Source organism: Dendrobates tinctorius, unplaced genomic scaffold, assembly GCF_039654945.1.
Source record: "Dendrobates tinctorius isolate UK_male_01 unplaced genomic scaffold, ASM3965494v1 ptg000007l, whole genome shotgun sequence".
In the NCBI taxonomy this organism is placed as follows: domain Eukaryota; kingdom Metazoa; phylum Chordata; class Amphibia; order Anura; family Dendrobatidae; genus Dendrobates; species Dendrobates tinctorius.
Genome location: NW_027361675.1, coordinates 1,802,633 through 1,946,811, shown reverse-complemented (window position 1 = coordinate 1,946,811; position 144,179 = coordinate 1,802,633). Strand labels below are relative to the sequence as shown.

The 144,179-nt window shown below is 44.4% G+C and overlaps 1 protein-coding gene across 2 annotated transcripts; it reads left to right on the top strand.

Moving 5' to 3' along the window:
• The first annotated feature begins 40,220 nt into the window (after positions 1 to 40,220).
• Positions 40,221 to 114,672, top strand: NFYC (nuclear transcription factor Y subunit gamma). Of its 2 annotated transcripts, none has more exons than XM_073571830.1 (10): positions 40,221 to 40,441; positions 74,037 to 74,146; positions 79,785 to 79,856; positions 88,361 to 88,474; positions 90,389 to 90,484; positions 93,905 to 94,078; positions 94,294 to 94,452; positions 95,620 to 95,727; positions 113,735 to 113,794; positions 113,880 to 114,672. In XM_073571830.1, the coding sequence occupies exons 2-10, from the start codon at positions 74,045 to 74,047 to the stop codon at positions 113,997 to 113,999; spliced, it is 1,005 nt and encodes a 334-aa protein (XP_073427931.1). In that variant the 5' UTR covers positions 40,221 to 40,441; positions 74,037 to 74,044; the 3' UTR covers positions 114,000 to 114,672. The 2 variants fall into 2 exon arrangements, with proteins under 2 accessions (XP_073427931.1, XP_073427940.1); XM_073571839.1 differs by lacking the exon at positions 40,221 to 40,441 and adding an exon at positions 65,740 to 65,872.
• The last annotated feature ends 29,507 nt before the right edge of the window (positions 114,673 to 144,179 follow it).

Genomic DNA, 144,179 nt, shown 5'->3' with positions numbered 1-144,179 from the left:
ACTCCAATGAAGGAGTAGAACCATCTCGAGGATCACAAGGAAATGGACAGCATGTGACTTAAATTTGAGTGTCGGAGCAAAGGGTCTGAATACTTACGACAATGTGATATTTCAGTTTTTCTTTTTTAATAAATTTGCAAAAATGTCTATATTTCTGTTTTTTCAGACAAGACGGGGTGCAAAGTGTACATTAATTAGAAAAAAAGAACTTTTTTGAATTTACCAAATGGCTGCAATAAAACAAAGAGTGAAACATTTAAAGGGTCTGAATAATTTCTGTACCCACTGAACATAGTATACATTAGACATGGTCATAGTGCACCACAGAGTACACATCTGGCCCTCTAACTGTTCGTGTCTGGCTCAAGGACTGAGGGAGCCAAAGGGTGTGAAAACAGTGGCCCACGGGCTGCACCATGCAATCGCCCTCTTGGTGACCAAAGTTGCCAACCTTCCAGAAATTCAAGTAGTCTATTAAAATATGCCAATTTTTTGCTCGCTCTGTAAAAACAAATTTAAGGTGTCTGTGATTTTTTTTGTCCCTTTGCTGTTTTTGATTATTTAAAAAAAATTTAAAAAATGAGGTGGGGTCCCCCTATTCTTGTGAACAAGCCAAGCAGACAGCTGGGGGCTGGTATTATCAGGCTGGTTCAGGGCCATGGATATTGACCCCCCCCCGACTAAAAATAGCAGCCTGCAGCCACACAAAAAAGACACATCTATAAGATGCGCCAATTCTCGCACTTTGCCCGGCTCTTCCCACTTGCCCAGTAGCAGTGGCAAGTGGGGTAATACTTATGGGGTTGATGTCACCTTTAGACACTTATCCTTTACTAATCATATATTTATATTGTAAATAAAGACACAGCAAGTATAAAGTCTTTTGCTTGAAATAAAAACAAACACACTTTTCCACTTTTATTTAAAAATAAACACTGTTATACTAACCTAATGCTCATTCCATTGAACCCAACCTTTCCTCTAATTAAAGAAAAAAAAAATATCCCTCACCTTTCTGTCCCACTCCATAATCCATGTCTGGGGGTAAATAGTTTTCAACCTGGATGGTGCCAAAGTGAGACCATCCAGGGTGAGAACCACTGAGGAATGATGTGTTGTGAGCGCATCATCAGTGACTAGCGTAGACATCATCGAGGTTACCGCAGGTCATTGAGGATTCATCCCCAGCTGGGCTAAACTGTGGTGACCTCAGCACTGTGAGAAAAAGTCACTGAGTTTAAGGCGGTGAACTCACCGAGCTGAACTGCGGTGAAATCAGTGACTTTTTCTCATGGTGCTGAGGTCACCACAGTTCAGCCCGGCTGGGAACCCAGCTTCAGTGACTGGCAGTAACCTCAATGATGTCACCGCTTGCCCAGACAAGGTTGAAAACTATTTTTCCCCAGACATGGATTACGGCATGTGACAGATCGTCGGACAGGTGAGGGATATTGTGGCTTTTTATTTTTGTTTTATTACAGGAGACATTGGCTTCAATGGAATGGACACCTCTCCATTACTAACCCGTGGGCTTGATGTCACCAGACAATACAAAGGTGATATCAAACCCACAAATATTACCCCACTTGCCACTGCTACAGGGCAAGTGGGAAGATAAGAGCAAAGCGCCAGAATTGGCACATGTAATAGATATGCCTTTTCTGAGTGGCTGCAGGCTGCTATTTTTAGACTGGGGGGGGCAATATCCATAGTCCCTTACCAGCCTGAGAATACCAGCCCCCAGTTGTCTGCTTTAGCTTGGCAGATTGTCAAAAATGGGGAGGACCTCACGCCGTTTTTTAAATTATTTATGGTAATTAAAAAATACAGCGTGGGAACCCCTCTCTTATTGAGAACATAGTAACATAGTAAATAAGGTTGAAGGAAGACATTAAGTCCATCTAGTTCAACCCATATCCTATCCTTACCTGCCCTAACATGTTGATCCAGAGAAAGGCAAAAAAAAAACCCATGTGGCAATCAGTAAGCTTCACATTGGGGAATAAAATTCCTTCCCGACTCCACAAACGGCAATCACACTAGCTCCCTGGATCAACGCAATATGAAGGAAACTAGTGTATATAACTTGTAATATTATACTTTTCAAGAAAAGCATCCAGTCCCTTCTTAAATTTTAGTAGGGAATCACTCATTACAACATCATATGGCAGAGAGTTCCATAGTCTCACTGCTCTTACAGTAAAGAATCTGCATCTGTGATTATGCTTAAACCTTCTTTCCTCCAGACGTAGAGGATGCCCCATTGTCCCCATCACAGGTCTAAGAGTAAAAAGATCATTAGAAAGGTCTTTGTATTGTCCCCGCATATATTTATACATTGTAATAAGATCACCCCTAAGCCTTCGTTTTTCCAAACTAAATAACCCCAAGTGTAATAACCTGTCTTGATATTGCAGACCCCCCAGTTCTCTAATAACCTTGGTCGCTCTTCTCTGCACCCGCTACAGTTCAGCAATGTCTTTCTTATACACTGGAGATGAGAACAGTACACAGTATTCTAAATGTGGTCACACTAGTGACTTGTATAGAGGTAAAATTATGTTCTCCTCATGAGCATCTATGCCTCTTTTAATGCATCCCATTATTTTATTTGCCTTTGCAGCAGCTGCCTGACACTGGCCACTAACTCTTAACCCACTTACACATATTTTCCCCTATCCACATTTTTCTCATTTTATGTATCAACCTTTTGTGTGGCACCGTATCAAAAGCTTTTGAAAAGTCCATGTACACCACGTCCACTGCATTTCCTTGGTCAAGTCCGGAACATACCTCTTCCTAAAAGCTTATCAGATTAGTCTGACAGGAATGGTCTTTCATAAACCCATGTTGATATTGGGTCATGAGGTTATTCTTCTTCAGATACTTCAGTATGGTATCTCTTAGAAACCCTTCAGGATTTTACCCACAATTGAGGTTAAGCTTGCTGGCCTATCATTTCCAAGTTCAGTTTTTGTCCCCTTTTTGAATATTGGCACCACATTTGCTTTACGCCAGTCCTGTGGTACATGCAAAACACAAGCCACGGAGACAACATCACATGTTTCTCAATGCAAGCAATGACTAGCCAGGTCTTTCCCCGGGAAGGAACAACCATGGGAAGGGCAGTCTCCAATGAAGGAAACCACCTATGCCAAAACATGGTATCCATCCACAGATAGCTGTTTCTGGGTATTGCCCCTCATCAGTGTGGAGTAGGTGGAGTAGAATCACTGCGTTGAGAAACATGTGATGGTGTCTCCGCAGTGTTGGATGTTGATCTCCATGAGTTCATTCATCCTCATTTTTCACAGTCTTTTACTAGGCATTGCTCCTACTAGCCAGTTTCCTACTCCACACTGATGAGGGGCAATTCCCCGAAACAGCTGTCTGTGGATGGATACCATGTTTTGGCATAGGTGGTTTCCTTCATTGGAGACTGCCCTTCCCGTGGTTGTTCCTTCCCGGGGAAAGACCTGGCTAGTCATTGCTTGCGTTGAGAAACATGTGATGGTGTTTCCGCGGCTTGTGTTTTGCATGTTTTTGCATATTTCCCATAAGGGATGGGGGCATTGCTCTAGAACCACTGCGTTGAGAAACATGTGATGGTGTCTCCGCAGTGTTGGATGTTGATCTCCATGAGTTCATTCATCCTCATTTTTCACAGTCCTGTGGTACAGACCCTGTTATTATGGAATTTTTAACGATTAAAAATAATGGTCTATCTATGACTATACTTAATTCCTGCAGTACCCGGCGGTGTATCCCATCCGGGCCCGGGATTTGTCAATTTTAGTGATTTTTAGACGCTGCCATACTTCCTGCTGGGTTAAGCAGCTGACATTTAATGGAGAATTTTTATCACTGATCATGTTATCCGTCATGGGATTTTCTTGAAGCTGACAGCTAAGGAATGCAGCCCGCAGCTGTCTGTTTTACCTGGCTGGTTATCAAAAGTACAGGAGAAACCATGCCTTTTTTAAAATTTATTTATAGCGCAGGAGGTGGCTGATGAATACTCCCATCAGCCGTCGCCTGCTCTATTATTAGTGGCAGCAGGTGTACAGTTGCCGCCTACTCTTGCTCTTATCAGTGGAATATAACTTTCAATAATCTTCCCTGCTTACGCTGATCGCTGGCAGAGCAGGGGAAAATGATGTGAGCTGTTTTCAGCACCCGGCATCGGGGAACATCGCTAACTAGCGCTGCTTACCAGGTGCCGGTACATGTCACACTGATGACACATGTACAGTTGTGGCCAAAAGTATTGACACCCCTGCAATTCTGTCAGATAATACTCAGTTTCTTCCTGAAAATGATTGCAAACACAAATTCTTTGGTATTATCTTCATTTAATTTGTCTTAAATGAAAAAACACAAAAGAGAATGAAGCAAAAAGCAAAACATTGATCATTTCACACAAAACTCCAAAAATGGGCCAGACAAAAGTATTGGCACCCTCAGCTTAATACTTGGTAGCACAACCTTTAGCCAAAATAACTGCGACCAACCGCTTCCGGTAACCATCAATGAGTTTCTTACAATGCTCTGCTGGAATTTTAGACCATTCTTCTTTGGCAAACTGCTCCATGTCCCTCATATTTGAAGGGTGCCTTCTCCAAACTGCCATTTTTTAGATCTCTCCACAGGTATTCTATGGGATTCAGGTCTGGACTCATTGCTGGCCACCTTTAGAAGTCTCCAGTGCTTTCTCTCAAACCATTTTCTAGTGCTTTTTGAAGTGTGTTTTGGGTCATTGTCCTGCTGGAAGACCCATGACCTCTGAGGGAGACCCAGCTTTCTCACACTGAGCCCTACATTATGCTGCAAAATTTGTTGGTAGTCTTCAGACTTCATAATGCCATGCACACGGTCAAGCAGTCCAGTGCCAGAGGCAGCAAAGCAACCCCAAAACATCAGGGAACCTCCGCCACGTTTGACTGTAGGGACCGTGTTCTTTTCTTTGAATGCCTCTTTTTTTCTCCTGTAAACTCTATGTTGATGCCTTTGCCCAAAAGGCTCTACTTTTGTCTCATCTGACCAGAGAACATTGTTCCAAAATGTTTTAGGCTTTTTCAGGTAAGTTTTGGCAAACTCCAGCCTGGCTATTTTATGTCTCGGGGTAAGAAGTGGTGTCTTCCTGGGTCTCCTACCATACAGTCCCTTTTCATTCAGACGCCGACGGATAGTACGGGTTGACACTGTTGTACCCTCGGACTGCAGGGCAGCTTGAACTTGTTTGGATGTTAGTCGAGGTTCTTTATCCAACATTCGCACAATCTTGTGTTGAAATCTCTTGTCAATTTTTCTTTTCCGTCCACATCTAGGGAGGTTAGCCACAGTGCCATGGACTTTAAACTTCTTGATGACACTGCGAACGGTAGACACAGGAACATTCAGGTCTTTGGAGATGGACTTGTAGCCTTGAGATTGCTCATGCTTCCTCACAATTTGGTTTCTCAAGTCCTCAGACAGTTCTTTGGTCTTATTTATTTTCTCCATGCTCAATGTGGTACACACAAGGACACAGGACAGAGGTTGAGTCAACTTTAATCCATGTCAACTGGCTGCAAGTGTAATTTAGTTATTGCGAACACCTGTTAGGTGCCACAGGTAAGTTACAGGTGCTGTTATTTACACAAATTAGAGAAGCATCACATGATTTTTCGAACAGTGCCAATACTTTTGTCCACCCTCTTTTTTAGGTTTGGTGTGGAATTATATACAATTTGGCTTTAGGACAGTTCTTTTTGTGTTTTTTCATTTAACCCCTTAATGACCAGGGGTATTTTTGGTTTTGCATTTTCATTTTTCCCTCCCCTTCTTTCCAGAGCCATAACTTTTTTATTTTTCCGTCTATATGGCAATGTGAGGGCTTATTGTTTGCGGGACGAGTTGTACTTTTAAATGACACCATTGGTTTTACCATGTCGTGTACTCGAAAACGGAAAAAAATTCCAAGTGCTGTGAAATTACCAAAAAAGTGCAATGCCACACTTGTTTTTTTCTTGGCTTTTTTGCTAGGTTCACTAGATGCTAAATCTGACCTGCCATTATGATTCTCCAGGTCATTACGAGTTCAAAGACACCAAACATGTCTATATCCTCTTTTATCTAAGTGGTGAAAAAAAATTCCAAAGTTTGCTAAAAACAAAAAAAAAAGAGACCCGTAGCGTCTCCATTTTTCATGATCTGGGGTCGGGTGAGGGCTTATTTTTTCCGTGCCGGGCTGACGTTTTTAATGATACCGTTTGTGCAGATACGTTCTTTTGATCGCCCGTTATTGCATTTTAATGCAATGTCTTGGCGACCAAAAAAACGTAATTCTGGCGTTTTGAATTTTTTTCTCGCTACGCCGTTTAGCGATCGGGTTAATGCTTTTTTTTATTGAACGCGGCGATACCTAATATGTGTATGTGGGATTTTTTTTTTACTGTTTTATTTTGATTGGGGAAAAAGGGGGGTGATTTGAACTTTTAGTTTTTTTTAAATTTTTTTTATTTTTAAACATTTTTTTTTTTTTTTTTTTACTTTTGGCATGCTTCAATAGCCTAGAAGCATGCGCAACCCGATCGGCTCTGCTACATATGGGCGATGAGCAGATCGCCCATATGTGGCAGATTTACTGCTGTGCTTTCAGCGCCGACCACCGGGTGGCGTTGAAAGCCATATGCCTGGAACAACCATAGAGAGGTCTCATAAAGACCTCTGGTTGTCCAGGCAACATGACGCCGACCCCAGATCACGTGACGTGGGTCGGCGATGACATCATTTCCAACCCGGCGGTCGGAAATGCTATTTAAATGCCCGCTGTCAGCTTTGACAGCGGGATTTAACTAGTTAATAGGTGCGGTCGGACGGCGATTCCGCTCGCGCCTATTGTGGGCACATGTCAGCTGTTCATAACAGCTGACATATCCCGGCTTTGATGCGGGCTGAGCGCTGGAGCCCTCATCAAAGCAGGGGAGATGTCTGATGACGGACTGTGTCCATCATTGGACATTAAGGGGTTAAGACAAATTAAATGAAGATAATAATTACAAAGAATTTGTGTTTGCAATCATTTTCAGGAAGAAACTGAGTATTATCTGACAGAATTGCAGGGGTGTCAATACTTTTGGCCACAACTGTACGTCATCCATTTGTCATCAATGTGCACAACGTTTTGCGGCCTGTACAGCTGGTAAAAAACAGACATAGAATCATAGAATCGTAGAGTTGGAAGGGACCTCCTGGGTCATCTGGTCCAACCCCCTGCTCAAAGCAGGATTCGCTAAATCATCCCAGTCAGATGTCTGTCCAGCCTCTGTTTGAAGACTTCAGCGTATTTTGCCGTCGGACACAGACACACGGTCCGTGGAAACACACTGACGTGCACAGATCCATTCGCTTGAGTGGGCCTACGTATATGTGTCTCCTGTACGTGTGAAAACTGTCCCACACGTACCTGACACACTTATGTCTGAAAGAGACCTAACAAAGCAGTCACTTTAAGCATTTTTTTAAATTAATAAAGTTAGTTTTTTGATTATCGTTATTCGTAATACAAAACATTACACATTACTTGTTGTCCGGATGTCCTTCGGTCAAAGAGGGCAATCGCCCTTGCAGCATCCTTTTTGTCCCCCAAAAACCCCCAACCTCTGCCTATGTCACTTCCTCCCAACCCCCCCACTCTGTTATCCCACTTTTTCCCTTTAGTCACTCGCTCCCTGCCAGTGTCATGCCCGCCTCCCTCCAACCCTTTGTGTTTCGTCCGGCGGATCCTTGACTCTGGAAAGGTCGACTTCCTGTGACTTCACCACCCCGCACCCCTCGCCTCTACCCAGCGCTCCCTCCACTTTCCCCCGAATAAAGGAAAAATTACAACCATTATTCTTTGGATAAGAATGGCCACAGCAGCCAATTTTATTAATAATTATAGACACTTGGTGGGACACTCTAAGCTATCCCCGGTAGTGTTCTGATGATTTCGCTGGCATTGCCTCTTCTCTCCCTGCCTTACTTCCCGCCGCATTTTTCCAGGTTCAGAAGCACCGTGAATTGAGGGAAGAGGTTGCCTCCACACTGTTAACCTGTACCCGACTTCCATCGTCGAGTACCAAATATCATTACCGTACGCCCGACTTCCATTGTCGGGCTTTCCCGCATCTCATACTAGTCTGACCCCGACTATCTTCGCCGGGGATCACCCAGGTTTCACCAGACCACCGCCAAAGAAGGGGATCCCTGCAGTGCAAGAATCCCCAATTCCCAAAATTTCTTTCCCAGCTTTGAGGACCCCCCAACGCCACACCGAGAGCATCTTGACCCTCTCAAGAGCTCGAGACCGCACCAGCCATCAATGCTGTGGTCTTCCTTATCCCCTCACTCAACCCCCATATCCCCAAATCCGTCCCCTCTGCGTTCAGGTGCACTCTGTCTGCCAACCAGTAATCTTTCTCCATGGAATCTAGCCCCGCATGGCGTATGGCCACTCCCCCATTCCGCACAACAAATTTGGATATGTCTTTTTTTACCTTAATGCGGGCCATGTTAAACCCCTTAATTGATCATGCTCCCCGCCAATTCTTTCTAGTCACCATGTCGGACCACACTATTTTCATTTTTGGGTAAGTCCTGTAAAGGTGCCTTAGATCCTTTTTAATGTTGTTAATCAATCCCTTTGCCTAGATAGATCCCAGATCATTACCCCCAACATGTAAGACTACTATATCTGGCACTCCATAGAGGTACACCACCTGATAAAATTTGTGAAGCACCCGTCCCCATGTCAAACACATAAGAATGTCCTAGAATCCATATTATGATTGGAACCTGACCTGTAAAAAAAACAGAGAATAATTAGTGAGATACTCTATTTGCTAGAGGAATTGGCGCCCTCGTATCCATGAGGTCGTACGTAGGACCTACCGTATATCTTTGCGACTCCCACCGGCCAATTCTCCTTATAATTTCTGAGCTCAGCCCTCCCACTGCTGCCTCCGTTGCCGCTCCGATGCGGAAAGAATGGCTTGCATAATTACCCGGTTCCGCGCCCGCCCTCGCCAAGCACTTCCGAAACACCTTAATGAACTGATACTTAGACAAGAAGGACCCGTCTTCATGACACAACAACGGTCCGATCTGCAGAGGCCTGGAGGCCATGAATGCCTCAAAACATCTCAAAGGGCACATCACGGAACCTTTTACCTTCCCTACCAGTACCATTTTTTCTTTTCCCACCTGATCTGTCTTGGATCTTCTGATCCAAAATTCCAACCCCTTAAGCGTAGCCCTGATGTCTTCGGCTAAAATGCCCCCAGCCTTAGTTCTTCCTGGTGCAACCAATTCTCCTTTCCTCATTGCCCCGAAAAAAGCCAATGAGAATGCCAACTTAAACAAGCCTATCTCAAAACGTGACCTGCAAATTGCTTCTAACTGTAATGCTAAGCTCTCTACTAAACTGAATGACACCGGCCACCTGCTATCTCTCCGGCCTTTTCCTTTCCTAAAGCCTTTAATAGCTTGTCTTACTAGAAAATTCTTTGTTAAATCTGCTTTGTTTCTCAGCTTAAACTCAAACGCTAGTCCTGAAATTAGTTGATTCATCTTTGCTGCTGACCACTTATTATCCGCGGCTTCCCTAATTCCCATCAATAACACCCTTATTTGTTCTTCCTCTGTTATGCTCTCCCTCTTTTCTCCCAACCTTGTTCCCACCGATCCCATGCTCGTAGATAAGCTGCCCACGTGCTACTTGTTTTCCAGCCGTCCCTTCCACAATGTCACTGCTACTAAGATAGGGAAAATTTCTAGCAACGCAATGTTCTTGACCAACCCCGAAAGCACCCACTGATCCGGCCATTTGGCCGCACACCATTGTCCCTGAAAGTAAGCTCCAATACCAGAGCTCCCAGCTGCATCCGTGTATAAGTCAATGTCCGAATTACGACATACTCCTTCCATCATCAAGGATCGCCCATTATACTTTTCCAAGAATGTTTCCCAAACTGCCAGGTCCACTTTATTATCTGCCGATAATCTTACATAATGTTGGGGTGACTTTATACGTGCAGTTGCACTCACTAGTCTCCTTGAGAAAACCCTGCTCATGGGCCTTACCCAGCATGCAAAATTTAAACTGCCTAGCAAAGACTGCACCTCTCGCAGCGTCAGTTTTTTAAGCCTCAATGCCCTGCGTATTTCTGCTTTCCAGGTTGACAACTTATCTTCTGGAAGACGACATTCCCATCGAATTGTATCGATGACAATACCCAGAAAGGAAATACACGTCTTTGGCCCGACCGTTTTTTTGGGAGCTAACGGGACCCCGAGCTCCTTCGCGACCCACTCCAGGCTCCTTAGAATGGTATCACACACCTCCGATTGTGGTTGACCTACACACCAAAAATCATCTAAATAGTGGATCAACTAGCCCAGTCCCATGATGTCTTTTACTACACACTCCATGAAGGTATGAAGGTGCTCAAACAATGAACACGACAAAGAGCATCCCATCGGTAAACACCTATCAACAAAGTACTCCCCTTCCCAGTAGCAGCCAAGCAATCATTGACTATTAGGGTGTACGGGCAGTAACCGAAATGCGGACTCCATATCGGTTTTTGCCATCAGTGTACCCTTCCCACTCAACTGCCTCATCAAACGATGCGTGCAGGACCAAACATAAGTCAGGATCAATGCCGTCATTGACAGAATTACCCCGTGGGTAAGACAGGTGATGGATCATTCGGTACTTGTTTGGTTCTTTCTTAGGAACGATGCCCAAAGGAGAAACTACCAAGTCTGGAATGGGTGGGAACTTAAATGGACCTGCCATTCGGCCCATCAGCACTTCCTTTCTTAGTCTCTCTTTTACCACTTGGCGGTGCTGATAGGCCGAACTTAAATTTTTTATTTTCCCTGCTGTTTGAAATGTCGAAGAGGGGATAATGAAACCGTCTTTGAAGCCTCTGGATAACAAGGCTGCCTTTTTCCTATCTGGGTACCTATTTAGGTAGGGGAGCATCGCATGTAGCCTGACTGGTGTTTGGCCCTTGATCATAACCGGCTCCGCCCACTCTACCACCGTACTTTCTGGGACATCTATTGGCCCCATGTGACATTCCATTGCAGGTGGAACACATGTGTCTGAATTTACAACCTGTGCCAAATTTGCATTGGCCCTCATTAAATTGCCAACACAGGCCATGTTTCTGCGTGATGCCCCAGCTTTGAAGGCTTCCGGACGCCTGACCTCCTGTGCTATACCCTGTTTGGCCGGAATAACCGTCCCATCCATGAAATGGATTCCCATATCTGTTGTTGGAGGCCATACTCTTAACCTCTTCGTGACCGCCCATGGTAGATATACGTCAGCGCTAGCTGGGCTTTGTGCAGCACCAACGCTTGTCTACGGTGGGTGGTCTCGCAGCGCTCAGGACCCCCAAGGTCCTTCTCGCGCTGCGATTCATGTGCAGAGCCGTTGCTCTGACAGGTGACATCATCGGGACCTGATTAGATCAGGTCCCAATGTTAACCCTTTGCTATCTTCTAGATGCTGCGGCATTTAGAAGATAGCAGGAGGAGACCCCTGCTATACTCACCTCTCCGACGCTCCCCCATGATGAGATCAGTGTTGTCCTGGCAGCCAGAGGTCACGTGATGTCCTCCGGGTCTGTCAGCTATGGTGGCTTGTTAGGCTCAGTCTGCAGCTGAGTCTAACAAGCGATCTGCCTGTGCAACCCCGAGAGGTCTCTTCCAATGCAATACATATGTATTGCATTGTAAGAGACCAGTGATCAGACAAATAAAAATTGAAGTCCTATACAGGGACTAAGTAAAAAAGTAAGAAAAAGTTAAAAAATGATTTAAACCTATTAAAAAAATCACAAAATAAATAAAAAGAAAAAATATTAAACCAATAAATACATACCGTATAAACTCGCGTAGAAGCCGAGATTTTCAGCCCATTTTTTTGGGCTGAAAGTCCCCCTCTCGGCCTATATGCGAATCATATACGCCAGTAGTTCGGCGAAGGAAGGGGGGTGGGGTGTCAGATCATACTTACACCCACGGCACGTCTCTGCAGCCCTGCTTTTCCCACGGTCTCCTTTCCTTCCTTCAGCAGTTACGTGGTACTGCTCATTAAAGTCAGGAATATGTGCATATTCATGACTTTAATGAGCGGTACCACATGACCGCTGAAGAAAGGGAGACCGTGGGAGAAGCGGGGCTGCAGAGACCGCACCAGGAGGGGGTAAGTATATGCAGTATTCACCTGTCCCCGGTCCAAAGCTGCTTGGCGCTGTCTGCCGGATACTCTGTCAGCGACGTTCAGGCAGCAGAGGGTGCGATGACGTGGTTAGTGCGAGCCATGCCATCTGCCTGAACAGTCACTGACAGAGGACCTGGCAGACAGCGGCGAGCAGCGTTGGACCGGGGACAGGTGAGTATCTCAGGTGCTGGGGCCCTGAGCCAGTGTTGACACCGGCACCTGTCCCCCATAGTGCGCTGGTGTCCCTGCTTGCTCAGCACACCGGCACCTTCCCCCCCTCAGTGACGAGAGGTGAGTATGTCATTTTTTTATTTGCAGCAGCAGTGGCAGCAGCATATGGGGGCATAATGTATGGAGCATCTTATGGAGCAGCATATGGGGCATATTCAATGGAGCATCATATGGGGCATATTCTATGGAGCATCTTATTGGGCGTATTCTATGGAGCATCTTATGGGGCATATTCTATTGAGCATTTTATGGGGCATATTCTATGGAGTATCTTATGGTGCATGTTCTATGGAGCATCTTATGGGGCATATTCTATGGAGCATCTTATGGGGCAGCATATGGGGCACATTCTATGGAGCATCATATGGGGCATAATCTATGGAGCATCTTATGGGGCATATTCTATGGAACATCTTATGGGGCAGCATATGGGGCATATTCTATGGAGCATCATATGGGGCATACTCTATGGAGCATCTTATGGGACATATTCTATGAGCATCTTATGGGACATATTCTATTGAGAGTCTTATGGGACATATTCTATGGAGCATCTTATGGGGGCATATCCTATAGAGCATTTTATGGGACATAATCTATGGAGCATCTTATGGGGCATAATCTATGGAGCATTTTATGGGGCAGCATATGGGGCCATAACCTTTATGGAGCAGCATATGGGGTATATTATTCTATGGAGCATCTTATGGGGCCATTATTAACCTTTGTGCAGCATTATATGGGGTGCATTTTGTATGGAGCATCTTATGGGGCCAATCATGAACTGTATGGAGCATTATATGGGGCTCCTGATTCAATATGGATATTCAAAAACATTTAACCTACTGATGTCTCAATTAATTTTACTTTTATTGGTATCTATTTTACTTTTGAAATTTACCAGTAGCTGCTGCATTTTTCACCCTAGGCTTATACACAAGTCAATAAGTTTTCCCAGTTTTTTGTGGCAAAATTAAGGGGGTCGGCTTATACTCGAGTCGGCTTATACACAAGTATATACGGTAAATATATATTTTTAAAAACAAAAAAGTACACATATTTGGTGTCGCCGTGTCCGGAACGAGCCATCCTATAAAACGGTCACACTTGTTCATGCCTTTGATGTACATCATAAAAAGAAAAAAAAAAAAGGAGGAAAAACCTTTGCTTTTTTCATAATGTCATCACACAAAAAGTAGAATACAACGTGATCAAAAACTCATATCAAGGGGGGCGTGGCCTGCTTGCTAATGGCACCGGTCACTTAGCTGCTGAGCTCCAGCCACTTCGACTCCTAATCGGCTCATTGCGGCACCAATCTCTCTGCACACGTGGGGGGAGTGCTGCGGAGGTATCCAGGATCGTAGCATGCCAAGGGGAAAATCCCAGAAGAAGCCGTCCCCGGCGAAAGTTACAGACTTCTTCTCCAGCACGGGGCGAGGGAAAATGGCGGCAGCATCCTCCTCCGCAGCTTCCTCACGCTCATCCAGGAGGGGATCCACAGCAGGCCCAGACTTGGACACAGACGCTGCAGATATACCGCTTACCAAAGGTACAATGCAGAAACTGCTCAGTGCCCTCCGCTCATCACTGCAGCAGGATTGGAAAGATATGGTGGCTGAGCTGAGGGGAGATATCACTGCCATAGGCAGCCGTACAGCACATATTGAATCTAAAATGGGGGAGCTGACAAAGTCACACAATAGCCTCATTGATGCCAATGCAGCACTGGAGGAACAAGTGCAAAAGCTCCATACCAAGGTCTTGGATTTAGAGGACAGGTCCCGCCGAAATAATATAAGAATCAGAGGAATTCCAGAGGCCATACCAGACAAGGGGCTGCAGAGTTTTCTGGGCTCCTTGCTGCAGGAGCTGCTCCCAGACCTGACTGCAACTGATTTCCTGGTGGACAGAATACACAGAGTCCCTAAGCCTAAATCCCTCAGTGCTGATGTCCCTCGGGACACTTTAGCTCGCCTGCACTTTTACAAGACCAAAGAAGCCCTGCTGCAAGCCCTGAGAAAGAGACCCCCTCTGTCTGAGCAATTCCGGCACCTGTCCATTTTTCCAGATCTGTCTGCAGGAACCCTGGCAAAAAGGAGGGAATTTGCTCCTTATACCAAAGTTCTCAGGGATGAAGCTATATCCTATAGATGGGGTTTCCCTGTAAAGATCCTGCTTTTCCGAGCAGGAAATACCCACGCCTGCCATTCGCCACAGCAGTTGGCAAAGCTCCTATCCTCATGGAACTTGGCAAATCTCCCGGCCAGATCTCCAAGAGCTACAGGATCATCCCAACAGGATAAAGTGAATGAAGATTGGTCCGTCGTGTGAGTTATGTGATATGCTTGAGTCGCGGCTGAGACTTAGTTGCTACTTTTAAGGTCCGCTGGTTCTGTTCAACCAGGACCCTGAACCCCCATGGCGGTAAATTTCCACCATACCGCAGGCCCCTTTTTTGGGCTTTTTTCTTTGTGGACTGATGCTCCCTACATCAGTAATGTTAGTGATGTCAATATTGTTAGTGTTATCTCTTTCCTGCCTAACCTTCCTTTTCCCCCTGCAGCTCTAGGCAAGAGACTTTTTTTTCATGTACAATGGTACTGAACTGTATGTCTATAAATGTTAGGGGTCTGAACTCGCCAGCCAAGAGATCCATGTTTTGGCGGGAAGTGGTTAAATCCAAATGTGATGTAATATGTGGTCAGGAGTCTCATCTCCTCCAAGGGGACTCGCACAGGTTAAATAATGCTAAATTTCCTTTCATACTGCTGGCTTGTGGAAAAAAAAAAAAGGCTGGAGTATTCATTTGTGTAAAAAATACTGTTGCGTTCACACTACATTCACAACATTTAGACCCTGACGGTAGATACGCCATTATTAATTGCTCCATAAATGGATCTAAGTATACTATTGCAACCGTTTACGCCCCCAACTCTGGTCAGATCAGCTTTTTGCGGAGGTTTCTTTCCAAGCTTTCATCCGTTAAAGAGGGTAAGCAAATAATCTGCGGGGATTTTAACATGGTAATGTCCAGCACTCTGGATTGCTCCAATACTGCTGTAAAGAGGAAGGAGATGAGCACAATAATTTCAGAAAGGCATCTCCATGATATATGGAGATACCAACATGCAAATGAGAGGGACTACACATTCTTCTCGCCTCGGTTCACCTCTTACAGCAGATTGGACTACTTTCTGGTTGATAGTTCACTTATTATGGATTGCTCAGATTCAAAAATTGGACTTATAGCTTGGTCGGACCACGCCCCCATATACCTGACAGTTCAGGAGCAAAACCGCGCGCCTGTTTTTACCCGGTGGCGCATGAATGACTCCCTCCTAGCATGTAGACAAATCTCTGAGGAGTTGCAGGCCGACCTCGCAGAGTTTTTTAACTTTAATGATAACAAGGAGGTGACAGAGGAAACGCTTTGGTCTGCACACAAGGCCTATATTAGGGGGTCATTCATCAAAATTGCCACTAGGGAGAAAAGGAGGCGTCAGGCAACTTACAAAGCTCTACTGTCCCACATAGTACTTTTGGAAGCCCACAATAAATCTGCCCCAAACTTGTCGACATCTGACGAACTCAGGAAACTAAGAACACAGCTCCGCCAGGTGTTGATGGCAGACTATGAGAAAAACTTAAGATCCCTCAAACAGCGGTACTATGTGATGGGTGACAGGGCGGGTGCCTTACTAGCCAGGAGGGTTAAAAAACGAGAAATGCAAAATAAAACTGAATACCTCGTGACGGGTTCTAATGCCACAATACGCAACCCAACGGAAATAGCCAACGCATTCGCTGACTTTTACCAGTCTCTCTACAACCTTAAAAATGACCCCACTGCCCCAAAGCCTACCCAAACGGCAATTAATTCCTTCTTAAACAATATTAATCTTCCTCGGTTATCTGCAGTACAGCTGGAGCAACTAAATTCCCCTTTTTCTCTGGAAGAGGTTCGCCAGGCGGTGACCACAGCCAAAAGAAATTCAGCTCCAGGCCCAGACGGCCTCACTAACTCCTATTATAGGCAATTCACTGAAACCCTGTCTCCTTTCCTCCTGAGACTTTTCTCCTCTTGGCGAGCCACAGCAGATATTTCACCAAATAATCTAGAGGCCATTATAACTACCCTGCCAAAACCAGGAAAACCCCCTATTTCACCGGGAAACTTCAGGCCAATATCCCTCCTAAACTGCGACTTAAAATTGTACGCCAAAATAATCTCAGCTAGAATACATAAAGTTCTTCCATCACTGATTTCCCCGGATCAAGTGGGGTTTGTGGCGGGGAGGCAGGCGAAAGATGGGACGAGACGTATGCTGGATCTGATTGCGGTGGCTGAGGGGAGGAAAATCCCCAGTGTATTCCTGTCCCTGGACGCAGAGAAGGCGTTCGACAGGGTGCACTGGGGATATCTGAAATGTGTTCTGGCCAAGTTTGGTTTCAAAGGCCCCATACTTAATGCCATAATGGCGCTGTACTCTAACCCTAACGCCAAAGTTCTGGCATCCGGATTTATATCTCGGAGTTTTGAATTAACCAATGGGACACGCCAGGGGTGTCCGCTCTCCCCTATCATCTATGCCCTTGCTATAGAGCCTCTGGCGCAGACTATCCGTGAATGCCCTCGGATCTCGGGGATTCGAGTGGGGAGTATAAATCATGTGGTCAGTCTATATGCAGATGACGTGATTTTATCTTGCACTAATGTAGAGGTGTCCCTACAACACGTAATGGAGATCCTGTCCTCCTTCGCTCAAGTCTCGTATTACAAGCTTAATATTACCAAGTCCTTAATTTTTCCGCTCTTCTTGCCAGCCTCTACCAGAGCCACTCTTTCTCATCTTTACCCTTTCAAATGGGAAGACGAGGGAATCCCCTACCTGGGTATTATACTGGCCCCGCTACACTCCGTGATCCGGAAAAATCTGCTGACCCTGCACACCTCATTGGATAAAGAACTTACTCGCCTTTCTCTTCTCCCGCTCTCTTGGGTGGCGAGAATGCAGACTTTTAAAATGATCTGTCTCCCAAAAATTATCTACTTACTTCGGTGCCTGCCCCTAACAATTCCGCAACGGTATCTCACCAAAATTCATTCGCTAATGAGTAAATTTATATGGGCTGGGAAAAAACCTAGAATAGCCCTGAGATGTATGCATGCCCCGTTCAGTGGTGGAGGAATGGGTATTCCTAATATTCTAACATATCACAGAGCTGCTATCCTGGAACCGGCTCGAGATTGGTGGAAGAATGATTCAGACTTGAGATGGTTACAGATTGAGTACACCTGGGCACAGGCCCACTCCCCTAAACAATTCATAGACTCCCTGCTCCTAACCCCTTCGCCCCCCGGCGATCTTCTACCCACCACAGCAGCTCTAAAGAAAGCTTGGTCCTTATGGAGCAAGCCAGTGTCACAGGCTCTAGGTCCCAGCCTTCCCCTTAGATCGCTGGAAGCCTTCATTCCGAATTTGAATCTTGCCGCCTGGACACGTGGAGGTCCAATTACCCTAGCAGATCTCTATAGAGAAGGCGTCCTACTCCCGTACTCAGAAATGTGTGTTAAATTTAACCTCCCCCGACACAGTTTATTCCAGTTTTTTCAAATACGTCACTTCCTTCAGTCCGCTCCTCACCTACCGGTTCCCACAACAGCCGACCACGCTGCAATTAAAAAATTCTTTCAAAATAGCAAAATCAAAGGCCTTTCATACATCCATAACCTGCTAAACTCCCCGGAACCGGACAAACAATTGCCGTATATGCTCAAATGGGAAAAAGATCTAGCCTCTCAGCTTCCGTCACAAGAATGGTTCGCGGCCTCAAAATGGATCCACAAATTCTCTTCATGTCTCAATCACATAGAGCAATTAAAAAAGGCTCATCTGCGGTGGTACAACTCCCCTACTAAACTGGCTTCTTTTTCCCCACATATGTCACCTTTGTGCTGGAGGGGATGCAACCACAGGGGCACCTTGTGTCATATGTGGTGGTTTTGCCCTAAGTTATCTAACTTCTGGCAGGAGGTGTTCAATCTAATCCATGAGGTTACTAGTCTCCGTCTTTCCCCAAACCCAACCTTAGCGGTGCTACACATTGGCCTAGGTGGGATCCCGGATCTTTTAAAAAATATCATTTCTCACATTCTCATAGCCGGCAGGTACTGTGTGGCATACAAGTGGAGGTCGGTGAGCCCCCCTACAAAAACAGAACTAATTGAGAGGACCAACCTACACTGGCTATACGAAACCAACTTGATCCCCAATCTAGAGAAGAGAACGGTGAGACTTAAACAATGGCATCCGTGGGCCACTTCCCTTTATGCAACGGCCCTCCCCCAGATACAGACACCTACACCATAAATAAATTGATTGTGCCTAAGAATGCCATGCATGTAGAGCTGCTTCCCCTTCCCCCTCCCCCCTCTCCCTGCTTCTATGTTCAAGTTGTTGTTGGAAGGGGTATTTAATGTCCCAGATTGATATTCTAATAATGGCTCGAGGTTATTCCACCTCTTGCTACTCATTGCTCCTGTTCTTGATGTTTTTGTATGAGAAGTTTGTATTTTTTCTGAAAACTCAATAAAAACCTTTATGATAAAAAAAAAAAACTCATATCAAAATAAAAATGGTAGCGATGAAAACGTCATCTTGTCCCGCAAAAAACAAGCTGCCATACAGCTCTAACAGTGGAAAAATAAAAAAGTTATAGCTTTCAGAATAAAGTCATGCAAAAACAATTATTTTTTCTATAAAATAGTTTTTATTGTGAAAAAGCAGAAAAACTTTAAAAAAATCTATAAATGTGGTATCAATGTAATCGTACTGACCCGAAGAATAAAGCTGCATTATTAATTTTACTACACACAGAACATCATTAAAAAAAAAAAAATTCCTGGGGTTTGATCATTCTGTCTCCCATAAATCGGACTAGAAAGCGATCATAAATTTTCATGTGCCTAAAAATGGTACCAATAAAAACGTCAGCTCGTCCCACAAACAATAAGTCATCACATGACTCTGTCAGCCAAAATATGGAAAAATTATAGCTCTCAAAATATAGTGATGCGTTTTTGCAATAAAAAGCGTCATTTAATGTCTGACAGCAGCCAAACATAAAAACCTGGTATAAATCTGGTATCGCTGTAATCGCACCGACTCGAAGAATAAAGTCACCCAATCACTTATACCACACAAGGAATGGCGTAAAAAATAAATAAACCAATTCTACACATGCTGTTGGTTTTTTCATTCAGCCTTCCAAAGATCGCAGTAAGGATCAGCGCACATTTATCCTGTGCTCTGCGCTGAGTGCTTACACCAGGGTTTCTGTGTAAATCTCTGAAATAGGTGATTCAGGCGGAACCCCGGGCGGAAGATTCCCTATACTGTAATGAGGCAGATGGAGACACTGTGGACGCCATAATACCTGTGATCCGGAGGTGTCCATCTTTTTAGTCATACAAAAAAGCGCAGTGATACAGACAAGGCGTGCACTCTGTGGATATGAGGTAGGTGCGAGCTGAACCTGGAACTTAGTCCAGAAGGTCATCCAGTGAAGAAAAAACAGCTGCACTCTGGGAAATTTTAATTTTCCATGCAAAAAATTTTTTATTGAAGACACCACAGGGAAATAGTGCGTTGAGGTAACGTTTCGACCCTATGTCGGGTCTTTTTCAAACCTCACTAAAGTGCCATATGTAGAAGTCCAGTCTGGCAGGGACCAGGCAGAGGTCCTAAGATGAGCTGGAAGCATGGGGCACCAAGCACCCTCTGTGGTCAAAATGTTTCCAATAAAAGCTTCAACTCATTCCACAAAAAAAGCAAGTCCTCACTAAGGTCCATCATCTGTTAGCGGAAATATAGAGGGCTTCCACGTTACTGGTAGCACAAAGGCTCTGGAAAAGCGAAATGGCTTCTCACCTGCCAAAAGAAATTCTGCCCTCCCAAATTCAAATGCCCCCTCCCTTCTGAGCCCCACAGTGTACCTAAACCACATATATCATCCACGTTTGGCATTTCTGTAGTGATGAGAGCCTGCCTAATTTATGGCTGCATGTATCCAGAAGCACGGGCTGGGCATAACGTACTGGTGACTGCAATGTACTGGTCACTACAACAGCAGTTTCCGTTTTTCACTCCGCAACATCCACTGCTGCTTGTTTCTGCAAAACATTTATGGAGTCAAAATCATCACTACACTTGTAGATAAATTCCTAAAGGGGTGTAGTTTCCAAACTGGGGTCACTTGAGGGGGGATTTTGCTTTTCTGGCATTTAGGGGCTCTTTATATAGTCTGGAAACTAATTTGTTCTCCAAGAGTCAAATAGCTCTCTGTCCCTCCAGTGTCTTGCTGCATGGCTAAGCAGTAGTGTACAGCCACATATGGGGTATTGCCAAGTTCAGAAGAAATTGTGTAACACATTTTGGTACTATTTTTACCCATTTCCCAGTGTGAAAATGTAAAATCTGGGGCTAAAACAATTTTTTTGTGGTAAAAATGTAATTATTTTTTCTTCACTGACAAATGGTATCAAATTCTGTGACACACTTGTGGTGTCAATATGATCACTGCACCATTGGTTGAACTCACTGAGAGGTGTAGTTTGTAATATGGGATCACTTATGGGGGTTTCTGCTGTTCTTGCACCTCAGGGGCTCTGCCAATGTGACATGGCCCCCTCAAACCAATGCAGCAAAACCTGCACTGTAATATGGCGCTCCTTCCATTTCAAGCCCTGCCGTGCGCCCAAACAATAGTATTCTCCCACATATGGGGTATCAGCGTGCTCAGGAGAAATTGCTTAACAAATTGTTTGGAGCAATTTCTCCTGTTACCCTTATTTAAATGCAAAATATGGAGCTAAAATGATTTATTTGTGAAAAATGTTTTTTTTTTATATCTACATTATAAACCTCTGTGAAGCACCCGTGGGTTCAAGGTGGTCAATACACATCTAGATACATTCCCTAAGGGGTCTAGTTTCCAAAATGGGGTCACTTGTTGGGGGTTTCCACTGTTTAGGCACGTCAGGGGCTCTCCAAACTCAACATGGCATCCGCAATCGATTCCAGACATTATTGCATTCCAAAAGTCAAATGGCAGTCCTTCCCTTTCAAGCCCTGCCGTGCGCCCAAAAAGTAGTATTCTCCCACATATGGGGTATTGGCATGCTCAGGAGAAATTGCAAAACAAACATAAAATAAACTTGTGGTTTTGAGTACCTTGAGGAGTGGAGTTTTTAGGATGGTGTCACTTTTGGGTATTTTCTGTCATATTGACCCCCCAAACTCACTTCAAATGTGAGGTGGTCCCTAAAAAAATGGTTTTGTAAATTTTGTTGGAAAAATGAGAAATTGCTGGTCAACTTTTAACCCTTATAACTTCCTAACAAAAAAAAATGTTTCCAAAATTGTGCTGATGTAAAGTAGACATGTGGGAAATGTTATTTATTAACTATTTTGTGCGATATCACTCTCTGATTTAAGGGCATAAAAATTAAAAATTTGAAAATTGCAAAATTTTCAACATTTTTGCCAAATTTCCATTTTTTTAACAAATAAACGCACGTCTTATCAAATAAATTTTACCCCTATCATGAAGTACAATATGTCATGAGAAAACAATGTCAGAATCACCAGGATTCGTTGGAGCATTCTAGAGTTATGACCTCATAAAGTGACACTGGTCAGAATTGAAAAATTGGCCTGGTAAAGAAGGCAAAAATAGGCTCTGGCGCGAAAGGGTTAAGCCATAAGCCAATGTCTTTTTAGTTCCATCTAGCGGATGATCGAACAGCCTTCCGTTGACGAAATTGCTAGTCATATCGCAACCACGCTTGCCCCCCCTGGGTTCTGTAGGCCTCCCCATTTTGTGTCTATGTAACAAAACAGATGTGAGCAGTTCACTGGCGCCTTCTCCCCTATGACACTAGCTAAGATAGCAAAGGCTTGTAACCAATTTGAGGATTGTGGTATTATTGGACCCCTCCACCTTTCCTCTTCATCCTTTTTTTCCCCCCTCTTTTCCTGACTTCTCGGAACCCAACCTATCCATTGGCAGAAGTGAAAAAATATCCATGTACTCATCTTTCCAGTTTTTTTCCTTGACCTCTTTTATTTTTAAGATGGGCCCCTAGCGGGCCCGAGAAACAAACATTCACCTTCCCCCACGCCTTGTCATCTAACTGAAATTTCTCTCCTTCCCCCGTTGACATTGTTTCTGACCCGCCAATGGTCCCTTCCCTACTACTCGTGCCTCCTGAGTGAGTATATGGACTCTTCCAGGCGGATAATTGTGCTGGCCCATACCCCTCTAACCGGTCCACTCTTCTTTTCAAGCTGATTAACAATGCCTTAATTTCGCTGGTGTTTGGCTCAGACGACACTGTGTTGGAAACTAAGGTATCCACCGCTGCTCCCCGATTCCTCCCTCCCCCTTGCCCTGCGCTTGCATAAAAGGACGGACAACACATAGAATCATCATTACCAGGCCCCATGGGAGTCATCCTCCCCCTGGCCGCTGTAGTCCTGGAATCCTCCACGTCGTCGTAGCTGTCATCATCCTCAGCCAGGTTAGGGGTGCTGCTGGTTCCTGGCGTACGTCTTCTGTGCCACCGTCGATTTGTGATCCGTAATCCCTATGGAAGCCACCCGCTGTCGCCCCGGAGGAAATGATCGAAGCTGCGTCCCTTTATTGGTGGCCCTCGCACTGCCATGCTACGGGACCTGGTCGCTGTTAAGGGGTGCTATTTGCCCGAGGCCGGCGCCACCTGTTATTAACTGGCTCAGGGTCCCTTGAGGGACTTCTACCCTTGCGCTGCTGCACCCTCACAGGCAAGTTCAACGACAGCCTTTCCGGGGGCCTAGTCATGCGGGCTGGCCTCCTAGCCCTTTTTTCCCCCTGGCATTTCCTTGGATGCCTCTCTGTATTGCGGTTTTTTAACAGGCGACTCGCTTGGCCGCCTGCTTTTCAGGGTCCTTTGTGCAAGACTCCAGGAACAAGATGGCGCCGCCCATACCTTGTGACTCTTCAGCTCAGCGCTCCTCTCCCTGCTGCTCTCTCTGAGCGCCTGTGCCCCGGAGCCCACCGCGCCCACCGACCGTTGCCCACATGGAGACCCCGGACCCCGCTGCCTGTGGGAGATACTCCCGAGTGCTGCGCGGTGGAGCCTGCAGCATCCAACGGCTGAAGCCTGCCCGAAGCCCCCCGGGCCCACGAAGCACCGTTACTGGGGATGTCTCTGACCGCCTCCTGTGGGGACTCGCCACCTGTCTCCCCCGGGGGCCCTGCCCTGATCGCCCTGCCACTACCGGAAGGCCTGCACCGATAACACCACCACCACCACCCCCCAGGATACCTTCAACCATGTTCTCTAGCCATCCCGGAGGGTGAGCGCTGGCAGCTGCCCACAGCCTGGCGATGAGGACCTTCATGCTCGTAAGGCGGGAGTGTGAGGGGTGACCTGCTTGTTGTTGTCTGGACGTCCTTCGGTCAAAGAGGGCAATCGCTCGTGCTGCATCCTTTTTGTGCCCAAAACCCCCCACCCCTGCCTATGTCACTTCCTCCCAACCCCTCCTCACTCTGCTTCCCATTTTTTCCCTTTAGTCACTTGCTCCCTGCCAGTGTCATGCCCGCCTCCCTCCAACGCGTGTGTCTTGCCCGGCGGATCCTGTATGTACATAAGTCTCGGCCAGTGACGGAGCGCAGCCGACAAAATCACCAGAATCTACGTCACAAAAGTAGTGAAAATTGCACCAGAAATATCCAGATCAGGAATGTCCAGGGTCTCCGGTGACCCTAGACATTCCTGTAATAAATCATGTCACCACTGTGTTGTATATTATGATGATGCTCAGTTACGCTCTTTTATGACAACTATCGGTGGTGCTCTGTTTTGATGACTGTCGGTCGCGCTCTATTTTCTGATGACTGTCGGGTGCACTCTGTTATGAAGACTGTCAGTTGCGCTCTGTTATGATTTTTGGTTGCGATCTTTTCTGATGACTAACGGTTGTGTTCTGTTATGATGACTGTCAGTGGCTCTCTTTTCTGATGATTGTCGGGTGCACTCTGCTATGATGATTGTCAGTGGCGCTCTTTTATGGTGACTGTTGGTTGTGCTCTGTTATGTCTGTCGGTTGCAATCTCTTTTATGACTTGCACTCTTTTAGGCTATGTTCACATGATGCATTTTCGCATTTTTTACGCACATACATGCTCCAAAAACGCAATGGAATACTAAAGCAAGATAATTCAATGACAATCCTGAAGTGTTGTGCACATGATCAGTAAATTTCCGTCCGTATTTGCAGCATTTTATTTTCTGCAACATGACAATTCTTTTTACGTTTCTGCAGCGTTTTTGACTCATTGACTTCAATTGAGTCAGTCAGATCTGCAGCAAAAACGAGGTGTAAAGGTTTGCGTCTTTGCTGCGTACTTGCAGCAGATTTGCTGCCAAAAAGCTGTGAATTGTCAAAGGAAATGATGTCAGAAGGCGGAAGCGTGTGTGGGCAGAGAATATGTATGTGAGCGGAGAATATGTGCGCATCTGTCTGCGGGTGTCTGTGTGTGTACCCATGCAACGAACAGCCCATAGTGATTGTACTTAGGCGTCGTCTGATGGGACTACTACTCCCATTAAGCTATGTCTTCTGTCACATATAACAGAGACAGCATGAGCTGATGATGGGAGAATAGTCTTATCATCCGACACCTGTGTTCAATTGTAAAAATAATCAAAACATTTACATAATTACATACATAGTCACACTGCAGCACTGCATTAAGCTGCGGAGTAGTGCAAACTCCACTAGATGGCAGCAGAGTGGAGAATGAACAAAAGTCCTGCACAAAGCAGAACTACAGAACTGCAGCGAGGCTACCACCAGGTGGCAGCAGAATAGTCAGCAAGCCGGATTGATACCAGAGAGTAGCGAAGTACAAAGGGAAATTACAAACTCAGAGGAGCGCAAGTAGGTCAGTACCGGCCAGTAGAAGAGGTATCCGAAGGAAGACACAGAATCATGTCAGAGCCAAAGCAGAGAAGAGTACCGGGAATCCAAAAACACAAGGACACACAGAGACGGGACGGGCAGGGATGGAGTATACAGACACAAGCAAAATCAGCTAAATGCAGCAGGACAAACCAGGGATTCTCCAGAGCCAGCTAGACATGCCGTAGGCAGGAGATATAACTGACACCGCCTGCAGGATGCAGTGCAGATATATAGCTGACCTGACACAGGAACAAGGCAGAGAAAGTTAACCACTGACATGACCAGATCGGGAAAGGAGAGACTAGACCAAAGCCCAGTCTGGATCATGACACATACAAAATACTTACTCTCCAAACACCTAATCCCCGATGACCACGTCTCCTGCAAGCAATCAAAAATAATAAACCATCATATACTCCCTGTCTGCCATAATCCATTTAATACAGTGTCCCACAGCGATATCACGTGTAGAGCAGTCACATCGAGAGACAAGGCTGTGGAGTTGGAGTCGTTGAGTCGGAGCCCATTTTGGTGGAGTCGGGTCATGGAAAATGAGGAGTCGGAGTCAGAGGTTTGGCTTACCAACTTCACAGCCTTGTCGGGAGATGTGACTGTTCTACACAGCCTCCTGCGATACACTGACAGCAGGTAATCGCTCCCGCAGTGTATCACTGCACTGCCGTGAGAGTTTACCGGAGTTCATCAGCTGATCCATTCCGGCTCTCATGCAGCGGTGCCTTGAGAGCACTGGAGCAGATGAACTCTTGTGAACTCTCATGGCAGTGCAGTGCATACTTTGGGAGCAATTACCTCCTGTCAGTGTATCACCGGAGACCGGGTAGAACAGTCTCATCTCCTGATGTGACTGTTCTACACTTGAGATCGCCATGGGATACTCGGTATTAAATGGACTATGTCGGACAGAATAGTATTATATGTTGGTATATTATTTTTTCATTGTTTGCAGGAGACGAGGGCATCTGGGATTAGGTGTTCAGTAAGTATTGTAAATTAAGATTCAATAAAAGGAGTCTGTGTGATTTTTTTAAATAAAAGACTTTATTCTGGCTGTGTCTTTATTTACCATGTAACTATAGGATTAGTAATGGATAGGTGTCTTATTGACGCTTTTCCATTACTAATCCGTGGGCTTGATGTCACCGAACAATACAAAGGTGACATCAACCCCACAAATATTACCCCACTTGCCACAACTACAGGGCAAGTGGGAAGAGCGAGGCTAAGTGCTAGAACTGGCGCATCTGTAAGATGCACCATTTCTTGGACTGCTGAGAGCTGATGTTTTTAACCCGGGGGGCCAATATCCATGCCGCTTTCCAAGCTATTATCAGCACGCAGCTGTCTGCCTAGCCTTTGCTGGTTTGATTTTATAGGGGGACCCCATGTCAATTTTTTCTGGGGTTCCCCTGTAAACAAGCCAGTAAAGGCTAAGCAAACAGCTGTGAGCTGTGTAGGGATTTGCTCTAGTAAGCAGTGGCAGGGCCACAGTAATGAGGCAACACACAGGCTTAGAATCCAAACTTCAGTGGTTTAATGACAATTTAAACAGTAGGTAGCAGAAAGTAAGAGAAAAAAAAACACAAACGTACTCCAACTTGGAGAATCACTGGTCTCAGACTCACCCTTGCACAGGACGGGCTTAACTAAACGTCTGCCTGGTCAGCGGTGTCTGCCAGGTGCCATTCCCAGGGTTGCTATGAGTCTTGTCGCAAAACCTTTGTAGCACGTGTAGTCCAACAGAACAGGTTCAGGTTAACTCCAGCCTAGCTCCTCACACCTTGCACACAGACCATGTGCCAAACAACAATCTCTATTACATAGACCATAACCATACCCACAGGTGAGGTACACATCACATGGGCTGATCACGTGATTGTGACATCACTGCAGGTCCTCAACCTTAGGGAAAATCCTGGCCAAAATTTATCCTGCTGAGAGAAATATATCTTCCATCTAGCACTACACCCTTTGCTGCACCACAACTGATATTAATAGCCTGGAAACCTTTGGCTTCTTCCCAGAATATTAACATCAGCCCTCAGCTGTCGGCTTTCCCTCTGCTGGTTATGAAAATTATTCGGGAGCCCACACAATTTTTTTTTAACATTTTTTGAAAATTAAACAGATATTGCGTTGAATCAAGCAGATTTGTTTTTTTACAGCATATGTTGGTTAATTATGTTAATGCTCCTAGATAGGCTGGTGTGTGTGTATGTCTTTAACTTTAACTCTTTATGTACCGTTTTATTAATGAGGGTATCTGGCTGACACCTGTTCATTACTAAACCTTGGTATTGCATATCTATCTACCTATCTATATTCACTTAGATTTGTTTTGTGTGTGTAAACATTATAAATTTGAACATGGTATGTAATGATTAGAGATGAGCGACTTTGCCTTTTTTTAGGGTCGAGTCGGGTTTCATGAAACCTGACTTTCTCAAAAGTCGAGTCGAACGAAATCGGCCGACTATCAGGAAAAGTCGAAGGTCCGACTGAAACATGAAACCCAATGCAAGTCAATGGGGAAGCAAAGTCGGCAGGGAGAGGAGGACAGTAAACACACCTACATGCCGGACAGCTTTTAAAGTGCGCAAAATGTCTCTCTCTCCTCTGCACATGTCAAGTGTACGTCCGTGCTCAGTGGCTGAAAAAAGTCACGTGCAAGCATTCTGGGAAATCCGACTTTGGCGATCGTTTTGCCAACCGCATTGCCGACTTCACACTGTGGTCGGGTTTCGGTTGGCGAAACCCGACTTTGCCATAAGTCGGCGACTTATGAATCTGGCCGACCTGTTTCGCTCAACTCTAGTAATGATATTATGGTCTTCAATGGAGAATGAAAAAGAAGAGGTTGAACAAGGAAATAACATCGCAATTCCTTATTTTTTTAATAATACATCTTTATATAGCTCTATGAATTTACAAAAACTCAAGAAAAAAATGCATGCAAAGTGCATAAAAAACACATTAAAAATGCACAAAATATGATCATATTTCTGCCAAGAGATGCAGAAACCTTGCAGAAATTTCTGCAAGCAAATACGCAAAGTGAGCACATAGCCTTATGATGACTGTTGGTTGCACTCTGTTATGATAAATGTCAGTTGCGCTCGGTTACAATGACTGTCGGTCGCATTCTGTTATGACGACTGTTGGTTGCACTCTGTTATGATGATTGTTAGTTGCGCTCTCTTTTATGACTATCGGTTGCACCCTTTTATGATGACTGTTGGTTGCGCTCTGTTATTATGACTGTCGGTTGCGCTCTGTGATGATGACTGTCGGTTGCGCTTTGTTAAGATGACTGTCGATGGCGCTCTGTTATGACTGTCATTTGCGCTGTTATGATGACTCGGTTGCGTTCTTTTATGATGACTGTCGGTTGCGCTCTGTTATGATGACTGTCAGCGGCGCTCTGTTATGATGACTGTCGGTTGCGCTCTGTTATGATGACTGTCGGTGGCGCTCTTTTATGGTGACTGTCGGTTGCGCTCTGTTATGATGACTGTCGGTTGTGCTCTTTTATGATGACTGTCGGTTGCGCTCTGTTATGATGACTGTCGGTTGCGCTCTGTTATGATGACTGTCGGTTGCGCTCTGTTATGATGACTGTCGGTTGCACTCTTTGATGATGACTGTCGGTTGAGCTCTTTTATCATGACTGTCGGTTGTGCTCTGTTATGATGACTGTCGGTTGTGCTTGGTTATGGTGATTGTCGGTTGTGCTCTTTTATGATGACTGTCGGTTGCGCTCTTTTATGATGATGGTTGGTTGCGCTCTGTTATGATGACTGTCGGTTGCGCTCTTTTATGATGACTGTCGGTTGCGCTGTTATGATGACTGTCGGTTGCGCTGTTATGATGACTGTCGGTTGCGCTCTGTTATGATGACTGTCGGATGCGCTCTGTTATGATGACTGTCGGTTATGCTCTTTTATGATGACTGTTGGTTGCGCTCTTTTATAATGACGGTCGGTTGTGCTCTTTTATGACGGTCGGTTGCGCTCTTTTATTATGACTGTCGGTTGCGCTCTTTTATTATGACTGTCAGTTGCGCTTTTTATGATGACTGTTGGTTGCATTCTTTTATGATGACTGTCGGTCTCGCTCTGTTATGATGACTGTCGGTTGCGCTCTTTTATGATGACTGTCGGTTGCGCTCTTTTATGATGACTGTTGGTTGGGCTCTGTTATGATGACTGTCGGTTACGCTCTGTTATGATAACTGTCGGTTGCGCTCTGTTATGATGACTGTCGGCTGTGCTCTGTTATGATGACTGGGGGTTGCGCGCTGTTATGATGACTATCGATTGCGCTTTTATGATGACTGTCGGTTGCGCTCTTTTATGATGACTGTCAGTTGCGCTCTGTTATGATGACTGTCGGTTGCGCTCTGTTATGGTGACTGTCGGTTGCTCTCTTTTATGATGACTGTTGGTTATGCTCTGTTATGATGACTGTCGGTTGCGTTCTTTTATGATGACTGTCGGTTGCACTCTGCTATGATGACTGTCGGTTGCGCTCTGTTATGATGACGGTCGGTTGTGCTCTTTTATGATGACTGTTGGTTGCACTCTTATGATGACGGTCTGTTGCGCTCTTTTATTATGACTGTCGGTTGCGCTCTTTTATGATGACTGTCGGTTGCATTCTTTTATGATGACTGTCGGTTGCGCTCTGTTATGATGACTGTTGGTTGCGCTCTGTTATGAAGACGGTCGGTTGCGCTCTTTTATGATGACTGTTGGTTGCACTCTTTTATGATGACGGTTGGTTGCGCTCTTTTATTATGACTGTCGGTTGCGCTCTTTTATGATGACGGTCGGTTGCGCTCTGTTATGATGACTGTCGGTTGCGCTCTGTTATGATGACTGTCGGTTGCGCTCTGTTATGATGACGGTCGGTTGCGCTCTGTTATGATGACGGTCGGTTGTGCTCTTTTATGATGACTGTCAGTTGCACTCTTTTATGATGACGGTCGGTTGCGCTCTTTTATTATGACTGTCGGTTGCGCTCTTTTATGATGACTGTCGGTTGCATTCTTTTATGATGACTGTCGGTTGCGCTCTGTTATGATGACTGTCGGTTGCACTTTTTTAGCCTCTCCCCGTGAAGCTCCAGCCACTCCTCAGAATGCCGTGGCTGCGGACAGGACGGTGACAGATGGGAGATGTCACATTCTGGTGACACTGAACAATCAGTGCTGAGGGTAATCTATATACAGGGTGGTCCAAAAGTAGGTGGACAGTATGTATAATAGGGTTATGAAGGGGAAGATTTATCAAACATGGTGTAAAGTGAAACTGGCTCAGTTGCCCTTAGCAACCAATCAGATTCCACTTTTCATTCTTCACAGACTGTTTGGAAAATGAAAGGTGGAATCTGATTGGTTTCTAAGGGCAACTGAGTCAGTTTCACAGATCCAGTTTTCACAGATAAATCTCCCCCAAATCTGTTTTCTTTTCAGATAATTCAGATAACCCATCATGGCAAATAATTTAAATACAGATCAAAGAAAATGGATTTTAAAAGAGTATTGGAAATCTCAAAATGCTGAAACAGTTAGAGCAAATTGGGTTGAAACATTTGGAACTCAAGCCCCAAAGAGACAAACCATTTACCGCATTCGTGACAAATTCGATGCCACTGGCTCTGTCCTTAATGCTCCAAAATCTGGTCGACCCCAAACAGCCTGTACAGAAAATAATAAACAACGTGTTGCTGAAACATTTGTTCAGAGTCCAAAAAAGTCCACCAGAAGTGTCTCTTTAGAATTAGGAATTTCACGAGCTTCCATCATACGAATCCTGAAATCTATTGGGTGGAAAGCTTATCGGCCACGTCTAATTCATGGTTTATTGGAGGATGATCCTGACAGTCGGCTGCAATTTAATGAGATTATGCTTAACGAAATTGAAGAAAATCCAGTAACTTTAGATATTATGTGGAGTGATAAAGCTTCTTTCACATTATCTGGCCATATTAACAGACATAATTGTATTTACTGGTATAATGAGAACATGCATTTAACATTAGAGCAACAACTAAATGAGCCTGGTGTCAATGTTTGGGGTGGTGTCAGGAACCCCGCACTGCACTTGCTCACTGAGCCAGTGCGTGTGTCCTGAGAACAAAAACAGTGCTCAAAGATACCTGTGGAGCGGGGCAGCAGCGGTGACGATGCCTGCTTCAAAGTATCAGGACCTGAAGCATGTGACTGCTGGGGGCGTGGCCTAAGCTCCACAGAGCTAGGAGCTGCAGGGAAACTCCTAGAAAGGTAACTACAGGACAATGATACCAAGCGGCATAGACAGAGACAGAAACCAGATGAAGCCGGGGTCAAAGCACAAGATAGCAATACAGTAGCAAAGGGTTAGACAGAATGGATAGTCAGGACGTCGCAATAGATCAGAAAACCAGAACAGGCAATAGACGGTACAATAGGGACAAACTGTAACGGAGTAACGATAGCCAAGCCAGGAGGTCAGAACCAGAAAAGACAATAGTCCAATACGAGAGACGGAATACAGAGTGAGGGAACAGACCGGGTCATACATGGGAAGCAAACAAGCAACGCAGAATACACGCACACCAAGGGTCAGACACACCAGAACAACAGTATAGCTGACAGAGAACCCTGGTAAAGACTGAGTATAAATACCCCTCCCAGATCCAGAAAAAGGCCACAAACACTTAACCCTGTGAGTGCAGGGCAAGAACCCTGCTCAAACCATGACAGTACCCCCTCTTAATGGGGGGCCACTGGACCCCCAGGCTTGTCTGGGTATCTGGCGTGGAAAGCCCGCACCAGACGATCGGCATGCACCGAACTGGCCGGAACCCATGACCAATCCTCCAGAGAGTACCCCTTCCAGTGTATCAGATACTGGAGTCTCCGGCGCACCCACCGGGAGTCAACAATGCGCCCTACTTCATACTCCAGCTGCCCCTCTACCAGCACTGGCGGAGCATTTGCTGAGGGATCCTCTCTCACCGTCAGCAAACCGCCCCTCCTCCTGTCAGCAAACCGCTTATAGTTTTCCTGGGCCTTGGAAATATTCCTCGGAACCTCCGTCCAAAGAATTCTAAGACATTGTGTCGCACCCTCAGCTCCAGGACAACCTGTATCCATGCGGGAAAACTCTCCAAAATGTGGGATAAACCCATAGTTGATCTGAAAGGGAGACTTCCCAGTAGATTGACTCACACGACCGTTGAATGCAAACTCTGCCATGGGCAATACCTCACACCAGTCCTCCTGCCTGGAAGAGGCCAAGCATCTCAGAATCTGCTCCAACGATTGGTTTGTGCGCTCCGTCTGTCCATTAGACTCTGGGTGGTAGGCAGAGGAGAAGGACAATGAAATCCCAAGCTTTTTGCAAAAAGCCCTCCAGAATCTGGCTACAAACTGTACCCCTCTGTCTGACACCACATTCATAGGCACTCCATGCAACCGAATTATATGCTGCATAAATAAGCGGGCCAGGGTTTCAGCAGATGGTAACGCGGGGAGAGGTACAAAGTGGGCTTGTTTTGAAAACCTATCCACCACCACCCATATCACCGAGTTGCCCCTGGAAGGAGGAACATTTGTGATAAAATCCATGGCAAATGTGTCCATGGTCTATCCGGAATTGACAAAGGCACCAACTCCCCGGCCGGCCGGACCTGAGAACTTTTAGAATGAGCGCACACCCCACATGCAGTCACAAACTTTTTAATATCTGTTACCATAGAGGGCCGCTAGAAACCCCTTGCAATTGCCCCCCGGGTAGCTGCAATCCCAGGGTGAGCACTCAACATAGAATCATGAAATTCCTGCATAAGTCTGAGACGGAAACGTTCCGATGCAAACAATTTACCCGGGGGTTTACCACCCGGAGCCCGAGCCTCCAAAATCCCTTTCTGTAACTCAGATGACATTTCGGCCACCACTTCTCCTGGCTGAAGAATGGAGGAGGGAGTTTCTGGAAGGGACACCGAATCAAAGCTTCGGGATAAGGCATCAGCCTTGATGTTTTTAGATCCCGGGTGGAATGTGATGGTAAACTGAAATCGAGAAAAAAAAAGCGCCCACCGAGCCTGTCTGGGGGTCAATCTCTTGGCAGACTCGATATAGGCCAAATTTTTGTGATCAGTGATGACTGTAATGGGATGAACAGCCCCCTCCAGGAAATGCCTCCATTCTTCAAAAGCCAACTTTACCGCCAACAACTCTCTATTGCCGACATCGTAATTTCTCTTGGCAGAGGAAAATTTTTTAGAGAAGAAGGCGCAAGGCCTCAGATTAGTAAGGGTAGGAGGGCCCTGAGACAAAACTGCCCCCACCCCTACTTCCGAGGCGTCAACCTCCACGACAAAAGGTATTGACGGGTCGGGTTGTATCAATACAGGGGCTGAAGAAAAGCACTTTTTTAATGTCATGAAAGAATTTTTTGCAGCTACAGACCAATTTTTTACATCAGCTCCCTTGAGAGTGAGGTCCGTTAGAGGCTTTACCACCTGCGAGAAGCCCTTAATAAATTTCCTATAAAAGTTGGCAAAGCCCAAAAATCGCTGCAACCCTTTCAAGTCATGAGGCTGCACCCAATCCGTAACAGCCTGGACCTTCTTAGGATCCATGCAGAACCCCTCCCCTGACACAATCAACCCCAGAAAGGATACTTCTTGCATAAAAATAAGCATTTTTCCAACTTGGCATACAAATGATTCTCCCTCAGTCTCATGAGAACCATCCGCAAACGGTGCAAGTGAGATTGACTGTCCACCGAGTACACCAGAATGTCATCCAAATAGATAACCACAAAACGACCAATTATATCAGAGAAAATTGCATTAATAAAATTCTGAAAAACAGCAGGAGCATTGGTGAGACCAAAGGGCATAACCAAGTTTTCGAACAGCCCTTCAGTCGTCAGGAATGCTGTTTTCCATTCATCCCCTTCCCGGACTCTTATAAGGTTATATGCCCCACGTAAATCCAGTTTAGAGAACCACTTGGCCCTGGTGAGTTGGTTACATAGATCAGGAATTAGGGGGAGAGGGTATGTATTTTTCACAGTAATTTTGTTTAATTCCCGAAAGTCGAGGCACGGCCGCAAACCACCATTTTTTTTCTTAGCAGAAAAGAAGCCCGCCGCCACAGGTGAAACAGAAGGCCTAATATGCCCTTTGCGGAGACTCTCGGTAATATACTCCTTCATGGCTAGACGTTCGGGCCCGGACAAACTGAACAGGCGAGCCTTGTGTAACTTGGCTCTAGCGACTAGATTAATGGCACAATCAAAGGGTCTATGTGGTGGTAGCGACTCAGCGTCACTTTCAGAAAATACGTCTTCAAAATTTTTCAGGTACTCCGGAATACCTTCCAGATCGACAGATGACACTAACACAGATTTTACTGGGGTGACAAGAGTTATCAAGTTACAACATAGACCGTTAGCCATACAACCCCACTGAATGATCTCCCCCGTGACTAAGTCAATAGTAGGATTGTGACGTTGAAGCCAAGGCATACCCAGTACCAGTCCAGCCGGCAGATTATTTAGAACAAAACACCTTAATTTTTCCACGTGAGTGGAACCCACTTTCAGAGAAACGGTATCAGTCATGAAACAAATTCCATCCTGGGTGATAGGAGGAGAATCAATTGCCACAATTTTAACAGGATCTTTTAACCTGACTGTCCCTATCTTATGAAAAGTCACAACTTTGGCATCGATCAGATTAATAGAAGAACCACAGTCAACAAAGGCGGTAGTCACAACCGGACCGCCTGTAAGTTCTAGTTCCACCGGAAGCAGAATTTTAGTAAGTGAGGAAAAGGGTACCTGGGAGTCTGGGCAACCTCCTCGATTGTTACCCAGATTCAGTCGTTTTCCTGACGGCTTCACTGAAGAAGGGCAAGAAGGACAGTTCCTTCTCCAATGTCCAGCGGATCCACAGTAAAAGCACAATTGGTTGTTTCTACGGTGTCTCCTCTCTTTTCCTTTAATGACGTGGCACCAACCTCCATGGGCTCAGGACTAGATGCAGAGTCTCTCAGATTGGAGAATAAAGGGGTCTCCTGCAGCATGACCCCTCTTGCCCGCAGCCTACGGTCCATGCGGACAACCTGGATCATAGCGTCCTCCAAAGAATCCGGTGGAGGATGAAGGGCTAGGGCATCTTTCAAACGTTCGGACAGGCCTCTACAGAACAAACCCCGGAGGGCAGCATCATCCCAGGAGACCTCCGCTGCCCAGCGTCTGAACTCAGAGCAGAACCATTCAGCAGAGTGCCTCCCCTGTGTCACACTCCTCACCATATCCTCTGCCAGAGGCACTCTATCAGGCTCAAAGCCCAGAGCCTCAAAGAACAAATTCACAGACATACGTTCAGGAGCAGAGGAAGAGAGAGAGAAAGCCCATGCCTGTGGAGCCCCCCAAAGTAGGGAAATGACGAACTTCACCCTCTGGAACTCATCCCCGGAGGAGCGGGGCCTCAGAGAAGAAAAAAAGCTTGCATCCTTCTCTGAACTTCCTTTTATCCCCTGAGAAAGGGTCTGGCAATTTGATCGGAGATTTGGGGGATGCCAATGACACATCTCTATCCCCAGCACTAGGAGCCCCTGCAGCGACAGCCCCCTGCACAGTATCCACCAACTGTTGCTGGGTATGGGCCATCGTGTGCTGTTCCACATTAAGTTTGTGGAACATTTGGGTCAGGTGCTTGACCTGATCAGCCAAAGCTTGTATGGGATCCATGAGGATAACACACTTTTTTTTTTTTTCCTTCTGAGGGAAAAAAAACCCCCTGAAATTGTCAGCTATAATGTCAGGAACCCCGCACTGCACTTGCTCACTGAGTGAGTGCGTGTGTCCTGAGTACAAAAAACAGTGCTCAAAGATAAATGTGGAGCGGGGCAGCAGCGGTGATGATGCGTGCTTCAGAGTTTCAGGACCTGAAGCATGTGACTGCTGGGGGCGTGGCCTAAGCTCCACAGATCTAGGAGCTGCAGGGAAACTCCTAGAAAGGTAACTACAGGACAATGTTATCAAGGGGCATAGACAGAAACCAGATGAAGCCGGGGTCAAAGCACAAGATAGCAATACAGTACCAAAGGGTTAGACAGAATGGATAGTCAGGACGTAGCAATAGATCAGAAAACCAGAACGGGCAATAGACGGTACAATAGGGACAAACTGTAACAGAGTAACGATAGCCAAGCCAGGAGGTCAGAACCAGAAGAGACAATAGTACCAAAATGAGAGACAGAGTACAGAGAGAGGGAACAGACCAGGTCATACACAGGAAGCAAACAAGCAACGCAGAATACACGCACACCAGGGGTCAGACACACCAGAACAGCAGTATAGCTGACAGAGAACACTGGTAAAGAGTGAGCATAAATACCCCTCCCAGATCCAGAAAGAGGCCACGAACACTTAACCCTGTGAGTGCAGGGCAAGAACCCTGTTCAAATCATGACAGGTGGTATTTCAAGTTTTGGTGTTTTTGAACCATTTTTTTATGGAACAGTTACAGGAGATAAGTACCGTATATACTGGTGTATAAGCCGACCCCTCCCCCTAATTTTGCCACAAAAAACTGTGAAAACTTATTGACTCGTGTATAAGCCTAGGGTGGAAAATGCAGCAGCTACTGGTAAATTTTAAAAATAAAAACAGATACCAATAAAAGTAAGATTAATTGAGACATCAGTAGGTTAAATGTTTTTGAATATCCATAGTGAATCAGGACCCCCATATAATGCTCCATACAGTTCATGATGGCCCCATAAGATGTTTCATACAAAATACACCCCATATAATGCTCCATACAGTTCATGATGGGCCCCACAAGATGCTTCATACAAAATACAACCCTATAGTGCTACACAAAGGTTAATAATGGCCCCATAAGATGCTCCATAGATTATGCCCCATATGCTGCTCCATAACGGTTATGGCCCCATAAGAAGCTCCATAGATTTTGCCCCCATAAAATACTTCATAGATTATGCCCCCATAAAATGCTCCATAGATTATGCCCCCATAAGATGCTCCATAGATTTTGCCCCCATAAGATGCTCCATATAATATGCCCCATATGCTGCCCCAAAAAATGCTCCATAGACTATGCCTCCCCATATGCTGCTGCAAATAAGGCCATGGGACTATGGGATGAAGGATATGTCATATGTATATAGGCACTGGACTATGGGCTGGAGGATATGTGTCATGGGTGTATGGGCACTGGACTATGGGATGGAGGATATCTATGATGGGTATATGGGCTCTGGACTATGGGATGGACGCTATGTATGATGGGTATATGGGCACGGGACTATGGGATGGAGGTTATGTATGATGGGCACGGGACTATGGGATGGAGGTTATGTATGATGGGTATATGGGCACTGGACTACGGGATGGAGGATATGTATGATGGGTATATGGGCACTGGACTATGGGATGGAGGTTATGTATGATGGGCATATGGGCACGGGACTATGGGATGGAGGATATGCATGATGGGTATATGGGCACTGGACTATGGGATGAAGGATATGTATGATCGGTATATGGGCATGGGACTATGGGATGGAGGTTATGTATGATGGGCAATGGACTATGGGATGGAGGATATGTATGATGGGTATATGGGCACGGGACTATGGGATGGAGAATATGTATGATGGGTATATGGGCACGGGACTATGGGATGGAGAATATGTATGATGGGTATATGGGCACGGGACTATGGAATGGAGGATGTGTGATGGGTATATGGGCACGGGACTATGGGATGGAGGTTATGTATGATGGGCACAGGACTATGGGATTGGAGGTTATGTATGATGGGTATATGGGCACTGGACTATGGGATACAGGATATGTATGATGGGTATATGGGCACTGGACAGTGGAATGGAGGTTATGTATGATGGGCACAGGACTATGGGATTGGAGATTATGTATGATGGGTATATGGGGATGGGATTATGGGATGGAGGATATGTATCATGGGTATATGGGCATGGGACTATGGGATGGAGGTTATGTATGATGGGTATATGGGCACGGGACTATGGGATGGAGGTTATGATGGGTATATGGGCACGGGACTATGGGATGGAGGATATGTATGATGGGTATATGGGCATGGGACTATGGGATGGAGGATATGTATGATGGGTATATGGGCACGGGACTATGGGATGGAGGTTATGTATGATGGGTATATGGGCATGGGACTATGGGATGGAGGTTATGTATGATGGGTATATGGGCACGGGACTATGGGATGGAGGTTATGATGGGTATATGGGCACGGGACTATGGGATGGAGGATATGTATGATGGGTATATGGGCATTGGACTATGGGATGGAGGATATGTATGATGGGTATATGGGCACGGGACTATGGGATGGAGGTTATGATGGGTATATGGGCACGGGACTATGGGATGGAGGATATGTATGATGGGTATATGGGCATGGGACTATGGGATGGAGGATATGTATGATGGGTATATGGGCACGGGACTATGGGATGGAGGTTATGATGGGTATATGGGCACGGGACTATGGGATGGAGGATATGTATGATGGGTATATGGGCACGGGACTAAGGGATGGAGGTTATGTATGATGGGCACAGGACTATGGGATGGAGGTTATGTATGATGGGCACAGGACTATGGGATGGAGGTTATGTATGATGGGCACAGGACTATGGGACTGGAGGTTATGTATGATGGGCACAGGACTATGGGACTGGAGGTTATGTATGATGGGTATATGGGCACGGGACTAAGGGATGGAGGTTATGTATGATGGGCACAGGACTATGGGATGGAGGTTATGTATGATGGGCACAGGACTATGGGATGGAGGTTATGTATGATGGGCACAGGACTATGGGACTGGAGGTTATGTATGATGGGCACAGGACTATGGGACTGGAGGTTATGTATGATGGGTATATGGGCACGGGACTGTGGAATGGAGGTTAATCATTATAATTTTTTATAACTAAACACAGTTAGTTACTATGCAATGCCGGGCTCTTCAGCTAGTTATATATATGAAAAAAGCCACAATAAAAATGTTTTATAAATCAGGAAAACAAAAATTTGGCCCAAATACATGAAATATAGAGCAGTGCAAAGAACCTTCCTGTCTGACCAGTGATGTCTGCGCCAATTAACCCCTTCCTGTCTGACCGGTGATGTCTGCGCCATTAACCCCTTCCTGTCTGACCTGTGATGTCTGCGCCATTAACCCCTTCCTGTCTGACCTGTGATGTCTGCGCCATTAACACCTTCCTGTCTGACCTGTGATGTCTGCGCCATTAAAACCTTGAGAAACTTCATAAAAAAGCATTAAAAAGCCAGAAGACGAGGCTAGAATGGAGTCTGTATAAGGATCTCAAGAAGTCAGCTCCGATCTACACGCCTCAGTGCTGACCTGACTATATCGGAAGGATTATCTGAGGTCCTCACTACAGCAACTCCAGTGTAGTCACCTCCTCACTGAAATGTATACAGCGGAGTTATGAGGGTCACAGAAATCACCTACGATCTAGACGCCTGCGTCCCCCTATACCTCACGTTCTTATAGGTCAGCACAGTGAGCACACAATCAGATCGAGTCTACTCAGGGGGAGGTGCCTGTGTATCGTGCGCATGCGCAGGATTTCTGCGGCGGGAGGGGGGTAAAGGGGCGTGAATTCTCTCCACTTGTCGCCGCCATCTTGGTTCGGTTCCCGCCGACCCCTCCCCCTTGTCTCCCGGAGCGCGCAAGAAAAGGTTAACGAAAGTCCGTATTTGTCTTGTCACGAGCATTGCCTGTCAGCAGCTGGGAGAGAAACCCTGAGCCGCTGATCTCCGCGGTCCGGTGACGTGCAGAGCGGTGAGGCAGCTACACGGTGAGTGGGGCTTTTGTGTTTGGGGCCCCGGGGAGGATCTGCGCGGTGCTGCGAGAGCCACAAAGTCGGAGGCTGAACTTTACGGCACGGACCGGTGACAGGCCGCACTCCCCGCCTCGGGTCCCGCTCATTGGTGGAGGCCGCGGTCTGGTCGGTGTGATTGGTCGGTTAGTCCGGAAACCAGGAGGGGGAAGGATCGGTGTGATACATGGCGGCCCTTGTAGTATCCAGTACTGTGACTAGCGGGGAATGGCTGAGTGGGATGATGGGGGATTTCTGCGGGCCCACCTCATCCCCATAACATACCCAGTGGTGTGAGAGGGGTCATATGAGAGGAGTGGGCCCCTGAGGGCTGTACAGGGGATATGGGGTCATATGAGAGAGGAGTGGGCCCCTGAGGGCTGTACAGGGGATATGGGGTCATATGAGAGAGGAGTGGGCCCATGAGGGCTGTGCAGGCGGCTATGGGGTCATATGAGAGAGGAGTGGGCCCATGAGGGCTGTGCAGGCGGCTATGGGGTCATATGAGAGAGGAGTGGGCCCATGAGGGCTGTGCAGGCGGCTATGGGGTCATATGAGAGAGGAGTGGGCCCATGAGGGCTGTGCAGGCGGCTATGGGGTCATATGAGAGAGGAGTGGGGCCCTGAGGGCTGTGCAGGAGGATATGGGGTCATATGAGAGAGGAGTGAGGCCCTGAGGGCTGAGCAGGCGGATATGGGGTCATATGAGAGAGGAGTGGGGCCCTGAGGGCTGTGCAGGCGGCTATGGGGTCATATGAGAGAGGAGTGGGCCCATGAGGGCTGTGCAGGCGGCTATGGGGTCATATGAGAGAGGAGTGGGGCCCTGAGGGCTGTGCAGGAGGATATGGGGTCATATGAGAGAGGAGTGAGGCCCTGAGGGCTGAGCAGGCGGATATGGGGTCATATGAGAGAGGAGTGGGGCCCTGAGGGCTGTGCAGGCGGCTATGGGGTCATATGAGAGAGGAGTGGGCCCATGAGGGCTGTGCAGGCGGCTATGGGGTCATATGAGAGAGGAGTGGGCCCATGAGGGCTGTGCAGGCGGCTATGGGGTCATATGAGAGAGGAGTGGGCCCATGAGGGCTGTGCAGGCGGCTATGGGGTCATATGAGAGAGGAGTGGGGCCCTGAGGGCTGTGCAGGAGGATATGGGGTCATATGAGAGAGGAGTGAGGCCCTGAGGGCTGAGCAGGTGGATATGGGGTCATATGAGAGAGGAGTGGGGCCCTGAGGGCTGTGCAGGTGGCTATGGGGTCATATGAGAGAGGAGTGGGGCCCCTGAGGGCTGTGCAGGAGGTTATGGGGTCATATGAGAGAGGAGTGGGGCCCTGAGGGCTGTGCAGGTGGCTATGGGGTCATTTGAGAGAGGAGTGGGGCCCTGAGGGCTGTGCAGGAGGCTCTGGGGTCATATGAGAGAGTGGGGCCCTGAGGGCTGAGCAGGAGGATATGGGGTCATGAAAGAGGAGTGGGGCCCCTGAGGGCTGTGCAGGAGGATATGGGGTCATGAAAGAGGAGTGGGGCCCCTGAGGGCTGTGCAGGAGGATATGGGGTCATATGAGAGAGGAGTGGGGCCCTGAGGGCTGAGCAGGTGGATATGGGGTCATATGAGAGAGGAGTGGGGCCCTGAGGGCTGTGCAGGCGGATATGGGGTCATATGAGAGAGGAGTGGGGCCCTGAGGGCTGTGCAGGTGGATATGGGGTCATATGAGAGAGGAGTGGGGCCCTGAGGGCTGTGCAGGCGGATATGGGGTCATATGAGAGAGGAGTGGGGCCCTGAGGGCTGTGCAGGCAGATATGGGGTCATATGAGAGAGGAGTGGGGCCCTGAGGGCTGTGCAGGCGGATATGGGGTCATATGAGAGAGGAGTGGGGCCCTGAGGGCTGTGCAGGCGGATATGGGGTCATATGAGAGAGGAGTGGGGCCCTGAGGGCTGTGCAGGCGGATATGGGGTCATATGAGAGAGGAGTGGGGCCCTGAGGGCTGTGCAGGCGGATATGGGGTCATATGAGAGAGGAGTGGGGCCCTGAGGGCTGTGCAGGCGGATATGGGGTCATATGAGAGAGGAGTGGGGCCCTGAGGGCTGTGCAGGCAGATATGGGGTCATATGAGAGAGGAGTGGGGCCCTGAGGGCTGTGCAGGCGGATATGGGGTCATATGAGAGAGGAGTGGGGCCCTGAGGGCTGTGCAGGCGGATATGGGGTCATATGAGAGAGGAGTGGGGCCCTGAGGGCTGTGCAGGCGGATATGGGGTCATGAGAGAGGAGTGAGGTCATGAGAGAGGAGTGGGGCCCTGAGGGCTGTGCAGGCGGATATGGGGTCATGAGAGAGGAGTGGGGCCCTGAGGGCTGTGCAGGCGGATATGGGGTCATATGAGAGAGGAGTGGGGCCCTGAGGGCTGTGCAGGCGGATATGGGGTCATATGAGAGAGGAGTGGGGCCCTGAGGGCTGTGCAGGCGGATGTGGCGCCCTGAGGGCTGTGTAGGACAGTTGGATATGGGGTTGTGTGCGTGGGCCCCTGAGCCTCTGTACAGGGGAAAATGGGGTCATATGAGAGAGGGGGATATGGGGGTCATGTCTGAGAGTGGGCACCTGAGGTCTGTGCAGGGGGATAATGAGGTCATGTGTGAGGAATGGGCCCCTGAGCTCGATGCAGGACCTGGGGAGGGGGGGGTAATGGGGACATGTGTGATAAGAATGTGCCTCTGAGCTGTGTGCAGGACAGAATTGGGGAGAGATAATGGGTTATGGGTGAGAGGACTGAGCCCCTGAGGTCTGTACATGACAGGAGGCATAATGCTTAAAGGGGTATTACCATCTCCAAGATTCTATCCCAATATGTATTAGGCTGAGTTCACACGTGGCGTTTTTTTAGCGTTTCCGCGGCGGTTTTAACCGTGAAAAATGAGCATCCCATGAATTCCTATGGGATTCCGCAAAGCTGTGCTAATGCTGCGGTTTTTACCGCGGCGGAATCGCTTTGCGGTAAAAAATGCAGCATGCTCATCAATTTTGCGGAATCGCGGCGATCCCGCACCCAAAGGAATGCATTGTTCTGCTTACTTTCTGCATGTCATCCCCTGAGGAACAAGTTTTTAACTTTGAAACGCGTTGGAAAATAAATGTTTTAATGCACACAACTTGTGAGGAGTGATGGTCTGGCAGCGCACGGCTAATCCATAAAAATTCCTTCTTTGAATCTACTTTCTGCATGTGGCTGTGTCCACCATGCGAAAAGTAAGCAGAACAATTGCGGATGGTACCCACGGTCTGGAGGAGAGGAGACTGTCCTCCGGGCTTTGGGTACCATATTCCTGTAAAAAATAGAATTTAAAATAAAAAATATTGTTATTCTCACCTTCCGACGTCCTGTGCAGCCTTCACGCCACGCTCCCGTTCCCAGTAATCCTTTGCGAAAATGCCCGCGATGGCGTCCGTTCTCATGGGATCGCGAAGTCTCACGGTCATTCGCGCGACGTCATCGCGAATTACCGCGAGACCGTACATCATCACGGGCATTTTCGCAAAGGATTACTGGGATCGTGGAGGGAGGCGGGAAGGCTGTGCGGGACGTCGGAAGGTAAGAATAACACCATTTTTTATTTTTTTTTTTTAATTATTTTTTACATTTTATCTTTTACTACTGATGCTGCATAGGCGGCCTCAGTAGTAAAAAGTTGGTCACACTTGTCAAACACTATGTATGACGAGTGTGACCAACCTGTCAATCAGTTCTCCAAGCGATGCTACAGATCGCTTGGGAAAACGCTAGCATTTTGCAAGCTAATTACGCTTGCAAAATGCTAGTTTTTCCACGGGAAAATCGCGGGAATTTAAAATGCGATTTTCCCGCGGAATGGAATTTCGGAACTCTCGCGGTAATTTCCGCGAGAGTTCCGCTACATGTGAACCCAGCATTAAGGGTAATATTAGCAAATGCCTCCAATTAGAAATGTAGCATAGTTTTTCTGATTCACTGTCTCTTTTCTCGTGTTCAGGCATTGCAGGACCTTAGGTATCTATGGTTACAAGCACTGATATAGTGAGCTAGTTACTAGTGGTGGTAACCATGGATAGCTAAGGTCCTGCAATGCCTGCACATAAGGAAAGAGACATAGCAAATCAGAAGACCTATGCTACATATCTAATTTGGAGGTATTTGCTAATATTATTATTGCACCTACTACATTTTCGGATAGGATCTTGAATATGGGAATACAACTTTAAGTGTCCCCACAGGTGAGGAATATGCACATAGGGTTCAGTGTGCCTCTTCCTGCAATGTACATATGTAGGAGATTTCTGGACATACAGCCTAAGTAAAAGTATACTTTTAACCCTTTAGTGACAGCCAATTTAACTCCTTAACGACCGCCGATACTCCTTTTAACAGCGGCAGTTAGGGGTACTTAAACCACAGCGCCGAGGAATAAGGGTATAGCCCTCCCCCAGAGTCGGAATTTCTCTGAGAACATGATTCGGGTTGGTTTTTACTGACCCTGGTGTTGCGATCACCGTTATTAACGGTATAATGGCAACCGTAAAAAAAAGTCAGATTTTTCATTTAATTTCTCTCTCCTCTGATGTGATCACACATCAGAGGGGAGAGAAATAGGGTCCCCCAATCCCCCTTTGTACCTCCGTTGTCCCTGCAACCTCCCGTGCTGCCGGTATCGTCTTCTGGGAGAAAATGGCGGGCACATGCACAGTGCGCCCACCGAGGTCTGATAGCCTGCACCCGGCAACAATAGGAAATTTTTCCTATTCGTTTATTTTGATCTCTGTGATAGACCCTAAAAAATTGTAAATCAAACCCCCCCCTTTGTCACCCCCTTAGTTAGGTTAAAATAAAAAAAAAAGTATTTATTTCCATTTTCCCTGTAGGGTTAGGGGTGTGTTTGTGTTGGGGTTATGGTTAGGGGTTTGGGTTAGAGCTAGAATTGGGGGGGTTTTCCTCTGTTTTCCAGCTAATTTTGCATTCAAAAAGTCAAACGGTGCTACCTCTCTTCTGAGCCCAGCCATGCGCCCAAACAGTGGCTTGCGCCCAAACAGTGGCTTTCCCCCACATTTGGGGTATCAGCGCACTCATGAGAAAATTGCACAACAAATTTTGTGGTCCATTTTCTCCTGATACCCTTGAAAAAAAAAAAATAAATAAAAAAAAAAATTGGTTCCAAACTAAATTTTCTGTGAAAAAAGTAAAATGTTCATTTTTTTCCTTCCACATTGCTTTAGTTCTCGTGAACCATGTGAAGGGTTAATGAACTTCTTAAATGTGGTTTTGTGCACCTTGAGGGGTACAGTTTTTAGAATGGTGTCAGTTTTGGGTATTTGTTATATTGACCCACCCCAATCTAAGTTCAAATGTGAGGTGGTCTCTAAAAAAAATAGCTTTGTAAATTTTGTTGGAAAAATGAATCGCTGGTCAATTTTTAAGGCCGGAGTCACACTGGCGATAAAATCGGACAAATGCAATGCGATAAAAAATCGCATTGCATTCGTCCCAATGTTATTCTATGGGGCAGCTCCCATCATGCGTTTTTTTTTTTTATCCGATTCGTTCCTCGGACCGAGACAATCGCAACATGCTGCGATTGTCACCGATTTTCGGATCGGATTCGCCAATGCAAGTCTATGGGTGCGATTAAAAATCGCATTGAAAACGCACCACACGTGTGACTTGCGATTAAATCGCAAGACTTCTCCAGGTCAACAGGAAAGAGCATCAGGCATTGGATGTCAATTTGATGCTTAGATGCGAATAAAATTGGTTCATCGCCAGAAATTCTGATGACAGACGGATCCCTGGACAATAAATCTTTGTGCGATTTCGTACCGTTAAAATTGGTCCGAATGTTTAATGGTTGTGTGTGACTCCAGCCTAACCCTTATAACGTCCTAACAAAAAATTGTTTCTTAAATTGTGCTGATGTAAAGTAGACATGTGGGAAATGTTATTTATTAACTATTTTGTGTGACACCACTCTCTGAAGTGTATAAAAATGAAAAGTTTGAAAATTGCAAAAGTCTCAATTTTTTGCCAAATTTCTGTTTTTTTTTTTTCATAAATAAACGCAAGTTATATCAAAGAAGTTTTATCACAAACATGAAGTACAATGTGTCATGAAAAAACAGTCTCCTAATCAGTGGGATCCGTTGAAGCGTTCCAGAGTTACAACCTTATAAAATGACGGTGGTCAGAATTGTAAAAATTGGCCTGGTCATTAACCCCTTAGTGACAGCCAGTTGAGTACTTAGGGTATGTGCACACGCTGCGGATTCTGCTGCGTTTCCGCAGCGTTTTTGGCTCTGCAGAAACGCAGCAGATTTTGCTGCGTTGTACAGTACCTTTATTTCCTATGGAAATAAAAAAAAGCTGTGCATATGCTGCGTTTTTTTCCACGCGGTTTTGCTGCGGTTTACAATCCGCAGCATGTCAATTGTTTGGTGCAGAAACACTGCGGTTTTACACCTCATCCATTATGAGGTGTAAAACCGCAGGGCAAAACCGCAGAAAAACCGCAGCACTTTGTCCTGCGGATTTCCTCTACAAAATCCGCAGAGACTAAAAACTACGTGTGCACATACCCTTAGGCCATGTGCACACGATGCAGATTTGCAGCGTTTCCGCAGCGGATTTTACCGCGCAGAAACGTTGCATATCCGCATTGTGATGTACAGTACTTTTAAAATGAATGAAAAAAAAAAAACGCTGTGTAGACGCTGCGGATTTTTCCGCGCGGTTTTCCTGCGGTACAAAATCCGCAGCATGTTACTTCTTTTGTGCGGTTTTCTATCTCCCCTGTCACCAAATCCGCAGGGGGAAGACCGCAATGGAAAACCGCATGAAAACCGCGTGAAAAATGGAAGAAATCCGCAGGAAAAATGCAGGTCATTTGACCTGCGGTTTTCTTCCATTCTGCACGGAAAAATCCGCAGGGCTCAAAACTCCGTCTGCACTCAGCCTCAAAGGGAATCTGTCACCTTTTTTTTTTTTTTTTTTTTTGGCTTGCAGCTGCCGGCATAGACATCGGGGGCTTATCTACAGCATTCTGTAATGCTGTAGATAAGCCTCCGATGTAACCTGAAACAGAAGAAAAACACATTATATTATACTCACCGAGGTGGGCGGTCCGGTCGGCGTGGCAGTCCGGTCCAACGCCTCCCATCTTCATACGATGCCGTCCTCTTCTCCCGTCCTGTAATGGCTGCGGTGCAAGCGCACTGCTCTGTTCTGTTGAGGGCAGAGCAGAGTCCTGCAGTGCACAGGCGTCTGGAGAGGTTTTTAACTACTGCTATTTCATAAACTAGTTGCATACGGATGATGTAAGATTATTTTAAGTTTCATGGATGAAATTCAGTTTTGTTTTTTAGACTTGTGTGAAAATAGGTTCCCTTTAAGGCTGTCAGCAGGATTGTGCACAGTAACCTACAGACAGTGTCAGGTCGGCGCATTATACTGATTAAAGTACCTGGGGTGATGAAATCCGTCTTGTGGTTGTTGTTTAATCTGTATCATGTAGCATGATACAATGGCCAATGTGCATATTCATTTATGATTCAGTCTTATAGTATTGTGTGGAGAGAAAAAATATGATCTTAATTAAAATGGTGTTGGTTCCTGAGCGGTAGCAACTATTGCGATCCAATAAATGTTACTGCACAAGCGCTGGCGCCATTTTGCTGAAGAGAAAAAAAATTAAATTCATCTAAAGGGCCTGAGCCTAAGGCCTGTTTCACACTTCAGTTTTCTGGCGTCAGTCAAAATTCGTCAAAGTGTTTAAAAAACGCATCCGCTGTAGACTGCAAAAAACTGATGCACTGCATCCGGTTTTTTGACGGATTCGTTGTAGCAGCCAGTGTATGAAATTTAAGGGAACACAACTCTGGAAAGGAGAGAATTTTTTCAGTGACACAATGGCTTTTGGGGTTAAATTAAATGAAAAGAAATTGTTCTGGGCATGCTCAGTGTGAAAAAACGGAATCCAGCGACGAATTCCGTCATATGACGGATGGTGACGGATCCGTCGCCCATAGGCGTCCATTCAACCAGATAACGGACAGCGACGGATCCATCACTGTCCGTCTTTTTGACGCAGACAAACGTTCCTCAGGACGTTTTTTCTAGCCGACGGACAGCTATTTTATGACGTATCCGTAGCATGACGGATGAAAAGGAAGGCCATCCGTTACTAATACAAGTCTATGGGGAAAAAAGACGGATGCGCCAGGCACATCCGTCGGATCCGTTTTTTTCTGCTTATGATGGAATTTTGACTGACGCCAGAAAACTGAAGTGTGAAACAGGCCTAACAAGCGATCTGCCTATGCAACACTGACAGGTCTCTTACAATGCAATACATATGTATTGTATTGTAAGAAACCAGTGCTCAGACAAATAAAATTTGAAGTCCCATACAGGGATTAAGTAAAAAAAACTTTTTTCAAAAAAGTTTTAAAATCCACAAAATAACTAAGAAGAAAAAATATTAAATATATATATATATATATATATATATATATATATATATATACAAAAAAGTACACCTTTGGTATCGCCGCGTATGGAACGAGCCAACCTATAAAACTCTCACACTTGTTCACTCCTTTGGTGCACACCGTAAAAAAAAAAATAAAAAATAAATAGCGAAAACCTTTGTTTTTTTCATCATGACGCCACACAAAAAGAATAAAACGTGATCAAAAAGTCGTATCAGAATAAAAATGGTAGCGATGAAAACGTCATCTTGTCCCGTAAAAAACAAGCTGCAATACAGCTTCAACAATGGAAAAATAAAAATGTTATAGCTTTTAGAATAAAGTGATGCAAAAATAATTTTTTTTCTGTAAAATAGTTTTTATTGTGAAAAAGTGGCAAAACGTAAAAATAAAATTTAAATGTGGTATCATTGTAATTGTACTGACCGGAAGAATAAAGCTGCCTTTATTAATTTTACTACACATGGAACATCATTAAAAAAAAAAAAAACAACTTCCTGGATTCCTGGTGTTTGATCATTCTGTCTCCCAAAAATCGGAATAGAAAGCAATCAAAAATTTTCATGTGCCCGAAAATGGTACCAATAAAAATGTCAGCTCAACCCGCAAAAAACAAGCCGTCACATGACTGTCGGCCAAAATATGAAAAAATTTATAGCTCTCAAAATATAGTGATGCCACGTTTTTGCAGTAAAAAGCATCTTTTAGTGTGTGACAGAAGCCAAACATAAATACCCGATATAAATCTGGTATCACTGTAATCGCACCGACCCGAAGAATAGTCACCTAATCACTTATGCCGCACAAGGAGCAGCGTAAAAAATAAAAAAAATTCTACACATGCTGGTAATTTTTTTTTACTTTACCTCTCAAAGATCGCAGTAAGGCCCGGCGCACATTTATCCTGCGCTCTTCGATGAGCACTTACACCTGGGTTTCCGTATATAGTACAGAACAAAAGTTTGGACACACCTCATTCAGAGTTTTCATGACTGTGAAAATTGTAGATTCACTCTGAAGGCGTCAAAACTATGAATTAACACATGTGGAATTATATAATTAACAAAAAAGTGTGAAACAACTGAAAATATGTCTTATATTCTAAGTTCTTCAAAGTAGCCACCTTTTGCTTTGATTACTGCTTTGCACACTCTTGGCATTCTCTTGATGAGCTTCAAGAGGTAGTCACCGGAAATGGTTTTCACTTCACAGGTGTGCCCTGTCAGGTTTAATAAGTGGGATTTCTTGCCTTATAAATGGGGTTGGGACCATCAGTTGTGTTGTGCAGAAGTCTGGTGGATACACAGCTGATAGTCCTACTGAATAGGCTGTTAGCTTTTTTTTTTTTTTCTTGCCATAATACAAATTCTAAGTAAAGAAAAACGAGTGGCCATCATTACTTTAAGAAATGGAGGTCAGTCAGTCTGAAAAATTGGGAAAACTTTGAAAGTGTCCTCAAGTGCAGTGGCAACAACCATCAAGTGCTACAAAGAAACTGGCTCACACGAGGACCGGCCCAGGAAAGGAAGACCAAGAGTCACCTCTGCTGCGGAGGATATGTTCATCTGAGTCACCAGCCTCAGAAATCGCAGGTTAACAGCAGCTCAGAATAGAGACCAGGTCAATGCCAAACAGAGTTCTAGCAGCAGACACATCTCTACAACTGTTAAGAGGAGACTTTGTGCAGCAGGCCTTCATGGTAAAATAGCTGCTAGGAAACCACTGCTAAGGACAGGCAACAAGCAGAAGAGACTTGTTTGGGCTAAAGAACACAAGGAATGCACATTAGACCAGTGGAAATCTGTGCTTTGGTCTGATGAGTCCAAATTTGGCATCTTTGGTTCCAACCACTGTGTCTTTGTGCGACGCAGAAAAGGTGAACGGATGGACTCTACATGCATGGTTCCCACCGTGTAGCATGGAGGAGGTGGTGTGGTGGTGATTTATTCAAAATTGAAGGCATACTGAACCAGCATCTTGCAGCGGCATGCTATTCCATCCGGTTTGCGTTTAGTTGGACCATCATTTATTTTTCAACAGGACAATGACCCCAAACACCTCCAGGCTGTGTAAGGGCTGTTTGACCAAGAAGGAGAGTGATTGGGTGCTACGCCAGATGACCTGGCCTCCACAGTCACCAGACCTGAACCCAATCGAGATGGTTTGGGGTGAGCTGAACCGGAGAGTGAAGGCAAAAGGGCCAACAAGTGTTGGAAAACCATTTCCGGTGACTACCTCTTGAAGCTTATTAAGAGAATGCCAAGAGTGTGCAAAGCAGTAATCAAAGCAAAAGGTGGCTACTTTGAAGAACCTAGAATATAAGACATATTTTCAGTTGTTTCACACTTTTTTGTTAATTATATAATTCCACATGTGTCAATTCATAGTTTTGATGTCTTCAGAGTGAATCTACAATTTTCATAGTCATGAAAATAAAGAAAACTCTTTGAATGAGAAGGTGTGTCCAAACTTTTGGTCTGTACTGTAGATCTGACATACGTGATTCAGACAGAGTCTCTGGCTGAAGATTCCCTATAATGAGGCAGATGGAGACACTGTGGATGACGTAAGACCTGTGATCCGGTGGTGTCCGTCTTTTTAGTCATGCATAAAAGCGTAGTCAGCCAGTTTTGTTCACCTCTGAAAAGGACACCGCTGAACAGAGGCCACACGGAGTCCAGAGTAGCTCTGCTACCTCATTATAGTGAATGGATTGGGGGTTTCATCTGTCACGTCACTCAGAGATTTAGATAAAAACTCCAAAGTAAGTATTCAGCGTGAAGCATTGGAAAAATGTGATCCCAAACGTTATGTAAAATGTTCCCAATAAAAGCTTCAACTCATTCAAAAAAGAAAGTCCCACCCAGGCCTGTCATCTGTTAACGGAAATATAGGGGGCTTCCACGTTACTGGTAGCACAAAGGCTCTGGAAAAGCGAAATGGCTTCTCACCTGTCAAAAGAAATTCTGAGCCCCACAGTGTACTGAGCCATATATATCAAACACATGTTTGGCATTTCTGTAGTAATGAGAGCCCGCCTAATTTATGGGTGCATGTATCCAGAAGCATGAGCTGGGCATAATGTACTGGTCACTACAATGGCAGTTTGCATTTTTCACTCAGCAACGTCCACTGCTGCTTGTTTCTGGAAAACATTTAAGGAGTCAAAATCATCACCTACACGTGTAGATGAATTCCTAAAGGGGTGTAATTTCCAGATTTTGCTTTTCTGGCATTTAGAGGCTCTTTATATTGTCTGGAAACTAATTTGTTCTCCAAGAGTCAAATAGCGCTCCGTCCCTCCAGAGTCTTGCCGTGTGGCTAAGCAATACTGTACAGCCACATATGGGGTATTGCCAAGTTCAGAAGAAATTGTGTAACACATTTTGTCACCATTTTTACCCATTTCCCAGGGTGAAAATGTAAAATCTGGGGCTAAAACTTTTTTTTGTGGTAAAAATGTAATTATATTTTCTTCACTGCCCAATGGTATCAAATTCTGTGACATACTTGTGGTGTCACTATGATCACTGCACCCCTAGATGAACTCACTGAGAGGTGTAGTTTGTAAAATGGGGTCACTTACGGGGGTTTCTGCTGTTCTAGCACCTCAGGGGCTCTGCCAATGTGACATGGCCCCCTCAAACCAATGCAGCAAACCCTGCACTGTAATATGGCTCTCCTTGCCTTTCATGCCCTGCCGTGCTTGGCATACTCAGGAGAAATTGCACAACAAACTTTGGGGTCCATTTTTTTTCTTGCTACCCTTATGAAAATAAAGCGGGGACTACAATATCATTTTTGTGGTTAAAAAAAAAAAAAAATTTTTTTTATTTTGACGGCTCAGTATTATAAAATTCTGTAAAGCCCCTGGAAGTTCAAGGTGCTCACCAGACATCTAGATAAATTCCTTGAGGGGGTCTAGTTTCCAAAATGGTGTCACTTGTTGGGGGTTTACACTGTTTGGGTACATCAGGCGCTCTTCAAATGCAACATGGCAATCGCTAGTTATTCCAGCATATTTTCATTCAAAAAGTGAAATGGCGCCCCTTCCCTTCCGAGCCCTGCCGTGAGCCCAAACAGTAGATTTCCCCCACATATTCGGTATCGCCATGTTGAGGAGTAATTGCAAAACAAAATGTATAGTCCATTTTCTCCTGTTACCCTTGTAAAAAAAAAATTGGGCCTAAAGGAAAATCTTAGAGAAAGGTAAATATTTGTTTTTTTTTTCTTCCACATTCCCTTCATTCCTGTGAAGCATCTGAAGGGTTAACAAGCTTCCTGAAGTTGGTTTTGAGTACCTTAGGCTGTGTACCCACGTTACAGATTGTATGCGTTTTTGCCGTGTTTTTCGCCTCGAAAACATGTACAGAACGAACCCCATGCATTCCTATGGCATTCCGCACATGCTGTGCTAATGCTGCGTTTTTTTCCGCGGCGGAATCGCATAGCGGAAAAAACGCAGCATGCTCATTCTTTTTGCGGAATCGCGGCGATTCCGCACCCATAGGAATGCATTGATCCACTTTCCGCATGTGGCTATGCCCACCATGCGCAAAGTGAGCGGAACATGTGCAGATGGTACCCACGGTGTGGAGCAGAGGAGACTGTCCTGCAGGCCCTGGGTACCATATCCCTGTTAAAAAAAAAAAAAAATTAAAATAAAAAATCGGGTTATACTCGCCTTCCGGCGTCCCGCGCAGCCTTGCCGATGCTCCCGCCAACTCCCGTTCCCAGTAATGCCTTGCGGCAAGGACCTGTGATGACGTAGCGGTCTCGCAAGACCGCTACAGTATTGCAAGACCGCTACGTCATCAAAGGTCTTAGTCGCAAGGCATCGCTGGGAACGGGAGCATCGCTGAGGCCCTGGGGACGCTGCGCGGGATGCCGGAAGGTGAGAATATCACGATTTTTTTTTATTTTTAACATTCTATCTTTTACTATTGATGCTACATAGGCATAAGCAGCATCAATAGTAAAATGTTGGTCACACTTGTCAAGCACTATGATTGACGAGTGTGACCAATATGTCAATCACCTTTCCAAGCAATGCTTCAAATCACTTGGAAAGCACAAGCATTCTGCAAGCTAAATACGGTTGCAAAAATTCTTGTGTTTAGTGGGAAAATGCATGTGAATTCCGCATGCGGTTTACCCGCGGCGGGAGTTGCGGAAATTTCCGCATTTCCGAACGTGTGCACATAGCCTAAAGGTACTTTCATGCATATTAAATGCTTACCTTGATTGTAGAGATCCGTTATAGTTTTGGAGAAATCCGATTTGAACCAGGGTCCGACACCTGGCACCTCCTCCCATCAGCTGTTATCAGTGTTGGTGGCCGCCGGCCAGAAGAAATCACTTGCTGAGCTTCTCTGTCTACTTGTAGTGAGATGGGTTTGGAACTGCACATCCGCCTCCTATGTGTAGTACCCTGCAGCAGCTGCTATGAGTAGATTTAGCAGCTTGGAAAGTGAGTGCTTCCGGCTGCCGACACCGCTAACTGCTGATAGGGGGTGCCGATGGCGGTCCCTGGCCAGAGGATAGACTATGAATGTAAAAGTAGTGGAAGCCTCTTTAAGTTATGTGCCCATTAGAGCTGCCATTAAAAAGCCAAGGGGAGTAGTTATGGAGCCCTGTTGAAGGGGAATTCCTGCTCTACTCACGTCTGCAACAGGAGGGGAGTGAAAACTGTAAAGTATCCAGTGATAGTTTCAGGATCATGTGTAGGATCAATAGGTTTTGTGCATCGGTCCTTATGAAGAGGACAGGTGAACAATACCTGCCACTCACATTTATGACTTGGTAGGAATTGTTACGGTAATTGTGATGCCTGCTGCCCTCAGTTGCAGGAGTGGAGCTGGAATACTTCTTCGGACTGTATTGCTTCCGGCTCTCTGCATTAGTCCGCATAAATGGTACTTGGTAAAATTGTGTTGGAATAAAGCATAATTTTCTCATACAGATCTGTACACCTCTCTTACCCCCTGTCTACTGCTGCCAGGACTTTTGCAGCGTCAAAACTGTTGACACTCCCTTGAATTCACACCGCCAGCATTTTTTTGCAATATAATAGGTTACAACTCTGAAGCAAGGATCATGAACAGTACAGTAATGTTAGCTTTTAGTGTAACACAGAAACAAAGCGAATAAATCCTGTAATGTAGATCTCTCTGAGCCCTTTGATAGTTGCCCCGTCAGAACAACCCGATCTCTATAGGACATTCTATCAACCAGACAGGGTGGCGGAGTGTTACATTCTCATCCACTTAATTTATAGAGCTCCACACAACCGTAGTTTACTCCGGGGCGATTAATCCCCAAGTGGCTAAAGATCTGCACTACACAAGGCGCTGGCATTCCTGTTGTCTATGCTGATGTCACCTCTGAGGGACGCTGATGGCTACTCTGGCCAGGCCATCAGTGTGAACATGGCTCGTGCCATCAGTGCACATGACTCGTCAGGCCCAAAAAGGGGTCCAGACCTCAGAACCCAATATACAGGACCACTTATCTGAACACTTTGTCCAGGGGATTAATGGTTGTAATTCAAACTAAACAGCGGCATTTTTCTTGGAAATGACGACTACATTTACGAAACATTGTCTTGAAGCCTTCAATGCTTTACCCATCACTGCTCTGTTTCATCTTGTTCTGGGCTGCAGGGGAAATGGTTGCTTCTGATATGAGAGATACAGTAGTAGTACCTTCTGAGAGTGGGCAGAAGAGGGAATATGTTGTCTTCTGGCTATGTATCAGGCTGCAGGGCAGTCTTGCAGACTGTCAGCATAAATTAGCATCTTGTGAATAAAGAGAGCCTGCAGCTTCCATGCTTTTGTGATTTGCCATAGCCAGCCACAATCTGTAATGTCTTTTTGATGCCAGAAGCAGTGCATCCAACTCATGTACAAACTGATTGTACATTGTCTCTTTGAAAGTGGTTTTTCCACCAAAAACATTGGACACATCCACTTTCTGTTTGGAGGATTGAACATTGGCACCACATCCTATATGGGGATGGGGGGCAATGGAGACCTGGCAGGACATTCTCTCTATCACATTTGTCAACCTCTGGCCCCACAAGGTGAGTATATTTGGCCTGCGAAGTCAGGCGGGGCCGTTTTACGGTATGGGAGCCAGTGAAGGGCCCATTATACTTTATGGAGGACTTTGTGGGGTCCATTATACTGTGTAGCTGTGTGGGGATTACAGTTGAATATAACTGTGATGGGGTCATCATGCTTTGCCTGGTGGGTTGAAGCTGGGGTTGGGGAGTACACTTGGGTTATCGTACCTTGCATGAAGAGGGTACTCTGGGGGAACTCACCGTGTGGTCATTCCATGGTAACTTATGTTACATGCACAAGCCTAAAACTGAGTTAATAATAGCTACAGACTGTTCTTTGAAGGCAGGCACAAAAAATAGTGAATGTATATTGTACATTAAACTATTCTCAGTAGATTTCAACACAGTATGATTTTTCAAGAATACAAATTAAATACAAACTACAGTGTTATTACTTGGTAACTTGCGTTAAAACACAATGTAGTAACTTGCGTTACAAAGCTGATGGTAACTTACGTTACCTTATTGTAACGTAAGTTACCATGGAATGACCCCGTGGGGTGTCATGCGATTTTTGGAGGGCATTTTTGTTGGTATCATACTCCTTTCTGTATTGGACAATGTGCTCTTTACTGTTCTTGCATAACATTATAGTGTTCCAATATGCTAAGAACTATTATTTAAAATGTACGTTGTTCATGGGACAACCTCTTTAAATTTGTTTCCATATGAAATGGTTCATTATATTTGATAGGGGAAAAACTTCCTCAATTGTAGAAAAAAAATGCATGAAATGTGTGCTTTATTTCATGCAGCGTTTTCCTGCCAAGAGACATGTTTTTGATGCAGCAACTACTTAACATGTCTACGTACCGTTCCTGCAATGACAGCCTGTTTTATATATTATCGGAATAGTCCATATCTTTTGTGTCATGGCTGTAGACTACCTAATTGAACCCACCGGTTTCCAGTCCGTGGATATGAAGACGTGAGTCACTTGTACATAACACATTTTATCAGATTCCTATAGTCTTGTATCTATCTTGTCCACATTGTGCTGAGCTGCTCTGTACAGAGATGGCAGTGTACAGGTGCATCGCACAAAATTAGAATAGTCAGATGGCCGTACAAATCGGAGCGAGATTGGATCGCAATGCACGGACTGGCTCTCCCAAGTGTGACCGCTTCTATGCAGCTTTGATCCCTGCTGTAATGTATCTTTTGCTTCATCCATTGCCCAGGAGTTGTGGTACGGTCAGACGCATCCATTATCTGTACACAGCAGGGGCATATTTGTAAGATTATCTCAGCACAGGAACATTTAATGTAACCCCTTCAACATGTGCCGTTCTAGTACTGCTCTGCGAGAGGTGCGTTTGTGTCAGTCGCCGTACTAATACGGCGCTGTGGCGATCGCATGCGGGTATCAGCTGTATGTAACAGCTGATACTCCGCAGCAACGCCCATGATCCGTGCTCGCACCGATCGTGGGCATTTCACCCCTTAGATGCCGCTGTCAGTAGTGACAGCATCGCGCAGGGAGGGGGTCCCAGCACCCTTCCATCAGGACAGCTTGATGTCCTGATGGTCTCCATGGAAACCACCGGCTCCAAGATGGCCGTGGGGTCCTTCCGGGTCCTGCAGTGAAGGTGGCTTGTGAGCACCTGCTGAGAGCAGGCGCCGGCATGCCTCCTTCCCTGCCTGTCAGATCAAGAAATATAGATTGTGTAAAAGCGCTAAAACATATAAATGACGTATCGCTGTAATTGTACTGACCTGAAGAATAAAGCTGCTTATCAATTTTACCACTCGCAGAATCGTATAAAAAAGCAAAAAAAAAAAAAATTCCCGAATTGCTGGTGTTTGTCTCCCAAAAATCGGAATAGAAAATGATCAAAAAATGTCATGTGCCTGAAAATGATACCAATAGAAACGAAGGCTTGTCCCGCAAAAAACAAGCCCTCACATGACTCAGCCGAAATATGAAAAATTATAGCTCTCAAAATATGGTGACGCAAAAACTAGTTTTCGCAATGAAAAAAAGGCTACTTTCACACTTGCGCCTTTTTGCGCAGTGTATCGAGTGCACATGAAACGCATGTCAAAAGCGCATGTAAACGCTGCGCTTTTTTTGTAGCAGCATTGTGCGCATTACGACAAAAAATCGCAGCGTTTTTTCATGCATTTGCATTTTTTATGCGCAATGGTGTCACTTCACAGGAGAAAAAATCCTTGAAAAATTCTTGCAACACGCTCCACCAATGGGACATCAGTGGGCGTGTCTTATGGAAATTCTTTATATAGACCCTGTTTACAGCTGAATTCTTCACATTTGCTTACATTTGCCTTGTGAAGCATGGATCTATGCTGGAAGAGTTTTTACTTTGACTTGGATCTGGACATCAGGACGGCTCAGGCTTATGCAGTTGCTTGCCATGAACAGAGGGGGGGGAGAGAGAGAGAGGCAGCGGCGGCGTTTGTGGATACATCCCATTATTGAACTCCGGGAGAGCCGTGGAGCATACCACACCCTCTACAGTGAGCTACAGGCAAACCCAAAGAAATTTACAGATTATACCCGGATGTCCCAACAAAGCTTTAACGATTTGCTTGGTCGGGTCCAAGAAGCCATCCGGAGACAGGACTCGCAGCTCCGGCGTGCGATTACTCCTGAGGAACAGCTACTGGTTACGTTACGGTACGTAGTATTGCAAAACCAATGCCTGCAAAATTTTCTTTGTTGTGACATGTACTATTACAAATCTGGCAGAATTATTGTTCTGCCATGTATTTAACAAAAAGCTGTTTTTTTTTTTTTTTTTTTTTTTTTATGGCATGTAATGAACAAAAGGCTGCAGATGTATTTTTATAAACTTTTTATTGTTGGTGTTTTTAAAATCCATATACAGAAGTAATATTTGTTTTTTCTTTGTTTCCCAGATTCCTGGCAACTGGAGAAACACTCTCTTCACCCCACTTCCAGTACCGTATTGGAATCTCCACGTTGTCGGGAATAGATGCGGACACCTGCCAGGCTTTGTGAAATGTTCTCTGTCCAGAATTCATGCCCCTGCCCACAGCAGAAAAGTGGTTGGAAATCGCCAAAAAATTCTGGATAGTATGCAATTTCCCCAACTGTTTGGGAGCGGTTGATGGGAAACACATCCGGATTTTCAAGCCCAAATGAACTGGATCGCAGTACAACTATAAAAAGTACTTTTCTACAGTACTCATGACCATTTCAGATGCAGACTGTATGTTTGTAGCAGTAGACATTGGGGCATTTGGCCATGGAAATGACTCCCAGGCCTTTAAGAACTCGGACATGGGCCGGAGATTGTATGGCAACCAATTTAATTTTGGGAGGCCTCTTCCCAACACCGAAGCTCCGCCACAGCCCTTTGTATTTGTTGGGGATGAAGCATTCTAGATGTGCCAAACCTGCTCAAGCCCTACTCCAGCCGGGACTTGGACCACACAAAAAGAATTTTTAATTACAGGCTGACCAGGGCCAGAAGAACCGTTGAGTGTGCCTTCGGTATTCTTGTATCCAGATGGCGCATTCTCGCCACAGCCATTAATCTGAAACTGGAAACAGTGGATGAGCTGGTGAAGGCCTGTGTGGTTCTACATAATTTTGTCTTGGCTAGAGAGCATCCAAACTTAGATCTTGATGTTGCTCATCACCCATTGCCTGAATTTACTCAGCACCCTCTCAGGTCATCGGTTGAAGTTGGCCAAATGAGGGACCAATTTGCAGCCTACTTCATCTCGGATGTAGGCCGGGTGGAATGGCAAGATCAAATGGTGTAAAAAAGTTTTCTTGTTGTTGGGTTAATAAAACAATGTTTTGATACCTGTACTGAGTGCATTGTGTCTTTTTACACTCCCAATAGTATTATCAACTCGCCAGGTGTACCTGTATGACCGTTATCAACATCTTGTTGATGCACTGGCATCCTTTACTTTTTATTACACCAAACCATGTGACTATCCTCCCAAATAATGTTGCTTTTTTAGGGGGAGGTTAAAACCACTGTCTAGACATTGTTTACTCAAAGCGCGGACGTGCGCGCATCCAAGCGACCCCATAGACTGTAATGCTATTTTTGGGCGCACACGTGCGCGCGCGATTTTTACGATGTAGGCGGAACAAAAAATGCAACATGTAGCGTACGGCGCGTCTGGGCGCACACCTGGAAAATGCGCAGCGCACACTAAACGATGAGCGCGTGCAATCGCAAGACCCTGCGACCACCATGTTACATACAGATAGGGGATCATTGCGCGTGCGCCCGATAGTGCACGATGCGCTGTGTGATAAAACGCTAGTGTGAAACCACCCTTAGTGTGTGACAGCAGCCAAACACAAAAATCAGATATAAATCTGGTATCGCTGTAATCACACCGACCGGGAGAATAAAGTCACCTAATTACTTATACTGCACGAGGAACGGCATAAAAAATACAACTAATTATTCACATCCTGTTGAGTTTTTTTTATTTATTTATTTTTTTTTTATTCTGCCTTCCAAAGATCGCAGTAAAGCTCAGCGCACACTCCTCTTGCGCTGAGCGCTTACAGCGGGGTTTCCGTGTATATCTCTGAAATACGTGATTTAGACAGAACCTCTTGCTGACGATTCCCTATAATGAGGCAGATGGAGGCACTGTGGACGTTGTCTGACCTGTAATTTGGCTGTGTCCATCTTTTTAGGATTGCAGAAACGTGCTGTCAGCCACAGTTTTGTGGATTTCTGAAAAGGACACCATGGAACAGAGGCCAGACGGAGTCCAGAGTAAGGCTGGGTTCACACGTAGCGGAACTCTCGCGGAAATTACCACGAGAGTTCTGGAATTCCATTCCGCGGGAAAATCGCATTTTAAATTCCCACGATTTTCCCACGGATAAACTGGCATTTTGCAAGCGTAATTGACTTGCAAAATGCTAGTGTTTACCAAGCGATCTGTAGCATCGCTTGGAGAACTGATTGACAGGTTGGTCACACTCGTCATACATAGTGTTTGACAAGTGTGACCAACTTTTTACTACTGAGGCCGCCTATGCAGCATCAGTAGTAAAAGATAAAATGTAAAAAATAATAAAATAAAAATGGTATTATTCTTACCTTCCGACGTCCCGCGCAGCCTTCCCGCCTCTCTCCACGCTCCCGTTCCCAGTAAGCCTTTGCGAAAATGCCCGCGATGACGTCCGTTCTCGCGGGATCGCGACGTCTCGCGGTAGTTCGCGATGACCGTGAGACTTTGCGATCTCGCGAGAACGGACGCCATCGCGGGCATTTTCGCAAAGGCTTACTGCGAACGGGAGCGTGGAGAGAGGCGGGAAGGCTGCGCAGGACGTCGGAAGGTGAGAATAACAATATTTTTTATTTTAAATTCTATTTTTTACAGGGATATGGTACCCAAAGCCCAGAGGACAGTCTCCTCTCCTCTGGACCGTGGGTACCATCCGCAATTGTTCTGCTTGCTTTTCGCATGGTGTGCACAGACACATGTGGAAAGTAAGCAGAACAATGCATTCCTATGGGTGCGGGATCGCCGCTATTCCGCAAAATTAATGAGCATGCTGCGTTTTTTACCGCAAAGCAATTCCGCCGCGGTAAAAACCGCAGCATTAACACAGCATTGCGGCATCCCATAGGAATGCATGGGATGCTTATTTTTCGCTGCAAAATCGCGCGGTTAATACCGCCGCGGAAACGCGAAAAAAAAGCCACCTGTGAACTCAGCCTTTCTCTGCTGCCTCATTAGAGTGAATGGATCCATTGGGGGTTTCATCTGAATCGCATCACTCAGATTTATGTGGAAACCCCAAAGTAAGTGCTCAGCGTAGAGTGCCGGATAAATGTAATCCCAAACGTTATGTAAAATGTTCCCAATAAAGGCTTTCACTCAATCCACAAAAAAAAAACAAACAAGCCCCCACTCAGATCTGTCATCTGTTAACCGAAATATAGAGGGCTTTCACATTACCGGTAGCACAAAGGCTCTGGATAAGGGAAATGGTTCATCACCCACCAAAAGAAATTCTGTGCTACAAAATCCTAATGCCCCCCTCCCCTCTGAGCCCCAGTGGGCCTAAAAAATATAATGCGTCCACGTTTGGCATTTTCTGAAGCCATGAGAGTCTGCCTAACTTACAGGTGCGTGTTTCCAGAAGCATGAGCTGGGCATAACATAGTGGTGACTACAACGCACTGGTTACTACAATGGCAGTTTGCAACTTTTACTCAGCATCATCCATTGCTGCCTGTTTCTGGAAAACGCCCATAGAATCAAAATAGTCACTGCATCTGTAGATAAATTTCCAAAGGGGTATAATTTCCAAAATGGGGTTACTTGAAGGATGTTCAGCTCTTCTAGCACTTACGGGCTCTGTATATGGAGTCCTCAACTATTCTAGGAAAATCTGAGCTCCAGGAGGCAAATGGCGCTCCATTCCTCCCGAGTTTCTCCATATGGCAAAGTAGTACTCTACATCAACATATGGGGTATTTCTACATTCAGCAGAAATTTTGGGACAAATTTTGGTGCTATTTTTACCCATTTCCCAGTGTGAAAATGTAAAATGTGGGGCTAGCACACACTCTTGGTGGTAAAAATGTAAATTATTTTTTCTTCACTGCTCAATGGTACAAAAGTTTGACACATCTGCACCCCTAGATGAATTCATTGAGAGGTTTAATTGCTAATATGGGGTCACTTATGGGGGGTTATGCTGTTCTGGCACCTCAGGGGGCCCTGTCAATGTAACATGACACCCTCAGAGTATGTGCACACGTTGCTGATTTTGATGCGGATCCGCAGCGTTTTTGGACTCGCGGAATTGCACCAGATCTGCAGTGTAGTGCACAATGAATGTTAAATTAAGATTCGCTGTGCACATGGTGCGTTTTTTTTTTTCTGCAGCATGTCAATTGTTTTTGCGTATCTGCAGCAGTGTTTTCCAGTCTGGCACATACAAATTCTCTCTCGATAGAAAACCGCAAGCGTTTTTCCCCGAGTTTTCTGCCAAGAGATGGGGATTCTTGGCAGAAAATTCTGCAGCCTAATCTGCAACGTGTGCACATACCCTCAAACAAGTGCAGCAAAAGCTGCACTGTAATATGGCGCTATTTCCCCTCAGAGCTTTGCAATGTGCCTCAATAGAAGTTTTTCACCACATATGGGTATCGGTGAACTCAGGAGAAATTACACAACAAACTTTGGGCTCCATTTTCTTGTGAAAATACAAAATTTTTTTTTTTTTTAATTTTCACAGCTTAACGTTACAAACTTTTGTGAAGCACCTGGGGGTTCAAGGTGCTCAATACAAATCTAGATAAGTTACATAAGGGGTCTAGTTTCCAAAATGGTGTCACTTGTTGGGGCTTTCCACTGTTTAGGCACATCAGGGGCTCTCCAAACGCAACATGGCATCCGCTAATTATTCTAGCATTTTTCACATTCAAAACGTCAAATGGCGCTCCTTCTCTTCCGAGCCCTGCCGTGAGCCCAAACAGTAGATTTCTCCCACATATGGGGTATCGGAGTACTCAGGACAAATTGCACATCAAAATTATTGTAGGCAGTCTGGTTTGCGTAATAGTGATGTTTGGTCACTTTGTCATGAGTTTTTCTACTTTTTTTTTTTTTTTTTTTGATCATCTTCAGAGTAAGATTCCAAGAAAAAATGTGGCTGCTACACATGCACATTGGACTGAGTGTCTCTCTCCATCGAAGGCCTGCTTATTTGTCCTCTAACTTCTCCGATCATTGCTCGGTATTATTCTGTTTTACTCCTTGAGGTTTCTTAAGCATGAAATGTTCTTTGCAGGCATGTGTGAAAGTGCCAGCCTGTGTTAAGTCTTGCTGTAGCAGCATGAGCTCAACATCTTTACTATGGAAAGTGAGACCCCAGTTGGTTTATCAACAAGCTGTTTAATGTCTGTTCAATCTTGAACGCATAATGTGACTGACCTAAGGAATTCACATTTTAAATGTCCCTCATATGAGAAGGAGAGATGGTTCTCCCCTCCTATACAAACGATTGGGGAAGGTCCACATCTGCAGCTTTTCCTATTGCTCCGGAGCAGCGTTATCCCACGAGCTCTTGTTCATCCCGCTATTGCCATTCATTATGTCATGGCTCCATTCATGACTGGATCCAGTGAGAGCTATGCTTTTTCTCTCCAGCACCGTTGTGTAAGTGTAACCGAGGGGTAAAGCACCTTGTCGTCTTGGTATTTGAGCCGTCCTTTGCTACACTGACACCTGGGCAGGTATTGGAAGCATAGCTGGCTCTGCTGCAGGCCTCTGCCCTGGACTTAGGTGGCCTGTTGGTATGCTTTGGTCTGGGCTCTTTCCGGCTTGATACTGATTAGCACCTTCTGAATATCCTCACTTAACACTGATTGTTAATGCTTTCACCATTTTCCCCATTGAGATTAAAATGAGATGGGAACAAAAAAGCATCAAAAACATTCTGTTGTGTTTTTTCTGGCCACAGTCTTTGATATTCATCATGGTGTGGGATCAGATTTTCATCAGAGTTTGGTTATTCAATTCTCTTGCTGGCTGTCAGTGATTTTCACAGAAGTGATTTTTTTTTTTTTAAATGAGTAATTGTCGGAGTGTTTTTTTTTTTTTTTTTTTTTTTACAGCTACAGTATTTTTTTTTTTGGTTCTTTCTTTTGACTACGAGGATAGTAAATGGGATGTCTGGCAGACATCTCTCCATTACTAACCCCCGTGCTTGATGTCAGAAGACATTACACAGCTGACATCAACCCCAAAAGCATTACCCCGATTGCCACCACACAAGGACAATCGGGATGAGCTGAGGCTAAGGGCCAGAACTGGCACATCTTATGGATGTGCAGTCTCTGAGACAGCTGAGGGCTGATGTTATTAGTCTGGGAAGGGTCCAATATCCATGGTCCCTTCCCAGCCTATTTAAAGGGAACCTGTCACCTCGTTTTTCTGCTATAAGATGCGGCCACTGCCTTTCGGGGCTTATCTACAGCATTTTCTGTTCTGCACCACTATATAGAAAAGGAATGTGACGTCTGCACTTTCCATTTAAGCACTATTTCTTTGACGACTTCTTGCTCCTCTCATTTTACTTCATTCAGTTTGCCTTCTCGTTTTTGTCTTGTTGTGTTTGCAGAGTTTAGGCTTTTAGAATACAATATTCACACAAAGGCATGTTCCCTTGTGTGTTTTAGTTGTTAGGCTGTAGCGTGGAGGAAGCTGGCAGCAGCCGTGTCTGAGGGTGAGTGGCGGAGAACAATGCTGCATTGAATGTCACCCAGATTTTAGTGAATGTACTTCGTTCTTAAAGTCACTTGGTCTGACCCCTGCTTGTCTCAAGGTAACTTTAAACAGGAAGTGTTACAGTAGAGCAGATTGATGCCGGCGGCCACCAATGGCGGCCGAGCAGTGCCCTGCAATAACAAGCTGGAGCCAATGGGATCGGAGCAGAGGCGGGTGTTGGTGTCATGTAGCAAGTTAGATTGAATGCCTTTGACTGTTAAAGTGGAAGGAGGCTGCAGGATTTTTCATTGGAGACTTGGGAGTTTTTCCTTTAGACAGGGGTCAGCTGAAAGACAAAGAAAAATGGCGAGGAGTTTGCAAAGGGAGCAGACTGTGCTTGGCTTTGGGATGGAGAGTGCACTGTCTCTTCTCTGCATGTCCTCATGCCTTTGTCCTTTCTTCTGTGTCTTTTTTTTTTTTTTTTTTCCTCTTTCCCGAGAGGGGGGAGGGCTAGTGAGAGTGAAGCAGAAGGGGAAAAATGTAAGTGCTCTGCTGTGGCCTCCTGAGATGTGAATTTCCTGAACTGCTCCTGGTCGCTGTGGTAAGTGACCTTTTTCGATCTTAGTAAAGCTGAGTCTTTTATTTGTCTTTATGGGGGGGATTCAAGTTTGTACTGTCTAGGAAAATGGCCCCTTACATTCCAGGCATACCTTCTGCTGCACCTCTTGTACTGTGCCGCGGCGTGGATTCCTCCTCTTCTCATTGATATGTAGTTAGAAGAGGCAGTGCTCTTGGTGTAGAATGTATATATCCATATATACACACACACACCATAGAGGGAGAAAGGTTATACTATTTTGACACAGTCATGCCACCAGTATGTTAGCTCATTGTTTAGTCCCTACTAAGAACAGCTGTTACTATGAATTCCCCTGGCCCCATAACTTTATATTCTACCCTTCATTGTTTCTCAGCTAGAAGTGCTTGCAGTCCCTGCAATGAATCCATCACTTATTTTGCTGGTTGAAGGGTATTTGTTCTCCCCCCTCCGCTTGCCCTTGTCCCTTGCAGGTAGGCGCTCTGTTTGCATACCTTGTCTCCATAACAGTCACCAGACACTGCACATTCTTGCACATGGCGACCCAAGATTTGAGCTAGTCAGGCAAGCCTCGTAGTTGTTGCCGGAGGTTTGTGTACAGTAGAGAGGCGCTCGCCTAAGGTATGAAGGTCATTGGCATGTATGATGTGCAAGCACACATTCCTGCGCAGACAGCGGGAGAGTCCTCTACTCGCCAGGGTTGGGGGATTCATCCTGCCCTTTTATGTAGGGGATTGACACATGCGTGCAGACACTACCATGATGCTTGGAGTGTATAATTATGGCTCTTGTGTAATTCTCTTGCTCTTCTCCATGTTGGGCGTGTTTCACTTAGTATGACCTTGAAATGCTGCTGCTTTAGAGTTTGGAGAATCAAGGGCAAACTTTTGTGTTGCGCTTTTAAGTGCCCGAAAAGTAACAAACCTTTAATTAAAATGCATATTTGCGCAATTCTGTAGAAATCTGGTAAAAGCAAGGTCATACATTAAATATTATATATATAAAAATGCTCCACCTTTCTGTCCAGACCTTTCAGGTGCCGTTTAGAAATACTAATGTGTAGAAGTCCACTAATAGACATGTTGTGCTGTAGATGATGATGGCGTGGTTGTGACCTCTACCTCTAGGGGTAAAATGTGGAGCATTTTGGTTGATGAGAACATTAATGAGTTGGAAAGGCCGCATACGGAATGGTAAGACTTCATTAGCAAATATGTATGTTGTAACTACAAACTTTGAGATGGTTGGAGGCACCAATAAAGGCCTCCTGGAAAGATGGATAGAGCTCAAGTTTTTACAATGGTTCAAATAGCATTTAAATCCTACTGAATTGTCATGGGGGTGCAGAAACAGACAACTGTGTGGGATACACATGATGGATGATAGCCGAGGAACCGCAGCTGGAGGAAAGGATAAATCAAACATTAGGACTCCTTGTTTAATTTTTGCCTAAATCTACTGAACGTAGGCTTTTCAATGGCTGTTTGTCTAGCACAACAAGCATAATATTGCTGGGGGAGGAATCACAAACTAGCAAGTTTGTGGGGGATCAGACATCCAAGTGGTCAGATGGATGATCTTTCCGCTATTAGATTGTTGGCTTGCTACCTGCAGCATACAAGCATATGCAACAGCACTGAGGATTTGATTCTCATTTGCCAAAGCCAGATGTTTATTTGAAAAATTAAACGCTACACCATCATATGCATCCTCTCAAATGTTCTGCTGATATCGTCACTTGCCAGTCTCTTGGCTTAAGCTACGTGTCCACGATCCGAAAGCAGCAGCGCTTTGGCGCAGGGTATTTTCACTGTGTCCAAAACGCTGCGTTCTAATCACACGGTTAAAGGGAACCTGTCACCAGGTTTGGCCGATATAAGTTATGGCCATCACCTTTCAGGGCTGATATACAGCATTCTATAATGCTGTGTATAATCATCCACAAGATGCAAGCAGGAGGGCGGCGATCATAAGAAGATGGGAGGTTTTGGACCAAGACCTGCGACACCCCTTTGACCGGACCTCCCCCCAGGTGATTGTTATTTTTCAGTTCTTCCAGGTCAGGTTGGGGGCTTATATAGAGCATTATACTGTAGAATGCTGTAGATAAGCCCTAAAAGGTGATAGCCGTATCTTATATCGGCCAAAACTGCTGCTAAGTTCCCTTTAAATCTGCGTGTGTTCAGTAAACCATGCGGATTTATCGCGTGCAGTAAATTCTATTGATGTAACATCTGGCCACTGCGGTTTTGTCGCTGCATAAATACTCAGTGTCGAAACCGCAGCAATTCCTGATTGTGGGCACCTACCTATAGCTGAAGAGTCAAGTTGATTGCTGCAGCTTATCAATGTCTGTTGATTGGTAGCCATGGTCATTACCCCCACCGCCTAGACCAGAAGAAGCCGGGAGATGTCAACAGAGGAGCAGTGGAGGGTCTGGTAGAAGAGTATGGGTTTGTTTTCTTTTAGCACCACCATGGGCCCATAAATAACATATTTTGGAATTCCAAATCCCCTTCTTATTCTGCATGCTTACTTGTAGTCTTTCCATGTTAAGTGAGCGTTTTACCTATACCCATCCTCACTGAATTTTTTAAGGCCTTGTCCAGAAAGATATATTTTTTTTAACTGAACTTATTCCAAACTCCCAGCCCCCTCCATTAGTTGACTCTACCGCACCTTTCAAAGCCATACAGCAGACAAGTGATAGAAGTCCCATTCTTAAGCACGGACTATCCTTCCACTACAAAAAAATCATTATCCTTGTTAATATTGGGACTGGCAAGTGTGTTGAAGTCAGGCACTGTATATAGTGACTAAAGATCTATTTACAATGCAAGGTTATCATGAACGAGCGTGTAATGTGAACGGGTCATTAGATTTCAGGCCCAGTTATACAGGACTCACAATGAGAACAATGGCTGCCTGTGTGCACTGTGCGATCTATAAAAGATCGCTCCGCGAGCAGTACGTCTGAAGCCTGTGTAAATGGGTCGTTAAATGGCCAGCAAGCATGTAGCTGATTGGCGGTCATTGAGCGCCCGTTAGTCTGGAGTGCTTGTGTCAAGTATCGCTAATTAACAGTCACATCTTCAAGGTGTTTCCTGGGCTCAAGAAAAATGTCAGCAGTCACTCTTGGCCGGTTGCTGGACTGTGAATATCAAGGAAAATCTGGTGATTCTAGTTGGCACTTGACCACGTTTTTTGGCGGCATGGTGGCTCAGTGGTTAGCACTGCAGCCTTGCCGTGCTGGGTTCAAATCCCACCAAGGACAACATCTGCAAGGAGTTTGTATGTTCTCCCCATGTTTGTGTCGGTTTCCTCCCACACTCCAAAGACATACTGATAGGGAATTTAGATTGTGAGCCCCAATGGGGACAGTGCCAATAATGTCTGTAAAGCGCTGTGGAATTAATGGTGCTATGTAAGGGAGTAAAATAAATTAATGCATACTTGTGGTCATGTGCCCACTTGCTTGTGGTGGTAATAGAGGGGAGTCTTGACAGTGTGTGCATTGCACATTCACCAGTCATCAATCTGTAGTCACATATGACTGGCTGCCGAAATTTACAGGCAAGAGAGAGGAACAGCATCCAAATCCGGGTGAAAAAATCTTCAATCTTTATTCTGCCATCATTAGATACAACGTTTCGACCCCATCAAGGTCTTTATCAAGTACACATCTAAACACATCATGACAATAAGTGCGGCCATATATAGTGTGGACAAACCAATCACCATCATGGCAATGCCTCATAATATAGAATCACATAAAAAATGATCATATAAAACATCAAATGCATACAAAAGTACATACATCACACACATACTTACCCTCTGTCTGCCCCCAAAGTCCTCATTGGCGCTGGCGGCAACTTCTCTGTTCCCAGGGCTGCATTGCGCGAATGACCTCTGATGGCGTAGTTGTCTCGCGAGACTGCTACGTCATCAGAGGTCATTCGCGCAATACATCCCTGGGAACAGAAGTTGCCGCCAGCGCCAGTGAGGACCGGGAGGAACTCCAGCGGCCGACAGAGGGTAAGTATATCCAGATTTTTTTTTTTTTTTTTTTTTTTTTTTTCTATTTTTTACAGGAATATGGTACCCAGGACATGGAGGAGAGAAACCTCTCCTCCAGACCCTGGGTACCATCCGCACATGACGTGCTCACTTTACGCATGGTGGGCATAGCCACATGCGTAAAGTGAGCGTCTCAATGCAATCCTATGGCGGCGGAATCGCTGTGTTTCTGCAGAAATAATGGACATGCTGCGGATTTTACTGCTATGCGATTCCGCAGTGGTAAAATCCACAGCATGGGCACAGAAACTGCGGAATCCCATAGGATTGTATGGGAATGCGTTTTTTTTAAGCGTTTCCGCAGTGGCGGCCATGCATAAAAACTGCAACGTGGGCACACAGCCTAAAGAAGCTGCTTTTAAAAAAGGTTTTTCTGCATTTTTTATTATTTCAAAGTTCAGCTTTGCCTCCACCGCAGAAGCATGAACAATGCAAGGTGTATGTAAAACCATAAAACTATTTTTGAGAAAAAAAGTCAATTTGATCTATTTAGTGGAAAAATATTTTTGTTTGATTTTTTTTTTTATTTATTTTTTTTGGTCAGCTTGCGTTGGTCAGGTATTGTTCAGCTTCACACCTTGGTCAGCCAATGTTTCCTTTTACATACACATTTATTTAAACTGTACTAATCCTAACCGCCTTTCTCATGTAGGGAGACCAAGACATTATGGTTTCATCTTGGTAGAATCCTAAAAATAAACGCGTCTCACATCCTGCTCTACATGCTTTTTGTCACTAAAAACGCAGCAAAACCTGATACCGGTGTTTTTGCACTTTGCTTTCTATGGGTGAAAAATGCTGCAAGAAGTGACATGCTGCAGTTTTCCAATTCAGTCAGAGGGGAAAAAAACAATGTGTGCATGAGATTTGTGAAATCTCATAGCTTTTGCTGGTACTGTAAAACGCAGCATAAAATTTGCATAGGAAAAAAACGCAATGTGTGAACATAGCCTTAGGGTCATGAATTTCCAGTTCTTAAAATCTTACAGTATGATATAAAAAATAAAGTTTGTCTGTTGCTTCCATGACTGGTCAGTCAATGTAGGTAAATATTAGTGATGATCAAACGTGCTGGGATAAGGTGTTATGCGAGCATGCTCGTGTGCCAACAATGTCTTCGTCGTGCTTGAAAAATATGTCCGAGTCCCTGCGCATGCAGGTCTCACGGCTGTTTGACATCCACAACACATGCAGGGATTGTCTGTTTGTTAGGGGACTTCAGCGTGTATTCGAGCATGCTTGGATATCACCTTATCGGAGCATGTTCGCTCATCACTAGTAAATGTACATCAGTTCCGAAAATGAACCGGTGTTTCCGGTCTGTCAGGCTGAATGTGTCATATTCCCATCCATTTTGTGGAACAGACTTGACAATTAAAGTCTATGGGGATCAATGGCAATGTAGACTACCCGCTTCAGTAAAGGGGAAAAGTAATCGGAAGCAACTAAGATGGCCTCTAAAAGCAATAAATAAATAATATTCAGTTTCTCTCGGATAGTAGCACATGGATTTGTGAATCAATAGCCTTATCCCCACAGTTGGGGTGCTTTCACATTGCATTCTTGCTCACTTTTGGAGTACAGATGCTGGCAGTGAAAGGGTCAGCTCAGCACTTATGTCTCACTAAGGCCCCGCTCACATTGCATTGTTGCCCACGTTCCCGTCAGGGCCATCGTCCGAACACACACCCCTGAAATCGGGTGTAAGCATCGACAAGGCCGTTGATGATAATGGTGCCGACAGTACGTGTTTTGTTGAGCATAATTTTCGAGCGTATACTGGAGGCAGACTACTGTTCACTGCCATCATCTGTACTCTAAAAGTGTATGCTCTGGTATAAATGCACCTGAAGGCAGGTAAATAGACTAGGGGGAAAAGTAGGGGTTTGGACTCCATTTACATGGAATTTTTGTACAGGAATTAAAACAAATCCTTTAATAGTGATTTGCACATTTTGATGACTTCTCTCCAGAATGGAAAATTATTTTAAAAAGTTATTTTTAATTGTTTAATTCACTTTTTAGATAATGATGACCTCTGTAAGACATGTAAGAAAGCAATGAGCGAAAAAAGCGAACATTTTCCCACATGAAGGCTTTTTTAGCATTTATAAAAAAAAAAATATTTAGAATTGAGAGTCCTCAGTGGTTGATACCTTTTAATGGCTAAAAGATGGTAACAAATTGCAAGCTATCGAGACTACTCAGGTCTCTTCATCAGGCTTGACTAATACAGAATCCGAAGAATCGCATATTTATACACAAAACAGCACAGAAAAAACGTAATAGATAAGACAAGTGACGTGAAGCAGAGCTATCATTATGTTGTATTGGGTATAAATGTGATTCTTCAGATGTTGTATTAGTCAATGCCTGATGAAGAGACCTGAGTAGTCTGGAAAGCTTGCAATGTGTTACCATCTTTTCAGTAAGGCCTATTTCACACTTCAGTTTTTTGTGTCAGTTAAAATCCGCCAAAAAGGCAGAAAAGCGGATCCGTTCCTAACTGATGTGAACGGATGCAATAGAATCCGTTTTTTGATGGATCCTTAGAATGAAGAATTTTATGGATCTGTCAAAAAACGGATTTTCTCCCTGACTTCCTTTCTCCGGGCATGCGCAATGGAAAATGCGGATCCAACAACCAAAAAAAGTTGCAAGGTCCGTCCAGGTATGCCAGCGGACGAAAAAAAATTGTCGGATCCTCACAAAAACGGATCCAATGGATGGCCATCCGTCAAGATCCGCCAGTAATGCAACTCAATGGGGAAAAAAACGGATCCGCAAAAAAAAATGTCGAATCCGTTATTTTCAAAACCTGGCGGATTTTGACTGATGGTCAAAAACGGAAGTGTGAAAGAGGCCTTAGCCATTAAAAGGTATCAACCACTGAGGACTGTCAATTCTGAATATTCTTCTATCTACTGGCTAGCACGGTACAAAGATAAATAACTTTCCTTGAGCATTTATAGAGGTTTTCATTTCAATAAATGATTATTCCCTGGATGCTGTTATATAAACACCCCATGCTTTACTCACCCTTCCCAAATCCAGTGCAGAGTGTGCCATTCCTCCTGGTATCTGATACTGGCTGCAGCGCTGACATCACACCGACAGCGTGGAGGCCAATTACTGAGCCGAGCCGCTCTGCCCGTGTGAACGGAACAACTCTCAGAACTTCTGAGCTAAGTGGCTGCTGCCAATATCGGGTAACAGGAGCAGCAGCGGAGACTTGGCGCTGGACTCGGGGAGTGAGTAAAGCATTGTTTTTATAACTAGGGCTAGTATTTTCTGAAAGGGGAACAATCTCTTTAACCTTTTGCATTGCCATTTTCCAGTAGTGAGCGGGGTAACTTGTGTAATGGTTGTGGGCTCTGCTCACCGGTCGCTCCTTTTTATTTATTCCCTGCCATTCTACGACTGCAGAATCCAAAACTTACTAGTGTGAAGCCGAATTTAGCTCCATGCTGCCTATGATTGAGAACAGAAGTGCACTTGTGCATGTCATGAGCAGTTTAAAGGTATTGTTAATACTTGAAAGAGAACACGCCGGATATTTTTAGAATCTGGCCACTTTGTTGTATCTGCTCGCAGACAGCCGCCAGCAGTGTAACTCCTTTATTTTATCATTCTACCACTGTATTATCTTATACAGGATGCAGATCAGAGCCCCAAATGATTCAGACCTGTGTGCTGTGTATAATATAATCTTCCATGGGACTATTCCGTTGGCAGATTGCTGTAGTGTCCGCTATTGAGTGCAGTGATGTGGTGGCTAGTGATACTCTTTACATAGAGAGCTCTGGTTCTTGCCTTTACCTACATCCGGCTGTGACTCCTGATCCAGTATGGTAGAAGTGCACATGTCATCTGCAGCCATTCTTGTCCTCTAGTGTTTCCACACTTCTCGCTCATGCAGGTGGAGCTCCGGTCTCAATGAGCCCATTGTTTCAGCTTTCTGCAGGGCATTGTCGATCTTCATGATACTGCAGAATCTGAAATCTACTCATTGGCAATGCATTTCTCTGTATCATGTTACTGTGTGTATTAAGTTACCTGACCCAAATGCTTAATTTTGTCTTCATAGATCTGAAAATGTCCACTGATGGGGGTTTCGGTGCAGCAAACAGTGATGCACAACAGAGCTTGCAGTCGTTCTGGCCAAGGGTGATGGAGGATATCCGAAATCTAACAGTGGTAAGAGTTGGGGAGGAAAAATAAAAGTTTCCTGTTTACTATGTAGTGCTCATAGGAATGGTCATGGACTTTGAAAATGATGATTTTTATCTTTTATACATAAAATGGAAACTGTTAAAGGACAGGAGTTAAGCGTTAATGCAAATCTACATTGCACGTAGCTGCAGTACTGGCTTGTAGCAGTTTAAGGGAATGCTACACCTGTTAACCCTCCAAAATTGTATACATTCAAGTGTTGTACTGTCAATCAACTCAAGGGGAGGAGCAGAGTATTGTACTGAGCCCTTGGCCATGACAAAAGTGCACCTAGGGCCCCTCCTTTACAAATTCAGTTAGATTGTTTTACATTAAAAAAAAGTTTAAGTAAAAGTTACACGACAAATTTTTATAGGAGCTAAGATCCCTACATGACCCCCATCTAAAAGAAGCTGTCAGATTCCTTACTGTCTCCCAACTGTTATTTCAGTATGCATCTCTGTTCCTCTATTTTGATAAGGTACTTTTTATGCAGTGCTAAAATTGCACTTTTTTATTTAGCTTTTTACCATATGCTAAAGAGGTAGGACTAGTTTGATGGGGTCTCTTCCTTTCAACTAGTCATCCTTCCTATAATCTTTTAATTGTTCCTCCCTGTATTTGATTGGCAGCCTCCATACAATCCGCTTTACAGTAGGGACACGGGCTAGTCATATTCATGCAAAAGATTCCAGAAGTCCTACCATGGCAGGGATTGTATGGAGACTCTGTTGCGTATAGTGAGACGTGATTATAGGACCGAGGGCAGGACTAGTATTGTGATGCATGCCTTCTATTGCAGAAAACCTGACTGGATATAAATGTGGAGCACTCTATATATAGGCACACCTTACACACTGTAGCTGTACCACACAGAGTGTCGTTAAGGCTCTTGCCACTAAACGGAGTGCACTTAATAGCAGAAATCATGAGGTTAACAACTGTTCTAGGACTTGAATCATTCAATTTCTTTTTTTTTTTTTTCATGTTCAATGCATAAATTTTTTTCCCACCAATTTTTAACCAGTTCACGACATGCGCCGTACTAGTACTGTGCATGTCGTGTCTCCCACTTTGATGTGGGCTCCAGCGTTGAGCCCACGTCTTTTCCGGCACGTCATCTGTTTTGAACAGCTGACGTGTGCCCGTGATCCACCCGCGGCTATTAGCCTGTTAAATGCCGCTGTCAAACGCTGACAGTGGCATTTAACATGCGCTTCTGGCAATGGTGCCGGAAATCCGCCCATCGGTGATCCCCCGTCACATGATCGCGGTTCACCCATGGGTTGGCATGACAACCAGAGGACTCCTGGAGACCTCTATGGTTGTCAATGCCTGATTGCTATGAGCGCCACTTGGTGGTCGGTGCTCATAGCAAGTGAGTAATTCTACTACATATAGGCGATCTGATTATCATATGTACAGTACAGACCAAAAGTTTGAACACACCTTCTCATTCAAAGAACTTTCTTTATTTTCATGACTATGAAAATTGTAGATTCACTCTGAAGGCATCAAAACTATGAATTAACACATGTAGAATTATATAATTAGCAAAAAAGTGTGAAACAACTGAAAATGTCTTACAGTTGTGGCTAAAAGTATTGACACCCCTGCAATTCTGTCAGATAATACTCAGTTTCTTCCTGAAAATGATTGCAAACACAAATTCTTTGGTATTTATTATCTTCATTTAATTTGTCTTAAATGAAAAAACACAAAAAGAATTGTCCTAAAGCCAAATTGGATATAATTCCCCACCCAACATAAAAATAGGGTGGACAAAAGTATTGGCACTGTTTGAAAAATCATGTGATGCTTCTCTAATTTGTGTAATTAACAGCACCTGTAACTTACCTGTGGCACCTAACAGGTGTTGGCAATAACTAAATCACACTTGCAGCCAATTGACATGGATTAAATTTGACTCAACCTCTGTCTTGTGTCCTTGTGTGTACCACATTGAGCATGGAGAAAAGAAAGAAGACCAAAGAACTGTCTGAGGACTTGAGAAACCAAATTGTGAGGAAGCATGAGCAATCTCAAGGCTACAAGTCCATCTCCAAAGACCTGAATGTTCCTGTGTCTACCGTGCGCAGTGTCATCAAGAAGTTTAAAGCCCATGGCACTGTGGCTAACCTCCCTAGATGTGGACGGAAAAGAAAAATTGACAAGAGATTTCAACTCAAGATTGTGCGGATGTTGGATAAAGAACCTCGACTAACATCCAAACAAGTTCAAGCTGCCCTGCAGTCCGAGGGTACAACAGTGTCAACCCGTACTATCCCTCGGCGTCTGAATGAAAAGGGACTGTATGGTAGGAGACCTAGGAAGACCCCACTTCTTACCCCGAAACTAAAAAAGCCAGGCTGGAGTTTGCCAAAACTTACCTGAAAAAGCCTAAAATGTTTTGGAAGAATGTTCTCTGGTCAGATGAGACAAAAGTAGAGCTTTTTGGGCAAAGGCATCAACATAGAGTTTACAGGAGAAAAAAAGAGGCATTCAAAGAAAAGAACATGGTCCCTACAGTCAAACATGGCAGAGGTTCCCTGATGTTTTGGGGTGGCTTTGCTGCCTCTGGCACTGGACTGCTTGACTGTGTGCATGGCATTATGAAGTCTGAAGACTACCAACAAATTTTGCAGCATAATGTAGGGCCCAGTGTGAGAAAGCTGGGTCTCCCTCAGAGGTCATGGGTCTTCCAGCAGGACAATGACCCAAAACACACTTCAAAAAGCACTAGAAAATGGTTTGAGAAAGCACTGGAGACTTCTAAAGGTGGCCAGCAATGAGTCCAGACCTGAATCCCATAGAACACCTGTGGAGAGATCTAAAAATGGCAGTTTGGAGAAGGCACCCTTCAAATATCAGAGACCTGGAGCAGTTTGCCAAAGAAGAATGGTCTAAAATTCCAGCAGAGCATTGTAAGAAACTCATTGATGGTTACCGGAAGCGGTTGGTCGCAGTTATTTTGGCTAAAGGTTGTGCAACCCAAGTATTAGGCTGAGGGTGCCAATACTTTTTTCTGGCCCATTTTTGGAGTTTTGTGTGAAATGATCAATGTTTTGCTTTTTGCTTCACTTTCTTTTGTGTTTTTTTTCATTTAAGACAAATTAAATGAAGATAATAATACCAAAGAATTTGTGTTTGCAATCATTTTCAGGAAGAAACTGAGTATTATCTGACAGAATTGAAGGGGTGTCAATACTTTTGGCCACAACTGTATATTCTAGGTTCTTCAAAGTAGCCTCCTTTTGCTTTGATTACTGCTTTGCACACTCTTGGCATTCTCTTGATGAGCTTCAAGAGGTAGTCACCGGAAATGGTCTTCCAACAGTCTTGAAGGAGTTCCCAGAGATGCTTAGCATTTGTTGGACCCTTTGCCTTCACTCTGCGGTCCAGCTCACCCCAAACCATCTCGATTGGGTTCAGGTCTGGTGACTGTGGAGGCAAGGTCATCTGGCGTAGCACCCCATCACTCTCCTTCTTGGTCAAATAGCCCTTACGCAGCCTGAAGGTGTTTGGGGTCATTGTCCTGTTGAAAAATAAATGATGGTCCAACTAAACGCAAACCGGATGGAATAGCATACTGCTGCGAGATGCTGTGGTAGCATGCTGGTTCAGTATGCCTTCAATTTTTAATAAATCCCCAACAGTGTCACCAGCAAAGCACCCCCACACCATCACACCACCTCCTCCATGCTTCACGGTGGGAACCAGGCATGTAGATTCCATCTGTTCACCTTTTCTGCATTGCACAAAGACATGGTGGTTGGAACCAAAGATCTCAAATTTGGACTCCTCAGACCAAAGCACAGATTTCCACTGGTCTGATGTCCATTCCTTGTGTTCTTTAGCCCAAACAAGTCTCTTCTGCTTGTTGCCTGTCCTTAGCAGTGGTTTCCTAGCAGCTATTTTACCATGAAGGCCTGCTGCACAAAGTCTCCTCTTAACAGTTGTTGTAGAGATGTCTGCTGCTAGAATACTGACCTGGTCTCTAATCTGAGCAGCTGTTAACCTGTGATTTCTGAGGCTGGTGACTCGGATGAACTTATCCTCCGCAGCAGAGGTGACTCTTGGTCTTCCTTTCCTGGGGTGGTCCTCATGTGAGCCAGTTTCTTCACAGCGCTTGATGGTTTTTGCCACTGCACTTGGGGAGACTTTCAAAGTTTTCCCAATTTTTCGGACTGACTGACCTTCATTTCTTAAAGTAATGATGGCCACTTGTTTTTCTTTATTTAGCTGCTTTTTTCTTGCCATAATACAAATTCTAACAGTCTGTTCTGTAGGACTATCAGCTGTGTATCCACCAGTCTTCTGCACAACACAACTGATGGTCCCAACCCCATTTATAAGGCAAGAAATCCCACTTATTAGACCTGACAGGGCACACCTGTGAAGTGAAAACCATTTCTGATGACTACCTCTTGAAGCTCATCAAGAGAATGCCAAGAGTGTGCAAAGCAGTAATCAAAGCAAAAGGTGACTACTTTGAAGAACCTAGAATATAAGACATATTTTCAGTTGTTTCACACTTTTTTGTTAATTATATAATTCCACATGTGTTAATTCATAGTTTTGATGCCTTCAGAGTGAATCTACAATTTTCACAGTCATGAAAATAAAGAAAACTCTTTTGAATGAGAAGGTGTGTCCAAGTTTAAATCACCACTAAAAATAAAACTGTACATGTTTATCTGTGTTCCTGTACTGACCTGGAGAATCATATTTCCAGGTCAGTTTTACTTTATAGTGAACATGGTGAATTATAAACACCAAAAAACAATTGTGGAATTGCACCTTTTTTTTTTTTTTGCAATTGGAAACTTGTTTCCTTGTTTTTCCAGTGCATCATATGATAAAATGAATGCTGTCATTCAAAAGTACAACTTGTCACACAAAAAACACAAGCCTACACAGTGGATTAAGAAATAAAAAAAAAAAAAAAAAAGTTATGGCTCTTGGAAGAAGGGGAGAAAAAAACACAAACAAACCGAAAATCGCCATGAGATGAACGGTTTAAAGGGTTTGTGCCAGATTTGTTAACCCCTATTGATTGGATGGGAGTGAACTTATTGATCACTGGGAGCCCGATTTTTGGGGTTCTACCAATCTCAACAAATTACAAAGCGCAGTATTCTTGAGAGTGCCATGGACAATGAATGGAGCAAAACTGTCTGCTCCACATCTGTAGAGCCCTGTTCTTCGGCTAATTGGGCTCACAGCGGTTGGACCCTCAGTGAACAGTTAGTTACCCCTTCTCCTATCAATGGGAAATCACTAGTATTGCTACTTATGTGAATGATTAGTATCAAAAGTGAAGTTGTCTGACAATTTAAAAGGGGTCTTCTTATCTTCTAAAATTCTGACCCATTGTTAAGATTTACCATCACATTCTACATTCCTCTCCTATCCTAATGGGGTACTGTAGAGCTGTGCTGCTGCTTCCTTGTACAGCAGCATTGTCACCTCTTTATTCTCAATAAAGTATCAGTCCTAAAGGTCAGACCGCTACTAATCATGAAGTATTGAAATGTTCTAATGATTATATTGAGGAGGGGAATATCTTAACTATTGGTTTTACTGAATACAGGCATCTATTTCATATGTTTTCCCCCCACAGAAAGATTTCCGTGTTCAGGAGCTACCATTGGCTCGAATTAAAAAAATCATGAAGCTTGATGAAGATGTTAAGGTGAGCGTAACTGAGTGTATCACGTTGTAAAATGGCATTGCATATGAAGATGAGGGCATCTTAAAAACATCTAATATATAAAGCTCAAGTGTGTGTATATGTATGTATGTATGTGTGTGTATGTCCGGGATAGGCATCCGCCACGTCGCAGCTACAGGCACAAAATTTGGCACAGTCACACGTCTGGACCACGAGAGCGTTCTAGGCTATGTTGTGAGGCGAAATTTTAACCCCACGTGTTCCAATTCACCAAACAATTTTGCCCCTATCTACATAATGGGGGGAAAAAAGTGTATCAAGCCCCGCCCCTCATTATGATGTCATAATGGTTGCCATGGCGACGCTAATGTCATAATAGGTTGCAATGGCGAAGATGCTGTCACAATGGTTGCCATGGTGACGATGTCTTAATAGGTTGCAATGGTGACGGTTATGTCATAACGGTTGCCATGGTGATGATGTCATAATGGGTATATGGGCACGGGACTATGGGATGGAGGATGTGTGATGGGTATATGGGCACGGGACTATGGGATGGAGGATATGTGATGGGTATATGGGCACTAGACTATGGGATGGAGGATATGTATGACGGGACTATGGGATGGCGGATATGTATGACGGGTATATGGGCACGGGACTATGGGATGGAGGACATGTATGATGGGTATATGGGCACGGGACTATGGGATGGAGGATGTGTGGTGGGTATATGGGCACGGGACTATGGGATGGAGGATGTGTGATGGGTATATGGGCACTAGACTATGGGATGGAGGATATGTATGACGGGACTATGGGATGGCGGATATGTATGACGGGTATATGGGCACGGGCCTATGGGATGGAGGACATGTATGATGGGTATATGGGCATGGGACTATGGGATGGAGGATAATTATAATTTGTTATAACTAACCACAGTTAGTTACTATGCCCGGGCAGCGCCGGGCTCTTCAGCTAGTTATAAATATTGTGGGATAGTTATTTACAGCACCACTCAAGAGTTTTTTTTTTTTTTTTTTTTAACCACTGGAGTGATGCTTTAGAGTAAGTCCTCTGCCTTCGGTCATGTACTCTCCCTCTGGCGTCTTCAGTCCTGCTGTGCCATCTTTTGTGCACAGCTTCTGACTGGCCGGAATATCAGAAGCTGTGCTACACGCAGTCAATGTAAGTCTGACAGCCAGAAGGAGGCTCTCATAGGCTTGCACTGATTAATGATGTCCGGCTCATTTCATGAAACACTGAAGCAGCTGGCAGGTCACTTACCTCAGGAGTCATGGCCAAAAAAGATGAAAGCATCGGAAGAGACGTATCGGATAAGGAGCTGGGGACTTGGATATTCAGCACCTCTCCAGCGGTTTAATTAATAAAAAAAAAAAAAACGCTGGAGTGCTGCTTTTAAGGGTAATGGTCTCCTTTTCTTGGTTTGTCCCGCTTAAAACAAGGAACATATTTTGTCTATTTTCCGCACTTTTATATGGCGCTGTTAATTCCACAGCACATTGCAGATGTCATCGCTGTTCCCGATGGGGCTTACAATCTAAATTCCCTATCTGTATGTCTTTGGAGTGTGGGAGGAAACCGGAGTACCTGGAGGAAACCCACGCAAACACGGGGAGAACATATGAACTCCTTGCAGATGTTGTCCTTGGTGGGATTTAACCCCTGGACCCCCTGCTCATACCTTTGGTTCCTAATCCCAAATGCACCCACATTGTCTACTTGCTAAGCTACCTTTTTAGACAAACAGCATGTATATGAAGGATGGCATACATTACATAATACATTTCATCAGGGCTAAACTAGATCAGATAGGTTAAATTTACTTAATTTTTTTTTTCCACTGAGGTGTAAGAGCAGCTAACAAACACCAGTTACTGTGAGTATCTGAAGGTAAAGAATGAGTACTGAAAAAAAAAACAATCCTTAACGATCGTCGATACGCCTTTTAACGGCAGTAGTAAAGGGTACTTAAACCACTGCGCCATTAACGGCGCTGTGGAAAAAGTGTATAGCGCCCCCCAGATTCGGATTTTCTCCGGGATTTCGGCTGCTGGGGGTAGCCGAGACCCCAGAGAACATGATTCCAGTCTGTTTTACCAACCCCGGTTTTGCAATCGCCGCTATTAACCGCATAACGGCGACCGTAAAAAAGAAATCTCACCTCAGAGGAAAGAGAAATGGGGTCCCCAATTTCCCTCCCTCCCGGTGCTCCTCGGCCCTCCTGCTGCACCTGGCAACAATACGAAGATTTTTCCTGTTGGTTCATTTTGGTCACTGTGATAGGGTGATCAAAATGAAAAAAAAAAAAGTAAATAAAACCCCCTTTATCACCTCCTAGTTAGGGAAAAATAATGAAATAAAATTTATTTACTTTCATTTTCCCGTTAGGGTTAGAGTTAGGCTAAAGTGAGTGGGGTTAGGGTTGGGTTGGAATTGGGGGTAGGGTTGCAGTTAGAATTGAGGGGTTTCCACTGTTTAGGTACATCAGGAGGTCTCCAAACGCAACATGGGGCACCACCATTGATTCCAGCCAATTTTGCGTTCAAAATGTCCAACGGTGCTCCCTCCCTTCCAAGCCACGACGTGTGCCCAAGCAGTGGTTTACCCCAACATATGGGGCACCGGCGTACTCAAGACAAATTGCACAACAACTTTGGGGTCTATTTTCTCCTGTTACCCTTGTTGAAAGAAAAAATCTGAGGGTGAAAAGATTAATTTTTGTGGAAAAAATGATTTTTTTTTTTTTACTTTCACTGCTCTACATTAAACCTCTGTGAAGCACATGGTTTCCAAAACGGTGTCACTTGTGGGTGGTTTCTACTGTTTGGGCACATCAGGAGCTCTCCAAACGCAACATGGCGTCCAATCTCCATTCCAGCCAATTCTGCATTGAAAAAGTCAAATGGTGCTCCTTCCCTTCTGAGCACTGCTGTACGCCCAAAGAGTGGTTTACCCCCACATACGGGGTATCTGCGTATTCAAGAGGAATTGCACAAAAAAATTTGTAGTTCATTTTCTTTACACTTGTGAAAATAAAAAAAATTGGTTCTGAAGTAAAATGTTTGTATATAAAAAAAAAAAAAAAGTTAAAGCGAATCTGTCACCACTCTTTTCGCCTGTCAAGTAAAAATATGATAAGAATTAAGTGTCAACTATGCATTATACCAGTGCTTTTTACACCTCTTGACCTCCCCCCTTTTATCAATAAATACTTTTTATATTCCTCCCGCGGTGTATGTAAATCTCCTCTGTCTGGTCTGAAGGGCGGGGCTTATTGTTCCTGTCTCCCCCCTCCTGGTTTGCTCTGTGCATTTATTTGGTGTAATTCCTGAGTTCACGTAGATTCAGCGCGCGTGCGCATTCAAATGTCCTCTCGCGCTTGCGCAGTATGCAATGCAGTATCGCAATACTTCTGGGCCATAGAGCGTAATGGCGTATGCCGGCGCATGCGCAATAATAATTTTATGCTTTGCCCACAGTTTTGCAAAGCAATATTGTGCACTCACGGGAGGACATTTGAATGCGCACGCATGCTAAATGTATGTGAACGCAGGAATTGCACCAAATGAGCAAACCAGGAAGAGGGGAGAGAGGAACAATAAGCCCCGCCCATTGGAACGGACCGAGGAGATTTACATACACCGTGGGAGGAATATAAAAGGTATTTATTGATCAAAGGTGGGGAGTCGAGGGGTATGGAAAGCACTGGTATAATGCTTACATAGACACTGAATCCAATCATATTTTTACTTGATATGCGAAAAAAGTAGTGACAGATTCCCTTTAAATATTATTTTTTTTCCCTTCCACATTGCTTCAGTTCCTGTGAAGCATGTAAAGGGTTAATAAACTTCTTGAATGTGGTTTTGAGCACCTTGAGGGGTGCAGTTTTTAGAATGGTGTCACTTTTGGGTATTTTCTGCCATATAGACCCCTCAAAGTGACTTCAAATGTGATGTGGTCCCTAAAAAAAAAAAATGGTTTTGTAAATTTTGTTGTAAAAATGAGAAATCACTGGTCAGCTTTTAACCCTTAATACTTCCTAACAAAAAAAAATTGTTTCCAAAATTGTGCTGATGTAAAGTAGACATGTGTGAAGTGTTATTTATTAAGTATTTTGTGACATTCTTTGATTTAAGGGCATAAAAATTAAATTTTGAAAATTGCAAAATTTTAAAACTTTGCCATCTTTCCGTTTTTTTCATAAATAAACGCAAGTCATATCGAAGAAATATTACCACTATCATGAAGTACAATGTTACGAAAAAAAAATTCTCAATCACCTGGATCCGTTAAAGCGTTCCAGAGCTATAACCTCATAAAGGGAAAGTGGTCAGAAATGTAAAAATTGGCCTGGTCATTAAGCTGCAAAATGGCTCTGTCACTAAGGGGTTAAGTAAATTATTAAATGAGCCATTACTGTGTGTACAAACAAACTAATGGCTTTATTATTGTGTAGTGTGGGTGTATTTTTTTGCTTCAGTACTTGTTCTTCACCTTCAGATGCTCACTTGTAACTTGTGTGTGTTAGTTCTTGATGTATGTGTAATCACTAATAAAACATTGCTGTATAAAGACCCCAATATAAGGCATCTAGCTTAGTTTTCACCCACAGTAAATGGTCTTCTGCTGACAGAGAAACCCGTCAGCGCTGCATGCTTTATACAGGATTAAATTGAGGAAGACTTTGATAGGGAAAAAATGGATGAGACTGTAGAAGACTTGTCAGTCATTTTCTTAATAAACACCTTTAAATGAGTTGTCGCCCCCAAAATGCATATTACACGAGCCGTACAGTGGCTGAGCGGACTAAGGCCCTATATAATAGCATACCAGCATTGTACGTTTTAGTGATGGTGCTGGAGAAAATTACTTTCAATTCTTATGCTTTTCAGTGCACCTTATTGTGGCCAAGGAATCTATGCACAGTTATACCCCTCAGTTAGGATTTTGGGGACTCTCCATTTCCCTTCCACAGCCGCAACTGGTAACCATGTAAATTCTGTTATCGGTATTTGACAGCGGCATTTAAATGAAACGTGCATCAGTGCTCGCCTGTTTTGTCACTCCACCCCTCCTCCACACGAAAAAAAGCAGTCAAGGCATCAAATGTACATGAAATTGGTATCAGTAAAACTTCTGCTCAGAAACTTCTGCTTAGAAAAGCAACAATGAAATAAAATCTTGTAAAATAGTGATGCAAGGCAAAAAAAAATTTACTTTTTTTTTTTTTTTTTGTGTCCCACCACTTAAACAGATTCCAAAACCAGCATTGTTTTCTTTCTTTTTTTTTCTTCTTTTTTTTTTTTTTTTCCGGTCAGTGGACTTACCCTGACGTTCATTTTTACCACACACTTTTCTTTCCTTCACTTATGAGACAGTTGTTCCCTTTTTTTAAGAGCTCACAATTCACTGTGGGGGGAAAAATAACAAAAAAAGGCTCCAATCTCTTTTCCAATGCGAGACAGACTGCCAGCACAGTGAGATGTCCGGTTACACCACTTATTATACCCTATGAAGAGGAGAGCACTTGTTGCTTCTGTATAATGTATTGTATGCCGCATCAGCTATAAAGAAAAAACAGCAGAAATCCTTCTCAGTGTTTACTGTATAGGAGTCATTGTAGCAGCTAGTCTTCACCTGGTAGGCAACAAACAACTGACAAATGGAGAGCCTACAGAGGAGAAAACTGGTGAAAGACCACAAGATCCAAATCATGTAATTGCCAGATAGTGTTATACCTTGTGTATGAACATGGCACACACTTATACTGAAAAGGTACCTACAGTGACAGGTGTGCTTTCTGATAAATGAGGAGATAACCTTGACTTTTCTTACTACTGATCTTTATACATTTTGACTAGACCAGCAATGGGGGACAGAACATGCATCCTTTGGTGTGGTGCATTATAAATATATATAGTGTGTGTGTGTGTGTGTGTGTGTGTGTGTGTGTGTGTTCCAAAAAATATTTGGACACAAGTTTTGCATTGCTGTTTACCAAATGATATTAAAGATGGTTTTATATTATAATATGATTGTACTTAAAGGGAGTCTGTCGCCCTTTTTTTGGCCTTGCAGCTGCCGGCATAGACATCGAGGGCTTATCTACAGCATTCTGTAATGCTGTAGATAAGCCCCCGATGTAACCTGAAAGAGAAGAAAAACACGTTATATTATACTCACCGAGGTGGGCGGTCCGGTTCCGATTGGTGTTGCGGTCCGGCGCCTCCCTTCTTCATGCGATGACGTCCTCTTCTCCCGTCCTGCAATGGCTCCAACGCAGGCGCATTGCTCTGCCCTGTTGAGGGCAGAGCAGAATTCTGCAGTGCACAGGCGCCAGACCTCTCCCGACGCCTGCGTATTGCAGGACTCTGCTCTGCCCTCAACAGGGCAGAGCAATGCGCCGGAGCCATTACAGGACGGGAGAAGAGGATGTCATCGCATGAAGAAGGGAGGCGCTGGACGGGACGGCAACACCCATCGGACCGGACCGCCCACCTCGGTGAGTATAATATAACGTGTTTTTCTTCTCTTTTAGGTTACATCGGGGGCTTATCTACAGCATTACAGATTGCTGTAGATAAGCCCCCGATGTCTATGCCGTGCAGCTGCACGGCCAAAAAAAGGGTGAAAGATTCCCTTTAAGTGCCAACTTTAATTTGAGGTTTTTCACATCCTAATTGGAGTAAAGTTTTAGGAATTACAGCTCTCTAATAATATATAGCTGCCTCTTTTTAAAGGGACCAAAAGTCACTGGTCAGATATTTCCAAAATCTCTTTAATTGGCTCTTTCCCTCATTAATCCTTCATCAACTAAGCAGGTTTAAGGTCTAACTGATTCCAGGTGTGGCAGTTGCATTTGGAAGCTGTTGTTGTGAACCCACAAAATGCTGTCATATGAGCTTTCAATGGAAGAGAGAGACTGAAAAAAATCCATCAGAGAGCTAGCAGAAATGTTAGGAGTAGCCAAATAAACAGTTTTTGTATGTTTTGCAAAAAAAAATGAGCTTGAGAACTCGTAAGAGGCTGGATGTCCTTGGAAAGACTACAGTAATAGATGGCATATTCCTTTCCATGGTGAAGAAAAAGCCCTTCATAACATCCACCCAAGTGAAGAACACTCTCCAGGAAGTGTCCAAGTCTGCCATAAATAGAAGACTTCATGAGCGCAAATACAGAGGGTTCACCACATAGTGCATACCATTAATCAGCCTTAAAAATTACAAATTAAACTTTGCCTAAAACATCTAAAGAAGCCAGCCCAGTTCTGGAAAAGCATTCTTTAGACGAATGAAACTAAAATCAACCTGTACCAGAATGATGGGAAGAAGAAAGAATGGAGAAGGCTTGGAACTGCTCATGATTCAAATCACACCACATACTCTGTAAGACATGGTGGAGGCAGTGTGATGGCATGGGTATGCATGGCTTACAATGACACTGGATCACTAGTGTTTATTGCTGATGTGACTAAAGACTGAAGCAGCAGATGAATTCTGAAGTGTGCAGGGCTATACTTTCTGCTAAGGTTCATTGTAATGGATGGTGTGTGTATTTTACCATAGTGAATTAAAATATAGTGATCGTGACCCTCCAGTTTCCAGCCAGCTTGGATCTTTTAACAGCTGATCGTTGGGAACCTAAATTGATTTGCTATTGATAACTTATATTTAAGCTCAATATATTTTGACAGAACACCTTTAAGAATAGGATCAGAGCAGGGGTCCTCAACCTGTAGCACAGGAGGCTCATGTGGATCACAATCCCATGAATTGTGGCTCGCGGCTGTCTGCCAGCTTGGTGCATTAGCTCCAGGTCTAGCAAACAGATAAGGAGCACATCTCAAAATGGTGAATTGTGTGAGTAGCTCTGCACAGATCAGTAGCTCTGGAAGCACATACACCGTTCTTAGGGGTTTAGAGATAAACGAAGTATGGTTCGCTGGAGACAGGATGACACTACCTGTCAGAGGAGGTGCTTGAAGCTGAGTGCGACAGCTTGGTCGGAGAGCTTGATGGGACAATACTGAATGTTGTATTGTTGGAACCCCTGGATCTTGGTATACTGCTTTGGGGTGATTCCTGTTGAAAAGCTTTGACTATAATTATACCTGTAATGGGGGCTTTGGTTGCCACTACTGTGAGGGTGGGTGGGAGCTGGATGTGGCCCACAGCCCTCTCTCGGAGCTGAATGTGGCTCTCAAGGTCAGAAAGGTTGATTAGACAGTGCATTTGTTCAAAATTCTAATATCTGTATATCCGTTTTCACCAGACATATGGTGTAAAATAGTTTGAAACTACATAATTATTGTGCAACTCATAGTTAAGCAAAAACAAATAAAAATACAGCCTTTGGTGTTTTTATGTTCGTCCAACCCAACTCTGACAACTTTTTGTAAAACTGGTTGCCTTTTCTTAGGTGGGGAGTGGCTGAGTGTGGCTGGCAAGTTTATTTCTCTGTCTTTAACTTCTTTTTTATGTTCCTTTGTTATTTAGATGATCAGCGCTGAAGCCCCAGTACTATTTGCTAAAGCTGCCCAGATTTTTATAACTGAGCTGACCCTGCGTGCCTGGATTCACACAGAAGACAACAAAAGGAGGACATTGCAGGTAGTGATGCTGGAGTGCTTTAGGCCTTCATGGGAACTGTCAGCGTTTAGATATTGTCCAATTGAACTTATCAACCAAGGCGCAAATAATTGTAGGTGTCCCATCTTTTGTACTTTGTCAGCTATAGCTGACATTTATAGAAGGAGGCCATCCTATCTACTTTACTATTCATAAAGGTTTATCTCATGTTGGCTTCCAAATAAACCTCCATAATATGCGAGATGGACCAGACACCGATAAGCCATTCATTAAACCATTGTTGTGCAGTTAGTGATTTCCGACTTCTTCTATATTTTTCTATGCTCTGACTTCATTAATAGTGGGTATAACAAATGTTATTCAGATATTAACTAAGGCTGCACCTATGCTGCCCGACCATTGCTGTTTTAAACGACTGCCATGTAAGTCAATCTGCGGTCATTTAATGGCTTATTTAGTCAAGCCAGCTGCACTTCCAAGCGCACAGAACAATTGTGAGTACGGTCAGTACATACATACAGTATACATTTTATCACAGCAGCACATATCCTGGATGATGCGCAGCTGAGTGATCATTTTTAATAATAAAAAAAAAAAGCCATGAAGCCAGCGCTGCCTATGGTCAGCACGCAATATCTAAAGTGCATATACACATTGATTTCTAACTGTATTTTGAAATGAGACATTTTAGCAAACAATTGATCAATTCTTTGAGCCACCCCACCACGTCACGGCATTCTCATATTGGGCAGTTCTACTCTACATTTTTTATATACGCTGTGCCATTACGGCCTCCTAAATGTATTAAAAACAAGACCACATTAAATGCAAACGTACCTGAAGCACTTCTAAAACACTCCCATGACGCAGAAGGGCAAGCGCAGATAAAGGCCGACCAGGTCCGGACGTGACATCTGGACATTTCAGATCTGATCTCCACACTGCCAAACCAGCAACCATGGATGAATGAAACAGGCCCAGACACAGGTGCATAATCAAGTGGGGCCTATGGGGGATGGGAGGGTGATCATTTTTAAACTAGACTAAAAATAATTTAATTCGCCAAACAATCGATTTGCTCCATTGACAGCCTGTTTACACTGACCAATTATTAGGGAGTGCTCATTACCCCACTATCTGTCTGTGTAAATGCAACATGGGGAAGGTGATAAAATAAAAATGTTATCTTTTTAAAGCTGAGGTCCATACATTTCTAATAACCACCCAAAACTAGCTCCGACTCCGGTCTTGCTGCAAACTGCATGTTGAGTAAATGTATTTCTAGATGGTCTACATATCTTGCCATCCCATCCAATATGGTGTTCCCCCAATAAGACCCTGTTAGCATGCTTATCTCCTAGAGCTTAAAAGGAACCTGGTGTGTGTGTGTGTGTATATAAATATTATTAACCTGCAGCTGACGCATTCAAAGCCCGGTTGCCAGGAGGAAATTAGCTTTATTCCTCACAGCAGCCTCTGGCTTTCAGTCATCGAGGTGCGGCCAGTACGGTTTCAGTCACCTCCGAGTATACAGTGAGCAGCAGCTGTAACAAGGCCCCACCGCTGACTGACAGCCGGCTCAGCAGTGTATCAGTAGAGAGCCACCTGTCACTCAGAGCCTGGGCGTGGTTATAGCCACTGCTCACTGTGTACTGAGCGCTGACTGAAGCTGTGCTTGTCGCACTTCTATGACTGAAAGCCAGAGGCTGTAGATAAAAGGAAATTAACTTTATTTCTAGCAGCTGGGCTTTCAGTGCAGAAGCCCACACGACTTAAGCACATATAGGGTTAACCATGTTTTTATCTAACTTTTTTTGTTTACGTGTGTGTTCCTTTAAATAAAAGACTAATCTAAACAAAAAAAAGAAGTTTAAGTCCTTGAACGGTTTCTAAGAATAATATATTTACTCTTTACTTTTTTCTTTGTCTTCTTAGAGGAATGACATTGCCATGGCAATTACAAAGTTTGACCAGTTTGATTTCCTTATTGACATTGTACCCCGTGATGAGCTGAAACCTCCAAAACGTCAGGTAGGTCTCTTCCTGCAAATGCTGAACCTGTACAGGCTCCACTTTCTATACAGACAGCACCAAAGCTGTCCACTTGAGTGCTTCAGTGCTGGCGTGGGGAAATTAGTAATTGTGGAATGTTATATTACTGGCTGCCATCATGTTCACTTGCATGTTAAACAATAAGATGTGTGTTACATTGCCTGTTTCTGTGGATCCTCCGAGCAGCAAAATTCTGATTTGGGGGGGGAGAGCGCTAGAGGAAGTGTGAGCAGAGCTTTAGTGTCGCAGCCATGTGATTAAAGGAAGCCCCATTTCCTGTTCTCAGATGGAGGTTTTTGCTACCCCATCTGATAACAGCATAATGTAGGGGCAGAGACCCTGTTTCCAGCTGTGTCACTTCCTGGTCTGCGTGCTGTCATTTTGATCAAATCACTGTTTTATCTGCAGCAGATATCTGAATGCTGACCCCTGTTTAACCTTGCCCACACTACTGATCAGCAACTTTCTGCCTATGCACATTGTACACAGAACAACTACAATAAGCAGCTCAGCATGTGAGATACTTGGAATCGGGGTCTCTGCATCTACATTGAAAGAGAAAGTGGGCCTCTGGGGATTTTTAAATATATGCTAGATATAGTGGTAATGTGCTTGATGGTATTTTGGTATTTTTTTTATTTATTTTTTAAATTGGGTGCCGATATGTTCTCGAATAAGTGGTCATGTGGATTACCTAGTATCTGCACATCCTAGCTTGCCATGTCTTGTTTTGTTTTCAAAAAGTAGAATTAGATTCTAAATGATATTTGAGCACATCAAGACCCCCAAAAGCCTTACTGCCCCAATTGGATTACTACTGTTTTATGTTAGTTATGGCACATGTCGGGTTTCCGCTCCGTGTTATCTCCAGGCAGTCTCAGCTGCTGTAAACATCCTTGACTGGAAGCTATGAAACTATGGTAAAAAAGCTTTCAGTCGGATGTTTACAGCTGTTGGCTGCTGCACTCCTCTCTGCCAAGGGTAATGGGTGAAATTTAAGTGGGGATCCCTGGGCCCAACTATATTTCAATGGTCCCAGGATGTGAAAAAAAAAATTATACACACAGACCAGTGTTGCTTTTTTGTAATCAGCTTTGTGTTCCTCGACTGTCTCCTAGGATCAACATCAAGGGGGACTGCTGCCAATCAGAAGTCATGTTCATATCTTGTCACATCAGGAAAAATGCTGTGTAATTTTTCTTTAATGAATTTGGTGTGGGAACGAGATTGTGGAAGTTAGGTGGTTTGGATAGCAAATGCAGAGCTGCACCCCTTTTTACAGTTATTAGGACCTAAGTCATCAAGACAGATGATGTTCGTGCTGGTCTTAACGAGGGTACGTGTTGGAGTCAGAGGCACATGATTGGAGTAACACTTGACGCAAGCTCGTCATTAGGGGTGAGCGATTTGCTTCAGATAACAGCTTAACCAAATAGCTACAGCGCTTCCCGAACAGCTACCTTGGTATCGTGGATACCTGGAGCGCTCCCAATCATCAGCTGTTTGGCGCCGTAGCTGCATGTGTTGCGGCTGTGTGACAGTTGCATCACACACGCTTTCCGTGTATGTGTTGTGACTGTCTCACAGCCGTGACACATGCAGCTACGGCGCCAAACAGCTGATGATTGGGAGCGCTCCAGGTATCCACGATACCGTGGTAGCTATTCAGATAAGCTGTTACCTGAAGCTATTCACTCATTCCTAAGCATCATGAATTGGACAAGATGTGGTTTACCGCCCCCAACTTCTCCAATTTTGGCGGCGTTGGGTGTAAAAATCTTGCAACTTGTCAAAGTGTTGTCTTTGTTCTATAGTCTTCAAAAAATTGAGATTTTTTTGGTTCGTTTTTCTTAAGCCTAAATGGTTATTATCGGACAGTTTTCACTCGGGCATATACTTCTTCCCTTTTTAGTGTTGCTGCCTGCCTATGATTGTCACCATCCTACAGGGTGAAGGAAAAAAAAGCCACACCTCCCACTAATAGCCCAGAGCAGGTTTTGTCGGTGTGTGAGGTGTAATCGCACGTACGCTGTGCGTAAACCACTTGTAATTGCTCTGCATTGTCTGTGTGTCGCACACAGGAGTAATAATCATAACCCTGAGCTTGCTGCGGAGCGAATACAAGTTGTTTACGCACAGCGTACATGTGTGATTACATCTCACACACTGACAAACCTGCTCTGAGCTACAGCGGGGTGTGATATTCTTCTCCCTGTGTGATGGTAAGCAGTCCTAGGCAGACTGCAACTATCAAAGGAAAGAAGTATAGTGTCTAACACCCATCTGGGCTTAACTTTTTGTCAACTCATTTGGTGTCAAATACTTAAATACTTTGCTAATATCTCCAACAGGCGACATTTTTAAAAATATATAATATTCTGCTCCACAGCCCCATTGTGTGTCCAGTTCAAAATGAAAATTTTGGTGAAAGACCCTGTTTAATGTAATTGTTTTTCTCCAGTTTGCGATTACGCAGCTTCTATGCAGCTTCACTATAGTGTAGTTTATGGCGAACATAAACCACTGCCGATAATAGCTACCTTTTCTGCATCCTTCATGCTGCTGACTTTCTTCCGGCAGTGAGACCTTGATAATTGGTGTGTAGCATCTCTTACACCTTGCCCCTTATTTCTGAATAACCTAACCAGACACAATGGGGACCTTTTGTGAAAAATGTTTGGGTGTTTGCCAGATGAGCGGATGAGAGGAAAGGTAACTGATGTATGAAATCTTTGTTCTGATGGAGAAAGTGCGCTCTAAGTCTTCCTGGAGCTGGAACGAAAGCCGTGTGCAGGGTCTGTAAACATCCTACACTCTCAGCTGTGACTATGATGTGGCTGGGAGAAGGGTGTTTACTCCCCCAGCCATGGAATAACCGTAAGAACATATAGATCTGGAAGATGCTCTAAGAATGTGAACTAGAAACGAGCGAGTAAACCCAATTAGAATACATGCACTAAGTTAAAGGGAACCTGTCATTCGATTCATGCTCTTCATTGAATCACTCCGGCATTTGAGAGAACATTGGACCCGATTCTTCAAAGCTTTACCCCAGTATTCTGATGTAGCTTTGAAAAGTCTCATAATTTTGGCGCAAGTCTAAGCTATGCTAAAATGATGAGACTCTTGATGTTATTACGCCTTTTGGCCAAGCTCCCGCGTAGTGGGTGCAGCTGTGACTGGACAGGTGCATGGTGACTGCCGCTCCAGCATGGATTGGAGTGGTTGTTGTAGTAAGGCGCACGCCCCTCGTCTAAGATGTGTGCATTAGTATTCTTCATGAATTGAGAACCTTTTTTTTTTTTTTTTTTTTTTTTTTTCATACTTTGTTAATAAATTGGTTTTTTTTTTTGGTATAGCTTATTCATATTTTTTTTTTTAATCTATTGAATGGATTAGGAAGAGGTTCGGCAAGCCGTGACCCCAGCGGAACCTGTCCAGTACTACTTTACATTGGCGCAACAACCAGCAGCTGTGCAAGTCCAGGGGCAAGCGGCTGGTCAGCAGACTACTACTTCCGCAGCTACTCTCCAGCCTGGCCAGATTATTATTGCGCAGCCACAGCAAGGACAGGTCAGATGAATATGCTTACACATACATGTTTGCTACTTCTCTACCCTTAATTTTGTGAGCAAGTCTTGTAGTCAAAGATCACTATGTGCTGCTGATGTTTCTTCCATGTAGCACCTGCACATGGCAATCTTTGACCATGTGACTTGTTTTGAGGCCAAAATTGCGGTGTAGCCCCAGTCTTATGCTCTTCCTCCATTTGTATATTTCCTGTATAGAATGCACCAGTGACCATGCAGGTGGGAGAAGGTCAGCAAGTACAGATTGTCCAGGCCCAGCCACAAGGTCAGAACCAGCAAGGTCAAAGTGGAACAGGACAAACCATGCAAGTTATGCAGCAGATAATCACCAATACAGGAGAGATCCAGCAGATTCCGGTATGTATGCTGGCTAGCTGCTTACTGCTTTTCTTAGTTTATCTTGTTTGCTGCAAATGCTTTGCATAGACGAGGTTGACTTATATGTTCAACATAAAATTACCTGAAATCTTTCATTGCGTTTAAGATACTATGGCCCCAATTCATCAAGACCACCATTATTCACTCTATTCTTGATGAGGGGGTGCATGGTGGAGTCAGAGGCCCCTTGGCTTTTGAGAGACCAAGCCTCAAATCTTCATCCGGAAACTTATGCTGTTGGGTACGCTACAGATCGTCATGAATCAAATGAGTTAGCTTCGCAATGCCAAGTCTTGCCCCAGCTACACTTGTCTTGGTGTACGAAACTGGCGTGAATCTGCCAAAAGCCACAAGATTTTTGAGCAACAACGTGCTGTGCTGAAATGTTGCTACTTTCCAAAGTGTTTTCACTCCAGATATCGGACTTTGGCTTGGGTCCTTCGCATTTATAGTTACCTATTTGGTCAGGATGCTTTCTGCAGTGCCTCATTTGAGAAAGAGATGTCAAGAAAGATGAAAAATCTCAGCCTATGCTATAGTTTTTCTTGATTTTTAGTTTGATCTTTAAATGACCTTTAAAATGTGTCTATGTAAGTTTAAATGGCTGGATATTAAGAGATAATATCAGGTTCCGTACACCTTTGCCCTTAGGCTATTGGTGTTTAATATATGGTATTATTCAGAAGTGGAAACTTTTGTGCCTGTAAACCTAGCCTAGCCTATTTACTGGGAGTTTCATAAGCCAGACTCCATTACTTACTAGTTGGGAAGAGTCAGTCCGCTTGTCTTGCAAGTGATGCCGGCTACTAGTGCTAGCACATGGTATTATTTATTACCCAAGAACTTGCGAGTACTAGTATGTGCACCGATTGTCTGGAAACGGGCAGAAAGTCAAACAAACCTTGTCCTATGCTTCTCCACATCATGTTATGCCTTATTCACACCTCCGGTATTTTTGATTAGTATTTGCAAACCAAAAGCACAAAACAGAAGTGACTGTTCTGAAGAAGTGCTGACCTGTAAATAAGGCAGTAGAGAGGTGTGTGCTGGCCATAGACGACATAGAATCTGGATGATCTTTCATACCTTTATCACATTCTGCTTATTGTTGCCTTCTAATTCCCTTTGCCCCTTTTTATTTTGTAGGTGCAGCTCAACACCGGGCAGCTTCAATACATACGTCTTGCTCAGCCAGTGTCTGGAACACAAGTCGTGCAGGGACAGATTCAGACCCTAACAGCCAATGCACAGCAGGTAGTTTTCACTTTACATTTGTCTCACTTAAGAAATTAAGAGCGAAACCGACAAAAGGCCGAAAGGGTGGTAAATATGTCAAGCTTTATGATCAAGATATAGGTGCACATTGGGGAGGAGAAACGACCAGAAAAAAGAGGGTGCAAATCAAAGTGTGTAATATGAGTAACAGGTATGTAAAAACACACTATACACCAAGTATAATGAATCCAAGGTATCTCAGTATATGTTTATTGTTAATAGAGGATTATGAATGCGGCTGAAAATTTCGTCATTAAATACCTAGAGATAACCTAAAATGAAGCGGCATAGTAAAGATTTCTGGTATTATACACTATGAGGTAGTAAGTTGGCATGTGTTTGTGCTCCCAAAGCGTAGGATATGGTGCATGGATACCTGGAAGGAATGAGGACCCCTAGCAGATATAATGTGGCTAAGTAATCCAAGATATAATGTGGCTATGTAATATACTATGAAGGTAGGTAATGTAAATATTATGAATATGTATACCTGGGTAGAAGCCAATGGTCACGCAAAAATGCGCCCACCCCGATGCTCGTTTCGGCAGCTGCCTTTATTTCTAGATATTTGAAGATCTTTTTGTCTTCATTAATAATCCACTGTTAACTATAAGTGTATTCTGTGATACCTTGGATTCATTATAAATGGTGTATATTATTTTTTTTTTTTTAACAAACATATTCATCATGTTACACACTTTAGATTTTCACCCCTTTTTCCTGGTTGTTTCCTTCCCCTATGTGCACCTATGTCTAGATATAATAAAGCTTGACATTTTTGCCACCATTTTGGCCTTTTGTCGCTTTCTCTCTTAGTTTCTCATCTTTTCATTATCGATTGGTCATCAATCATATAGAGCAGTCCTCATGGCCCCAACAGATCATGTTTTCAGGATTTCCTTAGTATTGCACAGTTGGTAGAAGTATCATCAAGGCATCAGGAATTCTCTCATCTGTGCAACACTATGGAAATCTTGAAAACTGACATGTGGGGGCTGTGAGGACTGAAGTTTGGGAAACACTGATATAGAGGATATATATTTATATGCACCTTTACTTTTCGTCTTGTGAGATTCTGACATTATTTATGCATGTGTTTCATTCAGTTTGTTTTATTTTTCAATTTGCCTTAGTTGTTGACGGTGTAGTTTTTAATTGCTATTTTACATTATTCCTATGCTGTGGGTCTGTAGAAAATGAATTTCAGAGCATATTGGCTTTAGTTAGATACTGTGACTTGCACCGTATTTCTCAATTGTTTTAGTCATTTTCCTTTTTTTTTTTTTTTCTCCACTTTGCTTGACAAGGGAATGGGACTTGCGATGCAAGTGAACTACTCTGATAAATTTGGCACATTTTAAAAATGCCTAGTCTAACTTTTACTGTGTTTTTTAAAAACAATAAAAAAAAATTGCAACTTTGTAGTGCTAATTGCGAGTAACAAAAAAATCATATTTTTATTCCTATAATGGCAAATAGTTTTTATTTTAAATATGCTTCAAACATATGAACCTAGAATTACATTTTAAAGGGGTTGTTCAATTGAGATTTGTTTACCAACGGTCGATCTTTAACCCCTTAATGTCCAATGACGGACACAGTCCGTCATCAGACATCTCCCCTGCTTTGATGAGGGCTCCGGCGCTGAGCCCGCATCAAACCCGGGACATGTCAGCTGTTATGAACAGCTGACATGTGCCCGCAGTAGGCACGAGCGGAATCGCCGTCCGCCCGCGACTATTAACTAGTTAAATCCCGCTGTCAAAGCTGACAGCGGGCATTTAAATAGCATTTCTGGCCGCCGGGCCGGAAATGACGTCATCACCGACCCCCGTTACGTGATCGGGGGTCGGCGTCATGTTGCCTGGACAACCAGAGGTCTCTGAGACCCTATGGTTGATCCAGGCATATGGCTTTCAGCGCCACCCGGTGAAAGCACAGCAGTAAATCTGCTACATATGGGCGATCTGCTCATCGCCCATATGTAGCAGAGCCGATCGGGTTGCGCATGCTTCTAGCCTCCTATGGAGACTATTGAAGCATGCCAAAAGTTTAAAAAATAAAAAAATGTTTAAAAATAAAAAAATTAAAAAAACCTAAAGGTTCAAATCACCCCCCTTTTCGCCCCAATCAAATTAAAACAGTAAAACAAAAATTCCACATACACATATTGGGTATCACCGCGTTCAGAATCGCCCGATCTATCAATAAAAAAAAGGATTAACCCGATCGCTAAACGGCGTAGCGAGAAAAAAATTCAAAACGCCAGAATTACATTTTTTGGTCGCCAAGACATTGCATTAAAATACAATAACGGGCGATCAAAAGAACGTATCTGCACAAACATGGTATCATTAAAAACGTCAGCCCGGCATGGAAAAAATAAGCCCCATGGTATCATTAAAAACGTCAGCCCGGCATGGAAAAAATAAGCCCTCACCCGACCCCAGGTCATGAAAAATGGAGACGCTACGGGTCTCGGAAAATTGCGCAAATTTTTTTTTAGCAAACTTTGGAATTTTTTTTCACCACTTAGATAAAAGAGGATGTAGACATGTTTGGTGTCTATGAACTTGTAATGACCTGGAGAATCATAATGGCAGGTCAGATTTAGCATCTAGTGAACCTAGCAAAAAAGCCAAGCAAAAAACAAGTGTGGGATTGCACTTTTTGGCAATTTCACCGCACTTGGAATTTTTTTCCCGTTTTCGAGTACACGACATGGTTAAACCAATGGTGTCCTTTAAAAGTACAACTCGTCCCGCAAAAAATAAGTCCTCACATGGCCATATAGACGGAAAAATAGAAAAGTTCTGGCTCTGGAAAGAAGGGGAGGGAAAAATGAAAATGCAAAACCAAAAATACCCCTGGTCGTTAAGGGGTTAAAACAAAAAGCAATATTCACGTTTACAGTTTCCCCAAAGTTCATATTCTGATGTTCGCTGGGTCTCCACAGGTTTCTACTTATTGGGTCCCATCTTCTCACTGGCTGAACAGGCTGATTTTCACCCATTCTTGTCTGTTGAGATGGGACCTGACTGTAGAGATCCTTAATCCCTTAATGACCACCAATACGTCTTTTGGCGGTCATTATCTAACCTGTCCTCAGATATGAGACTAGCATCCCCATACAGGTGACAATCCAGCAGCTATCGGCTGTACACTATAGCTGACAATTGCGGTTTTCGGCCACAATCAGTGTTGGCACCAACTATAGTTTTTATTCCCCTTAGGTGCTGCTGTCAGTAGTGACTATATCATATAAATGATTAACAGTTTGGAGGCTTCCTCTTTAACCCCATCAGCACCATGAGATCATGATTGTGTGGACCTGATGTTTACCATGGCAGTTCATGGCTAAATAGCGGCCTAAGGCTAGTTTCACACTTGCGTTGCACAGACCTGTTTGGGTCTGCGCACGGCCGCCGCTAACAGGGCTGTGGAGTCGGTAAGCCAAACCTGTGACTCCCGACTCCTCAATTTCCCTTAGACCGACTCCCACATATTGCTTATATTTAAGTGAAAAATTTATTGTAGTACAATGTGAACATCAGATATTTAATCATTTTTATGATACAATTATCAAGATATTTAGATAGAACATAATATATATTTATTGGAATACAACTTTAGAACACAAAAAACTGTAATAAATTGTAAATATGTAATACACTATGTAATATCGATGACATATATACAGTACAGACCAAAAGTTTGGACACACCTTCTCATTCAAAGAGTTTTCTATATTTTCATGACTATGAAAATTGTAGATTCACTCTGAAGGCATCAAAACTATGAATTAACACGTGGAATTATATAATTAACAAAAAAGTGTGAAACAACTGAAAATATGTCTTATATTCTAGGTTCTTCAAAGTAGCCACCTTTTGCTTTGATTACTTCTGTGCACACTCTTGGCATTCTCTTGATGAGCTTCAAGAGGTAGTCACCGGAAATGGTCTTCCAACAGTCTTGAAGGAGTTCCCAGAGATGCTTAGCACTTGGCCCTTTTTGCCTTCACTCTGCGGTCCAGCTCACCCCAAACCATCTCGATTGGGTTCAGGTCTGGTGAGTGTGGAGGCAAGGTCATCTGGTGTAGCACCCCATCACTCTCCTTCTTGGTCAAATAGCCCTTACACAGCCTGGAGGTGTGTTTGGGGTCATTGTCCTGTCGAAAAATAAATGATGTTCCAACTAAACGCAAACCGGATGGAATAGCATGCCTCTGCAAGATGCTGTGGTAGCCATGCTGGTTCACTATGCCTTCAATTTTGAATAAATCCCCAACAGTGTCACCAGCAAAGCACCCCCACACCATCACACCTCCTCCTCCATGCTTCACAGTGGGAACCAGGCTTGTAGAGTCCATCCGTTCACCTTTTCTGCGTTGCACAAAGACACGTTGTTTGGAACCAAAGATCTCAAATTTGGACTCCTCAGACCAAAGCACAGATTTCCACTGGTCTGATGTCCATTCCTTGTGTTCTTTAGCCCAAACAAGTCTCTTCTGCTTGTTGCCTGTCCTTAGCAGTGGTTTCCTAGCAGCTATTTTACCATGAATGCCTGCTGCACAAAGTCTCCTCTTATGGCTAAGTGCACACGTAGCAGAAAATTTCTGCTTAAAAACCTGACTCCCTTCCCAGAAACCGCGCGTTTTTTTCTGCTCGTTTTTTTGCGCAGAAAACGTGTGTTTTTTATGCTTTTTTTTTTTTATTCCGCGCATTTTCAAAACGCATAGAACTAGCCAGAAACTCGGAAAAATCCGCGAAATTAATGAGCATGCTGCGTTTTTTTTCGCGGTAAAAAACGCATCAATATGCACAAAAAGTGCAGAATGCATAGAAATGAATGGGAAGCTTATTTTTAGCGGTTTTATAGGAAAACCCGCTAAAAATACCGCTAAAAAATGCTGTGTGTGAACACAGCCTAACAGTTGTTGTAGAGATGTGTCTGCTGCTAGAACTCTGTGTGGCATTGACCTGGTCTCTAATCTGAGCTGTTTTTTAACCTGCAATTTCTCCTTCGCCTCATTGGGGGACACAGATACTGTGGGTGTATGCTTCCGCCGCTAGGAGGCTGACACTAAGTGGGGAAAAAAAAGAGGTTAGCTCCTCCTCCGTCGTATATACCCTCGCCCCTATTGCAGGCGGAACTCAGTTTTTTGCTTAGTGTCCATGGAGGCACATATGTTTGGTTTTGCTCCAGACTTTTTCTTTTTTCTCCCATGAAGATGAGACAGGGGCGACGGACCCTATTGAAAGGGTCCGATCTCCCCCAACCTCTCCCGCGGCGTGGGACACAATGCCGGACTTAGCCCTGACCACCCCTAGGTATTTAAACCATTGGCTGTACGGAGGCACAAGACTAGTCCGTGCGGCCCCCACTGCTCCACCAATGCTTAGACTGTGGTGCTGCAAGGCGGCGGACGGTCCCTCTCCTCACCCCCTGAAGGGGTTAGATGGAGCTAGGGTGCCTGCACCGTCCTATTTTGTCAAGGCCCCCTCACATACCTGAGCTGGGAAGCTAAAGAGGATCATCAGTGAGGAGAGGGCCTGGGAGGGCTTCTGCGGCGAATATCCGGGGTTGGAGCCCTTAGCTGTCAGATGCCACCGGCCAGTGGCTGCAGAGCAGTGCGGAGAAGCTCGCGCCAGTAAGTAGCGCCATTTTTTGTGGCGCCGTGGAGTTCGCGGCCCCCCCCCGTCGCGGGCAGGGGATAAATTGAAGCCGAAGCTAGGCTGCGACCGGAAGTTCCGCCTCCGTGTCGCGTGTCACTTCCGGCGGCCTGCCCCTCCCCCAGGCCTGGGCGGCGGGGGATAAATTTAGTCTGTGGCTAGGCCGCAGACCCGGAAGTACCGCCCCTGGACTGGTTTATATGCTGGCGGTCCGCCCCACAGCTGGTGGAGTGTGATTTTTGTACAGAGGCGTCCAGGAACGGGGGGGGGGGCACAGGACTGGGGTAAGTGCTACCTCCTTCCCCCCCATCCCCAGTAGCGGACAGATGCATGCTGCTTCTTCGGACATACTGTATCTCTTGTCTGGCTGCGTTTCTGCGGGCGCAGAGCAAGCGATTATGCAAAGCCGGCGACTCCAAACACGCCCAGGAGCCCTCCCCTGCGACCAAACCCACAATGCTGGTGTGGGCAGACCGCAGAGGACAAGGCTCGGGATTCCCGCTGTGCAGAACCTCAGTGTCCGTCCTCCCCTGCGACCGCGACCAATGTGCCAAGCCCCCCAGAGTGGGCCCTATCACTGTCACAGTTCATGCAATTGAGTCCCTTCATGCCCCAGATGGGGGCAGGGACAGTGGCTCGCCGGCCTTAGAGGGGACCTCCACCTCACAAGAGCCTCTCGCCTGCAGGGGCCGCTCTCACTCCAGGCAGACCCGAGGGAAACTAATCCACACAGTGTCGCCCAGTCCATCCGGTGCCTTGGCATCCGTAAGTTCTGCTTCTCACTCCCCGTCACCAGTGGTTGATAGCGAGCAGACCTCAGAACTCGACTCAGACGAGCTCCTTGACCTGGATACTCCAGCGTCACATGAAACAGTGAATAGCCTCATAGAAACCGTCAGTCAGACCTTGGGGATTGAGGGTGATCCCGCAGCGGCTATGTTGCATAAGGTGGCGTTTTAAGTGAGGAAGCGGCCGCACAGAATTTTTTCCTCTCGCCCTGCGTTTGAGGGCATAGTGCAGGGACACAGGGAACGACCAGACAGGCGTTTCTCGGGTCAAGAGGCACTCGAACAAGGTATCCATTTTCCCCGGACCTCCGTAAAAAATGGACAGAATCTTCGACGGTGGATCCACCGGTGTCGCGCCTAGCCACTATAACCCTGTTATCCGGGCCTAGCCTTTCCTCTATTAAGGATCCCACTGATCGCCTCATAGAGAGCTCAGGGTGCTCAGTATATGAGGCGTCAGGATCAGCGCGCTCTCCCTCGTTCGCAGCAACTTGGGTAGCCAAGTCCATGATCTCATGGTCAGAATCATTAAGCAAGAGCTACCTGCAGAAGGATCGGAAATCGCGAGTCAGATCGCGATGGCCGGAGATTACGTAATCAATGCGTCTTTGGATGCGGCAATTGCTCGGCACTTGCGGCCGCTAACACAATTTCTATCAGAAGAGCTCTATAGTTAAGGACATGGCATGGCCGTGGAATCTTGAAGTTGGGTAAACTTATCTCCGACTCCACAGGAGGAAGGAGCTGTTATCTCCCTCAACAAAAGGTCAAACCGCCTTTTCGCCACTCTTTTTAGGCACGTTTTCATCCTTTAGCAACCCCGGGTGGACCACAGCGGCCAATTCTGCCGCTTCAGACCGCTCCAACCAGGATAAGGGCGGCAGGTCTCAAAAGAACCAACCCATTGGGGAGAATGCGAACTCAAAAGCCAGATCGAGGGGATCCGGATCCCAAAGATCGTCAGCCAAATGACTCGAGGCGCTTGCCAGACGACACCAGCAAGGTGGGCGGCCGGCTACTGTGGTTTCGCCGCGTCTGGTTCAGTGTTGCGCATGACGCATGGGTAAAGGAGTTGGTGGCCTCAGGTTACAAAATAGAATTGGTCAGATACCCTCACACGGTTTTTTCTTGCTCGTCTTCCCAGAGCAAGAGCTCTGTTGGAGCCATCGAATTGCTCCAGCGCAATGGGATCATTGTTCCCGTGCCAGAGCATGAAAGGACTCAGGGCTTCTATTCCAACCTGTTTGCGGTTCCCATAAAGGACGGGTATGTCAGACCGATTTTTGGACCTCAAACATCTGAACAAATTCATTAGGATCAGACATTTCCAGGTGGAGTCTTTCCGTTCAGTCATATCGGCCATGGAGCAGGGAGAATACTTGGCCTCGATCGACATCCAGGACGCATATCTGCATAATCCCATTTTTTACTCCTCATTAAAGGTTACTGCGTTTCACCATCAACGGTCGACATTCAGTTCGTGGCGCTTCCTTTCGGGTTAGCCACGGCTCCCAGAGTGTTCACATAGGTTATGGCAGTTGTCATGGCCATACTGCATTCTTGAGGCATAGTCGTCTTGCCTTACTTGGACGACCTATTGGTCATAGGCCCTTCAATACGGGCTCGCGAGAAAAATGTCAGCATCACGCTAGATACTCTTGCGGCGGTGGCTTAGATAAATCACCTAGGGTGCACCCGCAGCAGAGCAACTATGCGCGAGGTGGGGCACGTTCTTCAGTAGGCCGAAGCAAACCACTCAGTGATTTCGGCAGTCTACATCCCGGGTGTGGAGAACTGGGCGGCAGACTTTCTCAGCCGGTGGAGTCTTGCGTCTGGAGAGTGGTCACTACATTCTGAGGTCTTCCATCGTATTTGTTAACTGTGTAGAACTTCGGATGTGGACCTGATGGCTTCCAGGGTGAACGCCAAGGTACCCACATATGTCGCTCGGGCCAGGGACCCGCGAGCGATCGCTGTGGAGGCGTTGGTTCCGCCTCCCATATCTATTTCCCTCGCTGCCACTACTTCCAAGAGTGATCAGGACGGAAAAGGTTCCGGCGATTATGCTGGCTCCGGACGGGCCCGTCGAGCGTGGTACGCAGATCTAATGCAGCTGGTCGCCAACGTTCCTTGGCGCCTGCCAGAGCGCCCAGATCTAGTTTTTCAAGGACCGATCTGCCACCCGAACTCAGGGGCCCTGTGTTTGACGGCATGGCCGTTGAATCTTGGATTCTAACCCAGGCAGGGTTTGGGAGCAAGGTGGTCGCTACAATGGTTAGCGCCCGGAAGCCGGATTCGGTACGAATTTACCACCACACCTGGAAGGTGTTCTTTGCTTGATGTCGAGGCCGCGGTGTTTCTCCCCTGAGATTCTCGATCCCCAACATCTTGGCTTTTCTCCAGTCGGGCCTAGACTCGGGCTTGGCCCCAAGTTCCCTCAAAAGACAAATATCGGCCTTATCCGTCCTGTTCTAGCGCAGAATTGCTACCAATTTGCAGGTGAAGACTTTCATCCAGGGAGTCTCCCACTTGGTACCTCCCTATAAGGCACCTATGCATGCCTGGGACCTTAACCTGGTCCTAAATGTTCTGCAGGAAGCTCCATTTGAACCGCCTCAGGATATCGCCTTGAGGTACCTTTCCTGAAAAGTGGTGTTCCTAGTGGCCATCACTTCTGTCAGGCCGGTTTCAGAGCTGGCGGCCCTATCCTGCCGAGCTCCGTTCCTCACTTTCCATAAGGATAAGGTGGTGCTCAGACCCAGCCCCCTCCTTTTCTGCCGAAAGTCATGTCCTCATTTCACATTACTGAGGATGATGTCTTGCCTTCATTTGGTCCAGCACCGGTGCACCGTATTGAAAAGGCTCTTCACACGTTAGACCTGGTAAGAGCCCTCCGGAGGTAAATGTCGCGGACGGCGCCCTTATGTCAGACGGACACGCTGTTCGTGCTCCCTGAAGGGCGCAGGAAGGGACTCGCCTCAAAATCGACCATAGCCAGATGGATTCGTTTGACTATTCAGGAGTCCTACCGCATTAGATGCACGCTGATCCCAGCAAGGATCAGAGCGCACTCTACTCGGGCAGTGGGCGCCTCTTGGGTGCTTCAGCATCAGGCTTCGGTGGAACAGGTTTGCAAAGCAGCAACCTGGTCCAGCCTGGACACATTTGCCAGACATTATAATAGTCATACTCAGGCCTTGGCGGATGCGATCTGGGGTAGAAGGATTCTCCAAGCAGCGGTGGCGCACCTTTAAACAAGAGGTGCATGTAGCTTGGATCGGTGAGTCAATCTCCCACCCAGGGACTGCTTTAGGACGTCCTACAGTATCTGTGTCCCCCAATGAGGCGAAGGAGAAACATGGATTTTTGTGATAAACTCACCGTAAAATCCTTTTCTCCGAGATGCTCAGCACCCACCCTATTAGCCAGTTGGCTCTGTTTTTGTTTAATACGCATTTATTTATGTGATATAAGGGTGGTCCTTTTCTGGACATGTTGTACCTGTATTAAGGCTGATTTTGTTGCCCTCCTACTGCTTTGGCACCAAACTGAGTTCCACCCGCAATATGGGCGATGGTGTATACGACAGAGGAGGAGCTAACCTCTTTTTTTCACTTGGTGTCAGCCTCCTAACGGCAGAAGCATACACCCACAGTATCTGTGTCCTCCAATGAGCGTCTCAGAGAAAAGGATTTTACGGTGAGTTTTTCACAAAAATCCATGTTTCTGAGGCTGGTGACTCGGATGAACTTATCCTCCACAGCAGAGGTGACTCTTGGTCTTCCTTTCCTGGGGCGGTCTAATATTCTCAATTAGACAAAGCCTAGATCCTTAGGATACATTCACACCATGGACGAAGCCAGGATCAAACCTAGGAGGGGGCAGAACCTCATACTGCACACCTCAGCTGCTGCAGAACCTCATACTGCACACCCCTACACTTGAAAATAAAGCCTGCACCTTAAGATCATGTGGTGATGAATGCAGTCTATTTATTCCAACTATCAGTTGATGTTGATGTGTTACTGAAGACGAGCAATGCCTGTCCTGGGCGTCCTTTTGGGCAGCTATGAGGTGTACCTGACTGGTGCTAAAAAAAAAAAAAAAAAAAAAAGTGTTAGTCTGTGTGCTACCCGGCTTTCATTCTTTTTGGTACAGATAAGATATGGATAGACAGATATGGATAGATGGAGCAGATTTCTAATCTCCTTTTGCTATTGAAAACATTATCTATGAGCTCAAAAACCTTTTAGGTGATGCGGTTTTTTTTAAAAAGCTGATCTGCTTTTCCAGCTGAAAAACATATCCTCAAAAAACGCAGGAAAAACGCTGTGTGTGAATGTAGCCTTAGATCAGGAATAGAACAGCCATTTATAGGACATTTCATAACTTTGCCAAATTCCTATGAAAAAATATTCCGCACATTCTGCATTGAATTTCTGTACCCAATTTATTATATATTTTAGGAGTCTGAGTTGGTCCATTTTATTCCGACTCCACCAAAATGAGCCCCGACTCCACAGCCCTGGCCGCTAAACTCCGCCCCCTGCCTCGCCTCCTCCTGTTAGCTCTTTCGTATGGGTGCATGACGCTGCATGCGACCTGCCGTATCCTACCTTTAGCATTGGGTATGCAGGCCGTGCACAGGTATGCGTTTGCCGGCGCATGCGTCCTTTTGACCGGCTATAATGGTCTGTTCAGAAGTTGGCAACATTTAGGTGGTAAAAATACACTTTTTCATTCCCGTTATGCCACTTTTCATTAATTCCTGAAAATCACCTGACGGTTAAATAAACTACCTGACAGCAGTTTTCAATATGTCAGGTGGTGCTGTTTATAAAATGGTATCACTTTTGGAGGGTTTCCAATATATAAGATTCTCAGTCACTTCAAACCTGGATAGGTCCCTCAAAAAATTAATTTTTGTAAATTCCCTTGAAAAATTATTGCTACATTTTTAAACCTCCTAAAATGCTAACATCATAAAATAAAATTTTGCAAATGGTGCTGATGTAAAGCAGACATGTGGGAAATGTTATTTATTAATGTTTTTCTGTGGTATGGCTATCTGGATTAACCCCTTCACGGCACACGCCGTACTTGTACTGCCCATGTCGTGTCTCACCGCCGGAGTCCACCTCTATTCCAGCACGTCAGCTGATGTGCCTGGAACAGCCGCGAGTGGAATCGCAATCCACCCGCGGCTCTTAACCCGTTTAATGCTGCTGACATCGGCAATTATTGTTTGCTTTTGGCAATGGTGCCAGAAATCCATCGGTGACCCGCAATCACGTGACGGGGTCACTGATGGGTCAGCAGGACGACCAGAGGTCTCCAGGAGACCTCTATGGTTGTCAATGCCGGATTACTATGAGCACCAAGTCAGCAATTCTGCTACATACAGGTGATCTGATCGTCGCCTGTATGTAGCACAGTCGATCGGGTTATGGCAGCTTCTAGTCTCCCATGGAGACTATTGATTCATTGCCAAAAGTAACAAAAAATGTTTTTAACAATATAAAAAAAAAATCAAATCCCTTTCGCCCCTTTCAAAATAAAATTAAAAAAAATCAAACGTGCGCATATGTCAGCTCGTCATGCAAAAAAATAAGTCCTAACCCAACCTGAGATCACGAAAAATGGAGGCGCTACTGGTATGGGGAGAATGACGCAATATTTTTTTTTTTTTTTTTTTTTTTTTTAACAAACTTTGTATTTTTTTTCACCACTTAAATGAAAAAGAGCCTACACATGATTACTGTCTATGAACTTGTAATGACCTGGAGAATCATAATGGCAGGTCAGTTTTAGCATTTGATGAACATGCTTAAAAAAAAATCCAAAAAACAGTTGTAGAATTGAATTTGTAGAAAAGGAACAGTTGATTGAATTCTAACCGCCCAATCCTGTTATCCCTCAACATAATTTTCCAGGGGGACGTTAGGGAGGCCCGGTACATATTCACTGATATCTGCAGCTTTGGCTGACTTTTATTGAATGTCTTTGGATACATTTGGGATAAACATTCCCTATACTACTCTGAACCCGGAGTTGCAAAAATAAAATGTTCTACTATGCAACCGCTTTAATACTTCAGGAATATTTACATCCGGCTAATCCACTGAAATACTTTTTAAATATTATAATATACAAAATTGACTTAATTTAAATACTTAGGTTTCCATTTGGTGCAACTTGTTATGGTGAATCATTGACTCTGTTGGTCAACTACAGGTTCCAAGTTTTAGGGAATGAAGTCCAGAGGAAAAAAGTTGGAAGTAGATTTTCAGTGACATTCTGCACCTCAGATTCTTGATGTTCTCCACCAAACCTTTCACTTGGGAAACACAAGGTCGACATTTTATTTTTCCCTTCATGACCTTTGACTTATATTTGTCATAGGTTGTGTCCCTGCCTTTGATGTGGGCTCGCACACTGAGCATATATTTTTTTTTCCCCACACATGACTAATTAATTTAATTAGTTATCATGTGCATTTAACAGCACGTGCCTCTTAACCAGTTAAATCCCACTGTCAATCACTTAAAGCGGGTTTTGACAGGAAGCTTGTCGTTAAAAGGGGCACCGTCACGACAGCCCTGGGGGATTTGCTAAAGACCTCCGTGCCTGTCATGACTGTATGCCTGTGAACACCAGCTTTCATAGCAGTACTTCAGAAATCACAATCCCCGATGTCTGGCACAGGCAATTGGATGATCGCAGCTTCAAATCTCCCGAGGGGACTATTAAAGAGTTAAAAGAAAAAAAGTCTTTAAAAATATGAAAAAATAAAAAAAGTTCCCTCCTTTTGCCCCATTGACATTAAAACAAACAAATACACATTTGATATTGGTGCGTTCGTAAAAGTCTGATCTATCAAAGAAAATAAAATCTGATTGGTAAAGTGTAATAAGAAAATAAAATCAAAACACCAGAATTACGTTTTGTTTTTTGTTTTGTTTTTTTTTGGCCGCTGCAATATTGGACTAAAATTAAATAAGTGGCGATTAAAACATCGAAAATACCCCAGAATGGTATCAATAAAAAAAGTCAGCGCAAAAAAAAAAAAGCCATTACACAGCTCCAAATCCCAAGGAATGAAAACATTACGGGTCTCGGAAAATGGTGACACAATCAAATTATGTTAATTTTTTTATGACAAATTTCGGAATTTTCTTCCGAAGCTTAATCCCTTCATGACCTTGTGAGTTTCTATGTTTGTGCTTTCGTTTTTCCCCTCTCCTTATTGAAAGAGCCATAACTTTTTTTTTTTTTTTTTTTTTTTTTTTTTTTTAACTTTTCTGTTACCATAACCGTATGAGAGCTTGTTTTGTGGGGCGAGTTGTAATTTTGAATGGCAACCATACATTTTATATGATGCACTGGAAAGCAGGAAGTAAATTCCAAGGGCAGTAAAATTGCCCAAACAACTGCCATTTCTCATTTATTTATTTTGATTTTAACATGTTCACTAAATGGTAAAACTGACCTGATAATGATTTTCCAGGTCAGCACAAGTACGCAGATGCCAAACATGTATAGGTTTTTTTTTTTTTAATTATTTAAAGGGAACCTGTCAGCAGGATTGTGCGCAGTAGCCTACAGACAGTGTCAGGTCGGCGCCGTTATACTGATTACAATGATACCTTGGTCGATGAAATCCGTCTTGTGGTTGTTTAATATTTTCAGTTAGAGATTCTCATGCTCTGATTCTGGCCTGTGGGGGGAGGGGGTTGTCTTTATGCGGTGCTCTGCTTACATATTCCTACTGATGGCTTATGACAGGTCGCTGATCCCTCAGTGACTTACCCACTATTTTACATACTGAACATAATAGGTATGGGGGGGGGAATCACAGGCAGCTGGCGGCGCCTGCGCTGAAACATGATCACATGTATAATATACATTAAATTTTTTATTTGCTGATTTATAAATTTATTCAGAAAAATTCTCTCCAAATGATGCCGCCTGTGTAGGTAGCATCTATCAGCGATTCGATAAATGCTACTATGCAGGCGCCAGCTTGCTAGAGGAAAAAAAAATTGAGCAGTGGAGAATGTTTGTTTTATTCAACTGATAACAGCGACAACAGGCTGCGGCTGATGGGACTACAACTCCCATCAGCCTACACCTGCTGCCGCTAATAGTGAGCACAGGCAGCAGGTGATAGGGGGAGTATTCTGGCGCTATGCCCGGCTCTTTCCACTTGCCCCCCTGTAGCGGTGGCAAATAAGGTTCATATTTGTGAGATTGATGTCACCTTTTCTATTGTCTGGTGACATCAAACCCATGGGTTAGTAATGAAGAGGTGTCTATAAGACAACGATCCGTTACTAATCCTAATATGGTAAATAAAGACACAGCAACTATAAAGTCCTTTATTTGAAATCAAACAAAACACACTTTTCCATTTTGTTTAAAAATAACAAATAGTTATACTAACCTAATGCCTAATTCCATTGAAGCCCTTGTCTCCAGTAATAAAACAAACAAAAAAAAATATTGTCTGACAGCAGTAATGTGTAGGGGAAGATGTGGAGACCGTGCCAGAGCCCGCATCAAAGTCAGGGACATGACACAACGTAAATACAGTGCCTTGCGAAAGTATTTGGTCCCTTGGAACTCTTCAACTTTTTCCCACATATCATGCTTCAAACATAAAGATACCAAATGTAAATTTTTGGTGAAGAATCAACAAGTGGGACACAATTGTGAAGTTGAATGAAATGTATTGGTTATTTTAAATTTTTGTGGAAATTCAAAAACTGAAAAGTGTGGTGTGCAATATTATTCAGCACCTTTAACTTAATACTTTGTTGCGCCACCTTTTATTGCGATTACAGCTGCAAGTCTCTTGGGATATGTCTCTATCAGTTTTGTACATCAAGAGACTGAAATTCTTGCCCATTCTTCCTTGGCAAACAGCTCGCGCTCAGTGAGGTTTGATGGAGATCGTTTGTGAACAGCAGTTTTCAGCTCTTTCCACAGATTCTCGATTGGATTCAGGTCTGGACTTTGACTTGGCCATTCTAACACCTGGATACGTTTATTTGTGAACCATTCCATTGTAGATTTTGCTTTATGTTTGGGATCATTGTCTTGTTGGAATACAAATCTCCGTCCCAGTCTCAGGTCTTTTGCAGACTCCCAACAGGTTTTCTTCAAGAATGGTCGTGTGTTTGGCTCCATCCTTCTTCCCATCAATTTTAACCATCTTCCCTGTCCGTGCTGAAGAAAAGCAGGCCCAAACCACGATGCTGCCACCACCATGTTTGACAGTGGTAATAGTGTGTTCAGGGTGATGAGCTGTGTTGCCTTTACGCCAAACATATCGTTTGGCATTGTTGCCAAAAAGTTTGATTTTGGTTTCATCTGACCAGAGCACCTTCTTCCACATGTTTGGTGTGTCTCCCAGGTGGCTTGTTGCAAAATTTGAACAACACTTTTTATGGATATCTTTGAGAAATGGCTTTTTTTCTTGCCACTCTTCCATAAAGGCCAGATTTGTGCAGTGTACGACTGATTATTGTCCTATGGACAGACTGTCCCACCTCAGCTGTGGATCTCTGCAGTTCATCCAGAGTGATCATGGGCCTCTTGGTTGCATCTCTGATCAGTCTTCTTGTTTGAGATGAAAGTTTAGAGGGACGGCCGGGTCTTGGTAGATTTGCAGTGGTATGATACTCCTTCCATTTCAATATGATCGCTTGCACAGTGCTCCTTGGGATGTTTAAAGTTTTGGAAATCATTTTGTATCCAAATCCAGCTTTAAACTTCACAACAGTATCACGGACCTGCCTGTTGTGTTCCTTGGTCTTCATGATGCTCTCTGTACATCAAACAGAACCCTGAGACTATCACAGAGCAGGTGCATTTATACAGAGACTTGATTACACACAGGTAGATTATAATTATCATCATTAGTCATTTAGGACAACATTGGATCATTCAGAGATCCACAATGAACTTCTGGAGTGAATTTGCTGCACTGAAAGTAAAGGGGCCGAATAATATTGCACACCCCACTTTTCAGTTTTTGAGTTTCCCCAAAAATTTAAAATAACCAATAAATTTCGTTCAACTTCACAATTGTGTCCCATTTGTTGATTCTTCACCAAAAATTTACATTTGGTAACTTTGTTTGAAGCATGATATGTGGGAAAAGGTTGAAAAGTTCCAGGGGGCCAAATACTTTCGCAAGGCACTGTATGTCAATGTCTTGAAGAGGTTAACATTCTGATCAGACTGTATGAAGCCCCCTGAAAACCAACTCTCAGTGCATCCCTGACCTTAAAGGTGCAATACCATGTGCCAACCAACGCTGCAGCAATGGTTACTACCTGTACATTTAATGCCCTACATCAAAGAATTTTTTCATTGTGCTTGGACTAGCATTCCTCCCATTTGTCGCTGGTTGCTAGCAGACTACTAGAGGGTTTACACCTATTTTTATCAGCACAGTCTGAGAACATGTGGAACGTGATAATTTCACTTGGTGTTGGTGCTCTGTGGCAGCCATTGCTGCTGTTCTTGTGAAGTGGTGTGAAATGGGCCATGGAGTCTTTGCCTTGCTGCATAGGTGCTGTGGGGCACCAGGTCACTCCCCCTGCTGGTGTCTGCAGTGGTGGTCTGTGCGCGACGCTGCACCCTTTAGGCTAGGGTCCCACTGAGATGTTCCTTGTGTCATGACAGTGGACTTCAAACAGTCTAATCAGAATATTAAATTAAGACCCTCATGTTCAGTTTTGTACATTACTGCTTAGCCACAATAGATCAATGTATGATTTTTTTCTGGAAATGCGCTCCATGTCTATTATTTTTTTACTTTTTTATTCATATACAGTTATGGCTTACTATTTACCAAGGCTGTAGAGTTGGTAAGCCAAACCTCCAACTCCTCAATTTTCCCAACTCCGACCCCACTACTGAGCATGTACATAAAGTGCAGCACAGATTCATCTCAACTAAAAGCCAAGATCCTTAGATCAGGAACAGAACAGACATTTATAGGACATTTCATAACTTTCCAAAATTATGAAAAAATATTCAGCACATTCTGCATCGTATTACTGTACCCAATTTTATTATATACTTTCCGAGTCAGTTCAATTTATACCAACTCCACCAAAATGTTCATCGACTCCACAGCGCTGCTATTTACAGTCTTTTATGGTCAGACAAAACATCTTGGTCGCAAAAAATTAATTTAATTTGTACCAAGAAAAGTAAAATGCAAAGATCAACTTTAAAAGTCCTTAATTGGGGAGACCACACTTGGTTTTGTGTCATAATGTGTGGCCATTGGTCAGCCGCAGAGTCTCCTCATTGGGTAATGGGTCAATTTTGAGGTTAGATTTTGTTTCATCCAAAACCATATTAAAAACCATATAAATAAATCCAGGTGTGTTTGAAATGACATTGCATATTTCTAAAAAAAAAAAAAAAAAAACCCCAAAAAATACCAGTTCTGTCTGAAATACTTGTGCTGAAGATGTGTGATGTCTTTGTCCTTTTTCATTTTAGATAGCGCAAGCAGAGGTGCAACAAGGCCAACAGCAATTCAGCCAGTTCACTGACGGACAGGTAACACCCACAATGGATTGTGAAGCTTATTAAAGCGTCCTGGGCTAGTTATGGATTCTTACGATACCCATTTTCTGTTTTCCAGCAATTATATCAGATCCAGCAAGTTACCATGCCTGCTGGTCAGGATATTACACAGCCCCTGTTCATCCAGTCAAGTGGCCAAGCAACTGATGGACAAGCCACACAGGTCACCGGAGACTGATGAAATGACCCGGGCACAAAGGGGCAATGGGACAGCGCACGGGCATTCACACGGATAGACTGGTGCATTCTATGACCTCTGCACATTAGGAGTCTGCAGTTTGCTTCGTTTTTTATGAAGTTGGAACATTTCCTCTGCAGAATATATGTGCACAATATCAAGATCTGAAAATCACTGTAGTATGCACCAAAGAAGGATGAGTTGTACCCAGCAACCCTGCAAGAGAGAGCGTCACAAGCCCAATGCACTTGTGTATTTTTACCAGTCGTCATTTGTTCACACTGTACAATAATAATCTTACAATGCTATTGGGGTCCACATGGCATCCCTTGTGGAAGGGCTAGTGTTATCTGCCACTGCGACATATATTACCAGAATATGCCCCTGCACCACAATTGTACCCTTTCCTAGTTTATTCTTTGTCCCCCTCTACAGTCCTGCCTTTTTTTTTTTTTTGTGACGATTTAACAGATGGAAGGGCAATTTATTTAACCCCTTTGGCTTCCTATCCTGTTCGTTTGTTTGTGATTGGAATTGGTAAATGTGAACAGGGGGCTGAATGTTATAAATATATATATATTTTCCTTTTTCTTATTTTTAACTCTTGTGCTTGTCTGATTCGAATGCATGTGAAACCTTTGCACAGACAGCAATAAAGTTTCTTTTTAGATAAGTTTTCTTTTTATTCCTAACTGTAGACACACGTCCAAAAAATGTGGACGTTACCCTTAGTATAAGCATTATGTCAACTATTGACGTTTTGCAACATATACATAATAATAATATATTTATATAGCGCCAACATATTCCTTAGCGGTTTGCAGTTTCAAAAACACAAGTCATAAGTAACAACGTTAACAATACAATAATTAAAGCAAAATAAGACAATCCTGCTCATGAGCGCTTACAATCTACAATGAGGTGGGGGAGATATAAAGTACAGGAGTGTAATTACAATGATGTATTTACAATGATGGTCCAGCCATCTTGAGGGAGTGAGGGATGGATGGAGATAGTGAATGGGCTACACATGCACACTTACACATAGAATGACTTTGGTTAGTGAACGTGAAAGGCCACTTTGAACAAATGTGTTTTGAGGGAGCGCCTGAAACTATGCAAATTGTGGATAGTCCTAATTTCTTGGGGTAGAGCATTCCAGAAGATTGGCGCAGCACGGGAGAAGTCTTGGAGTCGGGAGTGGGAGGTACAGATTAGTGCAGAAGTTAGTCGAAAGTCGTTTGCAGTGCGCAGCGGTCGGTTAAGGGGGTTTTACACATAGCGATATCGCTAGCAATATCGCTAAAACGTCACTGGTCATATGCCTTTCCACCATTAAGCCTCTTACCTCTGGTAGTAAGAAAGATCAGGGAAGATCGAGCAAGGGTCATTTTAATTGCCCCATTCTGGCCCAGAAGGACCTGTTCGCATGGTTGAGGACCATGTCAGTATGCGATCCCTGGGTACTGCCGAACCTTCCGGATCTCCTATACCAGGGGCCAGTCAACCATCCACAAGTAGCTGGACTCCATTTGACGGCGTGGTGTTTGAGAGGGCACTGTTGAAGAATAGAGGTTTCTCCAAAAATTTAATTGATACCCTCCTGAAATGCAGGAAGCAAACTACTAAAAATATCTATGCTAGAACCTGGAGGCGATTCCTGTCCACCTCGGAGTTTAATATCAGGGATGGAATACCCACAAAACAGATTCTAAAATTCCTCCAGAGGGGTCTCGAATTGGGTCTTTCCATAAGTACCTTAAAAGCACAGGTTTCAGCCTCGGGGGCCCTATTTACCTGTGATATTGCCAGCAACTATTGGGTGGCCAGATTCATCAAAGCGGCTACTAGATCTAGACCCATACACGGGGATAAATGTATACCATGGGACTTAAATTTAGTCCTTACAGCTATGACAGAGAAGCCATTCGAACCTCTAGATTCGGCCTCGCTAGACGTAGAATAAGTGATATACAGGCACTTTCCAGGTTGCCCCCTTATACAGAGTTCTTACAGGATAGAGTAATCCTAAAACCGGACCCGGCATACTTGCCCAAGGTAGCATCACACTTTCACAGGATATAAGAGATAGTTCTCCCTTCCTTCCTCCGTAATCCTACCAATCCTAAAGAGCAGAAGCTTCATGCGTTCGATGTTAAAAGATGCCTACTAAAATATATATCAGCTACTGATCCTTGGAGGAAAGAGAACGCATTGTTTTTATCCTTTCAAGGTCCCAAGAAAGGGTTTAGGGTATCAAAACGCACGTTAGCAAAGTGGATTTGGGAGGCTATCTCTCTTGCCTACACAGCAGGTGGCGGTCCGGCTCCACAGCATCTGAGGGCGCATTCCACTCGTGCCATGGCATCGTCTTAGGCAGAGAAATCTGTAGTGTCAATTGACCAGATATGTAAGGCGGCCACCTGGTCATCTCCTTCCACCTTTTTTAACCACTGTCTGTTAGATATGGGTGCCTCCTCGGATCTCACCTTTGGGCTAAGGGTGCTGCAGGCTGTAGTCCCTCCCTAAGTTAGTTTACATCTCTGTAATTCTCTCGTGGTGCTGTCATGAGAGTCCGAATAAAGTATTAAGTTACGTACCGATAGCGGTATTTTTCGGAAGCCCATGACAGCACCCTTTGTTCCCTCCCTTGTTCACGTATAGGGGTGCACTCCTTTTAGAAGATTGTTTCACGGATTTACCTTATGTGGGAGATTTGTATATAAATTGTAAATAGGATATATAGATTGTATATATGCTGTGCCACTAACCATGGTAGCCTCTCAAGCTCTGTAAACCGACTGATGCGTGGGAGAGGTGCCGCCCTTTTGTATCTGTAGGTTTCCTGTTCCTGAAGGGCGGATCCCCTCTCTCGTGGTGCTGTCATGGGCTTCCGAAAAATACCATTACCGGTACGTAACTTAATACTTTTTGTTCATTCTGCCTCCCAAGAATCAGAATAGGGAGATCAAAAAATTCTGCAGTGCTAAATATTATGGAAAAAACCCTTCAACTTGTCCTGTTGAAAACAAGCCCTTAGGCTAGTTTCGCATTAGCATTTACGGCCACAGTGTCGGGCTGCGCACGGCCGCCTCTATGCCCCGCGCCTCCGCCGCTAGCTCCGCTTACGGACGCATGACGCTGCATGCGTACTGCGTCCCCTATCTTTAGCACTGGGGATGCAGGCCCGTGCGCAGTATGCGTTTGGCGGCGCATGTGTCCTTTTGACGCTGCGCTGACCAGCGTCAAACGCAACAGGTTGCAATTTGGTGCGCTCGGTGCAGCAATGTGAACCCATGTTTTTAGGCATGCACAAAACCGCTATTGACTGCTTTTGTGCACCTCTAAAACATCAGGCACCGCCTGAACAGAGGCCATATGGAGTTTAGGATATCTATGCCTGCCTGCTAATGGCACATGCAAATCTGTGCTCCAAAAGTCAAATAGCTCTGCTTCCTTCTAATAATAATAATAATAATCTTTATTTTTATATAGCGCTAACATATTCCGCAGCGCTTGATATGTATCTAAATGGTAGCTTCAGGCATCATCTGGGGGGAAATTGTGCAACAAATTTTAAAGTCAATCTTCAATTAACCCTTGTGCCAATAAAAACTGCCACTAAAATATTGTTTTAGCCCTAAATATATTTATTTTTTTTAAATTTTCACCACCCAAAGGGGTTCTGCACTTCTAACATCACATGAGCTCTAGTGCAATTCATTTCAGCAAAATGGACTCCAAAATAATGACTATTTTCTTTTTAACACTTCTGTGTGCCAATGAGTAGTTTCTGATCACATATGGGGTATGATGTATTGAGTACAGCAGATGAATTCCTTGACAGGTGCAGTTTCCAAAATGAAGTCACTTGAAGACTGGGGGTCCTGCTTTTCTGGCACCTCCATTGCTTTCCAAATGCAACCTAACATCATTAATCCAATCCAGACAAAATTGCACTCCAACTGTCAAATGGTCCGCCTTCCATTTGTAGGAATAAAATACACTGCTCAAAAATAAAGAGAACACTTAAACAACAGAATATAACTCCAAGTAAATCAAACTTGTGTGAAATCAAACTGTCCAATTAGGAAGCAACACTGACAATCAATTTCACATGCTGTGGGGCAAGTGGAATAGACAACAGATGGAAATAATTGGCAATTATCAAGACACACAATGGAGTGGTTCTGCAGGTGGGGACCATAGACCACATCTCAGTACCAATGTTTTCTGGCTGATTTGGTCACTGTTGAATGTTGGTTGTGCTACTTGTGGTAGCATGAGACAGACTCTACAACCCACAAAAGTGGCTCAGGTAGTGCAGCTCATCCAGGATGGCACATCAATGTGAGCTGTGGCAAGAAGGTTTGCTGTGTCAGCGTAGTGGCCGGAGGCGCTAGCAGGAGCCGTGGAGGGGGCATCAGGAGGGCAACAACACAGCAGCAGGACCGCTACCTCCGCCTTTGTGCAAGGAGGAGCACTGCCAGAGCCCTGCAAAATGAGCTCCAGCAGGCCACAAATGTGCATGTGTCTGCACAAGCGGTTAGAAACCAACTCCATGATGGTCTGAGGGTCCGACATCCACAGATGGGGGTTGTGCTCACAGCCCAACACTGTGCAGAACGCTTCGCATTTGCCACAGAACACCAGGATTGGCAAATTCGCCACTGGCGCCCTGTACAGATGAAAGCAGGTTCACACTGAGCACATGTGACGGAGTGTGGAGACGCCATGGAGCGTGATCTGCTTCCTGCAACATCCTTCAGCATGACTGGTTTGGCAGTGGGTCAGTATTGGTGTCCGGTGGCTTTTCTTTGGAGAGCCGCTCAGCCCTCCATGTGTTTGCCAGAGGTAGCCTGACTGCCATTAGGTACCGAGATGAGATCCTCAGTCCCCTTGTGAGACCATATGCTGGTGCGGTTGGCCCCTCCTAATGCAGGACAATGCCAGACCTCATGTGGCTGGAGTGTGTCAGCAGTTCCTGCAAGATGCAGGCATTGAAGCTATGGACTAGCCTGCCCGTTCCCCAGACCTGAATCTGATTGAGCACATCTTGGACATCAGGTCTCGCTCCATCCACCAATGTCACGTTGCACCACAAACTGTCCAGGAGTTGGCGGATGCTTTAGTCCAGGTCTGGGAGGAGATCCCTCAGGAGACCATCCGCCGCCTCATCAGGAGCATGCCCAGGCGTTGTACAGTAGGGGGGTCATGCAGGCATGTGGAGGCCACACACAATACTGAGCATCATTTTGACTTGTTTTAAGGACATTACATTCCACTTTAATTTTGTGTGTGAGTCCAAATCCAGGCCTCCATTGGTTAATAAATTTGATTTCCATTGATGATTTTTGTGTGATTTTTGTTGTCAGCACATTCAACTTTGTACAGAACAAAGTATTCAATGAGAATATTTAATTAATTCAGACCTAGGATGTTATTTTAGTGGTCCCTTTATTTTTTTTTTGAGCAGTGTATTTTTTTCTAAATTTTGTTAAATTTCCGACATTTTAAGTGTAAGCAAATTGTATCAACCTAATTTTCCTACGAATATAGTACAATGTGTCTCAAAAGAAAATCTTTAAACACTTTGATATGTAGAAGCATTCCAGTTATTTGACATAAAATAACACATCAGGCTTGAAAATCTTGGCCTGGTCAGAAAGTTGAAAACTGACATTGTCAGGAAGAGGTTAAAGTAGCTGTTCATTTACGTTCTTCAAATTGCATACACAAATATAGCTCATCTGCAGTTAATATGTACTGCTGCAGAAAGGTGGTGAATGGTGATAGATTAATGAAAGAAGCAGAATAAAAACCTCATATTCATCTCTCTCAAAGAATATTGTTGCGCCAGGCTTCTTAAAGGGATGACTTCATCACCATGATTACCGTATATAATCTGAGATTTTCAGCTCATTTTTTTTTTGTGCTGAAAACGCTTCCCTCAGCTTATACATGAGTCATTGTCCAGAAATTCGACGGAGCAGCGGCAGGAGCCGGCAGCTGTGGCACAATGACAGCTGCAGCAGTCGGCTTCAAGAAGAACACGTCATACTCCCTCCGTCGCTGCCCCTCAGTCCCTGCATTTCCGTACTGGTGCCAGCAGCTCTTCCCCTGTGCTAAGCGGTCACTTGGTACCGCTCGTTAAGGTAATGAATATGCACGTGTCTCCACTCCCATAGGCATGCAGCACATATTCATTACCTTAATGAGCGGTACCACGTGACTGCTCAACACACGAGAGCTGCCAGATAGGAGATGCAGGGGCGGTGCGAGGAGGGTGAGTAGGACGGGGGTGAGCCATGCATACAACGATGGGGGGGGGGGAGTGAGACATGCAGACAAGGATGGGGAAGGGGGTGAGCCATGCATACAACATAGAGAGCCACACATACCAGGATAAGGATGAGGGGACAATGCATACCCAGCTTATACTCGAGTCAATAAACTTACCTAGTTTTCCGTGGCAAAATTAGGTGGTGCCTCGGGTCTGCTTAAACTTGAGTATACTCAAAGGCTTCGATGGCTAGCGCTCAACTTAAACTGGTACAATGGTGCTAGTGAAAGTAGCCTATGGTCCCGTAAACAGTAGTTCATGAAATCACTGCACACGTACAAGTTGAAAAATATGCTTCAAGTGAGGATTTATTTATAGTGCTTGGTGAAGCGACAGGCAAATGACGTTTCGGCCAGTTAATAGCCTTGATCACATTGTTGCCCTTTTAACCCTAGAACGCATAACCATAGAAATCTACACTTTCACATACCTGGGGCCTTTTAGGCCTGTGTGCAAATAACATGGAATAACTAAAATAAAAATAGTTTTCAAAGTTTATTTGAAAATTGCAAAGTAAGGATGCATTACCACTAGCGCTGGGGTCCACCAGGAGGGGATCTGTAATGGATCTGACCTCCTGGTGACCCCAGCTAAGGCTGGCAGAATCTCGTGCATAATTTTGTGCAAAAAAAAGCAAAAAAGAAAGTGCACAGGCTTAAAACACCCAATATATGCGTTCTATATAATTCTTTATAATAACGATGTTTTTGTCTAAATGTTTTTTTTTTATATAAAAGTTGTAGTAAACATGGTGCAGGAATATTTCTTTCCTTTTCAACTTTATTGATGACCCCAACAATTTTCACATGTTATGTGTTCAGAAGAATTTTCCTTGCAGACATTTTGTCCACAAGTAGTGCAGATACGCTCAGATTTCCTATCCTTTGCTGGTCAAATATAACAATGCTTTCTTGTTTTTTTCTCTTGGCTCTGGATGTTCCTGAAAATGTATACCACTTCGGATCATAGCTTCCCTAGTTTGCCTTGGCAAGCATTTCGTGTTGCTTCGCTCCATCATGGTAGGCATTAAAAGTTCATAGCAAAGTTCCTTCAAGAATAGACGTCTCTTGTCCTTCCTGTTGGCATGGAATTCTGGATGAGTTTCACTATAAACAATATAGGTATTGAAGGCTGACACATCAAGCGTATTAGAAAAAATTACTACAAGCCAATGTTTTGTCTGCATCTTGCACGAATACTCTCCAATCATTTCGTCCATCTTGTCCACACCTCCTTTAGTTTTATTATAATGCAGGATGATTTCTAGTTTCTGTTTCCTGTCATTGGTGTCAATACTTCCATCATGATGCATGGTACTCAGTAAGTACTCAGAACATTTCTTTTTCCAGAAACAAGAAAACTGACTCCTCCAAAGTCTCTTCAGCAAGTAGCACACAATGAACAGGATGTTGTCTGTGATCCTGGTCCTGTGTGTTCAGGACCTGTGATGGTGTCGGAGACACATGACTTTGTGAGGGAGCCTCCTTCCCAAGATCACATGACCATGTAGTCAGGCAGAATCCACACTCTTCACAGCAACAGCAAGTCAAAAAGACGCATGATGCGGTTTTTGCATACATTTCTATTGTGCACGAAGCGCAGCGCTAAAAAACGCTAATGTGAAAGTAGCCTAAGAGTAGCCATCTACATATATAACCAACAAATAAAGTAGCACTCTGTAGTGCTGTAGCATGCAAACATGAAATATATGAAATTTGAATTACATTACTACTCTAGAAAATTAGAAAAATTGAGAATACTTAGAGCATAAATTGGCCAATTCCTGTGTACCCGTCCGCCACGATAAGGAGATTCTCATTGCTGGGAATCTGCTTAATGTGAATCCTCTCTTGGGCTAAAGCCTACATTTATATGAGAAGGTAGGATCCTACTGTAATCAAAAAACACGTTTGTTGGTTATATAGGGAAATGGCTTCTCTTACAAACAGAAAACAGGTGTTTTACTAAGAATATCATTCTCAATGGGCCGAGTACACATGAATTGGCCAATTTATGCGCTAAGTATTCTTAATTTTTCTAAATTTCTGGATCAGTAATGCAATTCAAATTTCATATATTTCATGTTTTCATGCTATAGTGCTACAGAGTACTACTTTATTGGGTTATATATGGACATGGCTACCCTTCATAAGTACCTGTTCACACCTGTTTTCTGTTTGAATGTGCCAGTCAGTCTTTTCTGTATACATAGGCTGCATGACCAAGAAGTGCACCGTTCAGCCTCAGGTGTTTTTAATTGCAGCAGGATCCTACTTTCCCATACAATGTAGGTTTTAGTCCAAGAGAGGATTCACATTAGATAGGTTCCCAGCAATGAGAATCACCTTATCGTGGCTGCCAGGTACACACGAATTGGACAATTTATGCACTATTTCTCAATTTTTCTAATTTTCTTGAGCAGGAATGCAATTCAAATTTCATACATTTCATGTGTGTATGTTATAGTGTTACAGAGTGCAACTTTATTTGTTGCTTACATACTGAATAATGTCATGCAGCCACACAGAATGTCGCTAATTAATAATCCTTTATTCCCCGCAAGTCCCACTTTTGGTTGTAAATATGTGGGTGCTGCCGTGAGTTATTGCACATTAATGTATTTGTGCCATAAGTGATAGCCAAGTGCATATCTACACCTCAGAGCTACAAAAATGTAATTAGGTTTAGATATTAGTGACCAGATACAGTGGGGCAAAAAAGTATTTAGTCAGTCAGCAATAGTGCAAGTTCCACCACTTAAAAAGATGAGAGGCGTCTGTAATTTACATCATAGGTAGACCTCAACTATGGGAGACAAACTGAGAAAAAAAAATCCAGAAAATCACATTGTCTGTTTTTTTTTCATTTTATTTGCATATTATGGTGAAAAATAAGTATTTGGTCAGAAACAAGCAATCAAGATTTCTGGCTCTCACAGACCTGTAACTTCTTCTTTAAGAGTCTCCACTTTCCTCCACTCATTACCTGTAGTAATGGCACCTGTTTAAACTTGTTATCAGTATAAAAAGACACCTGTGCACACCCTCAAACTGTCTGACTCCAAACTCCACTATGGTGAAGACCAAAGAGCTGTCAAAGGACACCAGAAACAAAATTGTAGCCCTGCACCAGGCTGAGAAGACTGAATCTGCAATAGTCAACCAGCTTGGAGTGAAGAAATCAACTGTGGGAGCAATAATTAGAAAATGGAAGACATACAAGACCACTGATAATCTCCCTCGATCTGGTGCTCCACGCAAAATCCCACCCCTTGGGGTCAGAATGATCACAAGAACGGTGAGCAAAAATCCCAGAACCACGCGGGGGGACCTAGTGAATGAACTGCAGAGAGCTGGGACCAATGTAACAAGGCCTACCATAAGTAACACACTACGCCACCATGGACTCAGATCCTGCAGTGCCAGACGTGTCCCACTGCTTAAGCCTGTACATGTCCGGGCCCGTCTGAAGTTTGCTAGAGAGCATTTGGATGATCCAGAGGAGTTTTGGGAGAATGTCCTATGGTCTGATGAAACCAAACTGGAACTGTTTGGTAGAAACACAACTTGTCGTGTTTGGAGGAAAAAGAATACTGAGTTGCATCCATCAAACACCATACCTACTGTAAAGCATGGTGGTGGAAACATCATGCTTTGGGGCTGTTTCTCTGCAAAGGGGCCAGGACGACTGATCCGGGTACATGAAAGAATGAATGGGGCCATGTATCGTGAGATTTTGAGTGCAAACCTCCTTCCATCAGCAAGGGCATTGAAGATGAAACGTGGCTGGGTCTTTCAACATGACAATGATCCAAAGCACACCGCCAGGGCAACGAAGGAGTGGCTTCGTAAGAAGCATTTCAAGGTCCTGGAGTGGCCTAGCCAGTCTCCAGATCTCAACCCTATAGAAAACCTTTGGAGGGAGTTGAAAGTCCGTGTTGCCAAGCGAAAAGCCAAAAACATCACTGCTCTAGAGGAGATCTGCATGGAGGAATGGGCCAACATACCAACAACAGTGTGTGGCAACCTTGTGAAGACTTACAGAAAACATTTGACCTCTGTCATTGCCAACAAAGGATATATCACAAAGTACTGAGATGAAATTTTGTTTCTGACCAAATACTTATTTTCCACCATAATATGCAAATAAAATGAAAAAAAAACAGACAATGTGATTTTCTGGATTTTTTTTTCTCAGTTTGTCTCCCATAGTTGAGGTCTACCTATGATGTAAATTACAGACGCCTCTCATCTTTTTAAGTGGTGGAACTTGCACTATTGCTGACTGACTAAATACTTTTTTGTCCCACTGTATCTTTTAATAGTTGTTAATGAAATATGCATGTGTTCTTGATAGGAAGAGGATGTAAGCCACTGACACACTTTTATTTGAGGTTTATCTTTTCTGTCTCACATGCCTGATGGTTACTGTGATATCAGAGACGTCTATTGCACTTTTAATTTACTCTGATGTCATACAAACGTCCAGTTCACTAGCCTTGTACTGAGAAGACATAGATATGTCCAGTACAACTGTACGTTACTATGATGTCATGGAGGGTTAAAGGGGCTTTCCCACAAAGTTAATTTAAATCCATATATCTTGGAATAATGAGGTCCACAATTGGATGTGATTAAAAAAAAAAAAATGTTCATGTGCTGGGATAATCTTATAACTGTGCACTGTGTAATGGCTGTGTCTGCCCGAACAGGGACATGGTCTGATCATACCACAGCTCCTGGGCAGGGGAGAACGCAAAAGAGTATACAGACAGGACAGCATGGGATCACAGCTGATTCTGTGAAGTAAAACATTGCTTAAAAACAGGCAGTGAAATGTTTTGCCTCACCAAATGAATCAGCTGCGAATCTGCGCTGTAATGTCTGCATACTCTTATGCCCCTTGCCCAGGAGCTGTGGTATGATCAGACCATGTTCTTGCAGTCAGACACCGCCATCACACAGTACATAGTAGGGGCACATTTATAAGATTTTCAGCACCGGAACATTTTTTTTAACACATCCAATTGTGTAACTTATTTTTTATAAGTTACAGTCTGAATCCTTGTCTGTGAAGGCCCTTAGCCTATTTTTTAGCCATTAAAACTTTCACAAAACCCATAGGTTTGAGGATGGTATATGGCAGTGATAGCGAACCTATGGCACGCGTGCCAGACAGGGCACGCAGAGCCCTCAGCTGGCACGCGGCCTCACCTCACTGTTCAGAGCTACAGCTTCCTCACACACATTGAGCGGCGTGGCCGCGGAGCTGAATGATGATGTCATCCAGCCGTGTGTGTGTGTGTCATGAATGTGGCCCTGTGTGTGGAGAGGGACAATGATGGTGGGGAGGGGAGAGGGCCAGTGATGGTGGTGATGGGGAGAGGGACAATGATGGAAGTTATGGGGAGAGGAGGAAATGATGGAGGTGGTGGAATGGGCAATTTCTGCATGAAGAGGATCATGATTGGGCATATTTCTACATGAAGGGGATCATGAATAAAAATGCCTTTGACAAGTATCTGCATTTTAAATATCAGAAAATCAGCATAATAATTCAATAGCAGACACAAATAGATGGACAATAAAGACAATCGCAATCAGCCAAGAGAACAAACTGAGCAAAGCTCCAAAAAAGCGACTATACGTCCAAAGTAAAGTCAATCATTTTTATTAAGACAAATCCAGATACAAATGGGAAGTGGACAATAAAGTGCGAAAACCGCACACCGCATGGATAAAAAGGGGTTGCTGTACCATCAGAACCTATGCAGTAACAAGAAAAACATACATGAAGTTACTAAATTATCGCAAAGTGCATGACAATGTATAGCAATTAAGAATGCACCGCCAAAAAGTATATAAACATCTTATACGAGCTCCATCCATCAAGTAGGCAGCTAAATACACAGGTCATTATCAGATAGCAGGTGATCATTCACCACGGTTACACAGGTATATGACGCCTAAGGCCGGGGTCACACTGGCGAGGAATACGGCCGAGTGAGAGGCGCTAAAAGCATGCATTACTATGGGGTCCCTCGCACCAGCCGTATATTTCTCATCCGTATTCTACGCACCGTGCCAATCGCAGCATGCTGCCATTGCCAGCGTACTACGGCCGTAATACGCCAATGCAAGTCTATGGGTGCGCAAAAAATACGGATTACACACGGACCACACATGTGACTTGCGAGAAATACGCACCTGGTGTCTTTTAGAAAAGCCGGCAATTCAGTGCGCTATACAGTAAACTCACACTGACAGTTTTAATAAAGAAATGAAAGAATAGATATATACACATATAATATACATATATACACTCACTGGCCACTTTATTAGGTACACCATGCTAGTAACGGGTTGGACCCCCTTTTGCCTTCAGAACTGCCTCAATTCTTCGTGGCAGAGATTCAACAAGGTGCTGGAAGCATTCCTCAGAGATTTTGGACCATATTGACATGATGGCATCACACAGTTGGCGCAGATTTGTCGGCTGCACATCCCTGATGCGAATCTCCCGTTCCACCACATCCCAAAGATGCTCTATTGGATTGAGATCTGGTGACTGAGGAGGCCATTTGAGTACAGTGAACTCATTGTCATGTTCAAGAAACCAATCTGAGATGATTCGAGCTTTATGACATGGCGCATTATCCTGCTGAAAGTAGCCATCAGATGTTGGGTACATTGTGGTCATAAAGGGATGGACATGGTCAGCAACAATACTCAGGTAGGCTGTGGCGTTGCAACGATGCTCAATTGGTACCAAGGGGCCCAAAGAGTGCCAAGAAAAAATTCCCCACACCATGACACCACCACCACCAGCCTGAACCGTTGATACAAGGCTGGATGGATCCATGCTTTCATGTTGTTTACGCCAAATTCTGACCCTACCATCCGAATGTCGCAGCAGAAATCGAGACTCATCAGACCAGGCAACGTTTTTCCAATCTTCTACTGTCCAATTTCGATGAGCTTGTGCAAATTGTAGCCTCAGTTTCCTGTTCTTAGCTGAGAGGAGTGGTACCCAGTGTGGTCTTCTGCTGCTGTAGCCCATCTGCCTCAAAGTTCGACGCACTGTGCGTTCAGAGATGCTCTTCTGCCTACCTTGGTTGTAACGGGTGGCAATTTGAGTCACTGTTGCCTTTCTATCAGCTCGAACCAGTATGCCCATTCTCCTCTGACCTCTGGCATCAACAAGGCATTTCCGGCCACAGAACTGCCGCTCACTGGATTTTTTTTCTTTTTCGGACCATTCTCTGTAAACCCTAGAGATGGTTGTGCGTGAAAATCCCAGTAGATCAGCAGTTTCTGAAATACTCAGACCAGCCCTTCTGGCACCAACAATCATGCCACGTTCAAAGGCACTCAAATCACCTTTCTTCCCCATACTGATGCTCGGTTTGAACTGCAGGAGATTGTCTTGACCATGTCTACATGCCTAAATGCACTGAGATGCCGCCATGTGATTGGCTGATTAGAAATTAAGTCTTAACACACAGTTGGACAGGTGTACCTAATAAAGTGGCCAGTGAGTGTATATATATATGCATTCTATGTGTCTATATCTATTCTTTGGTTTCTGTTATAAAACCTGTCATAGGGCTCCATTATATGTCCATTTTGCAAGCCTGCGAGAAAATCTCGCCATACGGATGCCATACGGATTACATACAGATGCTTACATGCGCAAAATACGCGACCACACCTTGATTACGGATGACATACGGAGCACTGTTTAGGGGCCATTCATCCGTATTACGCATGTAAAATACTGACCGTATTTATCGTCGGTTAGTGTGACCCCGGCCTAAGAAGCATAATAGCAAGAGAGGAAGCATAAATTACCTAATGAAATGTCGGGCAGAGGTTCCAGCAGTCAGCAATCCACCCCAACGATCGTTTCAGAGGGTTACTCCTTCATCATATTTCTACATGAAGGGGATCATGATGGGGCATTTCTGCATGAAGGGGCTCATGATGGGGCATATTTCTGCATGAAGGGGATCATGATGGGGCATATTTCTACATGAAGGGGATCATGATGGGGCATATTTCTACATGAAGGGGATCATGATGGGGCATATTTCTACATGAAGGGGATCATGATGGGGCATATTTCTGCATGAAGGGGATCATGATGGGGCATATTTCTGCATGAAGGGGATCATGATGGGGCATATTTCTGCATGATGGGGATCACGATGGGGCATATTACTACAAGAAGGGGATCATGATGGGACATTTGTGCATGAAGGGGATCATGATGGGGCATTTATGCATGAAGGGGATCATAATGAGGCATATGTATGCATGAAGGGGATCATGATGGAGCATATTTCTGCATGAAAGGGATCATGATGGGTCATATTCCATCGTGAATGGGATCATGATGGGGCATATTTCTGCATGATGGGGATCATGGTGGGGCATTTATGCATGAAGGGGATCATAATGAGGCATATGTATGCATGAAGGGAATCATGATGGGACATATTTCTGCATGAAGGGGATCATCATGGGGCATATTACTACAAGAAAAGGATCATGATGGGGCATATTTTTACATGAAGGGGATCATGATGGGGCATATTACTACAAGAAGGGGAACATGATGGGGCATATTTCTGCACGAAGGGGATCATGATGGGGCATTTCTACATGTAGGGGATCATGATGGGGCATATTACTACAAGAAGGGGAACATGATGGGGCATATTTATACATGAAGGGGCTCATGATGGGGCATATTTCTACATGAAGGGGATCATGATGGGGCATATTTCTGCATGAAGAGGATCATGAGGGGCATATTTCTGCATGATGGGGATCATGATGGGGCATATTTCTGCATGAATGGGATCATGATGGGACATATTTCTGCATGATGGGGATCATGATGGGGCATTTCTGCATGAAGGGGATCATGATGGGGCATATTACAACAAGAAGGGGATCATGATGGGGAATATTTCTACATGAAGGGGATCATGATGGGGCATATTCCATCATGAATGGGATCATGATGGTGCATATTTCTGCATGAATGGGATCATGATGGGACATATTTCTGCATGATGGGGATCATGATGGGGCATTTCTGCATGAAGGGGATCATGAGGGGGCATATTACAACAAGAAGGGGAATATGATGGGGAATATTTCTACATGAAGGGGATCATGATGGGGCATATTCCATCATGAATGGGATCATGATGGTGCATATTTCTACATGAAGGGGATCATGATGGGGCATATTTATGCATGAAGGGGATCATGATGGGGCATTTATGCATGAAGGGGATCATAATGAGGCATATGTATGCATGAAGGGGATCATGATGGAGCATATTTCTGCATGAAGGGGATCATGATGGGGCATATTACTACAAGAAGGGGATCATGATGGGGCATATTTCTGCAAGAAGGGGATCATGATGGGGCATATTCCATCATGAATGGGATCATGATGGGGCATATTTACATGAAGGGGATCATGATGGGGCATATTTCTGCATGAAGGGGATCATGGTGGGGCATTTATGCATGAAGGGAATCATGATGGGGCATATTTCTGCATGAAGGGGATCATGATGGGGCATATTACTACAAGAAAGGGATCATGATGGGGCATATTTCTACATGAAGGGGATCATGATGGGGCATATTTCTGCACGAAGGGGAACATGATGGGGCATTTCTACATGAAGGGGATCATGATGGGGCATATTACTACAAGAAGGGGAACAGGATGGGGCATATTTCTACATGAAGGGGATCATGATGGGGCATATTTCTGCATGAAGGGGATCATGATGGGGCATATTTCTGCATGAAGGGGATCATTAAGTGGCAAATTCCTGCATGAAGGGGTTCATGATGGGGCATATTTCTGCATGAAGGGGATCATGATGGGGCATATTTCTGCATGAATGGGATCATGATGGGGCATATTTCTGTCTGAAGGGGATCATGATGGGGCATATTTCTGCATGAATGGGATCATGATGGGACATATTTCTGCATGAAGGGGATCATGATGGGATGTATTTCCGCATGATGGGGATCATGATGGGGCATTTCTGCATGAAGGGGATCATGATGGGGCATATTACAGCATGAATGGGATCATGATGGGGCACATTTCTGCATGAAGGGGATCATGATGGGACATATTTCTGCATGATGGGGATCATGATGGGGCATATTTCTGCATGAATGGGATCATGATGGGGCATATTTCTGCATGAAGGGGATTATGATGGGGCATATTTCTACATGAAGGGGATCATGTTGGGGCTTATTCCAGCATGAAAGGGATCATGATGAGGCATATTTCTGCATGAAGGGGATCATGATGGGACATATTTCTGCATGATAGGGATCATGATCGGGCATTTCGTCATGAAGGGGATCATGATGGGGCATATTCCAGCATGAATGGGATCATGATGGGGCATATTCCAGCATGAATGGGATCATGATGGGGCATATTTCAATATGAAGGGGATCATGATGGGACATATTACTACAAGAAGTGGATCATGATGGGGCATATTTCTGCATGAAGGGGATCATGAAGGGGCACATTACTTCAAGAAGGGGATCATGAGGGGCATATTTCTACATGAAGGGGATCATGATGGGCATTTGGCACGTGTTGGCACTTCATCATAAATAATTGGGTTTTAGGTTGCAGTTTGGGCACTCGGTCTCAGAAAGGTTCGCCATCACTGGTATATGGTATAGTTTGGATTGCTCATACCCCACAAGTGCGACAACAACACTATACCAGCTCTGACATGAACCAGGTACTTTGGTCTGATAGAATTTCACTTGGGAATACCATTCTGGTCAAAATAGTAACCAGGGCTTCTACCACCTTGACTGCAGAAATACTTGACAAGGTCACAACTTCCGGATATCTGGTAGCATAATTCACAACAGTGAGAATGTTCTGCATTCCAAACTCAGTTCATTTAGCTAGGGGTCCAATTATATCAACAGTTTCTCTCTGGAAGGCTTCTTCTATTATAGGAAGTGGTTGTAAGGTCACCTTTTGGGTGGTCTCCTGGCCACCCTCTACACTGACATATGTCACAAGTTTGGCAGAAATGTGCTACTGCTTGAGAAATCCCAGGCCAGTCAGTAGAAAATTTGAGTCAACTGTCTCTGTGGTTTCCTTTGATGGCCCGCAGTGCTGATGTCATGGTGTAATAGGGAAACCATGTATTTATGGGGGGACAATCTGTTTCCATAAGTCCAAGGTTTAGCTGGGGAGCTAGTGTTAAAAAAGACAATGTAGGAGTCCATTTTTTTTTTATAATCTTTTCACCATATTTCCATATCACCACCATTTCGGCACACGCTCTAAAACTAGCTAGGGTAGGGTCAGTCTCTACCACTTGCCTAAAATGCACTTTATCTCAAGTGACTCTCATACTAGCCCCCCCAAAAAAGTGTCAGCTGCAAAGGCAATGCTGGTGATCTTAGATCCAATGAAGGGTTAAGCAGGTCCATTTGCGCTTCTGTACTGGCTTCACTTCGGGTTACCATTCCAACAGAGTGGCATTGAAGATCCTCCACAAACACTAGTGTTCAAAATAATAGCAGTCCAATGTGACTAACTCACTGTTTTTGGTATAAATTATATTGCCACATGACAAACAATTTACCAGATGATGCTGTAGATTCTAAGAAAACCAACAGACTCCGCATTCATTGTCTGGATGTTTTTGAGTCTGTGTATTAGAATAATTAATTGAAAGGGTGTGTGTTCAAAATAATAGCAGTGTGGAGTTCAATTAGTGAGGTCAATGATTCTGTGAAGGAACAGGTGTGAATCAGATGGCCCTTATTTAAGGGTGAAGCCAGGACATGTTGTACATGCATTTTTCCTTGAAAGCCTAAGAAATATGGGTCGTTCGAGACCTTGTTCAGAAGAACAGCGTACTTTGATTAAAAAGTTGTTTGGAGAGGGTAAAACTTATAAAGAAGTGCAGACAATGATAGTCTGTTCAGTGATCTTCAGTGCTTTAAAGGGAATCTGTCACCGTATTTTTTGCCTATCAGCTGACGGCACTGACATCAGGGGCTTATCTACAGCATTCGGTAATGCTGTAGATAAGCCCCCGATGTATCCTGAAAGATAAGAAAAAGGAGTTAGATTATACTCACCGGGGGGTGGTCCGGTCTTGGTCCAATGGGTGTTGCGGTCCAGCGCCTCCTTTCTTCTAACGGTGACGTCGTATTCTTTGCTGCCTGTCGTGGCTCCTGTGCAGGCACACTGCTCTGCCCTGTTGAGGGCAGAGCAGAATACTGCACCCATCAGACCGGACCGAACGCCAGGGTGAGTATAATCTAACTCCTTTTTCTTATCTTTCAGGTTACATTGGGGGCTTATCTACAGTATTACAGAATGCTGTAGATAAGCCCCTGTTGTCGGTGCCGGCAGCTGATAGGTGGAAAATAGTGTGACAGATCCCCTTTAAAATGTAAACCCTAACCAGAGAGACATGGAAGAAAACTGAAGACTATGGTAGGCACAATACTGCTTAAGGAATGTGCCTCTGACTACGAAGCCCCTTATAATAAAGCTAGTGAAAATACAGTGCGGTGCTCAGTTCCCCTCTCCCAGCACTCCCCCAGGTGATGCTCTAGGTGGGACGCCCAACTGACCAATGGAAACCAAGGAGAAGGGGCGTCCGGCTGCACCTACAAGGGTTAAATCCAGGTGCCAGGGGTCAGCCTCTCTCTCCCCAGCTGACCCCTGGAAGCTGTTGTCCCACCCTCCCTCCCTTTTATATTAATTGATGTTTTGTGCTGCCAGTAAGACTATATCATATATAAAAAAAGCCCTGTTATTAAGTCACAGTGGAAGTTGTAGAGAGGGGCAAAGGTTCGTGACCACTCATTAGCCGGCTCGCTTGTCGGTCGCAGACAGGGCCTTCGGCGATGAGCCCGTTGCGAAGTGTAATTGTCTCTCTTTGCTTATGTAGATTAATAAACTCTGACCGACCTGATTCAACCCATCTAGGCCTGCCTGCGTTTTCATTGTGGGTTTGGTGGAAGGGGGGAAGGCACTGTTTATGACACACGGGTCTCTGCAGTCTCATTTGAATGGATGGAAGAATAGCCAGAATGGCAAATGCTCAGCCAATGATCCGCTCCAGTATGTTCAAAGAGAGTCTCAAGTTACCTGTGAGTACTGCAACAGTTAGAAGGCACCTATGTGAAACTAATCTCTTAGCAAGAAGTCCCGGAAAAGTCCAAATGTAAATAGTTTGCCAAAGATCACATCAACTTGCCTAAAGAGAAATGGAGAAACAATTTGTGGACTGATGAAAGTAAAAGAGTAAAATAGGTTTTTGTTTTTTCTTTTGGGGGGGGGGCAAGGCAAGGGCCCCAGACAGTTCGTTGGATGACCCCCAAACTCTACATTTAAGCTACAGTACACTCTGAAGACTGAAGCATGGGGGTGCAAGCATCAGGATATGGGGAGGATGGGACCCTACTTACTGCATACCAGGGATCATGGACCTTTTTGCATATATTAAAATACTTGAGGTCATGTTGCCTTAAGCCCCCGTTACACACTGCGATATCGCTAGCAATATCGCTGTAAAGTCACCGATTTTGTGACGTTGCAGCGATATTGCTAGCGATACTTACCTCCGACCGGCTCCCCCGCTGGTTATCCCTGATCGCGTGAGAAGCTCCTGGACCATTTCTCGTTGTCCACTTCCTGCGGCGCTTCCTGTGGCACCGACGAGCGACGCGTGGAGCCGGGCGGGAGGACGCAGGATCGCCGCGTCTGACAGGTAAGTAGCGATCCCCGTCCCCAGCGATGTCGCTGGTGAGATCTGCCTGTGTGGCAGCTCACTAGCGACCACCTAGCGATGCACCAGCGATCCTGACCGCGTCATATCGCTAGTCGGGATCGCTGGTGCATCGCTAGGTGTAACGGTACCCTTACGCTGAAGAGGATTTGCCCTTGAAATGGATGTTTCAACAAGGCAATGACCCTAAACAAACCAGTAAAGAAGCAAAATCTTGATTCCAGTCCAACAAAATTGAGCTTATGGAGTGGCCATCCCAATCCCCGAACCTTAATCCGATAGAACGATTGTGGGGGGACATCAAAAATTCCATTTCTGAGGCAAAGCCAACAAATGCCCAAAAAAATTGTGGGGTCTAGTCCAAGCATCCTGGGCTGGAATAACAGTTGACAAGTGCCAGAAGTTGGTTGACTCTATGCAACATACAGGTGCTTCTCACAAAATTAGAGTATCATCAAAAAGATAATTTATTTCAGTTCTTCAATACAAAAAGTGAAACTCATATATAGAGTCATTACAAACAGTGATCTATTTCAAGTGTTTATTTCTGTTGATGTTGATTACAGCCAATGAAAACCCAAAAGTTATCTCATAAAGTATTCTAACACCAGCTTGAAAAATGATTTTAAAATCCGAAATGTTGGCCTACTGAAATGTACACACGTGGTCAAAATTGTTGGTACCCCTCGTTTAATTACAGAAAAGCATACATTGGTCACATAAATAACTTGAATCTGACAAAATTAATAATAAAAAATCTATGAAAATTAACAAATGAAAGTCAGACATTGCTTTTCAACCATGGTTCCCCAGATTTTAAAAAAAAAATAAAACTCATGAAATAGTCTTGGACAGAAATTATGGTACCCCTGAAAATAATGTGACAAAAGGGACATGATAAATCAAGGCGTGTCCACTAATTAGCATCACACATGTCTACAATCTGGGAATCAGTGAGTGGGCCTGTGTAGAGGGCTACAGGTACTGTGCTGTTTGGTGAGATGGTGTGCATCACACTCAACATGGACCAGAGGAAGCGAAGGAAAGAGTTGTCTCAGATTAGAAAGAAAATTGTAGACAAACATGTTAAAGGTAAAAGTTATAAGACTATCTCCAAGTAGTTTGATGTTCCTTTGACTACAGTTGCACATATTATTCAGAAATTAAAGCTCCATGGGACTGTAGCCAACCTCCCTGGACGTGGCCGGAGGAGGAAAATTAATGACAAATCAAAGAGATGGATAATATGAATGGTAACAAAAGAGCCCAGAAAAACTTCAGAACAGATTAAAGGTGAACTTCAGGCTCAAGGAACATCAGTGTCAGATCGCACCAAACGTCATTGTATGAGCCAAAGTGGACTTCATGGGAGATGACCAAGGAGGACACCATTGTTGAAAAAAAAAATAATAAAAAGCCAGACTGGAATTTGCCAAACTACATGTTGACAAGCCACAAAGCTTCTGTGAGAATGTCCTATGAACAGATGAGACAAAAATGGAACATCAGCTCTATGTTCACATTCGGAAAAATGAAGCATATCAAGAAAAGATCACTGTCTCTACTGTGAAACATGGAGGAGGCTCTGTTATGTTCTGGGGCTGCTTTGCTGCATCTGGCACAGGGTGTCTAGAATCTGTGCAGGGCACAATGAAATCGCAAGACTATCAAGAGGCTATAGAGAGAAATGTGCTGCCCAGTGTCGGAAAGCTTGGTGTCGGTCGCAGGTCATGGGTCTTGCAACAGGATAATGACACAGAACACACAGCTAAAAACACCCAAGAATGGCTAAGAGGAAAACATTGGATTATTCTGAAGTGGCCTTCTATGAGCCCTGACCTAAATCCTATTGAGCATCTTTGGAAAGAGCTGAAACATGCCATCTGGAAAAGGCAACCTTCAAACACGAGACAACTGGAGCAGTTTGCTCTTGAGGAGTGGGCCAAAATACCTGTCGAGAGGTGCAGAAGTCTCATTGACAGTTACAGGAATCGTTTGATGCAGTGATTGCCTCTAAAGGTTGTGCAACAAAATATTAAGTTAAGGGTACCATCATTTCTGTCCAGGCCTATTTCATGTGTTTTATTTTTTAAAAAATTCTGTGGAAGCATGGTTGAAAAGCAATGTCTGACTTCCATTTGTTCATTTTCATAGATTTTTGAGTTATTATTACTTTTGTCAAATTCAAGTTATTTCTGTGACCATTGTGGGTTTTTCTGTCATTAAACGAGGGGTACCAACAATTTTGACCACGTGTGTATGTTTAGTAAATGCACTCAATACTTGGTTGGGGCTCCTTTTGCATCAATTACTGCATCAATGCGGCGTGGTATGGATGCGATCAGCCTGTGGCACTGCTGAGGTGTTAAGGAAGCCCAGGTTGCTTTGATAGCAGTCTTCAGCTCATCTGCATTGTTGGATCTGGTGTCTCTCATCTTCCTCTTGACAATACCCTATAGATTCTCTATGGGATAAATAGGTCAGGTGAGTTTGCTGGCCAATCAAGCACAGTGATACTGTTGTTTTTAAAACAGGTATTGGTACTTTTGGCAGTGTGGACATGGGTCGCCCGCCAGGGCAGTGGGGTACTCGGAGACGGGCCTGTTGATTTCAATGGAAAGTGTCATGGTAGCAGTGACCCAGTCCGTGGCCCTGGGCGTCCATGTAAAAGGAAACAGTGTGGCTGTTGACTAAAGTTTATAAATGGATGATTCGTGACGCCACCTGTGGTGTTCGGCAATGAAGATGTTAAGCCGACACTGCAGACAGATCCTCTGGGACAGATGGTGTGGTGCAACAATGATGTTGTGGCCCTCCACGGGTAGGGCTGTAGTCCCAGGGCAGTGAGATGGGGAGATAGTGAAGAGAGCGTAATGGTGTAATGTTCAGCACAGAGATGTAGCAGTGCTGAGTGGGTTGGCGCAGGAATAAGCGGAGGACACCAGGGTGTTATGAATGGGTCACCGAGGAGAAAAAATCAAAACAAGCTAAGTCACAGAAAACCAGAGAGGATGGTAACTATGCAGATTGCAGATCCCTGATCCTAACCACACAACTAGCAGCAGCCGTGGAGCGTACCTACGATGGTCCTAGATGCTTCGTCACAGCCGGAGGACTAAATAAGCCTGAAGCAAGAAAAGGGGAAAACTAACTGCCCCAGAGCAGACCCCAAAGGAAAGACAGCCCCCACACATGTATTGACGGTGAAACAAGATGAAAGCACAAACACAGGCAGGAAAATAGGCTGAGCAAACGATGGGGCCCAAACGAACTAGAAAGGATAGGAAAGGAAAGACACTGTCTGCAATCTGCAAAAAACCCTACAAAAATAAAATCCAACACTTCTGATAGCAAAATTAACCTTGAAGTCACTAGACTTCTCCAACTATATCAGCACTCTGAAATATTCTGAGACAGAGCAAAAAGAGGCCAATCTAATAAGGGACAAAAAGCAAATTGGCAAATACAGATAAATAAGAGTGGAAATTTAGTGCAGCCCCAGCCGGGGCTGGCTGACCACACAAAATACTGAATAGACCAACAAAATCAAGTGTGAACATTAGCAGAAAAACTTAGCTTTAGATGACTGGAACAGAGCTAAAAACCAAGACCTGACAAGCCAGAAGGAATCACCAGCACCAGAATAGGGCGTCGGCTGTCTTAAATCCAGTCTGAGAATCCTGAGGTCCAATCGTCATCCTCATTATCAGGTGGCAGATCTCTACTGATTAAATCAGCCTCACTACCTCCTGTTACCACCAGAGGGAGCCTGGAAGGAGAACTCACAACTGGTGGACCAGAAAATGAACTCACAACAGTACCCCCCCTTGAGGAGGGGTCACCGAACCCTCATCCACGCCACCAGGCCGATCAGGATGGGCCCGGTGAAAAGCACGAACCAATCTATTGGCATGAATATCAGAGGCAGAGACCCAAGAATTATCCTCCTGGCCATAACCCTTCCATTTGACCAAATACTGGAGTCTCCGTCTAACCAAACGAGAATCCAATATTTTCTCTACCTCATATTCCACATTGCCTTCAATCAACACAGGGTCAGGAGGTGCTGCCATAGGAACCACTGGCTCAACAAACCTCTTCAACAGAGATTTGTGAAATACGTTATGGATCTTGAACGTAACTGGAAGAGCCAATCAAAACGAAACAGGATTAAGAATCTCCAAAATCTTATAAGGTCCAATAAATCTTGGCTTAAATTTTGGAGATGCAACCTTCATAGGAATATTCTTAGACGACAACCAAACCATATCACCCACTTTAAACCGGGGACCAATGGTCCTATGCCGGTTGGAAAATCGCTGGGCCTTTTCCTGAGAGAGTGACAACTTATCCACCACTTGGTCCCATATCTGCTGCATTCTCTCAACCACAGTGTCCACACCTGGGCAGGACGAAGATTCCACTTGCCCTGAAGAGAATCGAGGATGAAACCCAAAATTACAGAAAAAGGGTGACATCAAAGAGGCAGAACTAGCTCTATTGTTCAGTGCGAATTGGGCCAAGGGCAAAAATGAGACCCAATCATCCTGATCAGCAGATATAAAACATCTCAAATAAGACTCCAAGGTCTGGTTTGTTCTCTCAGTCTGTCCATTGGTCTGGGGATGAAACGCGGAGGAGAAGGATAACTGAATTCCCAGATTGGAACAAAAGGCTTTCCAGAATCTGGAAACAAACTGGACTCCTCTGTCGGACACAATGTTCTCCGGAATCCCATGTAACCGAATCACCTGTTGTAAAAACAAGGGCACCAACTCAGCGGAAGATGGCAACTTTGGGAGTGGTACAAGATGGACCATCTTCGAAAATCTATAACAAACCACCCAGATAACAGTCATTATCTGAGAGACAGGAAGATCAGAAATAAAATCCATTGAAATATGGGTCCATGGCCTCTTGGGCACTGGCAGGGGCATCAGCAACCCACTAGAACGAGAACAGGGTTTTAACCGAGAACAAGTCCCACAGGACTGTACAAAATTCCTGACGTCACAAGATAAGGCAGGCCACCAAAAAGACTGACTCACCAAATCTCTGGTACCAAAAATACCTGGATGACCAGCCAATGCGGAGCAATGAATTTCAGACATCACTCTGTTTCTCCACTGGTCAGGATCATACAATTTTCCCATAGGGCAACGCTCAGGTTTATCCTCCTGAAATTCCTCCAGGGCGCGTCTCAAATCGGGCGAAATGGCAGAAAGAACTACCCCCTCATCTAGGATGGTAGTAGACTCGGTCACATTAAGAGAATCGGCAAAGAAACTCCTAGAAAGGGCGTCTGCCTTAACATTCTTAGTGCCTGGAAGAAAAGAGACCACAAAATTAAAATGCGTGAAAAACAAGGCCCATCTAGCCTGTCTAGGATTCAAGCATATGGCCGACTCCAGATAAATCAAATTCTTGTGATCGGTGAGGACCACAACTTGATGTCTAGCTCCCTCCAACCAATGTCTCCACTCCTCAAATGCCCATTTCATGGCCAACAATTCCCGATTCCCCACGTCATAGTTGCGTTCAGATGGGGAGAACTTTCGAGAAAAGAAGGCACAGGGATTCATATTAGAAGTCACAGGGTCTTTTTGGGACAAAACAGCTCCTGCACCAATCTCAGAAGCATCTACCTCCACCTGAAATGGAAGCGAGACATCAGGTTGCCGTAAAACTGGAGCTGAAGTAAATCTCTGCTTAAGCTCCTGAAATGCTGAGACAGCCTCAGGAGACCAATTCAGCACATCAGCGCCCTTCTTGGTCAGATCAGTCAGTGGTTTGGCAATACCAGAAAAATTATCTATAAATTTACGATAGAAATTAGCAAAACCCAAAAACTTCTGGAGGGCCTTCAAAGAAGTAGGCTGAACCCAATCATAAATGGCCTGTACCTTGGCCGGGTCCATTTAAATAGTCGATGGAGACAAGATAAATCCCAAAAATGAAATCCTCTGTACACCAAAGAGGCATTTCGATCCCTTAACAAACAGGGAATTCTCCCTCAAAATCCGGAACACAGTCCGGACATGTTCCACATGAGAATACCAATCACTAGAAAAGATCAAAATATCATCCAGATAGATGATCAAAAACGTATCCACAAAGTCACGGAAAATATCATTCATAAAGGACTGGCAGACAGAAGGGGCATTAGTGAGCCAAAAAGGCATCACCAGGTACTCAAAATGTCCCTCCGGAGTATTAAACGCCGTCTTCCATTCATCCCCGTGCTTGATGCAAATAAGATTATACGCCCCCCTGAGGTCAAGCTTAGTAAACCAGCAGGCACTCTTAACTCTGGAGAATAAATCAGACATCAGAGGTAACGTGTACTGATATTTAACCGTCATCTTGTTAAGGGAACAATAATCAATACACGGTCTTAATGAACCATCTTTCTTGGCCACAAAAAAAAACCCAGCACCTAAAGGTGACGAGGATGGTCTAATATGACCCTTCTCCAATGACTCCTTAATATAGGATCGCATAGCATCATGTTTGGGTACTGATAAGTTGAAAAGCCGACCCTTGGGAAATTTACACCCAGGCATCAACTCAATTGCACAGTCATAACTTCTATGAGGAGGCAAAGACGCAGACTTGCTCTCACTAAATACATCAGAAAAATCGGCTAGATAATCAGGAAAATCATGAGACTGAGGAGAGGTGGAGAAAACAGGAGCATCCCTAAGAACACACTGACAACCCCAACTCACCACAGACCCAGATTTCCAATCCAAAACTGGATTATGAGTTTGCAACCAGGGAAAACCCAGAACAATAGTATCATGCAAATTATGCAACACCAAAAATTTACAATTTTCTTGGTGGTCTGGGGCAACTCGTATTGTCACCTGGGTCCAAAACTGAGGTTTATTCTCCGCCAAAGGAGTAGCATCAATACCCCTCAAAGGAATAGGCGGACGCAGAGGCGTCATGGAAAAACCACAACGTTTAGCAAAGTCCAAATCCATCAGATTCAGCGCTGCTCCTAAATCCACAAAAGCCTTCGTGGAAAACGTGGATAAGGAGCAGATCAGAGTAATTGCCAAAAGAAACTTAGGTTGTACACTGCCCACAGCAAATGTGTGTGCAAAACGTTTCTCTCGTTTAGGGCAGACAGAAATAGTATGAGAGACGTCTCCACAGAAAAAAACACAGCTTATTATGCCTTCTAAACTCTTGACGTTGCACCCTACACAAAACCCCATCACATTGCATAGGTTCAGATGTTTGTTCAAAAGGTGGCAGTGCCTCCTGTGTACTTTTACGTTCACGTAAACGCCGATCAACTTGAATGGCTAATGACATAGAATCATCCAGACCAGAGGGAACAGTAAATCCCACCATAACATCTTTTACGGTCTCTGATGAACCCTTCCGAAAGAGAGCTGCCAATGCACTATCATTCCATGTAGTAAGGACCGCCCACTTTCGGAATTTTTGACAGTATAACTCTGCAGAATCCTGACCCTGGTTTAATGCCAACAGGGTTCTCTCAGCTTGATCAACAGCATTAGGTTCATCATACAACAACCCCAAGTGTTGTGAGTTCATTTTCCCCTCCGTCACTGAGGCCTGGTGAACTCCCTATTCTAGTGAAGGAAGGTAGTGAGCCTGATTATCAGGCACCTGGGACTAATGAAGACGATTGGCTGAGTGGAGTCACTGACTGGATTTAAGGCAGCCTACGCCCTTTCTGCCCTGCGGGTGATTTCTCTGTGAACTCTTGGTCACCAGTCTGATTCCTGCTCTCCTAAAGCTACGTTTTCTGTTTTGCCTTTTTGCATCTAAGTTTTGTTTTTGTTTTTCTTGCTTTTTGGATTCTGCCACTCCCTGCTGGAGTGTGCAGTGTTCCTAGAGCTCTGTCTTCTGAAAGTACCTGAGTGCTGATTTAGTTTTTGAAGCTTAGTTGCTTCAGGGCCATTTTTATATCAGCTTGTTGGCTTTTGTCTCTGATAGGGTTTTGGCAGATTGCAGACAGCAGCCTTCCTATCCGTTCCTATCTAGGTAGTTTTTGGGCCCCATCTTTGCTCAGCCTGTCTTTCTGTCTGTGTAAGTGTTTTCATCTTGCTTCACCGTCATTATATGTGGGGGGCTGCCTATTGCTTTGGGGTCTGCTTTGGGGCAGTTAGATTTCCCCTTTCCTTCTTTAGGCCTATGTATCTCTCCGGCTGTGATCGAGGGGTCTAGGTCATCGTAGGAACCCCCCACGGCTACTGCTAGTTGTGTTGATAGGTTCAGGGGTCTGCAATCTGATAGTTGCCAACTTCTCTGGTTTTCAGGACTAGCTAGCATTTCTGTTTTTGCCTCCTACGGTGACTCAATCATAACACCCAAGGCTTGAAAAAATGCATCCACCTTAGTCAGAACAGGATTTTCAGGTGTCAGAGAAAAAGCCCAAACCTGGGGATCGCCGCGCAGCAAGGAGATGACAATTTTAACCTGCTGCACAGAGCTCCCCGATGAGTTAGACTTCAAGGCCAGAAATAATTTACAATTATACTTAAAATTCAGAAATTTAGACCGATCCCCAGAAAACACATCAGGAGTAGGGATCTTAGGTTCAGCAGCATGTGACTGAATGAGGTAGGTGGAAATTCCCTGCACTTCAACAGCAAGTTGCTCCACACGATCAGACAATTGCTTAATCTCCATTAGGGGAAAAAAAAATCCTCCTACGGCCCCAGAGACAAAGAGGAAAAAATATATATATATAAAAAAAATTCTGACACTTTTCTTTTCTTTCTTTTTTTTTTTAACAACTCTCTCCTGCTTTTGAGTACCCTAGAATCTGCGGTATGGCTGGTGATTCTGTTATGAATGGGTCACTGAGGAGAAAAAAACAAAACAAGCTAAGTCACAGAAAACCAGAGAGGTTGGTAACTATACAGATTGCAGATCCCTGATCCTAACCACATAACTAGCAGCAGCCGTGGAGCGTACCTACGATGGTCCTAGACGCTTCGTCACAGCCGGAGGACTAAATAAGCCTGAAGCAAGAAAAGGGGAAAACTAACTGCCCCAGAGCAGACCCCAAAGGAAAGACAGCCCACACACATGTATTGACGGTGAAACAAGATGAAAGCACAAACACAGGCAGGAAAATAGGCTGAGCAAACGATGGGGCCCAAACTAACTAGAACGGATAGGAAAGGAAAGACACTGTCTGCAATCTGCAAAAAAAACCCTACAAAAATAAAGTCCAACACTTCTGATAGAAAAATTAACCCTGAAGTCACTAGACTTCGCCCACTATATCAGCACTCTGAAATATTCTGAGACAGAGCAAAAAGAGGCCAATCTAATAAGGGACAAAAAGCAAATTGGTAAATACAGATAAATAAGAGTGGAAATTTAGCGCAGCCCCAGCCGGGGCTGGCTGACCACACAAAAAACTGAATAGACCAACAAAATCAAGTGTGAACATTAGCAGAAACACTTAGCTTTAGATGACTGAAACAGAGCTAAAAACCAAGACCTGACAAGCCAGAAGGAATCACCAGCACCAGAATAGGGCGTCGGCTGTCTTAAATCCAGTCTGAGATTCCTGAGGTCCAATCGTCATCCTCATTATCAGGTGGCAGATCTCTACTGATTAAATCAGCCTCACTACCTCCTGTTACCACCAGAGGGAGCCTGGAAGGAGAACTCACAACTGGTGGACCAGAAAATGAACTCACAACACCAGGGCATGTAGTTCCAAAGCTTTACTCACAGTCTGTTGTGCATACAGGTGCCCGCCTCGGTGCTGTGTCCTCCAGGTCAGGGGCTCAGCCAACCTCCAGGCAAGATGAAGTACTCCGTTCCCACACTCCGCCAACATATATGCCTTTTCTGAATATCTCCTTTCTAGCGCTTGTAATGAAGTACTTATGGTTGTGTGCTAAACCCAAGTTCCTCCTTTAAGATGTTCCTTTGAACTCTACTTGTACGGCAGACAGCTGTAGCCTGCTTCGGGGACTCCTTACTACCAAGTCCCGGC

Bases quoted from the DNA above. Each gene is read 5' to 3' on its own strand.
- NFYC (XM_073571830.1), top strand. From the start codon at position 74,045: ATGTCCACTGATGGGGGTTTCGGTGCAGCAAACAGTGATGCACAACAG. The intron at 94,079-94,293 runs GTCAGATGAATA...TTTCCTGTATAG, and splicing joins CGCAGCCACAGCAAGGACAG to AATGCACCAGTGACCATGCA. The intron at 113,795-113,879 runs GTAACACCCACA...TCTGTTTTCCAG, and splicing joins GCCAGTTCACTGACGGACAG to CAATTATATCAGATCCAGCA.